This window comes from Rissa tridactyla, chromosome 3, assembly GCF_028500815.1.
Source record: "Rissa tridactyla isolate bRisTri1 chromosome 3, bRisTri1.patW.cur.20221130, whole genome shotgun sequence".
NCBI lineage: Eukaryota > Metazoa > Chordata > Aves > Charadriiformes > Laridae > Rissa > Rissa tridactyla.
The window spans coordinates 120,200,842-120,344,450 of record NC_071468.1 but is presented as its reverse complement, the minus strand read 5'-3'; the positions used below and the strand labels follow the sequence as shown (position 1 = coordinate 120,344,450).

The 143,609-nt window shown below is 42.1% G+C and overlaps 2 protein-coding genes and 1 long non-coding RNA gene across 7 annotated transcripts; all 3 read left to right on the top strand.

The window, feature by feature from the left end:
• The first annotated feature begins 26,587 nt into the window (after positions 1 to 26,587).
• On the top strand, positions 26,588 to 33,134 carry LOC128907868 (uncharacterized). Its single transcript, XR_008465771.1, has 4 exons — positions 26,588 to 26,808; positions 30,115 to 30,307; positions 30,451 to 30,603; positions 31,203 to 33,134. It is a non-coding gene; the product is annotated as an uncharacterized LOC128907868 (long non-coding RNA).
• A 10,273-nt stretch (positions 33,135 to 43,407) lies between these two features.
• Positions 43,408 to 130,263, top strand: CD2AP (CD2 associated protein). Of its 5 annotated transcripts, none has more exons than XM_054195863.1 (18): positions 43,408 to 43,618; positions 66,863 to 67,023; positions 85,461 to 85,614; positions 89,998 to 90,098; positions 94,560 to 94,680; positions 97,620 to 97,804; positions 102,008 to 102,116; positions 106,113 to 106,204; positions 107,703 to 107,807; positions 110,292 to 110,328; positions 110,740 to 110,802; positions 114,210 to 114,366; positions 118,122 to 118,264; positions 123,763 to 123,878; positions 124,715 to 124,801; positions 125,464 to 125,648; positions 126,772 to 126,835; positions 127,955 to 130,263. In XM_054195863.1, the coding sequence occupies exons 1-18, from the start codon at positions 43,615 to 43,617 to the stop codon at positions 127,994 to 127,996; spliced, it is 1,926 nt and encodes a 641-aa protein (XP_054051838.1). In that variant the 5' UTR covers positions 43,408 to 43,614; the 3' UTR covers positions 127,997 to 130,263. The 5 variants fall into 5 exon arrangements, 4 of the variants coding, with proteins under 4 accessions (XP_054051838.1, XP_054051837.1, XP_054051840.1 ...); XM_054195862.1 differs by having other exon boundaries at positions 110,292 to 110,349; XR_008465536.1 differs by lacking the exon at positions 127,955 to 130,263 and having other exon boundaries at positions 110,292 to 110,349; positions 124,715 to 124,800; positions 125,462 to 125,648.
• Positions 130,264 to 136,948: 6,685 nt separating this feature from the next.
• On the top strand, positions 136,949 to 142,244 carry LOC128907316 (adhesion G-protein coupled receptor F2-like). The gene is made up of 5 exons (XM_054196024.1): positions 136,949 to 137,026; positions 137,974 to 138,010; positions 138,151 to 138,311; positions 139,618 to 139,908; positions 140,690 to 142,244. Exons 1-5 carry the CDS (start codon positions 136,949 to 136,951, stop codon positions 142,163 to 142,165), a joined length of 2,043 nt encoding a protein of 680 aa, XP_054051999.1. The 3' UTR covers positions 142,166 to 142,244.
• The last annotated feature ends 1,365 nt before the right edge of the window (positions 142,245 to 143,609 follow it).

Below are 143,609 nucleotides of genomic sequence, written 5' to 3'. Positions count from 1 at the left end.
ATAGCGAGCAATGCTACAAAGTCCTTTCTTTATTCATTTCTCTCCCTAGCACTTCACAGCATGCAATAACTTGGGTTTATAAATTAAACATGCTCCTTGTTTTAATATATCATCTACTTCTTATTCCATGATCCTATAATAGGATTTTTAATTGCCTGTCATAGAATCGTGCATCCTCCTCGCAGTCTGGGAGTGCGAGCGTAAGCATGAGTTCATGGGCCCATGTCAGTATTAAATGGTGCATTTAAATCTTCCTATTAACAAAAGCGAGGAACACGAGCGGGAACGTGGAACACATCATTAAGGAGAATTGTTTTCTGTGGCAAAAAAATAAGGAAAAACAGGCCAAAAATACAAACAGATTTTCTTTCTTTCTTTGTCTTTCTTTCTTTCTTTTCTCTCTCTTTCTTTCTTTCTTTCTTCCTCTTTCTTTCTTTCTTTCTTTCTTTCTTTCTTTCTTTCTTTCTTTCTTTCTTTCTTTCTTTCTTTCTCTCTTTCTCTCTTTCTCTCTTTCTCTCTTTCTCTCTTTCTTTCTCTCTTTCTTTCTTTCTCTCTTTCTTTCTTTCTTTCTCTCTTTCTTTCTTTCTTTCTCTCTTTCTCTCTTTCTTTCTTTCTTTCTTTCTTTCTTTCTTTCTTTTCTTTGTCTTTCTTTCTTTCTTTCTTTCTTTCTTTCTTTCTTTCTTTCTTTCTTTCTTTCTTTCTTTCTTTCTTTCTTCCTTTCTTCCTTTCTTCCTTTCTTTTCCTTCCTTCCTTCCTTCCTTCCTTCCTTCCTTCCTTCCTTCCTTCCTTCCTTCCTTCCTTCCTCTCTCTCTTTCTCTCCCTTCCTTCCTTTCTTCCTTTCTTCCTTTTCCCCCTCCCAAAGGGTGTTTTAATTATTGCATAGTGTTTTAATTATTACTGGGTTTATTTTCAACTGAGGCATATCCAGCAGCTCAAACCCAGATTAGAGTCCAAAGGGCTGAGGCAGGGGACTAGAAGACCCACTCCAAGGGTGGCCACACAGCCATGACCTCTGGTGCTTAGATTGGACCATCCAGCTCCAGCCCCCTCTCCTGCTTCATTTTCTCCTGCTTCATTTCCCTGCTTCTGTGCTCAGCGATGCTAAAGTTGCTAAAATCTGCTGCTGATTGAGTCAGTCCAGCTGAGATGTCCCTGCCGGAGCCTGGGAAGCCCAGGCAGGAGAGGGCACCGAGGAGGGAGATGGAGAATGGGGTTGTGGGTACCGTTCTGCTGCTGTGTTCAGTCTTGGAGCACCCACACGGCGAGCACTGTGCTGCTCCGGTCTCTGCACCCCAAAGAGGGGAGGGCTGGGGGGAAAAGGGACAGAAGAAGGCAGTTAGGTGGTTAACGGGGATAGCTGCTGCAATTTAATGTGATTTCCTCTTACAACACTGAATATCTCCTCTTTGTAACTGTTGGCCGTATCCTAGAGTTTTTATCACAGCTTCTCCTTCCTGGCAAAACAAAGTTAAATCCTTCGACCTTTCTACTTTTTCATATCTTAATCTTTTTTTAATTAATTAACATCTTTTTCAAAGTGTACCCTAAATAGGAGACTCAGTCCAACAGAGACCTTATCAGCACGGAGGAAAGTTGAATAATTACCTCCTCTGGCTTACAGACAACAGTCGTCTTATTGCATCCTGGAAAGAGACCTGCTTCTTCTGCTGGCGTTTTCCCGGCGGCAGATTTCTCATCCCCATCCTCTGTGACATGCTGTACCTCCTCCGTTTCTGCCATACTGTCACCCAGTAAGAGCTCCCTGGTGGGTACCGTCCATTTGACACGGCTCCTCTAAGGGATGCTGTTTGTGCTGTTATTTATTGGATTTCTTCTCATTCAATTCAGACTTTTTCTCCATTTTTTCAAGGTTATTTTGAATTCTCATCTGGTTCTCCCGGGTGCTTGTGGTCCAGCATGAGTCACCTTTATGCCCAATCCAGGAAGACACCGCTGAAAATCTCCTCTTTGTCTGGCTGAAAACCATCAGCAGCGACTCCAAGTGTCTTTTATTCAATTGTTCCTAAATTCACTTTCCCATATTTCCTTAATTTAAGAGCATTTGTGAAATGTCAGGTGGGACTATTTAAAAAGCTTTACCTCAATCGTGGCACGTTTCAGCTGCCCAAGAGGGAACCTGAGCTGAACATTACTCTGGTTTGGGCAATTTATTTCTGACAAATTCACCTTCTCTTCTTATGCCCATACTCTCCTCTGGCTTCGCATCAACTGTTTGTTTAATAATTTGTTCTGGAAGTTTTCCAAGGCTCAAAGTTATGCTCCTGGTGTATAATTCCCACTTTTTAAAGAGGGATATTGTGCCTGCCAGTTTCTGCCCCATGGGACCTTTCCTAGCCCGGGGTGGCTGGGAAGAGCATCCCAATTGCTTCCTCTGCACACCTCCCACAGGACTGTCCTCCGCCTGTGCTGACACCGTCTCCTCCGTCCCACCTCAACCGTCTCCAGCCGGTTTCTTTCTGCTCCACTCCTTGGTTTGATTAACATGTAATTAAAGTGAATCAGATGGTAAAAAAAAAAAGGAGGAACCCTTTTTGTGAACACAGCACTGGCCTTTTCTGAGTCATCCCTTGGTTACCCTCTTTCCTCTTTCTTTTCTTTCTGAAGTATTTATAGATACTCCTGTTGCCTTCCCACCCTTGTTAGCTGAAACTCATTCATGCCTTCCCATACGGTTTCGCAATAGGGTGGTTTTGGCTGCAAACGGGTAACGATTCCCACGGTTCCCACCCCCCTCCGCCCCGTGTTGCTGCCCCTGGGTTTGCAGCAGCACCGCTGGGGTCAGTGGTTGTGTTTTGTGCCTTCCTGCAGGCAGGATGAACAACCCGGTGCCTTTGGGGCTTGCCACGGCTTCCCTGCGTCTGTCGAAATCAGCCGGTTTGCATCCAGCATCCCTCTGCCCTTGCTCTTGCGTCTCCCTGTTTGTGAGAAAACATAAATTTTGCCACTTTGTGATCGCTCTCCCCAAAATCACTCTCTCCTCCGGTTCCTGGTGGTGACAGTCTGACCTTGGTAACTGTTTGTCCGTCTGCGCTGAAACATTATCCGAGGGACCTGGTGGGCTGTGTCCCTGCCTGTTATTTCCAGTTGTGTGTAATTAAAAGACCATCCTCTGCTGTGACTGTTCTTGATAATTGGAAGAACCTCTTCTACCTCCTCCTCACGTCTCCTGCCATGGGCACGTCCCAGGCAGAGCCGTGTGTGCCCTCCCAGCACTGCCTTCCTTTCCTCTGCTCCTCCCAGGTTACCTCCGTAGGGACAGAAGTAGGTTTCTGTGCTGTGAGATGGCTGTGTATAATGTCACCATTGTGGCTGTGTCTTAAGAACTCGCGTCGCACTTATTTATTTCCTAGATTCTTGGGGGAGGTTGTATAGACAGAGTAGATAATTGCTGCGTTGCCCTTTTCCCTTCGTTGGGTCTCCCTTAAACCAGGACTGGAATTTCTCCAAGAAAACTGGATCCTCCCCTGTCTCCCGTATCTATGTGCCCCTGCCCAGGGTGGGGGGCGGTTCTTAGATGTGAAAATTCCGCCACCAAAATCTTCGTCCCCAGCCAGAGCTGGCTGACGTGTCTCGCACCGCTCATCCCAATGACCACGCAGGCTGAAGGCTGAGTTTTCCTTGGGGTGAGGACCACACACCTCCCAGCTTTGATGCCCCGCTGGCATCCAAGCCTAAGCACTGAGCCCTCTTCATTTCCATGGCCACCCGGGGAGCCCCGAGCCCCCCCTGAACCCCACTGGCACCAGGGGCTGGGGCTCACAAATTTCACCTGCCACCCAAACCAGCAGGTTAAGCCAACCTCCATCACAAACAACAGAGCCAGGATGCAGGAGAGGGGTATTTAAAATGGAAATGGGGTTCTGAGATTGGTCCCAAACAGCTCAGGAAAATGTTATAGTTAACGGTGAGATGCCGCTGCAAATATTGCTGGCTGGAGCAAGAGATTCGAGCACCCTTTCTCTGGTCGTATTCTTCAATCCAAGAGTTTATTTACTGTACATTGCAAAATAGAGCCCTTCCTCCCTCCCCATTTTGTGTTGAACAAACAATGCTATGTCTCTCCTGCCACTGCAGTACTAGGAAAAACTGGGTCATGCATATAATTCTGCAGAGGGAAACAAAAGGCCATTCTGCCCCTGTTGGATCTCATATTTATGGATGCTGTGGCACATTATGGTAATTCTCGCTTGAATCCAGCATATAATTAATAGCTAATAATTTGGCGGTGGCATTTTTACATGCAGGTTTGGGGAGAGATTCATGTCGCAGTGGACAAGACAATAAAATATGACTGACACATAAAACTGCTTGCAGACTTTCCAAGGCACCAGATTCCCATCTCCGCTTTGCCTTCTGGCTTTTCTTGCACCCTCCCATTTTGGAGGGTGGTGTTGATAACTAATTCTTTCCTCTGTTTGTCTTCTGCCCCATTTTTTAAAAAATTACGAGCACGTCTGCATGCAAAACTGGACGGTCGGTGAATTTATTAGAAGTATAATGTCGACATCTGTTCTGCGCTCACAGAGGGGCAATTTCAGGAAGGCGGTAAATGGTGGAGACAGGGGAATATGCTCGCACATACTTGCGTGTAGGTTGTACATGCTGATTTTATAGATGCTCGTGTACAAAGTGAATAAACTCAACTTTGGCTTTAGTGAACAGGCTGAAATCAACAGGAGTGAAAAATGGTGTAAAACTATTGATTTCTGCACCTTTGTGCTCCTCCGTGCATTTAGCCAAGTATTATCTCTTATATATGCACTGAGTGACTCCTTGCAGTAAAATCAAGCTCCGGCCAAAGAGATGAAAATGAAATAAAAAAAAAACCTGGAAAAATGTTTCCATGGCTGTGACGGAGAGCAGAAGTGTTCCTGCTTTGCCGAGGTCGGGATGGGACACAGCCACTCCCCGCCAAGCAAGGCTGAAGCAAAGAAGGTGATAAAGCAAAAATCACTGCCACTATCACCCCGGGATTATCGGGCATAATCCTGCGGGGTGAGACGAGGTCTCAGGACATAAATGTTGTCTTCTAAGCCTGTCCATTCTTGCATGCTGCTGTGTTTCTCTGGCAAATCTGGGGTAACATATGGTCTAGGAAAGCAATGCTACAGACCCCCCTCTAACCTTCCCCAGGTGCACGCACAACTCCACATCGTTACACATCACATAAACCCTAAATATCTGCTGCACTTTTTCATTTCTGCATTTGTTTTTTTCAAATAACAGTCAGCTAAGGCTGTGGGTCTGCACCACCCCTCTATCGCATCTCCTGGTACTCCCTATATACAGATATTCTTTAATCCCCAAACAGCCTTATCAAAGAAGGCCCTATGTGTATTCTTTCTTCTCATTGATGCTCCAAATAAATTGTGTGAATCAACACACTGGCAGGACTTGGGAGTAAGTAAGAGCACTGGCATCAGAGCTGATATTGCCCTACAGCATCCCATTCGGCAGGTTTTTAAGCAGCCCTGGCTCACATCCCCTGTGGCCTCAGGTGCAGGGCAGGTTTGCTCCTCCTGACCTGGCAAGCGAAACAGCGGGATGGCACTGGGAGCGATGGCTACAGCCTCCCTGCTCCTGGAGGACACGGAAAATACATGCAGCATCCCTGCCACCCGTTCATTAGACATGTGGGACGGGGCGATGTGGCATCACTGGGGAGAGCAGGAGGTGCATGGGGCTGCGGGAATGGCCAGACCCTGCACACCCTGCCCTGGAGGGGAGAGGGCAGTTTGGGCCTGCTGATGAAGATTAAAATTACCTTATAACGGGGTCATGCTGGCACTGAAATAAGCATTTTGCCACTCTGACTCAGGGGTTTTTTGGGCTTAGGCAACTAACTTGACATGCCCTTTTCCCAGCCCTCTCTCTGCCCCATTCCTTCCTTGCTGGTTTTGCTCCTACTGTAGCTGTTCTGCTTCAGCTGCAAAGAAAGAAAAATGCGAGTAGGAAAGAGGGAGGGTGAGGCACACACACATTTCATTTTTATAGGTCTTTCACTGTATTTCATCTGTCTGTCATTTAACGCACCAGTGACATTTGCATATTCCCCGAAATGCCACCTAGGAAAGAAAACACATTAAGAAATAGCTTGACATAAAGAGTGAGGCGTCCTTCAACGGGGCTGACTGCGGACGTGCAAGGCAGCCTGCGGGCACAGGCATCCCTCCGTGCCCAGCCGGCCCCAGGAACCTCTGGGCTGCGGTGGCGAGATGCACCGGCTCCGCACTGCGGATCACGGAGGCTCCTGCTCTTTGGTTTTGTCTTACGTGATCCGGCTGCCACCGGTGAGCAAAGCTGATGTCTGGAAAGTAGGAAATATTTTTGCGTGGAGGTGATCCCCTGCTCCTTCCCGCCCTGCTTGTGCTGTGTGATGTTCCTCCAACGCTTTAATGACTTGCCATTTCTAGGAAAATGCAGGCAGACATAGAGAAGACCATAATGATGATGATGATGACAATGATGATAATAATAATAATAAAAATAATAACGATGATGCTGAAGGCAGTTAGTGCTGGGATGCAGATAGCTCTTGGTTTTGGGAAGCTCCCTGGTCCAGGCACACCAAGACAACAGGGACCCAGACAGGCTGGTGAATGAATTTACCCTTCGGGCACAGGGGCTTAGGGGCTAATATCACACATCCTTCAGCAAAGAACTGCCATTTATAGCCTTAAACTGGGTGATCGGTGGCTTCTGCTAGGAACAAAACATCTCTGCAATTGTAGCCGGCAAGTTTGGTACAGCCAGACAGGACAACCCTTCTTCTCCCTTCTTATCCCCTATATTGTATGTGGCTTTAGAGCTGCTCTGCAGTTTGGGTGTGAAGCTCAGCCTGTGGAGGCAGTCAGCTCCAAAGCGTAGGTGGCACTTTGTGCCCCAAGCCTGGCTGGAGGCCCTACCCACCACTTGTGTGTTCCCTTCCCAGGGAAAAGGGGGTGGGATGCTCCAGAAGCACACGTTTGGCCCGAGCACAGCCCTGCGGCTCTCTGGCTCCGGGCTCAAGTCCAGTGCTGGAGCTGACCTGTTTCATGCTCTTGGGCAAATCCCTGCCACGGGGATAATCACGCCCGATGCCAGTCTCCGAGGGGAGCGCGGAGGCTTCATTAGCTGATGTTTAGGAAAGGCTTTGAGCAGGAAAAGTGTATTCAGCGTTAAAAATGAATGAGCATCAGCAATGCCAAAAATGCGTGTGATGAAGGGGAGAAGAAAGACAACATTGGAGGACAAAATGCTCAGGGAGCAAAGGGCTGGCCCAGACAGAGCAACAGCTTTGCTAGCGTCCAGGCGGAGGGCAGAGCTGCAGTGCTGGCCCTGGCACAGTGTCTGTCGGGAAACAGTAGCCCAACTGGCTTGTCCCACCTTGCCCTGGCACACAGAGCAGTGGAAATCTCTCAGCATCCTCCTGGGGACCAGCAAGCGGGAGATGCGTCAGCACCACTGTCCTTCCACCATCCCCTCATCCCAGTCCTGGGACCCGCTGGGCTGAAGACACATCACTTCCCTTGAGAAATGGGTGATCCATCAAAAACCTCAACCTTCTTCCCCACCACTGCCCAGCCTTATACCTCCAGGCTTTCCCTGCCTGCAGGGCCCCTGTCCTGAGGCTGAGCCTCTGCCATGCACAGGAGGACGCTGTCGGACAAGAGCGATGCGCCAGGTTCACAACAGGGAAATGGAGATGGTAGAGGAGAAGGCCGGGTGACCTTTGTGTCACCACTGTCATAGATCTGAGCTCGGCCTTGGGTCTATGACTGGCCCAAGGGATTGAGCAAGTGTGTGAAGGAGGCCTTTGTCAGGTTATCTGGGCCATCAGTCCTTCATCTGGTCCTGGAGGACCCACCCACATCCCGCAGCACTGGATTTCCCTCAGGAAGAGATAACCAGCACCTTGTCAACCATTTTATGGTGACTGTGTCCTTGTGTCCAGAAACATTTGATGGGAACTAGCAGAGCATACGATATGCCTCATCACCTCTGGCTGCTCCCCACCCACAGTCCCTCAAATGCTGCCCATCAGTAGCTTCTCCTGACATTTGATTCTGTTCCACACTAACAAGCTTTACAGTCTCTCCTGCAGTGTCTCCCCTTCTCACTCTCCTGTCCTCCAAGCCATCCCATGGCAGCTTCTCTGACCACATCCCCCGTCTTGCTGGTTTGCCACTTTGATCAGTTGCTACTCATCATTTGCCGTTGCTGAGATTTTCTCTATTTCTTTAGGGTCTGACTGGTTTTCACCCACAGCCAACCTGAGTTGGTGTTGTGGGAGCTTAGTTTCAGCTGAATCCATAAATTGTTCTCTCTACATTGTCTTCAGAAGGGAAAGATCCCAAAGATTCCCGAGTTGGTGGATGGTCACAGCAGATTCTACCTGGGCATGGAGAGCATGGGAGCATGTATGTCCTTCTGTCCACACCGTTGCTTTTACAGACAAGCTCTGCTTTGTGTTCCTCTCTGGCCAAAATCAGTGTCATCGCTATACCTGATGTTTCCTCATCATTTCTCTTAAAAAACCCACCACTCTGAAGTGGGTGCATGCAGCCTGAGGGACACCTGTACTGCCTAGATGTAGGGGAGCTTCAAACCACGCTAAGCCTCCACTTATTTTTAGTTCTCCATTCCAGTACTCCATGACTTGAGCCACTCAAGTCAGCATGCTTGGGCTGGAGCAGCTCTTTAAGTGCAGAGGAGACCCCAGCTCACTGATGGGACAGGCTGTACAGCTGCCTGATGGCCACATGCAGGCACAAGCAAGAGGATGGGTATGAAGCCGGTGCGAAGGGGGAATGGGACATGCCTGCCCCTCTCAGTGTCAGCCCACTGAAGGCATACGCCAGCTGTGCAACTGTGTCCACAATCCAGTTCATCAAAATGACGTTAGTCAGTGAACCCTATGGAAATCAGCAGGCGTTGGGCATCTGAATGTCTGGGGAAATCACTATGGCCACACGGGGTGTCTTGGCAAAGTAGGATCTTCCCAGGTGGGGGTTAATAATGAAACAGCTAGTCTGTCCTTCCAGTCTGGGAGCGAAGATGGGGATGGCTGAGGCCACACTGAGGAATGACAGTCATACAACAACACTGGCTACCTTGAAATGAGAATACAAGCTGCTACCTATCAGCTGCATCAAGCAGATCTGCTTTTACAGGGTCTGTAACAAAATTACCGAGCCTTCAGCAACGAACAGCCCCGTGAAGCCTGCCTCATTCCTCCTCCCACTTCTAAGACCAAATGTCATCCTTGGTCCAAAGCAAGAGGATGCACCTTCCTTGACTACCAGAGCAGGTCAGCATGGAGATCTCACCCCAGGGAGCCACAGGTCTCTGGACTTTCACTGCATCTGTGGTGATGTTAGCTCTGGCTTTGCCATGAAAAGCTGGGTGTGAAAAGACAGGGAAAGGAGATTGTTTCCTATAGCTAAGAGCCTGAACGCAGCCATGACTGAGGAGGCAAACCTGCTGACTCACATGGTGTCCCTGCTGCTCTTCAGGCTCATCCCACACCACAGGGAACCTGCTAGCAACCCTCTCCAGAGCACTCCTCCGTGGATTTCCTCCTGTCCCTCCCAGGCAGCTCAGCTCTCGGCCAGCGAGGACACAGAGACTCTCTCTGCAACTCCAGCAGATGTCCCAAAGGCTCAGATGGGAAAGGACTTTATAACCCTTCTCTTCCCAGCCCTCTAGACAAACCATCTTTGATGTCTCGTGTGTTACCGCTGTATCTCCCTTGCGACGTGCTTCTGTGAGAGGGAAGGAAATGTCCTTCGGTCCCAGTACCCAGGTGAAGGTACGGCTCTCATGCACACATGCTAAAAGTACACTGTGCCTCGTGCTCCCAGGGAAATGAGGACACTTCCTACTCTCTCCCTGAGGAGCACAGCTGAACCGCTTGCAGTGAAAGTACTGCCAAGCTTCCCAGATGAACCGCATGTCACTTCCCACGTCTCTGGAGTAGCAGCTCTGACATCAAGTTAACAAGCGCTGCCAGCACGCCGGGAACATTCACCCTTTTGGGTGTTTTTCCAAACCGAACCCAAGCTCTGAGCCCCTTTGAACTGGTGACCCACCATTACCGTAGAGCAGTGAGGCGAAGGAAACTATATGAGACCCAGGACAATTATAGTAGGGACCAGGAGAAACTTTGGAGCCGGTCCTTGGACCCATGTTTCACATAGCAGTGGGTGCCCGCAGCAGTGGGGTCTGCAGAAGATGGCTACGACAGGATCCAGGTAGGATCAAGCACAAGGTGCAGCAGGACAACAAGGTTGTCTTGTAATCAGAATTTCTGCTCAAAAGCAGCTTTCCCACTAACAGCACTGGGTGCAGCCTTACACAATCACAGCTTTCCCAGCCAGCCCACTCCTGATCAAGGGGAAGGGGAAGGAAGGGAAAAGGAATGAAAACTGTTTGATATTTCTCATATAAGGGAGAGAGATTCAGAGGATGGACTTCGGCCACGGGGCTTCAAAGACATGTCTTCAAGTTTCTTCGTTATGATAAACATCATGCGTGACCCTTGGCAAATCAGAAACTTACATTCTGTTGGAACATCTAGTTTGATTTCTTGTTTGACATTGAATTATAACATGTCACCAGCTCCTCCTGTTGAGTTTAACAGCTTGTGTTTGACTAAAGCACACATTTCCCATCTGTTCTTCAGCCTCAGTCCTTTTTGCTGCAACATCGCACTGTGAGCTGGTACAGATGATCCCCCTAAATCCCTCAAATCCTTTTCTGGATACATTAAGTCCCCATCCTATAGGCACTGCCTGTGTTTCTCGTTCCCCAGTATATCCCACTGCATGGAGTGATATTCATCCGATGCCGTTGGAAGAGGTACAGGACACAGTACGACCGCTCTGTCACTGCAGTTACTGATTATCCCACCAATCTTTCTTCAATCCCCAGCTTTTACCAGCAATGATATTTATTTTGCCCTCAAACTAGTGGGAGAGTTGAACAGTACTGGAATTAGCAGCTCTTCCTCCAGTTTCCAGTTAAGGAAACCTAATATTGTATGTTGCCTGGAGCCATCTATCTGCACCGTTTCAGGCTAACCAGGTGTTGCACAGGTCATTCCTTTCAGCAGGCCTGGACTATCCTACACCCCATGAGGTTCTGACACATGGGCTACTGCCCTAGAGCAGCCCCTCCATGGGAGGACCTCAAGAAGAGCCCGTCTTTTCTTTAACAGAAGAAGGGAAGGAAGTTGCTGGGAGCAACGCAATAGAAGGATATGGAAAGTCTTGGACTTCGGCTTAGTGTAAGACCTTGTTGTCCTCTCCTACAAACTTGCTTCTTGGTCTTCTGGAAAATGGGCACATTTTTCCCTAAATGGGCACATTGTTCCCTAAAAACAGCACTGTGGTCCCTCCATGTCTCAGCAACCAGAGACAGAGCACAGGGGAGGTAAGAGGGCTGACAATGCCAGAGCAAATTGGGAAGCCTGATTTCCTTGATATTCCACTGTGATTTGCAGTTATTTTCACGCGGAATTGGAAGGAAACCTCAAACAACATTAATGGAACCAAAATCCTGCACAGTCTTGTTTTGGAAACACTGAAATTTCTGAAGGCAAATCTGGCTTCCAAGATACCTGTCAGCATTTGGATAAAAGTAACCGTACTCCTAGTGATTTCAGGGCTGCTCAGGGGAGCTGCCAGAACAAACCATGGCAGATGCCTCCGTTCAATACAACAGGTACGTGGAGAATTGTTACTGATTGATGGGTTTTGTTATTTTTTTATACAGACCCTCTGAATTTGACGTCAGATTTTGAAGGTCAATGATAGAGGTCATCGAGAGGGGCAGGAGGGCTAGTAGGAAAGGGAATAACCAATTTCGTACCCTTCAGGGGGACTTATCATGAGGCTGGCAGAGCACATAGGTGCAGACAAGGCTGGGAATGAGACTGCCGAACGGAAGAACATTTCTTTCCAATGGCTTTTCCCTTTCATTCCTGCTCTCAGGGGCAGCCAGCCCACACTACCACACAGCCAGAAATCCCCCACCCACATCGCTCCCCTCATTGCTGAGGGTCCCTCAAAGACGTGTCTTGTTCCAACCATCCAAAACATGTGCAGGAGTGAGCACAGACCCGAAATCCAGCCCCACACTGCACATCGCCACCCCTGCCTCCGATCCTCTGCCCACAGGCCCTTGTTGTGCTCAAGGTCAGGGTGTCCAGATGCTAACTTGAGGCTGGGGGCTACCGCCAGCAATAAATCCCACTGGCTAAATAGGGACAGGAGCTTTACTGCTGAAAGAAGCAGCTCCACAAGCCTTTTGCTTCAGCCTATCAGAACTTAAAATCGCAGCCATGCATAGCTGTGCTGGTACTGCTCGGTGATGAAGGAGCTGCTGTATTTCCCGCTGCCGGGTACCAGCAGGCTGATGTGAAGATGATGCTCAGGGAGGGAGATGTTTTAAGGAAAGTGGAGCTCAGCTGCGCTGTTGATTACAGATTTCAGCCCTTGAGTGATAACACAGTCAGGGTCCTGAGACAAATCGCCACATCCAGGTTTTTAGATACAGGCTGTGATCCTTTAGGGCTGTTTGAAACACCTCTTGGGGGCTAATAAAGACCATAATTCTAAAATGGTGGGAACCCCTTTCACAGCAAGGTAAAGCAGGCGTTAATACGTTAAAGCCTAGTCATCAAATACACCTTTCATTCCAAAATGCCTGAGAAGCTTCGCCATTTACAAGTCAGCCCAGCCTAGGATATTTTTGGTATGCCTTTGTATGCCACCCCAGGCCCCAATACTGAGACAAAGACTCGTTCTTGTTGCCAAGAGTCATGAAGGCATCCTTAGGCAATAGATCCTCCAAAGACTTTAGTCTTCCCTCCCCCAGGCTGGCCCTTTACATGGCATCAAGTATCTTCCTTGTGCAACCTTCACCCTGTCCCGTCCTGCCCAAGCTGGATGAGTAATGATAAAACCCAGCAAGGAGGCCAGTCCCTGTTTGCTTTTATTTTCAATTAGCAAGACTGAGCCGGGAGAGGGGGCCCAGTCCAGGTTTTGGCCATGGTATCTGCAAAGGCAAAGGCAGACCAGTGGTTTGCAGCTCAGCTCAGTGGGAAGGAGACAGGGACCAGAAAAAGAGGAACGGAGTGACTGGAGGACACGTGGAGCGACAGCTGAGGAGACGGACGGGGAGGGAGGAATTGCTTTCCTAAGGCTACTATCCACTACCGCACTGCCCCGGCACTATGCAGTGCTGTCCTGGTTTGAGTTACAGGGCTGCTGAGTCATAGAGTCTTGGAATCATAGAATGGTTTGGGTCCATTGAGACTTTAAAGATCATTCAGTTCCACCCCTCCTGCCATGGGCAGGGACATCTCCCACTAGACCAGGCTGCTCAAATCCTCATCCAGCCTGGTCCTGAACACTTCCAGGGATGGAGCATCCACAATAAGTCCTGCCTTATTCCTCCTGATCAAATGGTGCAAGGATGTCTCCTTCCCTGTGCTAAGGGATGAAGAAGTGAGGCATGGAAAGGTCGAGGGCTGCAGGGTGCCGACAGCCCTGGGGAGCTCCTGCAGCAGCAGGTTGCACATGGCTTGGGCAGCCCTTTCAGATCTATGGGGCTCCTCCAGAGGAGGTGTCAGGGGCTTTTGCAAATTCCTTGGTAAATGGAGAAATCTGAGCAGCCATTGAAGTCCCCTGGTGATTGCTGACATAGGTGACTTACCCAAATGATGACTGCAGTGAGTGGTCAGACATGCTGGGACGTATCCTGCAACCTGGGCTCTTGCGACACACAGGCTCTGCCCAGTCCACTGCTCTTGTGCCACCCCGCTGTGACCATGCCTTCTACAAAAGCAGAGCAGGTGGGCCAGAAGGGAAGGCAGCTGGTGCTTTTCTTGCTCTAGTTCACCGTTTCACATTTCCACCAAACTAATCCATGAAAGTGGGTTTGCACTAAGATGCCCGTACTGTAGTTCAGCCCAACCAAGGTATGGATACAGGTTCTGCCCTGTCAGATCCATTTGGGGAGCTGTAGTTCCAGTGAGGATGTGGTTCTGAGTAGAAAAGCAGGGCAAGGACTCTCTAGATGTATGCAGCTGTATTTTCAATGCGTGTGAGCTGGAGCTCTTGATATTTCTCTTCCAAATCGTGCTACACTGCCTGTGAGACATCCCCCGGAGAAGCATTCAGCCCTGCTGAAAGCTGAGCTACATTGGGCAGGTGGGAATGGGCAAAGTGTGGTTTGTTCTCTGCGATGGGTAGGCTGTGCCAGCTTCCCTGAAGGAATGGCTTTCAGCCGGGAAAGCACTGTCTGTCCAAATGAGCACGCTCTCGCCTTGATTCACTTGGAATTTGTTAAGGGAGGCAAAGCTCAGCATTGCTGTGAGAGAACATTTTGATTTCCATTCTGAAACATTATCACTTTCAGCTTTTTTCTTGTAAAACTCTTCTTTGCCTTTTCTCTGACCTTGAGGATGCCTGGTATGACAAGGCTGCATCCCTCTCTATTACACTTTTACCCTTGAAAGAGGTGGGTGCATCCAGTTTGCTGCTGGGGATAGTCCCTGTGTTTGGTTAAGTCCTGAATCCACCTCGGGAATTGCTTGAGCAGAGACGGGGACAAATTTTTGCCCAGGACTACCCCACCATGATGAGCGTGCAGACAGCTGAGCACCAGTGCCTGGCCATTGCGCTCATACAGATGTGGCCTTTGTGTCCCTCTTTGGTACCAGGCCCACTGCACCAAACAAGTATCTTCTCCGGCAGCTCAGGGGCAAGGATTTTCCTTCATGGAAATTCAACTAGGAAAGCTTCTTGCTTCACTTCTCCATAGCTTTTATCTTCATGAATGCAAGCGCTCAGACACAGGGAAAATAAATATAAAAGTGGGAATAGTGGGAGGAAAGGCAAGAATTTTGTTTTTTAAATTAGCAAAATATTGATGACAATCTTGTGGTATCAGTTTAAGGTGAGGTCCCAGCTGTGGAAATGCTCTACACAGGCAGAACAACATGTGCCACCTGGGGAGAGAAGGGCTCTGAAGGGGCTCGATGTGGTGGTCTTTTCAGCCCAGATCCGATGACATGACCATGGTCCCCATTCAGAGGCAGCCTCCTTCAACTCAGTTCTACATGTTTCAGCCCCCTAAGAACAAAATTACTGTGCCTCTTCAGTATGTGACAGTGTAGAAATGGTGCCATCCATTACCCCAGCAACTTCAGAGACCTTTTTTAATCATACCCTGTGTGGTAAGGAAGAGGACACAAAACACTCTTACAGGTGTAATACCAGAATTTAAGAGAACAAGCCCATCTTTTCAGGTATCAAGTAAAGCTGCAACCCCTTACGCCCAGCCTGGATGTTACTGTGTATGTAATGATCTGTTTGCCTGATTTAAACTCTCCAGGCTCCCCAGGCTTGCCACCCATGACAAATCTTCCTGATATCTCCATAGCAATCTGCTGCAATGGGCTCTAACTGGAAAGGATGCACCTTTTCCCTGGCTGTACCAAGCCTGTGCTGTTCAGATTTCCATAAGAATGCTTTTTAAAACGGCTTGCATCCCCAGCCTAAATGTATTATCTATAAAATGCAATTTTTGACCATGCACGGTCACAAGAGAGAAACGCCAGTAAAAGCGCATTGCCAGATAGGAAAAAAAGTCAAGCAGATTGGACCTCTAGAGGCTTCCAGCATCAGGCGTGGAAAAGAGATGATAAAACACTCTGTTCTGAGCTGTATTTTCTGCAGTACATTAGATGGCAGCTGCTGACTTAACCTATTCAGTGCCTGACGGTACACCCCAGCTAACAGCTGTATCTCTACTGCAGGCAGTGAGATGTGATGCGGTGTGTGCCAATGTCCGTGAGGTGGCTCGGGTGCTGCAGGCAGGAGTGCAGCGCTGCCTGCTCAGGTCCGCTGGGGCGGCAGGAGCTGTTGTACAGATGTACTCACCCAGCCAATGTCATCGGCATTCGGCTAAAGACATTGCAGCGCAGCTGGGACTGGGTACGGTTGAAGGACCGTGTGCTCATCATGAGCTGGACCTCCAGAGCAGAAAGGATGGGATGGATGTCTGTCAGAAAAGAACAAGGTCGGGGGCAGGGGGGAAAGATGGCAGAAAGAACAAGGGTTAGGGTTGTTTGCAGTTTTGGGGCACCTCAGATTTCCCCAGGCAGAAAGCAAGAACCGCACAAGGGCGCACAGCCAGGCTCCCACCCATCTTGAGCCTCAGCTGTCTTCACGATGCAATGGTTAACCTGGCAACGCGATGGCTTGCAGAGCCATCTACTGACAGAGAGGTGCAGGACAAGGTATTTTTTTTTCCCCCTAATGTGTAGGGTTTTTCCAACTTTGTCCATGCAATTGAGAGGTTTCTTGAAGGATACCCCGTGGCAAGTATAGTCTGGCTCCTGCACACAACTCAATAGAGGAATGGTTTTACTCCACCAGTCTGATTTGTGCTCTTCTCAGTAAGAAATGTTCAAATATTGACCCATCTTTAGAAGTGGATCTGTGGTGCAAGACAAAGAAGCGAGAAATGAAAGTTGTTGTGAAGCATCCTTGGAAATTAGGAGACAGACCTTTCCCCTCTGCAAACAGGAGCTCTGCTTGAAAATCATGATACTTTAAAATTATACGTTTTGTGGGCACAGACCTAAAAGTTGGTCAAGGACACAGCGGTGTCAGGAGCAAGAGGGACGAGCTGAACAGAGGTTCGCCGAGGGTGCAGGGCTGCAGATGCTGAGTTATCGCGAAGGCAGGGGTATGTCCACTCTTAACCAAGTTTCCTTCCATGCAGATGCTGCTCTGCCACATCAAGACCTTCCACTGGGCAGGTTTTTATCTGCTGTAAATGCATACAAACCCCAGCACTTTTGCTTTACATCGGAGGATAGAGGGCTGGACCTCTGCTGCTCCACCTTCTCTCCAATAGCTGTAGAAACAAACCTTTTCTGCCTGACCTGGGTCTGCAAAACAGACTGTGTGCTTATTCCGCAACAATACTGAATTCTTTTATTTGTGTGCAAAAAGCAGACGGTACAATTCCCATTTTCAAAGTGCTCCATGCCTTTGGGGCAGAAATGTACCATTTCTTTAAAACTATAAACAGATGTGGCAATTCTTAGGTTTGCAGAGTTGAGGTTTCATGGAAAGCAGAGCTTACAGTGATCTAGAAATTAATTCCTACCACACTAAAATGCATCACGGCATTTTTAGTAGGGCAAACTATTTTTTCAAAAGCACTTTGTTTGGTTTTCTATTTTAAAATAAGGCAAAATCGGAATGAACTGCATGGCTTGATACTACGTGAAAGCACTGACATTTTCTCCCCGCACGAATACTGGAGATCTTGAATAAAGTCAAGCTTCAAGATGCAATGCCATCACAAAATGGAGTTTCTGACCGCAGGTCAGTTTTGTCATTAGCTCTCTCGGTAAAGAGCTGCTTTTGTGGCAAAGTGTGGATGCCTTCAGCATCACATCACCAGGATGGAGTTTGAGAGGATCACAGAATCATAGAAAGGTTTGGGTTGGAAGGGAACTTTAAAGATCACCTGGTCCAATCCCTCCTGTGCCATGGGCAGGGACTCTTCAACTAGATCAGTTAGCTCAAAGTCCTATCCAATCTGACCTTGAACCTTAGGGTGACTGTCACTCTCATGACTGCTGTAGGTGGCACTCATCATGTCCCAGATGATTGTCTACAGATTGGCCTGGTTTTCAAAGTGTTTTTTGAAAGAATGGTGCACCATCTTGGACAATGACCAGACTGGGCTTTGTGGACAAGCCCTCCTGCTGTCTCTGATGGATGTGCAAGAATGGCTAAGTGTCTTCTTAAAAGGGGTTGTGATCACATGGAAAGAAACTTTGGCATAAGGGATAACTCAGCGCACCCAGTTTTGCTTGGAGATTTTTCCCAATATTTACACATAGGAAAGGATGCAAAAAGAGAAAGACGTCTCTCTAGAGAGAGAGCCACGCTGGAAGGCAAATTATTCATGCATTTCCTTAGTACAGGATTTTTCATATATTAGAGTAACTTTAATATTCCAGCTAGAAATTTCCCATTGAAAACATCAGTTTCTGTAAAAACCTTGTGGTTAATTAAGGGTTGTGCATGTCAGCATTAATTATACTTTGGTAGATGATAGTTAAAAAGGTTTCATTTTACAAGTGATCTTCTTTGTGCAATTTAATAAAAAGGTTTCATTTTACAAGTGATCTTCTTCGTGCAATTTAATCTTTGGTATGAGTTTATTAGATCATACTGAATAGGAAAGTATTTTGATCATTAAAAAAAAATAAAATTAATGGTTTTCATACTCCTTGGAGATTTTACTTCCAATTTTACTTGACTGAATTATACAAGAACATACATATTAGAAAGAAGATTCCAAAATGACATGAACTTGTAAAACTGAATTTCTAGAAGTGCATTGGTACATGCAAGCATTTACACTAAAAACATGTACGATGCAAACTTTACCATCAGCTGTCAGCACAGCCCAAATCCTTCTGGACCACTGGCATACGTAAAGGGTACGACTGATGGCTGCTTATTTTTTGTATCACCTAATCCCTAAACCAAGGATTTTACTAGTGTGTTATCCCTTACGACGGGAATATCAAATATATGGCTGGAGAACAATCAATCCAGACTTTTTACAAAATATGACATGGGCATTTGATTAAAAATTTCATATGAAGAATGTGTCTTGTGAAATTTCACTTTGGTGTTTGGTGAGGAAAAGCAAAGGCAAGATTTGATACAACGTATTTTTTGGAAATTATTTTCACCCCTTCTGCAATTACGCAACAAACTCCTGATTACAACCATGCTGCTGAAATGAATCACCATACACACCTGCCGACATCTCCTGCTGAAACACAGGGGGCTGAACTGAGCATAGTCCAAAACTGGTTTAATCTGAACACTGACTAGTGCTTTTTTCCCTATGGACACACAGAGTCAATTCATCCTTTATTAGTTCTGCCCTCTTCAGCGCATCATTCATTAGCTGTATGATTCCCCATGAACTTTTCTCCAGTACAGAGAGTGGCTTTCCAGGAACGTAAGCTCTAGCATGGCTCTTCATGCCTCCGAACTTTACCTTTCTATATCTGCCTAAATTAGATCCGCTTTATTCTTCCCCTCTAGCAACCTTTCCATACAGGCTGCTTCTTTTGTTTGCTGACAATTACGTTTCTCTGAAAGAAACATGTTCATTCATGGACTTTCCCTGAAGTAATGAGGAATGTGTAAGAACACTGATGTAATTATTTCAGAGTAAGCGTGTATGAAGACAAACCCCGAGATTTGCTGAAAAGGCTGTGGCCTGTGGTTCATGAACTCAGTAAATTTGCAGATGACACCAAGTTAGGCAGGAGTGTTGATCTGCTTGAGGGTAGGACAGCTTTGCAGAGGGATCTGGACAGGCTGGATCGATGGGCTGAGGCCAGCAGTATGAGTGCCGGGTCCTGCACTTGGGTCACAACAACCCCATGCAGCGTTACAGGATGGAGAGCTGTCTGGTGGAAAAGGACCTGGGGGTGTTGGTCAACAGCTGGCTGAACATGAGCCAGCAGTGTGCCCAGGTGGTCAAGAAGGCCAACAGCATCCTGGCCTGTATCAGGAACAGTGTGGCCAGCAGGACGAGGGCAGTGATCGTCCCCCTGTGCTTGGCACAGGTGAGGCCCCACCTTGAGGGCTGTGTCCAGTTTTGGGCCCCTCACCACAAGAAAGACATTGAGGTGCTGGAGCGTGTCCAGAGAAGGGCAACGGAGCTGGTGAGGGGTCTGGAGCACAAGTCTTGTGAGGAGCGGCTGAGGGAGCTGGGGGTGTTCAGCCTGGAGAAGAGGAGGCTGAGGGGAGACCTTCTCACTCTCTACAACTGCCTGAAAGGAGGGGGTAGAGAGGTGGAGATCGGTCTCTTCTCCCATAGGAGAGGGCGATAGGATGAGAGGAAACGGCCTCAAGTTGTGCCAGGGGAGGTTGATTGGATATTAGGAAAAACTTCTTCATTGAAAGGGTTGTCAAGAATTGGATCAGGCTGCCCAGAAATGGTTTCAACCCTGGAGGTATTTAAGAGACGGGTAGATGTGGTGCTGAGGGACATGGTTTAGTAGTGGAATTGGCAGTGCTAGGACAGTGCGTGGACTCAATGATCTTAAAGGTTTTTTTCCAATCTAAACGATTCTGTGATTCTATGAACATATTATACAGACATGGGGCATGTAGAAAAAGAGAACATGCCTACCTTGTATAATTTGGAGAATATATACTTTACAGAAATGGTGATTAAATAGTTAAGAATTGAAAGACTAGTCAGATGAGACCTGTTGCCAAGGGACTCGGCATTAGTCAGCTGAAGCTCAACAATCCTGTGAACTCCAACTGTTGCACATCCAGTATGAGCATCATGCAGGGATATGGCTTCTACCAGAAAGGAGGAACAGTTCCACACAACACCTGTAGTGTGTGTGTGTGCGCGCGCGCACTTAAGTACCTGTACATGTAAGACCATGTGCTAGCATGACTGAATAATCCTTTTCCCCCAGAAATACTACTGCTAATGCCATCAGCGAGCAACGATACAGAAAAATAGCCACATCACTGAGCATCCCACTCCCCTACTCTGAGACTGGACTGCATCTGGCTGGAGACATTGGTTTTGTGATCCTCACCCACACTGGGTAGCCATAGCTAGAAAATAAAGCTCGGCTACTCTCATGAGCTGCCCCAGAGCATGGGCGAAGAAGGAGCTAGCGAATGGAGTAGGGACATGGGGAACCCAAGATTTTCCTGCTCCTTCTGCATTGTTTCTCTGCCTCAGGAGGTTCTCAGTATCAGCCAAGGTGTCTTTGTCAGGATAAGGAAATAGCCACTCTTCTCTGTGGTGAATTCGAGGGTGGTGAAGGCAATGGATGGGGACTCTTGAGGTAAGCTTTGTCTGTGATTAATAGCACTCAAGGCTTGGAAAGTGCTGAAATTTGAATGTTCTGGGTCATGTTTTGATTCCAAAAAGCACAAGGATTTTATTTCCATCAAATGATGGAAATCTGGCACTTAAAGAGTTAACATGGACACCTCTAAGGTGTTTCATGCCAGAGCTGCCAAGCAGGTGAGAAATGATTGCTGGCTAGCAGTGAATCCTGCGACCAGAGAGGAGGAATCCCTTTTCTGGGCTCAGCCCACGCGGAGGTGCTACAGACTCAGGAACAGACCAGCTCACCCAGAGCAGAGACAGACCATACACAGACATCCAGCACCACAAGTTCTTACTAGTTATTTTTTAACAGAATTTTTTTTTTGGTGAAGCATTAGAACACTTACACTTTATCTTTTCCCATATTTATTTTGTAATGATGCATCCAGAAAGAAAAGGAAGTATCAGCTGGTGTTCTTTAGCTCAAACAATATACTTCTTGTAAAACTTCACAAGCAATTCATATCTGATTGAAGTTGGGCAAAACATCTTTTTCCCTAACTTCAGACCTGCCTTTTTATTATGCTTCTCATAAAGGAAAATGTTTGTTGTGAACAATAAAAGGAAAGTCCCACTTTCCTGCAAATAGCTGTAACATCAAACCTCAGCCTTTAATATAATGGGTTCCTATTCTCTCCCTGGACTAAAGGGCAGCCTAAGTGAAACATTCCCAAGAAGACATTGGGAAAAAAGTCCCCTAGAAACAATTAAAAAAATTTCCCAAACAACCAAACACTCAGCCTCTGTCTTGTGCCAAAGCTCTCTGCTTTGCTTTCTACCTGACTGCCTGCCAAGAAATGAAGAGATTATCCAAAAGCAAGACACAGGATCTTTTCCCCTGGGCCAGAGCTTTCACAGGGAAAGAAGAGACCACGCAGATGGAAAAAAACCCCAGAATTTCTTGTGTAAAAAGCAAGGGGAGAAAGATGTGTAATACAGATGAGAAAATGTGAAGGAGAGATGAAGCACTGAGTGAAAGGGAAGAGGGAGCCATTTTTACCATCGTGTACAGATTAATTAAATCATGTTCTGAACGTGGGCACTGACGGCGACTCCCTCTGTGTCTCTTCAACTCACTGTATCGCTTTGTCTCGGTTTATAGCCTGCAAGACAGGAAGAAAGAAATCTACCTGCTGTGTTGAACTGGGAGAAATCAGTTAATGATTGAAGAGGATTTTAAAGATGGGAAGCGTGCAGCATTAAAATTGGTTGTGGGTAAATACCAAGTGGCTCAAACTTTGCCCTCGGCTCACATAGGCAGCCAAGCATCTGGGCTTTTCACATTTTTACTCACTAGTAAAAATATTTTAGAACAGGCCCACTTTGTTTTGAAGCATGCTTAGAGAACTGTTACAAAAAATGCTGTCGAAACTCTCAATCTATTTAAACAAAAGCATTTTAAACAGCTGAAATGAAAAATAACAGAGAAAAACAGGAAACACTTCAGAACTGTCAAAATACCGTTTCCTGGTTAGTGTGTGAAACAGGCAAACATTCAGAAAATACTTGGGTTTGGGTATATCCAACCTTAACCAGAGCAGCTGTTTAATCATACTGTTAGGTTTCAGGCATTCAAATAGACTAAAAATATGCTTTAAATGGTCAAAGTGTTCCTCTTTCACATGCTTATTAACAATCCTGGAGAAAAGTACTACTTTCACCATTGGCAATTAACCTTGAGTCTTATATTTTCTTTCAACAACTAAGTTGCCATTGCAACACATCAGAGGCAATACTCCTCCTCTTTTTACTGCACTTACCTGGCATCTCCCTGCTGACTTTGCACACATTGAAAATAGTGATTTTACTGTGTGAGAGAGAAACGCTCACGTCTTATTTTACTGGGGCTCAGGATAACACCTTCACCTCTCTGGATGTAAGGAGTTTCATCAGGAGCTCAAGCGGAACAGATCTAGTTGTCCCCTAGAACAAGAATATAGAAGTGATATAATTGTGCAAAGTCTGTGGTATTTTGCTTAAATGGTATTTGCTTATTATTATCCAACAGACAAAAGCTAAGCTACTGCACTATGCAACAGGAGTCCTGCATCAAAAGGATTTTGGCACGATGTAGACACTGATTGAATTCCTGTGACTAATACAATCCTAGGGACAAAAATGAATAAGATACAACAAGGATACGGAATGAAGAATAACATGAGGATATTCTCCAAAGACATGAAATACAAAAGGGTTAGTCCAACATGTGATAGGAAGAGAGGAATAGTGGGTGATAAGTTTAATGCCTTTTCCCTTCAGTGGTCACTTAAGAAAAAGGAAGTTTATTTAAAATGCTTAAGTAGCTGGTGTGAGCAGGATGAGATGTTAATGATCATCCTTGAGAAGGTGGCGAGGACAGATGAGGTTCCAGGGAACTGGAGAAGCGCAAGCACGGTAAATGTTTTCAAAAAAGAAGGAAGGGAGGTACGTAGGAATTGTCACTAATCAGTCTGACTGCATTTTCTGAAAAAAATACCAAAACAGTGTTTGTAAAACGCAGAAAACATCTAATTAATAACAGCCAAGGCAGATTCATAAAGAATCAATTTGTTCAGCCACATAAGCTGTTGGAATAACATTTCCAGTCTAGGTAGCACTGCTAAGGCTGCAGGTGGAATAAGTGTGCTTGGTTTGGGAAAAACACTTCAGAAAAGATGTAGACAATTCATCCATTTCTAGAAAATTCTAGACAATTCTAGAAAAGAGAACAGATGGGGAAGATGATAACAACCTCTAGATACACAAAAAGACTTCTGAAAAAAGGAAAAGAACTGTTCCTCCTGTATACTCCAAAGGAACATAAAATAATCAGCTTAAATTGCAGAAATTACACTTGCACTAGCGTTTTGAAGTCCCAAGTGACTGAACCGTTCCAGCTTGCATTCAGTGTAATAAACTCTGCCCTGCAAACTAGTCAAAGACCTGCTCTACAATAACTGATTTGTTTACACTAAATGCTCTCTTTTGTTGGAAGTTGATCTGGCAAAAATCATTATGTTATACCTCAAACAGTGAGTCACTGAGCTTCCTCTTTAGGAGGACAAATGAGACCAGGGCCACAACAAACTACAAGTAATCCCCATGGATCATGAGTTCTGATTGTTGGAATTCCTCGCAGACAATCATTTTAAAACTTCCTTCCTCTGTACAGAGGCTCCTTCTGAATAACAAATAGTGGTAGAGAACCAGGGTAACCATACTGTATTGCTCCTGGTAGAAGAATATCTTCCTGCAAGCACACCACCATCTGTGCAATAGCTCCTTTATTTGAAACTGCACACAAGAGGGTAGAAGGGCAGGTATAGGGGTAAGGTAGTAGTTTAGGAATCTAAAGATCTTGGTTTGCTTTCCACAGCATGTTCCTAGCCAGATCTGCAAAGAGTGGTGGCAGCAGCTGAGCTTCAGGAGCAGAATTCACAGTGGCCAAACTCTCCGTGTGCTAAATGGGGAAGTTTCTGGACCGATGCTGGGAGGGTAACCACCAGCAGGATGCTAATGACGAGGGTAAGAGCTGCCCGAAGGTCTCTCTTTGCTCTTTACCAAATGGTGGCTTTATAGGTTCACGTAAAAAGCCAGCAGACTGTTCCCTAGGGCTCCCCAGTCCCAAATAAAGACCCCCCCAGTCAGAAAAAAGTGTTTCAGTTGCATGCAGTGTATGTTTATGGGCTCATAAGGGCCTTACCTTAACAGAGGTGGAGGAGGAGTCTCTACGAGACGATCTAGTTACTAAGAGTATGGTAAGGTGGGAATTCAAAGCATTTAATGAAAAAGCTGAACCTGGAATATGAAGTCTCCCTCCCGAGCAAAAGATCTGGGCAGTGGTGTTCTTACAAAAGGCAGGCATTGCCTTTGGCTTTGTACGGAGGAACACAACATTGTAGTGTATGTTACACAGCCGGAGAGAATCAGCCCTGCCAAGGGTTGCCTCATTTCTAAATTCTAAGTAACCCTTGGCCAAAAATTAGGTCCAGAGAGGTTTAATCCAGACAAGTGTTTACTGTAAAACATGTGCGTAATCCTGGGATTCACATGTACCAGGTTCCCACTGAAAACGCTAAAAGCTCAGAAGCAGGCCGTGTACTTCAGATGTCCTCCTCAGTGCTACTGAGTCTCTTCATTTTTTAAACATCATGATTTTAACTGAGCTTGCTCTGGCATGGAGCTCCTGGTAGTTAATTTTAGATTGTGCCACTGTGAACAGAAATGTGCTGTTCAGATGCGGCATGTGTGCAGTGTAGATATGGGGCAATTTACTGCTGTGGCCTATTGCCATATCACAATATTATTATCCTTTGGGACGGAAACAATGTAGATTTATGACTTTGCTTGAGTTCTTTGTTTTGGTTATTTTTTCCTGTCAGGTTATTTTTAGTGCAAAATTGTTCCAAATTATGTCAAGAACAGGAGACGCTGAACTAAAACCATGATCAGAAACACTGCTGCGCATGAGGGATGTTTCTGTAGACAACAAGAGTCAGTGGTATGTTGTATTGCATAGCCCTAGAGAAATCTCTAGAAAGCAATGTGTTGCCTTGATTATCTTCAGACAGTCCCCAGTCCAACCCGCCCTGCCGTGAAGAAGCAGCTCCTCTGGCTGTCAGTTTTAGCAGCCACAGGATCAGATGCTTTGAAGTGAAACAACCACTTACAAGAAAAAACACGTCTCTGTAAGGACATGAGTGAGCTGACACAGTCCCTCCCCTTCCACTGCTTTTGAAGAATACACAACATTTAAACCCTCAAATCACTTGCAGGCTTGTGTTTTCTCTTCAAGACATTTTACATCTCCCCGGGCTATTTGCTTTCAGAGACAGAACCCTGGTGTTTCTCAGAAATTAATTAACAAATTCACAACCTCTTTTGGGTGGCTTGGGAAACAGCAGCATGGATGAATGCTCCGCTGATATGGTTTTAATGTTGAGCTGTCAGAGGTACAGGTACCTGACAGTTCTTCAAGCCTAATTATGGAGCACAACTTTCTCTGTTGCCATCTGCCTGCTCCAAAGAGACAGCTGTGTTTCGTTCCCTTTAACGAAAGAGTGCTGTAATAATAGCTTGCAAATATTTTATCTCTGGAAGCAATTATTAGTTTGTTTTAAAAGCTGAGCTAACACTGGAGACATGTTTATTCTCCAAGTAGACACCCTGTATTTGAACTATCACATTTCTTGTTACTATTTTTAAACCAGTGGTTGTGCAGTTGTGAATGTGAGTTGCTTCCTCTGCTACAGAAAACACCCTAATTTGTTAACGAATTAACAAAAGAGGAGTTAAGGGAGAGGTTTCAAGAGCAAAAAAATGTGTTGGGAAATCACCTCGATTCCAAATTAAATTAGAAGTGTGTGATGTTGCCAGAAAGCCCTGAAGCCCTAATGAGCCAAGTAATGCTCACAGCCCCTCTGCTCCCTTCCCGCTGAGTGCCCTCCGCTGTCGGTCTCCATCCCTCTCTGCTCCTGCTCACTCCACAGCCAGGAGCTTTCTGTCTCCTATGGGACAATGATGGCAGCAGCCACAGCCGGAGCTGGGACATGCTGGCCTCCAGTGGCACTTTCTATTCCTTGCTATAGCACTGTAAATCTTAATCGGAAACGAGCTGGACAGACTAGGGCCAATCTCACTCAGTCTGATTTTGTGAGTGGCCTCAGCAGGATTTTGTCCTCGGTTAATCGTTGCCCCAAGGTCTTGTGACAGTAATAGCTCATTCTGTGGAGGCCACCATTGCAAGTGGCTGCTGGCAGGAGTCTGTCACAGGCAGATTCAGACTCAAGGGAAGTTCATCTTTTCTGAATATGAGAGCGCTGAGGAACACGCAAGCTCGACAAGGTAAGTTATTTGCATTTTTTTCCAGGCTGCAGTTATTTTTTCTTCCTTTCCTGAAGGCAACACGGTGTCAAATTCCTCCTCCAGCAATTATGAAATGTAGGTAGTGTGTCACACATCTTGTGTTCATGGCTATCTGCACAGAAGTAATACAAAACTTTTGAGAGCAGCCCTGAGGAGAAGGACTTGGGGGTGTTGGTTGATGAGAAACTCAGCGTGAGCTGTCAATGTGTGCTCACAGCCCAGAAAGCCAACCACATCCTGGGCTGCATCAAAAGCAGCGTGGCCAGCAGGGTGAGGGAGGGGATTCTGCCCCTCTGCTCTGCTCTGGTGAGACCCCACCTGGAGTCCTGTGTCCAGCTCTGGAGCCCTCAGCACAAGAAGGACATGGACCTGTTGGAGCAGGTCCAGTGGAGGGCCACGAAGATGATCAGAGGGCTGGAGCACCTCTGCTATGAAGATGGGCTGAGAGAGTTGGAGAAGAGAAGGCTCTGGGGAGACTTTATAGTGGCCTTCCAGTATCTGAAGGTGGCCTACAATAAAGCTGGAGAGGGACTTTTTACAAGGGCATGTAGTGATAGGATGAGCGGTAATGGCTTCAAACTGGAAAAGGCTGGATTTTGATTACATATTGGGAAGAGATTTTTCATTCTGAGGGTGGTGAGACACTGGAACAGGTTGTCTAGAGAAGCTGTGGATGCTTCATCCCTGGAGGTGTCCATGGCCAGGCTGGATGGGGCTTTGAGCAGCCTGGTCTCGTGGGAGGTGTCCCTGCCCATGGCAGGGGGGTTGGAACTGGATGATCTTTAAGGTCCCTTCCAACCCAAACTATTCTGTGATTCTGTATCAACCCAGCACAGCCCTCTCCCTCCATCCTTCCTTTGCTTCTTCCCCTGCTTGGATCCCAACTGATCCCTTTTTGCACCATTGCTCTTGTTTGCTTTGGCATTTTGGTGAGGAGAGGAAAAAGGACAGCCGATGGAAAATGGGGGTGAAGCTCCCCTCCTGCCCCTGGGCCTGCCTGGAGCAGAAAGCCAGTCGAGTAATACAGCCCTGGTTCTGTTTTCTTCCTCTGCTCTTGGGATCTTAGCACACAACAGAAGTACAAAACTGCTTCGCTGCTCCAAAAAGCCATGTAAGAATATAAAGCCAGTTCTTGCACAAAGTCTTCCCGCTAAACTCAAAGGCAGCAGGGTCAAGCCTGTACGAATAAAATGGGAGCTCCAACATCAAAGGCAGGCGAAGAAAGGGCACAGCATGAGCTCATGGGATTGTTTACTATGTAATGTGCTCTCCACATTTTTTATACCTTTTGCTTGGATCCCGTTTTCCTTTGAACTCCAGACAACGTGCACGTTTAGGCCCAAACTCATTCCCACTAAAATAAGTGGATGTTTTCTTACTAACTACAATGCAGATTACATCAATTCTTTAATCTCATGCTTTCCTCTTGAACACTATAATCAACCATTTTATGCTCGGTTGGATATAAAATGAACCCAGGCAAATTAGCTTTATTTCAGAATGTTGTGTGTTCTAAGCTATCTAATTTGGATGGGAATACACCAGGGCCTTCTTATCCATGAAGGTGAACGTAGCCCAGATCTAAAAAGGGAACCTGCACAGCTACTTCACCGTGAAAATGCTGGGTGAGGTGGGAGCATAGACCATTTTGATGGACACTAAGGGGAAGCTACAGTCACAGGCACTTCTGCCCTGGGACAAATCAACAGCACAACACAGGGTACGCTGGTGAATCTGATTAAGCACCTTCAGAAGAAAAATCTGCTCAAGAAAACATTTTAAAGACCTGAAAATAACCCACCACCAACAAAAACACCCTCGACAACACGAACCACTCAGTCACTATTCCAGTTACTCTCTGCCTCAGTCCTCTTCTGCCGGCAGTGTTTTCTTTGGGCACATGTAGAGCGTATGGTAACAGTCAGAGCTCTTCTATCTTGTAAAATAAAGGTCTCAAAAGTAATGGGAAGCTTGTGAATAGGTCCTCGTGACACTGGAAGGGAGACAGACGCATTATGTAATTTACAGGAAGTGCTTTTGGCAGCTTTGCAACTCCAATTTCTATAAATACCTGTTGCAGAAAAAACCACAGGGACACAAAAGAAGCTTTGTCAGAAAAAAACAACAATACACTGTCACAGGGAAATAACGTTACTAGACTTTGCAAGTACTACACTGGGAGGCTGTTGGTTTATATTTTGAAGAAGGAACCTACAGCCTCCAGATCCTACTGGGCTGAACTCTGCTTCTCTAAAATCTGCCTGTGGCTGGATCCCTCTTGTTTCATGAAGTCCTTTCGGTTCTCTACCTGGGCTGAAATGGCACTGTTTGCTTGTACTTCTTGAAATAAAGTTTGGTCCTCAGCAGAACTGCGGCCCCATGTCATTTCCCACGATTTGCACTCAAAGTTTTTTAGGGACAGGTGTTGCTTTCACAGCGCTTAGCACAGCTGCAGCCTTTTGCCAAGAGCCAAGTAAATCACAAAAGTACTGTCAGCTTTTCTGAAGTAATTCTGGAAAGCCCTGGTTGGCAGCCATAAGGGCTGGCTTTCACTATCTCCGAAGGTCTGTTGTGAAGATTGGTTTGAACCCCAGCCCAGACACCTGCGAAAATTTACTTTCCCATCACAATAATGAATTCTAGTGTTTAAAATGATAGTAGCTTATTAAAGGTGGAGAAGAAAAGATAAACAGAATAACATATAATGACCGGGTGTGCTTTTCCCAAAGTTAAACAATAAACAGAGTATATTAATTTGAAGTCTTCCTCTATAGTTTCATGGCAAGCAAACTGCAGGCTGGTTTGTGTCTCTAGTACTAACACTCCACTGGCAGCCTGTGAGCCCCGAGTCTCCTCCCAGGATAAAAAAGCTGATGCCTCAAGTCCGAACCGCCCTTCAGCCAACCCAAGCTCCTCCTCTCTTCTGGGTCCTCTAGCAAGCTGTTCCTTTTTGACCATTATTCCTCTTCTTCAGTGATTTCTACCCCAAGACCGATTTTCCCCAAAGGATCCTCTGAACTGTTGTTCCTTCTCTCTCTTTTTTTTAATTAGGTACTTTCATGGCCTAAAGCTACGAGCTACGTGAGAGATCAGACAGACCAGTCACTCTAGGCCTGTTTTGGCTTGACTGATTGGCTCAGGTTTTACTTGTGTTATAGTAACTGTGTAATTTCTGCTGCTTTTTCATTATTTTAACAGAAATGTTCCAAATGTTAAAAATATAAACGAACGTCAAACATCTTTCAGATGCCTGCCTCAAACATGCCCATTAATCCATTTCCCTAGGTCCCGTCCCTGCTACCAGACTCCTGCTGGAGATTCCTGCTACCAGACTCCAGCTCCAGGGCTCCCTCCTTCCAGGCTGCCATCCTTTTAGAGCTTTCTGGATGGGGTTCCCCTTCTCCTTTAGATCTCAACCGTCAGGCTTATGGCTCGGAGGCTTAGGTCAGATCCAGCTGATACGAAGACTATGTATGAGGTAAGTTTCCTCTTGAACGCTTGTGCTCATCTCCTGGAAAAGGCATTTGTTTGCCTGGCCTGTGTTTGCTCTATCGGCTACGACTCCTTATCAGCCTTCTCCTCCCTCTGATCTCAGGCTCCTGTCTTTTTGTCTTCCCTCAGGTTTACCTCCGTGCCTGGAGCTCCTTTGCCTTCCGAAGCCATGGACTTTATATTCTTCTGCTCTGGTATTGCCCCTCTGCTGCTTTGATCAGACTGGGATCTGATGTCCAGACTATCCGAACTCAGCTATGGAAGTTACTATATGAAAACCAGGTGATTTATAAAATAACCAGTTAGGCAGTCAAACATAGATGTCTCATGGTTTGGGCTGGACTGGCCACTGAGAATGACTAAAATATATTTGTGACTGTTATAACCTCTTTGGGGAAATGACTTGAGAGGGTTTTTAAGGCAACAGGTGTATAGCAGCTTCTCCAAAAACAAGTACCATCTTCAAGACTATTACAAAAAAAGATTATCAGCATCCCCTACAAATAGGTACAATACACATAACAAACCTGTGGATTAAACACCATCTCTTTTGCAAATGTAGTTTTACAGAATGAAATAAAATGGATACACAATTTAAACAAAAATAAATAGTGTGTGTAGAGGAGAGGAGGAGGAGAAAGAGTGGTACAGGCCAAGGCAGAATAAGATCTGTTTAAAAAAACCCAACCAACAAAATACACATGAAAGGAGAAAAAGTAGAGGAACAGGAGATGGAGGACTGCATAGGGCAGTGCTGTTGTACTTAGAAAAATCAGTAAATGGAAGGAATATGAATCTTCTCCTGTTCTAAGACAAGAAGTTACCATTTAAAAATGACATCATGTCTCTTTTTTTTTCTGTCTCCCTCCCTGCAAAGACAGCCTGGGAGCACAGAAGAATGAGATGACCACATCGCAGGCATCATCACTTCGAATGGAAGCTACAATGCTGTTATCGCATACAGCCATGACACTTATCCTACTACAGTTTTCTTCAAGGATCTTGTAGAGCAAAACTCCAGAGCTTCCTTCAATTAGACACCTTTAGTGTCTGCTGTCTTTGGTAGAGGTAAAATTCAGCCCTGTGCATATTTTATGTGCCTTGTAATAATACCCACTCTTTCATTGCGGAAGAGGCATTCTGTTGCCCTCCTTTGACACTTCTTCAGGATTGCAGCTGGAAGATGTGTCACTGGGACTTCCCTTTGTTTCCTCACTATGAACTAGACGCTTGTGACAGATGCTGGATTGGCAGCCCCACAGAAACAGATACGCCAGGCCACCAGCTTGCACAAATGGTGATAGTTCAAGTGTCTGGCTTCTGTATGGCACCTATCACTTTGCTGCTAGACCACACAAGTTAATCAGCAGCTGTCACATAGCACTGTTCAAGCCTTTCTTCTGGGCTGGGGTGGTAACTCACCTGGTTAATGTCAGGGGAGCACAGCCAAAGCTGATACAAAGTTTCGGTTCTTTATTTCAGTCTTTTTTTTCTTTCTTTCTTTCCTTTTGGGGAAGGAGAGAGAGCTGCACTCCTTCTTGCAGATCTGCACTTCTACCTGCCTCTTTAGGGATGCCCTTTTGACAGTCTGAAGACCGTTCTTGAAAAGGAGAATAGGGTGAAAGTGGGACCATGATAACCCGCTGGAGACTGCAAAGTTCCCTACCTTATTCTGATCTTTACACTGCCACCACCAGCGCTCGGATTTGGTAATGCTAAGCTTGCTCTGGCATCTGTGTGCTATATTGCAGTCACTCGTAAATATTTGGATTCATTTGTCAAAGGCAAAATGGTAATAGTGAAGTCCATGCTGTAGAAAGCATTCTGTCAGCCTATAAATATGCATAGGTGCCCGTGACCTCTGTTTCTCATGGAATGATAAAAACTTGACCCTTCTGTATAGAACTCTTAAAAAATAAACATGTATATATATACATACAGCACATGTATGCATACATGCAAACATGCATTATATATATGTGTGTGTACATACATGAACTTAGGAAATAAGGTAATCAAGTCCTTTTCCTCCTAGTAAAGCAAATCACATAGTAATAATAATCTGTTACACAAAATGAGCAGGCTTCATTCTGAGAAGCGTTAATACCACTTCTCTCCAAACTCCTGTGTGAATGTTGTTCCTGAATATCATGGCTGAGCTCTGCAGTAATATTTCCTTTCTAATTTCCACTCTGAGGACATCCACCGCCATGTCGTGCCCACTGATCCTGAGCAGCGCTGCTGTGAGCTTTAGTCACTTCCTCTCCCTCGGATCTGCCTGCAGATGTATTTACAGAGAGCAAATCCCTCCCTTCTCAGTCTTTGTTTTGTGAGACTAAGCAACCTCTTTTAGAATTCTCACACTCCAATATGGTTCAAATGGCCCTTTTCTGTACCTATTCCAAGCTGAATTTACTCTTCTTGAATGTGGTCTTTGCATTCATTTTTCAAGAATAGGTCTTACTAGTTAAATGATGGCATCAACATTTCCCTGTTATAATGGAAACGCTTCCCCGATAACCTGAGGAACACGTGTCATTTTTGTGGCTGCATCATGTTAGTGGGTACAGCCAGTTACTACTCTGATTTTTCTTCTCAAAATCTATCCTTTCAAACAAGTAACTTCTCACCATTAGCTAAAATGTAGGACCAGTGGCAGGACCTTGCCCTTTGAACTCCTGTCTTTCTCACCAAGAGGCTTAAAAATGGAAGGAGCATAGTTGGATCAGGCCAGCATTTTATCACTTTCTTTCCATTTCAAGACTTCCTCTTTAAGCAGCTGTGTCTAGGTCTTGTCTCACTTTTGGGTATATGAAGCAATCTCCAGAAACAAGAACTAAATCTAACTCTAGATTGTCCAAAATACACTGTTGATTTTGTTTGCAATGAAAATTTTTTAATAGCAAACATAAAGGCAAAAATAATAGAGAGATGCTGCAAGAGAAATATGTAGCCATCTACTCTAATGATGGCATTTGCTTTATCAAACTTTAGAAATCAAAGTCTAAGCTAGTTGTGTGGTTTCCCTCTACAGCCACCAGAGAGATGCTGGCACCTCTCCAGGGTTTTTATCACTCATATTTTAGGCACTTATTTTAGGATCTGATGAACTGTTTCCCATCAGTGCCTGCTTCTTCCTTTCCACGGGCTGTCAAATGAATCTGCACCAGCAGAGTAGCTGAAGCCTGCAGCTAAGATCAGGTGAAATGAGCTTCTCTTCGCTGTTTATGTTAAAATTCAAAAGAATATTCCAGTCAGTGACCGAAATGGCTGGGTACGTGAAGTACCTGCACTTTTCTAAAAATTGCATATGGACGTTAGCACTTTTCTGAACATTATTACAAGAGTGGATTTCATGTGTGGGTGTTGCCATGTCCCTTTTGAGCACTAGCTGTAGAATAACGAAACGTTCCAGTATAACACTGGGGTACAGCTAGTCAGCAAGAATGAAAAACACTGGGGTTTTGGCACTTGGATTTTTCACGCACTGAGAAGAAAACAGATCACAGAGCAATCACCTGGGATGTCAGGGAACTGTATAAAAGAACTGCACTCCCGAAGTCCAGTCGTTACTGCCGTGCCATGAGACATAAACGGTGAAAGAAAATTGTAGGAAGTTTGAAACATATCTTTTTTTTCAGAAACAAGTGTTTTCGGGAATGTTTATTGCAAGAATTGCTGTAATTTGAAATTGGAATAAGTTTTGGAATTCTGATTTCCCACAAGAGAGTTCTGATTAATTGGTGTAGAAAATGGCAGAGCCAGGAAATTGCCTCTGACCAATCCTATGTTACCATCTGTCCTTATATCGGACCGACTCTGTTTTCCAAGAGCTCACTCTGAAAAAAAAAGTACAGTCTTTTAGCAGACCGGTGTATCTAAACAAAACTATTGTTTTTGCTCTTGTTTGTGACAAAAGGTCATGAAGAGACATTGGGAGTTCCCGAGTACAGCAGGAGCTCTGGAACAACTATAAACTGTAATTTCTAAAAAGGAAGGAATTTGATGTGAAGGGCCAAGTCATAAAGATTAATTAGATTCAAGAAGGGATGCTGACTTTCAAGTAGTCTGGGCTGGAAATAACACAGATGGAGAAGTGAGAAAGAATAGAAAACATCGTGTCTGCAAACTGTTCTGGGTGGTTTTGTGAGGCTGCCAGCTAAAGGATTCAGCTTTTAGTAGGAAAGGTATGAATAATCCATGCCTATGTCTATGGGTAATCAACTCGCAAATTGGCTGATTAGTTAATGTTGCTTCCTTAGAAAAAAACACTCAGGTTTGTGACAAATATAGGTGACACACTTTTGGCAACTCAGACACTATGGCTGGAGCACATTCCCCCTTTCTGTCACACATCCCCCTCTGCGCCTTCTGGTGGGGAAATGCGAGTCCAAACAATGCTAAAAAATACTCCGTACAACTAATTTCTTCATGGTGTTTTTCTCTGACTGCACACGAAAAGCCTACAACTCTTTGCACCTTAATCAGGAAAAGCAGAAGTAATCTCAGTTCACTGTCCCACCTAAAATGGGAACTGGAAAATATTTTACTTGTCAAGACATAAATCCAACCTTCTGTCCGCCTCTAACTTCATTGTCTCTGAAAGCAGAATAGGAGCCTCTTTTCCTTCTTCAGGTTGAGATGTTGATAACTGTTAAAGTGGAAACACAGAGTAAAAATTTCCACTTGTAGCCAGTGAGTGAGACAGCAACTCATCTTCTGCTGTTTTCCTGGGAATATGCTCTGGTAAAATGAATAATCCGCAATACTTTAACTACTTAGGAGGGAAAATACAAAGCAATCAGGTGCTTCTGAAGTGCTCAGTCTGTTGTTAGGCTAAGCTTGCCTCTCTCCAGAAAACCTGATGTGCATTGTTGGCAGCAGGTATCAATCCCCCAAGGGAGAGGATATACAAGCCTGCAGGAATGTAGATAAATATCTAAGCTCTTACTCTACATGACAACAACAGAAAAATAATCAGTGAAAGCCTCCAAAGCTCTGCCAAGGGGCCCTTCTTCACAGTTACAAGTTCCTTACTAAGACAGGAGCTAACCTTTCTAATTGAAAATATTTCATATTTATTAGATTGAATCACAATTCTGACTTTTTTAACTAACAAAATTGATAGGGTTTGGTTTGTCTGGGGACGGGGAGGGAGAAATGTGTGGCCTTTGCTCTGGGCGTTGTTTTCTCTGCACTAATGCCTAATGGTTTTGTCAGCTGTAATTTACTTGATAACTTTCAGAACCGAAAATGCAGGTAATCAACCTTTTTGTAAAATTTAGTAGCTTGCTGGACATAGTTATACACTTTACAAGCACCTACTGATTATAGTAACACATCCTAGAGTTCAGGTAGTATAACTGAACGAGAGGGTGTGTAATTGTCAGGGAAAGTAGTATTTTATTACAGAATTTTCTGAACAGTGGGTATCTGGTCAACTCTGGCGATTCCACAGATGTACAGACTGCCCCTAGGGAATGCTATTTCTAAACTCAAAAGCAGCTGGAGAGCACTCACAAAAAGGCTGCCACTTTCAAGAAAATTAATGACAATCTTACATTGTTTGAGAACGAAGAAAGAAGAGGCATTGTGTTAAGCTTAAAGCATGAAGCGATAGACAAGTATGTTTTGTTTCTTTTGTCTTGACCTCTGTATCAAAGACTGTGATATTGATGAAAATGCACTGCTCATTGTATTGTCAGCTTAGAAAAATCAATACGAGAACATGTAAACATAGAGGTAACTCCACATCCCTTTCTCCAAAAGGCTCCCAGGAGTCCCCTATAGCAGATCACTCTAGAGAATATTGTGTTTTCACGGCCTGGAGCTTGCAGGGTATGGCTTTGCTGTACTTCCATTAAAAAAAAACAAACCCACACTAAAGCCACACAAAAACCCCAGGACAATCACAGGCAAAATAGTTACCTGAGTGCAAGTAACATGTCTAGTTTCTGCACCTGATCAGTCTTTTTGGTGATAGACTGGTTTGATTCAGAATTTTAAAAATTACAATTGAATATAGTTCAATTGCAAGCCCAAACTGCTCTGAAGACTTAAAAGTTCCCTGCTTTAAAAGCTTCCTGCTGGGTTTGGAAGCTGAACTGACTGAGTACAACCATCAGGTGAGCAGCAGAAGAAGAGCAAGAGCGCCAGAAACAGAAGTTCAGTGTCAGAGTGACACTTTCCAATTGCGGTGGCTGTGACTCAGCTGCTTTTGGCACCACACTTAGAGCACTAAGGGGCCGTAGAAGTATCAGTCACCATCATTTGAACATAAGAGCACTTTCAGTTGACACCATCGTCTTACCTGTGGCACACAGATGCACCCTAATATATAATGTGCAGGCATTACAGTGATGCAAGTATTAATTATGACGTATCATAATCATTAATTATGAAGTATCAAATGCTTTAGTAAAACTTACTATGTTTTGAGCAAACTTTAGATCATTGCAATTAGGGCTACATTGCTGTTACTGATGGAGCAAGGGAAAAATTACATTGCTAATACTGTACGTTTTGAGTGAAGTTGTCTCTGCAGAGAAAAGGCTTCTTATCCCCCTCTCAGAGCACAAGTGAGAACTGTTACAACAAGCAGTTTTTCAGTTACTTTTATTTTGGTAAGACAAAATGGCTGAAGGCCACAGCTGTTGATTTATTCAGATGCCGAAGGAAACCATTAGCCCACTAGACCCTGAAGATGAGATTTCTTTGTGCTAGATGTTAATATAAGGAAATCCCAAACAGTGGCTGCCAAAGGGACTTAATACAAATGCAAAATGCCAAAAGTAGCTAAAAGGGAAAGAGGAAGGCGGTTGCTTATTAGAGAAAAAAAATAAATATGCCAGTAAAAACAACAGTTTGCGCTTTTTTCTGCTGCTTCTTAAATACAGTGTGATGTATGACAACCAAACTGTGGAGATGAAAGCTCTCCTGTATTTAAATCAAATACGGTATCTTTGAACATACACGTCTGGTGACACAGATGGTTATACCGTTAATGACTACGTGTCCACATGAAAGGGTTTTTATCAGCGTGACATGGACTGAGCTTCTCCACAAAGTCCCTGCTGTTTGCAGCTTTGTATTAATCAGTTTTAATAGTCCAGTATAAGCGAATTGAATCCTCAGAAGAGATGTCAAAGAAAAAACGTAATAGCTGCCATCAGGGTAACTACTCTTTCAGATTACTATTATAATGGCCTTATGGCAGAAACATGATTAATTGTTGCTTGTACTTACTTAGCCTGAATTTCAGACACGCCCCCCACTCCCCCAATTCTTTTCTTTCAAGATTCAACAGTTACAAGTCCTTTATTTCATACCTGTGCAACAGAAGCGACATTTTGAATACTTCATTCAGGATTTTAAAAGTACTTCATACTGGACAAACTGTTATCTACAAGAATTAATCAACATCGGATCCTGTTTGAAGGAAGAATTTTTATACAACAAAATGAGGCCACAGAACTGAAACTTATCCTGGCTCCCTGTCTTGTGCTCAGCCCAGCAAAACGGAGTAGGGCATAGGAGTCTTTGCCATGAAGCAAAGGAATGAGAGGAAAAATCAGGCTAGAACTGATTATGGAGAAGAGAATGGGATTGACTGAAGAAGTTGGTAATAATGGAGGAAATAGGTCGAGTGGTTGAATTTGAAACAAAAGACAGAGGAATTTGTTTCCACTGGCTGATGTTCCTCCACCTTTTCAACCAAGAACTTAACTAATAAACAACAAACCATTTTTGTGGTGTTGCTACAACAATTTCCTGCCAAAGACAATTAAAATTAACATAAACTTCCAGTGTCCATAGTATTTCCCTCATTTTGGTGGCTTGCTCGTTCCATGTGTGAGAATGCAAGTGTAGTTAGTTTACAAAGCCATTTTCAATTATATTGCAGAGCAGCTCCTGAATTCTCATGGATCATCACTGACCCACAGTCCACAGTTTGAAAAATACGTCACTAGTGCATGATTCTTTCAATAGCCTGAAAACTAGCACCCCAAACTCCTTAATATCACCAGTATTCCACCCTCTTTTTGCAATAATCGTCAAGAAAGACAACGAGTATTTGCTCTTTACCTGGATGGAGGGAGCTGTGCTGTTGTTGCAAAGGGTCCAGCCTTTCTAAGAGCCCTGCATAGCTGTTAAGATGTCGCGTACTGGAGTGTCTGTAGAGGGGTAGGAAGAAAAGAAAGACAAAGTTGGTTTTGCTTCCTAAAATAATGCAAACTTCCCCCAACAGTTATAAGAAAGAGTAGGATTAAATGTTAGTGGGCAAGTTTATTTTGCCCCCTCCTTGAAAATCGACATTTTTATACAGTTTTTGTTTACAAAACAACTGCTCTGTGTTTTTATATTTTCTCACTTTTTTTTTTTTTAAAAGTTCTGCCTCATTCTGTGGAGTAAGCAGATTTACTCTCCACTGAGTATACAGTGAAGGGAAAAATACCGTGTGTGCCGAATGAATATTTTCCCACAGTTTGTCTTTTTTTTTTTAATGAAATATATCTGCTGCTTCTTCAAACCAGCAGAGGGAGTTTTCTCATCTAAATAATTTTTTAACTTCTGAACTACAAACCTGTCTTTTTTCAGTAATGCTGGGTTACCTAGTAGGAACTGCTACTGAAAACAAAAGGTGAAATTTTATAGTCAAGACTGTTTAACTCCTTAGTTCTAGAGGCTGTATGCTTCTAGTCAATTTTTATGGGTATTATTGGGCAAGAAGTTGCTGTCATGAAAACTACGATAGAGTATTAAAAGCATGAAAAATTGACTCGGCTGGAACGTTTGGGAGCAAACCATTTGGTTAAAGGGGAATGTACAATTATTGCAGTACATGTACTACTCAAATGTACTGTAACTTAGTAACAGCTGAGACACCATTTTTGTTTGAAAAAAAAAAAGGCAGTTCCTTTATTTTTTGGCACTCTAGGGAGAAGTTTTGAAAGTTCCGGGTTTAGGTTTCTTTATTTGGAAGTAATGGAGTAATTTTAAGATTGCCACAGTGGCAAAAAAGTTCAAGTGAAATGTTCACTGTAGCACTACTAGGAAAAGTCTATCATTATTCCTAGTTTTCTCGTAAGAGGAAAAAAAAAAAAGCATCTCTGGTGGTGACAAATTGTATCATCCCTATTTTATGTTATAAACCTACATACCAGGCTCTATACAATGATTTCTCTTGCAAAATAAAATTACAGCAGTTACTGATGTTAGGAGTGAATATTTTCTTGACCTGTGAACATGTCACAACTCTTCCTCTCTCAAAAGCAAGCAATAAATTCAGATATTCCATTAAGCTCAATCATAAAGCATTTAAAATGCTAATCTTTCACTTTTAAAAGTTTTATGGAACAAATTCCACCTCGGCAGAAAATAATCACAGTTATTTTGGTGAACTTAATTGGATTTGAAAATACTCGGAAACAAATATGCACTTTTATAATCCCATACTGGTGCTCTACATTCTGCTTGAACGGAAAGAAATGATTGAATAAAAAGCAAGATCCAGTGTTCCCTGTATGTCTATCAATACAACAGCAAGACTGTATTTTCAAAGGCCTGCATAAATACCAATCACAGCATAATATCCAAGTGAAAATGGCTAATTAAACGTTTTCAGCTTTCATCAAAGTGGAAAGTGAGGAAGGAACTCAATATAGGTGATTTAGAGGGTAATTATTGGTAAAAAAGCATTCAGAATGACATCAGACATAGAGCATACAGAAAAGAAACGAAGCAGTCACATGGCTTAACACTTGAGCCGTAATAGTTAATAGCCAAGCACAGATGTATTTTCCTTATATGTATTATGATTGCCAACTCATATAAGAATGCTAAATATGGGTCCCTATGCTGCTTTCAGTTACACATGAGTGGACTCCTGCATTTTTGCAAAACTCACTGCAGAAAAGTCTTGTCAAACTCGACGAAGCGTGAGGCAGACACAACTGTTCAGCACCACATAACTCACAGGCCAAAGCCCCAAAGAAGGACCAGCTTTAGACATGGGCAAACCAGAAAATTGTCCAGGGCTGCAGAAGATGGATTCAGCAGCATCACAGCCAGTCGTCCAGACAGAAAAAGGCTTTTGGGCTCAGCAGCCACGGGGGCTCCCTCAGAAACCATCCCATTTCTGCCTCACTGGTACTGAAGAGATGGAGAATAAAGCACAGGACTGGCTGGATGATGGTGCGCTATCACCAGAGCAGATGGGCTCTGAACAAAATTCAGCTTTTGTACTCAGACTGCTAAGAAGTTTTGAGCCAGCCCTGGCTGTCTTTTACATCAAGATATATAAAAATAAAATAAAATTTCCGAAAGCCAGTATCTTGCTAGTGCATAGTGTAAGATCTGAGAACTGGTATTTTGCTCTCCAGCATGTTCTAGACTGAAGAGGAGGCCAAAGGTGGCTTTATGTCACTGTGAGTATTCACCCAGGGCTGATCCAAAGGTAGTAACGATACCTAAATAAACTGGAATGAGCTTTTGCCCTAGTTCAGACCAGCTTCCTGAAAGAAGGCTACATGGAGCTCCTTCGACTCTCTGTAAAGGCGTACATTATGAATATTTTATTTCTCACCTTTTTTTCTTGCATACTTAGCCTTGTGGCAGGGCTTAAAAAGGTAAAAATTGCTGTGTAGGATCAAAATTATAATTCCTCTCATCCTTCATCCTTTTTGTAGCATGTAGCTCCTCACAGGAAGTGGAAAAAAAATACAGAGAAGACAGATGAGGATAATCCATCCTCATGGAAGTTATTTTCTGAATTTTTGTTGGGAGTGACTTCAAACTCTAAGGATGATTTTTCCTTTCTGTCCCAAATCTCCTCTTCCTATTAACTATTGTAAATCTGGGGCAGGAAGAGGTTGTATTTTTATAAAAAAACAGATTCTCCTCTTAAGGGGAGTATCGTGGGACCATTTATCAGAGTTAAACACTATACCTGCTTCAAAGAAATTCTTACTATATCTTTTATGTTTCCAGTTCTGCTGTTGGAAGAAATGGAAGCAGTCTGCCTCAAAGTACAGTGAAGGACATAAAATACCATACTACAATATGGCATATGCTTGTTTACAGCCTCAGACTTAACATTTTGCCTTCAGTATGCATTATCTGACTCATTTTCTGTTTATATTCCATGAGAAAGATGCTAAGCAAAAGCTGACTCCTGGAAATACTTGACATTCTTTTTAGGCTAATTTTGTCCTGAGCTTGGCTGAAATGGCTCATTTTGAACCACTCATGAAAGGATGTCTGCAGCAAGGAAGACAGAATATTTTCATTTCAGAGAACCCTGCTGTGTTATATTCGCCGATTTTCATCAAAAACAGATCATGTTTACTTGCCCTTTTGGCCTCAGGGTCACTGTTTTTTCTTTAAATCAGTTTAGTTCTAAGTAGTCGTTTTCCCTCATTCCTGAGTTTCCCACAAAAACTTAAACAGCGGCAGCCTGATTTAGCTTCGAACACTTCCCTCCTTCTTTAGTACATCTTAAAAAAGAAAGCACCCTGTAAACTCTCCAAAAGCAATGTGCAAAGCCCACAAACACGCACACAAGGTTCGCAGCCTCGAAGGCCGTGGGGACGTCCCTGCTTTCCTTCCCAGGCACTCCTTGAGCCAGGAGGAAAGGCCTGGCCCCTGCAGCCATAAAACCCCAAATCTCACGACTTCTCTGCCCAAAAAGGGCTTTCTGAAACTACCACAGGGTGTGTGTTTTTGGGGTAAGGGGTAGAGCCCACAAGCTGCTGGGGTAGGAGGTGGGGAAGGCCCCGGCCATATGTGGCAGCCCAAGGGGCTGAGAGGGCTGAGGTTTCGCTAAGGAGCGTGAGCAGGTCCCCCACCCCGTGAGGGAAGGGGAAGGGGACATCGTCCCTCTGAAGCATCTCTGGGGGTGTTGGTCGACAGCTGGCTGAACATGAGCCAGCAGTGTGCCCAGGTGGCCAAGAAGGCCAACAGCATCCTGCCCTGTATCAGGAACAGTGTGGCCAGCAGGACGAAGGCAGTGATCGGTCCCCTGTACTGGGTACTGGTGAGGGCCCATGTCAAGTGCTGCATCCAGTTTTGGGCCCCTCACTACAAGAAAGACATTGAGATGCTGGAGCGTGTCCAGAGAAGGGCAACGGAGCTGGTGAGGGGTCTGGAGCACAAGTCTTGTGAGGAGCGGCTGCGGGAGCTGGGGGTGTTCAGCCTGGAGAGAAGGAGGCTGAGGGGAGACCTTCTCGCTCTCTACAACTGCCTGAAAGGAGGGGGTAGAGAGGTGGGGGTCGGTCGCTTCTCCCACGGAACAGGGGATAGGACAAGAGGAAACGGCCTCAAGTTGTGCCAGGGGAGGTTTAGATTGGATATTAGGAAAAACTTCTTCATCGAAAGGGTTGTCAAGCATTGGAACAGGCTTCCCAGGGAAGTGGTCCCATACCTGGAGGTGTTTAAAAGACAGGTAGAGATCTCGTGCTTAGAGATACGGTTTAGTGATGGTTTCTGTCAGAGTTAGGTTGATGGTTGGACTAGATGATCTGAAAGGTCCCGGCCAACCTAGGCAATTCTATGATTCTATGACATTAGGAAAAATTTTTTCACTGAAAGGGTTACCAGCATTGAAAGAGGCTGCCCAGGGAAGTGGTGAAGTCCCCATCCGTGGAGGTATTTAAAAGACGGGTATATGTGGCGCTGAGGGTTATGGTTTAGTGATGGACTTGGCAGTGCTGTGTTGATGGTTGGACTCAATGATCCTAAAGGTCCCGGCCAACCTAAACGATTCTACGATTCCTCAGGAGGGCCTGAGGGTAAACGGCTGCGGGGCGGGCGGGAGACACGGCGCAACACCGGCCTCGGGCAGGGGGAAGCGGGGCGGCAGCGTGGCACCTCCCTCCTCCCGCCGGCGGAGGCGGAGGAGAAGAAGAAGGAGAAGGAGGAGGAGGAGGAGGAAAAGCAGAGGGAAGGCGGCGGCGGGCGCTGAGGGCGGTGGGCGGTGACGTCACCGCGCCTGGCAACGGCGTCGCGGCGTGGGGGCGATGGCTCTCGGCTCTCGCGGGATTTGGCGGCGCGGCGCGGGGCGGGGCGGGGCGGGGGCGGGGCCGCCGGTGCTCGAGCTCGCCTGAGGCGCGGCGGCGGTGGCGGGTGGGTGACGGGACGGGTCTGCGGTCGCCTCTGTTCCGGGCTGCCGGCGGCTCGGAGTAGCCCCCTCCTTCTTTCATGCCCGTAGCGGCACGGATGGAGCCGCAGTGCCCGATTTGAGCGCGTCGGCGGGACCCGGAGCCGCACCGTCGAGCCCGGGCGGGCGGGCGCAGCATGGGTGAGCGCGGCGGGGAAGGGCTGCCGCTGCGGGGGGCGGGGGGAGACCGGCTCCCGTCTTCCCGCTCCCCCCGGGGCCGCCTCCGCCGGCCTTTGTCTGAGGGGGAGGGCGCGGAGCTGGGGTGCCCGGTAAGCGCCGCTGCTTCGGGGCAGTCCCCGGGGAAAGAGCGTTGCTGATACCCGGTGGCTTCGCAGGAGGGGCCGGAGGAGCCGCTGCGGTGGCAGGTGCCCGCAGGTGCTGCCTCCTCGGCGGGACGAGGAGCGGCGGCGGGGCCGGGAGAGGCCGGGGCCGGTCTTGCCCGCCCGCCCGGCCGGGGCCGGGGGGCGGCAGCGGGGGCCCGGGGCGGGAGAAGGCGGGGGGCAGCGCCGGGGGTTCCGTGATGCTCGGTGGGGAGAAGCGAGGATTAACAGCCGTACAGCGGACACTGATCCAGAGTTGGCTGGAGGGAGCTTGGCTGGAGCGGCTTGGTGAAGAGTAAAAATCCTGATTGAATCCAGCACTTTCGGCTTTTTTTTTTTTTTCTTTTTTCCTGTGCTTCAGTTTGAGCTGTGCCTTCACCCATTTCTCCACCAAGGTGTTGGCTTAAATAAAACAAGTGTACAGCGACTTAAAGTATTGCTATTTTCATAATGTGCCAGTTCAGGTTTACACTTGAAACAATCAGTTGCAGTGGGTCTGATTTTTAATGTAATAGCGATTGCATAGGGAAGTATGAAAGTGTGCCTGAAGCCCCGCTCTTCAGAGCCCTCTCCGTATTCAGAGTTCCCCCATTGGGGTCCAGAATGGTCCATTAACTATTTTGTCTGTCTCGGTTATCTCCACTGGTGTTGTATCCCTTGCTTCACTGTCCTGTATAACATCAGGTGCTTGATGTACTTCTGGAGGGGTGTGAGAAGAGCCGTGTGTGTGCTTACACTGCAGTTCTCTTGACTTGTCTTCTTCCTGAATAGAAAGATGTGTTTTCATCTCAGTGAAAGTTGTCTTACGTGGTCAAAGCACACTTAACATGATGTCTGAAAATATAAAGTGAAGATGTCTGAAAATATAAAGTGAAGTGAAATATAAAGAATTTTAGATTCTGATACAAACCAAACTCTAAAGAACTCAGTTTTGATGCTGCTTGTAATTATTCCGAATAGATAAGAATTACTGTTCTTTACTATTTGGGCTGTGTTGTATTACTTGGAAGCAACAGGTGTCTACCCAGGTCACTGCAGTGGCCTGTGATGGTAGTTCCTAAAGCATAAACATTTAGTGTGCTAATTAAGCATTTTGGACTCGGGCTGTGTAATGCTGAAATGTGAAATACCTGAGGATTTACATATGTTAGGTCTGGGTACTATTAGTATGTAGTTAGGAATACTGTATAAGACTGTTATTAAAGGACTGAGACCAGTTTATGACTAATAATTATTATATTACATTGGTTTATGTATATTTTTTTTCTTACCTTTCCTTTTCTTAAGTGTGGCTTCTTTCTCTGCCTCTTCCGATTACAGTAGTTAGCATGTTATTACTGCTCCAGAGGCGACTGAATTGAGTGGGTGCATACACTCTGTGTCAAGTATTGTTATTGCATGGGTTGTTATAACCATAACAATTTGTGTGCACGGGCAATTATAGAACTCCTTCTGCCAGAACGCTGGCAAACCTCTATAAGTGATTGCAGAATGATCCCAGAGCCTTTTAAATAGGTTTTCTATGAAGGTGTCATCCTTTATTCAGGTTTTCAAGCATTGCGGTCTAGTGACTGAAAGAGGGGAGGAGTGTACAGTAAAACATGTCTAAAAATGAATGGAAAAAGAACTAACTGTAGTTGCACTCACTATATTTAGTGATGGCCTCGTGTTTACCTTGAGAAGTCATTATTTGGTTATGTTGTTACTGATGTCATGGTAGAGCTGGCTCTTGATAAGAGATTGTTTGTATTTTATGTCATCTTATGGAAGACATTTTACATGTAAGGGGTGGCTTAGAGGGCACTGCTGAGGTATCTGTTTGAGAAACTCGAGGGTTTCTGAGACTTATGGAGAAGTAAGAACGGGACAGTATGACTCTGGAGGAAGCAAAAGGAGAAGGGCAGAAATACAAAATGCCTTGGAACAGGTTCTTACATTCTTGTAGTAGCTGGAAATTAATGTTGCAAGAGCATGTGTCATTTGGGTACTTGAAAGATGCGGAGGAGGATGTTATCAGAGGTGACAAACACTAGACCATATAAAGTTACTAGGAGTGCCCAGTTACACACTGAAGTTTTGTCGTTATAATTCTTTGCCTTCTGTACTACATTAATCATGTGGATTTAATATATGGCTCTGCAAATAGATAGAGAAATAGATTAATTAAAGGAAAAATGTATTTAGATGTTCTGTGGAAAAAACTTTATTTGATTAAATTATCTTTTTGCTGTTTTGGGTTGATAACCACTTAAAGGGAGGTACACGTCCATGTATTGGTGCATTGTAACATCTGTGTGATTTACTTCTATTGCTCAATAACAGATAATTTTCCTAATTGTAGTTGAGAAATGGTTTGATTATACAACTTGCACGTTAACAGGAAGGTTGAGCTAAATTTGCAGTGTCCAACAAATTTTTGTATGGATTTCGGCAACAGTTGCTAAATTTCCACAGAGGTACACTGAAATCTACTAAATTTCTGTCAGTATCTTCTTAGCTATATGCATTTCCCCCTCCCTTTTTTTTTTTTTCCTTTCCCCTTTTATTTCCAAACATTTGTGTAAGCTTTGGTCTGTGGTTCCCACGAGTTAGTACTTTTGAATTTGCTGCACTTCATCTTTTGAAAATTTTGCACCTTTGAAATACTTCAAGAAGCCAGAAATACTTCATCATTGCTAACAGAATGAGTACAAATATATGTAAATATATTTGGTCTACAGAAACTATTTAGCCAGTTCATTGAACATTAAACTTGTATGAAGCCTTTTGCTTTCTTCACCTTCATGTTGGCAACAGAAAAAAAATCTGCAAGGCTTTTGTAAACAGACTGAATACTTTTAAAATAGTGTCACAGGGATAGTGATAAATTGTTTCAGTATTCACTAGTAGTATTACAAGAATGAATTAAAACATTACTTCAAGGTTTGTTCTCTATTTTTAAACAAACCCAAGCAACCCAACAAACCACCCTGCCCAAAAAATCCACTCCAGAACCCCCGAAACAAATGAGTAGGGCAGATGAAGAGTCCTTCTGCTAGTATTTTTACCAACAAATAGGTAAGATGCAATGTACAGTTTGAACTTTATTCACAGTAAATTACTGAAGAATAAAATGACTTAGTTAAAAGTACAAGCTATTACAGGCCTTCTGTACCAGGATACTTGACAAGCCTAATGTTGACAGACCAACTGTACTTTTGTAGGCAATTTTGAGCAAAGTGCTTTCTTATTATCACTTTCGTTATTCTAGACAAAACTTTAAGGGAAGATGATGGAAAGCTGACCTCTGGAAGAGAGGTGCCTAAGCTACTGGGAAACTACATTACAGTAACTGGGAAGAGTTGATGGATACTGCATTTGGGTCAAGGCAGAGGAGCAGTCCCATCAAAAGGTGCTAGAGTTTCTGTCAGCTCAGCTCTTGCCCTTTTGTTTTTCCAAGAACGTACGAGCTGCTGTGCTGAGAGTCCTGTCTGCGAGGCAGGTAGGGAGGAAAAGGATGTGGAAAGCTGGTCCGTCATGGGAGGTGCTTTATTTTTTATAAAAACCCATGGGCTGGTAATAGTAATTTATGGACTTGCTCGAAGGTGTCTGCAGTTTCGCTGGGCCTTTTTGATAGATAGTGATGGATCATCAGGGACTTGTACAAAGGGGGTCAAAGAGGGATGTGGTTCTTGCCCTCCACAACTGCCGGTGGCAATGACAGTTCCAGTTTAACATGAATGGGGGTCTGAGGGGGAAATATGTCCTTTCAGTGTGAGGTTTTTTCCTCTAAAGCTGATGCTTGCTCTGCCTGACTCCTTTGTATTTTTAAGAAAAGGTGAATGACAACCTGGACGCTTAAAATGTGTCTCTGGCACTCTACAGGGGCTTAGCCCTTTTCTTCTGTTACTTTTAAAGTTTTGTTGTTATTGTTGTGGTGTTTTTTTGTTTAACCGGCTTCCTATATCTTGTAATGTAGTTAAATTATGTTTAACTCTTTCTTCCCTGACACTCTTCCTTTACATGAATGCCACTTTTCTCTTCTGCTCTGAACTGTGAATGTGCTAACGATCTCAAACATGCCCCGCTCCCTGTGAAGGTGACAGCTGTGCCTCCGCTGTCCCTTATCTTCTTGTTGTGCAGCGACGAGAAATTGTTTTACATAACTTTGTCACTGTGATGTGTGAGTGTAATCCTGTTTGTGTATCGCCCTCAGCTGCCCTGTCACACTGGTTGTTCTCAGGGCTGAAGTACTAAACGTGCCTATTCAGACGCCTCTTTTTCTAGAGTGACCCCTTGCTATGTTAAATAAAAGCATGTCAAAGATTTAATTTTGACGCTAGCCTTGCTTTGAGCTGGATGTTCACCTGAATGGTCTCTGTAGGTTCCTCTCACCCTAAATTGTTTGGTGTTTGCTAGCGTAAACTTAATTAATTTGAAGAATGTGATGCCAGCTCAGGTATTTCCTTGCTCTGACTAATGCCAACAAGTATTTTTGGGTGGGCTTATGTTTTATTGCTCTAGCCAAATGGAAAATTGACTTTCTTTATACAAAATCAATATGAAATGTTGCTTTTTCAGAAATCTTGAATGAAGAAAATGAAGCATTGTAGGTATTTTTGAACAGTAGATCTTCATTTCCTGAAAGATTTAAGACCTGCCACTGCTAGAGTCCTAAATCAGACTGAAGTCACAGTATGTGTCTGTCTGCCAAATGAGTTAAATCTTTCCACTTTTGGGGTGATGTACACTGGAGGGAATATAATATGAGCTAATTTAAAATATTAAGTTAACTTTTCTTAAAGGAATATATATTGCCTATAAAATGCTCAAGGTATTAGGCAAGATTGCCTTCCATGGAATAAATTAGAATCTAATTTTTTGAATTTTTTTTTTTTTAAAAAGAACCATTTTCCTTTAATTTCAGCAATTTGGAGAGTGCTGACTTCTGATGTTACAGGAGAGGGTTGCAGTAAGAGCTCTCTGTGGAACTCTGGAGAAGGAAGCGGGGAGCTGTCTGCTTGTGTCTCTCAGTGCTGAAGAGCTCTGTGATTGTAAACTTTGAGTTTAAATTTGACATTTTTGTTTAAGAAACTCAAAATGAATTTTATCACCTTTATTGCTTCAATTAGATAAAGTATTTTTTTAAACTATTTAAATAGCTTAAGCTCATGCTGTTTTCTTAACAGTACCTAGATCACCACGAATGTGATACACTTTGACAGGTAGAGGAAAACGTAAATGGTTTTGGAATTAAGCAGTACTAGTTTGTGGTTGTTTTTTTTTTTTTTTTTTTGCTTCCACAGCAGCTGAGTCTCAGCTGCTGTGAATAGATTTTTGTGGATTGGAATTATTAATGATTTTTATTTTAGTTTTAAATTAGGAAGGCAGTTTTGCCCGAGTTCCTGGAAACTCGTGTGACTTACCATTTAAAGAAGGCTCTTAAGTCATCAGTTTCTACCTCTTGGATAAAATTACTAAGTGGTCAGTCTTAGTCAAATGTTTTTGACTGTATATGTAGATTGATCTTTTTATTTTAAGATGGTGCTGAAATAAAGTCTCCCCCTTCTCTTATCTCTGGCTAGCAAGGATTGTCCTCTTCCTTTGCTTGTAGAAGCTGAATCTTCCACAATTTCCCTGTCTTCTTGGATTAGCTTTCAGACAGGCTGGGTCTGCAGAAGCTGAGACTAAGATCGTGGTTGTAATAGAGTGGATGGAAGCAGGAGGAGGGTGAGGATGCTGCTTACACTGGTGTCAGCTGCAGCACTTTTACGGCAGTCGTCAAAATCGTGCCTGATAGAAATTGTCTTCCCGTTTTAGCTCTTTAGTTCAATTGTGGATTTATTGGAAACATACCAGTTTACCTTAATTCCATGTAGTTTTTTTTTTTTTTTTTTTCCAAGCTGCATTGTTTCTAAATTTTTCAGGAAAAATACAAAAGCAGAACAACAAGCAAACTTCTCAGAATGGTTCAAGTCACTTCCACTCAATGCGTCTTTGGGACTGGGCAGAGAAAAGTCTTCATCCTTGCTGCTTGAAGAAATGAAACCACTAGGTTCATGAAGTTTACACTCTCTAGTAAAGGAGAATCATATCACTTAACTAAAGACACAAGTTCAGAGTTATGAAAAGATTTTGTTTTAAGGCTGCTTTGCATGTAATCTCTCTTGTCCTGAAGACATCCTGTGGGTGCAGCTTCCCGCTGTGCTTCAGCAGAGATAACTTTAGGCTGCTGCTGAAAAGGGCCAGAGCTTTGCGATGCCTCTTCCTGGCTGGCTGTCGCTCCGGTGGTTGTGAGTCCATGGCGTGAGCTGATAAACTGGCTCATGTGGAAGAAACTCTTGTGCCAGGTTTGTCATCATGTTAGCAAGCTGGGGAGTGGATGGGACTGTATTTCAGGAGCTGGGGAGGGGAGAGTGTTTCCCCTTTTCCATTTTAGCCTACAATTACTTTGCACTAAATCCAAGCTGAAATTTCCTAACTTTCTTCAGAAGTGTCTGTATTAATTGCTCTCCCTAAGTGTTCATGATTCAGCAAACTGATTATTTCACAGATTTCTGTGAAATACGCTTTTTTTGAACTTGTCATCTTCCCCTATCCATTTTAAAACTGTGCCTCTAACTTGCATTCTTTTTCTTTTTTATTGGCTTTGTAATACCTTTAAAGAGAAAATTGTTCCTGAACAGCTAGAACTTGTTATTGAGGTGCTTCTTGTATTTCTGTGGATTTTGGTTTTTGTTGTCCTCAATAATGTGTATGTTTTGAGAAGCAACCCAAGCACAGTAAAAACAGGTCTCCGTCCTTCTATATTCTGATTTTCTGCAGTTGGACTGGACTTTACTGTTCTCATCACTTAAATGCTTTTATGGAGCTTGGCTTATTTACTACTGTTGTAAAGCAATAAATGCAAGATTAACTAGAATAAGCCTGCCTAAAACTTAAGGTAAATTATATTGCTGTTTGCACTTATTTTAACATCTGAATGTTTCTATCAGGGAAGTTACTAACTACTACAACAAATTGCCAAGGGAAGTGCTAGATCCATCACTTCTTGATATGGTCAGTCCCCTGGATGATGCCCATAGTAGTGCATTCTTTAATCTTTCCTTTTGGCAGATTTAGTGCTCATGTGTCCATGGGATGATCTAGTTCAAGACACTGGCCGGAGTTGAATCCAACTGGAAGGGAACCAGCTGTCTGATTTGGCAGCAAACTAAACCGGCACACCCTGGAGCAGCACAACTGCGAGACCAGCGCAAGGGAAGAGGCAGCAGTATGGGAATGAGTAGGGAGAGAGCATGCAGGGTCACTCCTTTTCCCTCAGATTGTTGTATTAGGTGTACGAAACTGTATTCTCTGTAAATGACTAAAGCAACTGTTCCTGAAAAGCAGAGCCCATCTGTTTGGTTTCCTAAGTGGTTAAGTGAAGAATATTCTTTTGTTCAGAGTTTTTAGTACAAGACTTTACAAATTTAGCTAGATTTGCAAGCCGCCTGGGACCGTCGGCAGTTTCAGATGACTATCTGAAGAGCTGGCCATGGGCTGTTTGTTTTAAACCTCACTGTCACAGACAACACGTCTTTTTCTGTTCATCTGAGTGAGTGCTGTTCTGAAGCCAGGTAAAATGAGATGCTGTTCTGAAATTGGGGCAGTGGAAGTGCTGAGGGCAGTAAGTCTTTTGTAGACATGAGGACAAAAGCGAATATATTAATCTCATACTGTCATGGGTATGGTAGATAAGGAGACAGCAGATCTTTCAGAACACTGCAAACAGTGGAATATAGTCCTTTTATTAAGCATAAACCATTATAAACTGTGTTGCTTTGCTCTTGAAAATCAAATACAGTGCCTTGTTTGCCTGACTCAAACTATGTGTGGTACTGAAAATATACCTCGTCCTTCAGCACAGGGAAGGAGAGTTTGTCTGCAAAGTGGAAAACCATTGTTAAAAACATTATGTTAAAGTTTTCACATTATGGGAAGCCTAAGTATAACAGGATCTGCTTTTACTGCATACCAGTACCTGTGTAAGGATGTGGTGAAGGGAAATCGGAAGCTCTGTTGGATGAAACCCTTTGCAGCTTGAGGAAAGCTTGAAGGCATTTCTTGTAGCTGTCTGTGTTATAAGGCTGCATGTGAATTAGCAGTATGGTTGTTCTCAAGTAAAAGCACAATTCAGAGTGCATAAAATTGTTTCCTCTGATTTTCATGTGATTATCATTTTATTAAATGCGTATTTTGTGGGAAGAGGGTTTGCTCTTTCAATCTTAATGCTGCATCCTTCCTTACTGAGAGAGAATCTTTTTTTATATATATATATATATATATGGATTGCAATGTAAATGACTTCTAATGTGTAGGTAGTACAAGAAAAAAGAAAACCTGCCTAGAATAAGACACAGCCTGCCATCTCCACGCAGCAAGACAACTATGCTGATTTCCTATTAAGACAGTTGCTGTATCTTCTTGTACGCTGCTGTATGTGCTTTTGCAGTTCAGCGACTGAAGTGGTAAATCCTGACCTGTTGATCTGTGTTTTTTAGAAAGCTGTGGTTATATTGCTGATTTTTCCCTCCTCTTGATTTTTCTTTTTTTTTTTTTGTGTGCGTAGTTGGTCACCAGGGTTGTGCCTGGTAGTTGTGAAATAGGTGGGAACAGTCAAAAGGATTTCCTTTATGTTTCTGAAATCCAAACTACTGTTTAAGTGAACATGTTGAGAACAGTAGAGGTGAGCTTTCTATGAACTTGCATTCAGGTGCGCTACCTCTTGACCACAGCTACTGGTATCCCTTGCCCCAGACAGCTTTTCATAACCTCCTGTAATGCCTCTGCTCCCTCCCCAGATTCTTCAAATACCGATCGTTCTGCGTTACTATCAATTAGCTGAGCAAGACACAGCACATGCTGTAGCTCCTTCCAAGCTGCATATTTGGTGATTAGCCAACCATCAGGTTAAAAGAGGAGTGTTGGGGCAGTCCTGAAGGCTTTTTGTCAGGGAGGACTGTGATTTGGTGCTCTGGTGCTGACTCTGCAAAAAACAAAAAATACAGCTCTTATTTTGAGAGCTGTTCTTCTGGCATGTTTCAACCAAATGGGTGTACAGGGGAAGAATTATTGGGATTGAAGCAGGAGGAGAAGACTGCTGGGGATGCTTATGCAAGCCTGGTTTCTTCAAGTGCTCAAGACTATGTTCAGGTACCTAAAAAAAAAAAAAAAAAAAAAAAAAGGAAAATAATAATAAAAAAATAAATCATAGACTCACAGGATGGTTAGAGTTGGAAGGGACCTTAAAGATCCTCTAGTTCCAACACCCCTGCCATGGGGGGCAGCGAATGAGGGGGCAATGGTTGATGTGTTGCAGTACTGGGGGAATGGGCCAGCAGGAACCTCCTGCAGTTGCAAAAAGACAAATGTATAATCCAGTATCTAGGAGGGAACAACCTCGATGTCTACTGGGATAATAGCTAGTAGGTCACGGGGAGTGGTTGCTCTCCACTACCTGGCACTCACGAGTCTGTCTCTAAAGTACCATGTCTGGTTTTGCTTCTCTTTCCCCTCAAATGCAAGGGGGATGCCAAGAAACCATAGATTCGAGTGTGGGTAGGAGATTAGTGCATATAAAGGGCAAGAAGTTGGTCTAGCCTGGAGAAGAGAAAGTGATACTCTTTTTGGAGGCACAGTGAAAAACCAAAAATCAATGGCTGCAAGTTAGGACAATGATAATTCTTATGGAATATAATGGGGGGAAATTACTATGAGACTTGAGCACCGGAAAAGGTGCCCAGGGTGGCTGTTTTTTTCTCTATCCTTTAAAGACTTTCAAAATTGAGCTGGATGTTGCCTTGAGTGACCTGATTTGACTTTGAGGTTAGCCCTTGCTTTGACCGGTTTGGAGTAAGCCACCTCCAGAGGTCCTTTCAAACCTTGTTTTTCTGTAATTGGAAGTACTGCAAGCCATGCAGGTTTAAATCATGTTCTTAATAAGATATGCTTAAATCCGTCTAAATTCAAGTTAAAAATGGATGTTTAAAGGACGCGATCTCCTAACTTTTAGAACATAATTGAGCTAACTTTTGAGCAATTTTATCTCCTTTAAAACTATTGGAGACTGTAGGGTGTCCTTGAGCATTTGCGGTTTTGACTGGCTTTTGTAAAAATCCATTGCATAAGGATTTCTCTCTGTGCCTTTCAATCAACAGTTCAGTTTTTGTATTGACTAAAATGTCCACACTAAAAAGTAAATTAACTTTATTAATGCCATAATTAGTATGGACTGTCCTGACAGCATGAAGTCAGATAGGAACACTTGTCCCTGTTTTAGTGCTAAGCATATTTTGTGGTTTTTGCAAGATCCCCATCTGGGACCATTCAGACTATTGCATCATGCCTGTTTTTAAAGATGAAGGGAACACTTTGTGCATGCTCTGAACGATGCTTTTAAGTTTCCATAAATTTATTTCAAAGCCAGATTCTTGCCATGTTTGCAGAAATACTAATTGTCATTCAGAATTAGATATGTGCCAAATTGTAGGCCATCTCTCAAAGCATTTTTGCATTATTTATTTTTTAGAGCGTGAAAGGAGTTTTCTTTTGATTTAAACCCAAAAGGCTTTCAGAGACTTTCTTGTTTTTATAACTCATGAATTTGTAACCTGGAGTTATGATCATGCTGTCTGTTTTGGCTAGAAGAGTCCTGAAAAAAAATCTGCAGGAGGAGCTGAAGCTTTTGTAGTAGCATGGGGTCCTGATATTGAAGGAAGGAAACTTTTATAGAATTCAAATACAGATTTTTATTTTTTTTTTGAGGGGGGGATGACTTTATAAAAAGAATTTGAACTAAGATAAGCAACAGAATCTTCAGCTTCAAATGTATTTTTGTGAGCTAAATATGTAGTGGAAGTTTTAGGGGAAAAACCTATAAATATGGTGTTGACCCTGTGGTACTTCTACCGTTTATTTGGTGCTTTGGGTTTGAACTAAATCTAAATGAGGTATGATCCTTTTGTTCTTCAGGGCTTTTTGGTATGGCTTTGTTATAGTAGCTTTTGTAATTTAGTGTTTTGCAACTCACCTTGAATGTTTTGCCAAATAGATGTTGTAAAATTAATTTAAGGGAAGGAACAGAGGAAGAAGCGTAAATCTATGTATGGAACAGCGTCTGAGTCATGACTTAAGAAAATGTGTTGTGCTTTTTTTTTTTTTTAAAAAAAAAAAAGTACATTTCCCTGTGTCCTCTAAGATCTCTGGTTTTCTCTGCATATTAAATTAATAGCAGTTTTTCACCTTCGCTCGTGAAGACATTTGGTACCTTTCCTGCAGGTGTCACCTCTCATTTCCAGGCTGGTTTCTTGCAGTGAGCTCTACTCAGGGTGAAGGAAATAGCAAGTAGCACAAAACATCACTTTTTGCTTAACGTAAATTCCCAGGTAAAACATTTTGACCTCTCCTGCCCTTACAAGGGGGTATCAAATACCTGTAGGTGGTAGAGATTTTACCCTAATACTTCCTTTTTCGTGTTTTCCCTTGCTATAAAGGGAGGAGTCTGGCAATTCCTGCTCATAGAAGTGAGGGTATAAAAGCAAATCCATGATTTTAGCACTTATTAAGTTTGTGACCAAGCTTAAGGCAAGTATTTCTGATAATATTGGAGAAGACCTGATTGGATGCTTCTTCTAGACTCAGTTTAACGTACCTGCAGTGAGGAATGTATCACTAAAGTGCTTTTTTCGCAGCTGGCTGGTAACGATGACTTAACTCTGCAGCTGTATCCTGTAGATGATGAGGGTATGTTGGAATGGGTCCAGCGGAGGGCCACGAAGATGATCAGAGGGCTGGAGCACCTCTGCTCTGAGGACAGGCTGAGAGAGTTGGCATTGTTTATCCTGGAGAAGAGAAGGCTCTGGGAAGACCTTATAGCAGCCTTCCAGTACCTAAACGGGCCTACAGGAAAGATGGGGAGGGGCTCTTTATCAGGCAGTGTAGTCATAGGACGAGGGATAACAGTTTTAAACTGAAAAAGGGGAGATTTAGATCAGATATTAGGAAGAAATTTTTACTGTGAAGGTGGTGAGACACTGGAACAGGTTGCCTGGGGAAGTTGTGGATGCCCCATTCCTGGAGGTGTTCAAGGCCAGGCTGGATGGGGCTTGGAGCAGCCTGGTCTGGTGGGAGGTGTCCCTGCCCAGGGCAGGGGGGTGGGACTGGATCTTTAAGGTCCCTTCTAACCCGAACCATTCTACGATTCTATGCGTGGGAATGATTTGCTTTAGGGAAGTGAAAATTCACAAACATAATTTAAGCGTGTTCGGTCATACATGGTGGTAAGTACTGGAATGCACTCTAGAAAATTATGGGAGCCTGGAGTAGGAAAATGAGGCATGCGTGGTTTGCATCTTTTATGCTGCTGGGCACGATTTCTGCTATACTGTTTAATTTCCTTCACAAAGTATCTTGCTAATTGTACAGGAGTCAGCTTGAGAAGCTGGTGTTTAAGATGGTTACTGTTAGAATACAATGAGTTTCTCATTACTTGAAATAGTTTGCGAGGAAAAGTGTACATTTTTTACAGTTTTCAGTTGTTCATTTTTGTAATTATTTCAGCCATTCTTACTGGGCTGTAAAATTAGACATAATCTTTTATTAAAAATGTGTGGTGAGTCATTTCTTGGAGAATGGACCATTGACTTACCCAATCTAAAAATGCCAGGTGGATCCAGATTGGCTTCCAGATGGACCAGTTCTGTGCTGACAGAACCAAGGCTCCTGTCTTTCAACTGTCTCATGGGTAGACTGCTATTTTTGTTATTATTTTCCTTTCTTTTAGGCATGCTATTGATGTAGAGGGATTGTTGCTCTAAGCGGAAAATGTTTGTGCTGGAACAGGGTGATGCAGCATAGGGCAAGTTACGAAAGGAGTAAGGAAAAATGAGAGAGACTGCAGGATGGGAAGGAGAAAAAAAAAAAAAGAAAAAAGCAAAATAGTACTCAAATTGCCTTATCACTGACTTTAACAGCGACTGGAGCTGGCTGGGGATCGTACTGTCTGAGAGCTCCTCATTGGGATGTTGGTGGCATAGCAGCCAGAAGGTATTTTGGGGAGAAGTGTTCACTGACTGAAATTAATTTCAGTTTGGCCAGCTTCGGCAGAGTTGCCTGTCAGCTGTAGATGTAAAATTGAAAACGTGTGAAACTTTAATGAGGGATCTGACAGATCTGGTGTATCACAAGAGTCTGTGAAAGTCACAGGATGTCTCTGGAAGAGAACATCCTAAAGGCAGTTCCTGATACATTCTTTTATTTGTATAGTATAGCTAACACCTAGGGTAAAAATCTCATGAAAAGATTTTTGTGTCTGAATCACAGAATGGTTTGGGTTGGAAGGGACCTTAAAGATCATCCATTCTGACCCCCCTGCCATGGGCAGGGACACCTTCCACTAGACCAGGCTACTCAAAGCCCCGTCCAACCTGGTCTTGAACACTTCCAGGGATGGGGCATCCACAGCTTCTCTGGGCAACCTGTTCCAGTGTCTCATCGCTCTCAGTGAAAAATTTCTTTCTCATGTCTGCTCTTAGTCTGTCCTCTTTAAGTTCAAAATAATTTCGACTTGTCCTGTCACTACAGACCTTGGTAAAAAGTCTCTCTGCATCTCTCTTATAACACCCCTTTATATACTGGAAGTACGCAATAAGGTCTCCATTATCATTATAAAGTATAAATGTGGTGGGACCTTATACTTTAGGAAAATAGCAGAACTACCTTTTATTCCAGCTTGTTCCTTCCCCTCCTCCAATGGTAATTTTTTTCCCCTTGAACCTCATGGTATTTAACCAAAACAGGAAGCTGACAGTAGCTGGGCTGCTGATTCTGAAGTTTGGGCAAGCAAAGGCCCAAATGAGATATTAAATATTGTGAGACTTAAGCAATATGTTTGAAAGTTGTTTTGTTGCTGTTTTTTGGGTTATGTGTTTCTTTCTCATTTCCCTGGTGTCTGTTTGTTCTGACTTCTTTTTTTTTTTTTTTTTTTGTTCTTAAAGTTATCTTTATAGCAGTTTAAAATACCCTTAGCGTAGGCACTGGAGAGTACTCAGTAAGTTTCTAATTTATCTTGTGAACCATGACATATATCCAGCACCTTTTTGGTGGTGGCTTGTGATAGAAAAGATACGCTATATTCCAGAAGAATGATATATTTTCTTGATAACCAGGTCTTTGATTGGGAAGATTCCCTTCTAAAAAGAGATTTATTTTTTTTAATCTGATAGAGGAAAGGGGTCTGGGGCTGGAAGACTGAGCTGCCCTGGCACAGCGCTGCAGGAACACGAGCTCCGGCGGGGATCGTGCTCTGTCTGATCAGCTCTTATGCCGGCGAAGTGGAAAGAGGACTTGTTGGGGAATTCAGCCTGACTCTGCAGCTTGGCTGCTTGCCATGGCTCGTCTAATGCTGCACCAAACCTAATGAGCCTTCTGAGATGTGGGCTGTGCTGGAGCGAGTGAAGGCTGTTGCTTCAAATGGAGCAAATACTGTTGGGTTCCAAACTGCGTCCCTGCTGGGTGGCAGCAGCGTGTTCATGGTGCTCCCAGGGTTTGGGTGGACACAGCTGAGCTGGAGTTACGTAGAATAAGCTTGGTTCTAACAGTGTGTATTTGTTTATATTGAAGGTGTCTTTAGTGCTTGAAAGCAATGTTTGCCAAGCTAATAAATTCTGTGGATTTAGGTTCTTTGTCTTTGAAACACGCCATTACTGGAATAATCAGCTTACAGCAAATTGGGAGTTAATTGTTTATGCTTAGAAGAAAATGTACATAGAATGACATGGAAATTTTTCAATTCCATTGGCATTATGTTGTTTTATTATAAGCTACTGGAAGAATCTTGGTGGCTCAGGGCACTTTGCTTAAAACAAGACCGTAAGTTCATACGTGAGTATATGAGGTCGACACTACCTTAAACTGCAGAGTACCTCCTGCCCCATACCTTCCTTGTGGCAGTAGAAGTTTGCTTGGCTGGCAGATAGGGAGGGGGTCAAATCTTCATGAGCAGGGAGCAGTGTGAGTGCTTTGGTACAGAGCTGTTTATCAGGACTGGAGCTGGCACAACTGGTGTGGCTCACGTGGGAGTAGGCACAGGTAGAAATGGCTCTGCTATGTGTCACTGCTATTCCTGAGGCCATACAGGAGGTGCCTGACCTTCTTTTGAGCTACTGTGAAGACAGAAGGTCTTACTTGTGACACTTAACACTTTTTCAGTAGTCCTCATGATGCAACTGTTTTGCAAGTCCTCCATGTGGAGTGGGAACGTGGTGGCTCTGCATGGCACAGCTCGGTTAAGTGTCTGCTGTTCTTTATAGTGTGACTTAAAACTATTGACTTATTGAAGGCTGTAGTGAATTGTACTGTAAAATGCGTGTAGACTGTGTGGTCTTTTAGTTAAATATGCTCTTCCTTGTTCAGTGTCTTAATAGCTTGGAACTGCATCCCTGCCATCAGAGTTGACAGGAATCCAGTGGCCTTGCATCATTAATGCGTTATGTTAGGATGTGGTTTCATGGCAGATTTCGGCTATGCACAAAGCAGCACCTGGTGAGGGGCAAGACGAGTGGATCTGTAGAGAGAAACTACTGGTGTTTGGGACCTGACATTCATATTGAATGCTTGGGACACTTTTACATCATCATAGTTCTAGTCTCATCCCATGGACTTAATGCCTATTAAAGATTAGCATGCATTAAAAGTGCTCCTAAGCTGCATATCTTTGGTTTAGTTTCAGTGAAGAGAAATCCAGGTGACTTGCTGTGAGACTGCTCCACACTGTGAACTGAGGCACAATAAATGAGGATGGTTTGCAGCTCCAGGTCTGGACTGTAACAATAATGTAGATGTTGATCAAAGTTGGGTTTGGTGCAGTCCTGCGTCGCAGACCCTACGGTGAGCCACCTTAGAGAGATAAACTTGCAGAAAGTTGGCACTAAATAGTTTTCTCTGGGGCTGTTTTCTTTATGTGATTCATCAGTAGTATAAATAAATACTAATTTAAGTGCAGAGTAGAGGGAGGGGAGCATGCGAATGCACACAGAAGAGAGGATGGGATCACAGCATCCTTGGGTTAAGATGCCGTGTAAGTACAACTTCCCAGTTTGCATTGGTGATGTCACTGTCTTGGGCACTATGAGAAGGAAAGAAGGAAATACTGTATGTTTCCATCTGTTCAAGGTTCAGTCCCTGGGCTGCTTCTCATCCTGATGGCTATTGAGGCCTGAGAGGAAGGGAAGTACCTTTTTGCACCAGACCAGTAGTCAGAGTGGTTTACCCAATAGTGGGAAATGCAAGGCACTTCCCTGCTCGGTATGAGGAAGACCAAACCCACATCTGTACCCCAAAAGAATACTTTGATCTTTGGGGAACTGGTTATTATGGCCATTGTGGGACATTGTGTAAACAGGAGAGTGAATCACGGGAGCAGATGCAGAGTGCAGAAGAAGGAGCCTGTCTGCAGGGCAGCGCAGACTCTTGGCCAGGAGGGATTTGTCTTTGGTTGCCAAACCCTGGTGCTCACCTTATGCATGTATTTTACCAGCAGAGCTTTGTAGGACAAAATTCATGCAATTTTGGAAGCAGGGACTGGAATTTTAAGGGCAGTGGGGAGTCTACCAAGTCTCTTTATTTGAGCATTTGCATTGTCATCAGTGACTCAGGTCAGGGTAACAGGGAATTACGTGATGTTGAAGTGGGAAGAAACCAATCTGTTAACCACTACTTATGTTTAACACTCAGTATTTAAACACCTGAACTACTCTTTCAGTGTTAAGATCTGTCTTCAGTGGCCAAGCGTATACTATATGGTATTACTATTAAGACAGCTGGAACTCTTACATCTCACAAATTGTAGGAATGTTTCTGGGGGAGAGCAATTGGAAGGAGTTTTCTCCTTCAGTCTAATACCTGATTTTGAGGTAGTTGTGAAGTATGATAGTTAAAAGGATAAGATTGTGTCTTCTGTTGTCTTTTATCTCCAGTGTAAGCTTGCTGTCTGCTATGAAACTAAATATCTTTGTAACTATGTATATGTACATAATGACAGAAATGTTAGCTTGGTTTTCTAGGAGACTAAACTTTGTTGTTTTTGCGATAGGTGGACAGGTGGAAATACCAGTACTAATACGGTTTGTTTCAGGCATCTAGCAACTGTCTGTTATGATAAATTGGAAAAGCAAAATCTCAGTTTCTAGCGTAACTGCAGTTCTGCTGGCAAGATGTTTTTGGAGGCCACACAACTTTCCAGGGTTCATGTTCCAATAAATTAATCTGAACTGACCTAAAACCTGCCTGAAGAGACCTTTATGGAGCACGGCACGCAACTCGAGCTCCTCTTGCTGCTTGATGTTGGACTCTCTCCCTCCATGTCTTCTGCAAATTTCAGCAAGGCTTCCTGAATAGCTTGAGTCAATTCAAGGATTTCAGTTATCCCATGAATGATTTTTTTTTTTCATTTTACAAGCTATTAAATTTGTTTTTCATGGAATTTATTTTATATTTGGTTTGTCTCTTTTTCTGGCTACTACAGAAAGGTCACTGGATTCTGACAGTATTGTAATATCCTAAACAAAGTTTCAAGAATGTGAAATTGTGCTCTTTGCTGAATGAATGTCTGATACTTGGTTATTTCTATTGAAGACACAGGCATGCTAGAATTTCAGTATATTTTTCCATTCTCTTCCTCGATTTATTTATGGGGGTGTGTGTTTTGGTTTTTTTGGGGTTTTTTTATAGGGTGCCCAGAGGGCCTTAGTTACCTATAATAGCCAACTGCAGGAAGAGTCTGAGTAGCCGAAGACTTCCTTTGTTTAAAATCAGTGACGATGGGTGTTATGCAGCCATGCCTATTGGGAGGCTTGCCTTCTGCTCTGGCACTGGGATGTGGTTGGCAGAAGAGCCGGTTGTGTAAGTTCTGGAGGAGAGTCCACCTGTGCCAGCAGTGACTGAATGCCTTGTGCAGGCAGTGTTGCTACGCTGGCTAAGGCGTCAGCTATTTTGTCAAAGAGGCAGTGTTGTTAGATAGGACACTTTTTCCTCTTTGCCACGGGGAACAACGTAGTCTGTAGTGGTTGAGGGGGCTGACTGGCTTTGACATGTTTGGCCTGTTTTATTGTTTCATTAGTCAAGTTGTCATCTTACTCGAAACGGAGGGCTGAACAGACCACTCCCATAAAGTCTGCTATAACCACCTTTCCCCCAAAGATGTCCAGAATATGTGTTTTTACTTAGCACTATTGATTTAATCAATTCCCCACTTCTGAAAAGGGGTCAAAACCTTCAAAAAGCACCATCTGGGAAATTCTCTAATTACGTTGGGAAGCTGTCATGGCTGGATGATAGAAAGCTGCCGCTGATGGTGTATCTTTGGCTTGAATCAGTCACAGAATTGTTGAGGCTGGAAGGCACCTTTGGAGATCATTTAGTCCAACTGTCCTGCACAGTCAGATACAGCAGGTTGCTCAGGACTGTGTCCAGTTGGGTTTTGAACATTTCTAAGGAGACTACAGAGCCCCCCAGGACAAACAGTTACAGTGTTTGATCACTCTTGCAGTGTGTGTGTGTATATGTGTATATATATGTGTGTGTGTGTTTAAGTGGATTTTTTTTCCATTTCAGTTTGTGCCATCTTCTTGTTTTACTGGGCACCACTCAGTCTTCTCCATACCCTTGTCAATAAGATCTTCCTGAGCCTTCTCCCAGCCTTTTCTTGTATGAAGATACTCTGGTCCCTTAATCATCTTTGTGGCCCTTTGTTGGGCTCACTCTAATACATTCATGTCTGTCTTGTACTGGGGAGCCCAGAACAGGTATGTCTCCAGATGGTCTTGCTAGTGCTGAGCAGAGGGGGAGGATCACTTCCCTTGAGCTGCTAGCAATACTTCTCCTAATGCAGCCCAAAATGCTGCTGCCTGCCTTTTGCTGCAAGGGTGCATTGCTGGCTCACGTCAACCTGGTGTCCACCAGGTCCTCCTCTGACAAGCTGCTTTCCAGCCAAGCAGTCCACAGCCTGTACTGGTGCATGGGGTTGTTCCTCCCCAGGGGCAGGAGCTGGCATTTCCCTTTGAACTTCATGAGGTTCCTGCTGGCTCATTTCCTCATCCGGTTGAGGTCCCTCTGAATAGCAGCGCACCCATCTGGTCTGTCAGCTACTCCTGATGGTTTTGTATCATCTGCAGACTTGCTGAGGGTGCATTCAGTCCCATCATCCCAATCATTAATGAAGATGTTGAACAACTCAGCACAGACTTCTGGAGCATACCACTGGTGACTCTCCTCCAGCTGGACTTTTTTTTCATTACAACCCTTTAAGACTGGCATTTTGCACAGTTATCAGTCCATTTCACTGTATACTCATCTGGCCTCTACTCAACCAGTTTGTGTATGAGGATGTTACGGGAGGCAATGTCCAAAGCCTTGATGAAGTTGAGATAAACAATGTCCACTGCCTTCCCATTGTTTACTGAAATAGTCATTTCATTGTGGAAGGCTGTCAGGTTAGTCACGCATTATTTTGTCTTCATACATCTGCTAATTCCCATTGTGACCACTGTGGTGCTCTTGAGTGACACAAGCTTAGCTGTGTCTGATGCTTCATTGAACAGAGCTTCCAGCTCCTTGACTGCTACCAGGGCACTGAACTGACTCCTGTGTTTCTAAATTTGTTCTGTCAGTACTTACAATCTGCAATAACTGACTTTCTGTAATACCTTAATCAACCTGACTCTGATTTGGTTTGTCATTTTTTGTTTCCTTCCCTCTTTCTTTGGTTGGAAGGATGTGCAGGTGATGTCTTGTGTTTATCTTTGGAATTCTTGCCAGAACAAGGTTGCCACTTATTTGTTAGAGATTTAGGATAAAGAAATCTTCTTTGCACACTTGTATAGGAGGTGGTTTGTGAAGGCCTCTGTTGCCTCTGAAAACTAGGAGGATGTTGACTTCCTCTCAGGTGAGCTTTGGTCCTGCTGGATGTGGAAGAAAAGTATGGTTAACCTCACAATGTTCATGCTCAAGCTTGAGAAGACTATTTTTCATCCAAGACTTGGTCATTATGGACTTTTAAGCTACAGATAATTGATCAGAGTTGGGTTTGAAATTCAGAAAGCTGTGTAAAAAGCAGAGGGGAGTTAAGATAGGTAATTTTTGTAATTCGTGTTGCTGAGGGCTTCATCTCCACCTTTTATCAGTTGAGGCTTTCTGGTTTGTGAGAGTTTTGACCAGTTTATATTACTGCAGTCCAATTTATTGCCAACCGATTTTAGTATCGCATCTGTTCTTGAGTAAAGCTTTTAAGTGAGAACTTGAAGCATTCAGAACTACTTCAAGCATTCAGAAGTATAATCCATGGACTGACGTGACTCCTAATTATTGTTATCATAAGGAGTTGTGATTCCTTAAAAACATTTTCTGTCATCGCAGAACACTGTTTTTGCTTGGATAAATATTGTACTTTAAGACCTTTCAGAGGCTTATTTAATCTGGACTGTTCTGGCAGTAGGATGGCTTCTTGCCTGTCACACTGCAGTCCAAATTACCTGGATGGTTCATTAGCTAATTGCTAATGTTGAAAAGCAAAACCGTTAAATGTTCCTCTTAAGGACCAAGTAGTAGACAGATGTGTAGCTGCTTCATATTTACGTGTCATCATATGAAAAAAAGGTATGGGATGAAACTATCTTGATATTCCCAATGACCTCTCTCACTTTTTAGGTGAGAGAACAGAGTTTAGATCTGTTTTGTATACGTATCCATGAGAATGAGGGTGATACTGAGTATCACTGACAAATACAAGACGATATTCAGCACCTAGATCTCAAAAACAAAAAGCTGATATTAATTTGTTGCTATTTATCTCTGGAGCACAGACTCATGAATGATGACTGAGAAGTTCTGGAGATCCTCCTTCACTTGTTGGCATGACTGAGTCCATGCTTTACAGTCTGGAAAGGTGACCAAAATGAATGTGTTGTGCATTTCAAGAACAAATATAGAAATGTTCCCCCAAGGAAATAAAGAAGCTTTCAAAATAATTAGTTCATGTTGGCGTAGTGTGGCTGTGATTACCTACTACTCCTGTGGAAAAAGGACCAGGTGTTTTGGCAGTTAGAGTTGTAGCCTGCAATGCTGTAAGCATTTACCGTGACTGACACTGTGTTCTGATCCATTTTCCATGTCTAACTTTGTAAAAATGTCCTATAGTGTGTATATTGAAATATAATACCTGCTAATGTGCTTAAAAACAGAGTTTATCATGAGAGAAATATGTAACATGGCTATTTCCTAATTTTTTTTATGCATTTGTAGGTTTCCAAAATTGTTGGGTTGAGTTGGTTGGGAGATGACACTTTTATTTCCAGACTGTAGGTGATGAACGGCACTTGTCTTTATGATCTGTGGCTGCCAGAATTTCCTATCTGTTGGGCAATATTTCATGTCAGCCACTCAAAAAACAATTCAGTGCAGAAGCAAGACAAAACTACTATGCTTGCTGCAGGCGGTAATGGGGAAACATGATGCTTTGAAGCAAGCTTAGAGAAAATGTTTGGCAAAAATAAACGTATACAGTACAAAAAGTGTATGTTGTAAGTTCCAGAGTATGTGTGATGAGCAGGTAACTCTGGTGATGACTTCTGTTCATAATGAAGAAACCAAATTTTGTTTCCTAAAGGAAAAAAAGCAAAACTTAAGCCTTCGTGTTTATATTTGACTGGCTCCTTTGTTAATGGCTGTATTCAGACGATCGTTTGCCGGACAGCAGACCATTCTAGCTTCTCTTGTGTTCATGGCACTATCATGTAGTCTTGGTTTTTGCCAGGGGTTTTCTGGTCTCTTCTATAAGCAGCAGAGTGATAAAAGCTACATTCCAACATGTGTGCAGCAGCGCTTTTAATCACAACTGTCCACAGACCAGAATTACACATTGATTTAATGGAGCTGTAAGTTCAATACCAGGAAAAAATACTTTCCTCTGTTTCATTCCTTAATTTGTGAATTAATTGTTGGCTATTATCGTGCACTGATAGAATTAGTAGTAACCTGGCAAAAAACGTCTACAGCCGTTCAGGATTTCCGTCTTTTAACCCTGTTGTGCTCTTGTCTTTGTGCGTGTTTGTTGTGATCTGCAGAGGAGAGGGAGGTTTCGGTGAGAACAGTGTTATATTTGGTAGTGCCTGGGTTTCCTGACTGGGTTTGAGTGAGAGGGAAGATTATTTGATTGCTGCAGGCTTGTGGAAATTTCTGTCACAAACAGAAATTCTTGATGAACAAATAAGTTTTTATTGCCAAACAAGCCTTAAGCTGTCAGTAAGCAGCTCTCATGGCTCTTGTGCAACATACGGACAAGTATGTAAATACATTGCTATGCTCCTCTGAGTAAACTTAACTATATCAAAATTAATGCTCACTTGCTTATTCTTCATACAAAGCCAGATGAATCTGAAGGAGGGTGCCTTTTACACACCTGTGCAAATTAAGTTGTATGAAATTGTCAGTTGTACACCTTCTGGCTGTATTACACTTTTTAGATGAAACCTGCAAAAATATTGTGTGTGCAGCAATCAGTTTTTTGCAGATATGATAGCAGATGCAAGTTTGAGAATTAACAAAGCATTGCATGTATGTACCGTACACGCACAATTTGAACCTTTCTCCCTCCTTGGCCCCAAATATGCATTGAGTAACAAATTCTTGCCCTGTGGGCAGTGGCTCATAATGGGTAAATCTTGGGCTGGGACTTGGCAAGGCAGGGGGAAAAGGGATCACTGCTAGTAATCCCTCCCACCACACATGCACAAAACCCACCCACCACTGAAATACGACCTGGTGTCATATTCCTAAATTCACTTTATTCTAATAGGTGACTGTCCATTCCCCCCCTCCCCGCCCTTAAAATGGTTGGGAACGCTGCAATTAATAAATGAGTGTTGCTGTAAGGGAAATGCTCGTTCTTAGCATTTGTCATTATGTCTGCCTTTTTGTACATGCATGGCTTTCAAGTTGCATTGCCGTGCCTAAGTTGCACTCACTGTGGTATTTAATTTATTTTTTTTTTTAGTGGACTATATCGTGGAATATGACTATGATGCAGTGCATGATGATGAGTTAACGATCAGAGTTGGGGAAATCATCAGGAATGTGAAAAAACTGGAAGAAGAAGGATGGTTAGAAGGGGAGCTAAATGGCAAAAGGGGCATGTTCCCTGACAATTTTGTGAAGGTGAGTTTTCTGCATTGACTTGGTTTTACTGTGACCATACAGCAGGCTAGTTATTATTGAAATGGTTAGAATTACACATCAGTTGTATTTGTAACAAGATGATTTTTTTAACTGGAAGGCCTTTTAGCTGATTAATTTCTTTTTTTAGTATGCTTTTGAAGACCTTTTTGTTTAAGTTCTGCTGTCTGTTCTTATTCACTTCAGCATTTCTCTTGGTCTGTACCCTTGCACTGTACATTCTGTTTCCTTCTTCCTGCGGCAGTGCACTAACAGTTGTCTGCACCCACGGTGACCTGCTTTAGTGAGATGAACTGATCAAAAAACTAAAAACACACAAAAAAAACCCCAAATCTACCCCTACAGAAGACATCAAGCCATGAGAGAGTTGGGAAAGTGGGGTCATGGCTCAGTCAGCTCAGCTATAATGAAAAACTACATCCTCAGGCTGTGGTTGTGTGGGTGCTTCAGCCTGGGTTGGGTTAAGCTGCTTTGTTTGAAGGAGCAATTCTGCCCTACCCTGGACTCCCCGCTGCCGGCACCGCCTCTCTCGTGACTGTGCAAAGGGACAGGGAAAGGAATGTGTCCGGCTAAAAGGTAACTATGACATCAGGTTGGCTTTCAGCTTGTTTGGTTTCCTGACCGGGTTCCCTATTTTTCAGCAGCAAATATCTGAAACGGGAAGGGTGTGAGGTAAGTGCTCCACTGGGCTGAAGCACTCTGTTTTTGGATTAGTCATCATCTCTCTAAACAGGATCCTCGACTCTGGGATCTCTGTCTCCCTCAGTGCTGTGCAACTGACTTGCAGTAGCTGTCTTCTACTGTGAGATACTGCTTCTCAAACCTTTTATTTAACCCTTTATATTTATTCTGTGTTTGTGTCCTAATTTTAATTGAAGTTCTTGTTTGCACCTTCCATATCTTTCCTGTTTTCTCTGCAAAGTTTCTAAATGTAATATTGAGTATGCACCTATTTATGAGTTGGTTACAATGAAGGAGACTGCAAAGCAGCTAGGTGTGCTATTCCACATGTAACTCCTGAAATTCAGAGTCTGTTGAGCTGCAGATATTTTCTCATCTAAACTACGCAAGTGTTACAGAGATTGTTGCTTCTTTATGCTATCTAACCTTGTTGTTAACTTCCAAGGATTCCTTAGTGTAACTACCGTAAAGTATAATCAAAGAGAATTTAGATATTCCTGTCTTTTGAGGTGAAATTAATTCTTTGTAAAACAGAACTACCTAATTAAAGAGAGCATCTGTCGTTCATTTAGTGGCCAGCCCAGCCCAAACTATGACAGTATTTTACTGTGCTATTTTCATATTGTTACACCTAGGGAGAAATTAGTCCAGTGCTATAAACATTTTACACTTGCTTACATAAAACTTGTCAATTTTTCTGTTCAACTTAACTGTGAAAAAGTAAAATTACTCATTTTTGATTTATTGTGGAGGGATTTAAGTATCCACTCTTTAAAACTGGTGGGAATAATCCAGTTATTCTCAGAGATGGTCTTTTACCAGGGAAAAGTTTGAAGGAATGCCTTTCGCTTGTCTAATGTTTTTAAGTTGTTTGTAGTTTTGGTCTAAGTCCATTCTGAGTCCTGTGGAGATCATAACTTGATTTTACCTTAAGTGGTGTTTTGACGATTAACTGTGTTGATGATGTACTTTAATTAGCACTCAAGTGCCATATAGGAAGAAAGCATAGATATGGCTCTTCTCTGGTTTTTGTGTCATCAAGAGCATCTTTCTAGAAAAAGCAAAGAGGGGTTGGATGTGGCTTGTTTCCGCGTTAAAAAGTAAACTTCTTGGGTGTTTTCTGCGCTTCTGCCCCTGTGGCTTTTATAAACTTCACTTATAATTATTTCCATCCTGAAAACTTCTTATGCATTTCAGCTCCAGGTATTTTTAACTATACGGCTGTTCAGTATGGGCATGGCATGGTCGGATATCCTGAGTTATAGGGGACAATCAGTTTCCTAAAAGGCATAGGGATTTGGAGAAGTGGAAAAGAAGTTGTGCAGAAGAAGATTATCTCTGGTTTCATGACAACAGGGGATAACTCAACTTCAACACCAAAAAGGCAAGTTATGAGGCTGATCTTGGGAACTTTTAAGACGGTATGCATAGGCTGGAAGACTGATACGCAGTGATGAGATGATGGGAAAGCATTAATTGTTAGGGAAGTGAAAGTCATGGTTTTCTTCATCGCCAACTTGATTATAGTTCCTTCTTAGAAATTAATTTGCAGGTAGTGATAGTTCGAGAGACTGTTTCTGGGAAAGCTGTTGTAGAAAAGTGGGGGTTTTTTCCCTCCCCCCTACCACCCCTTCTCATTTGCTGCTGCAGTAGATTGTTGTGAAACGCTACTATGACTGCAGCGCTGCAAATACCGAGCCTCAGCAGCTAAACTCAAATGCTCCAGCATGCGGGTGTTAACATTGCACCAGGACAAGGTGTGGGTGAGCTGCAGGAGGGAGGTGGAAACAAGCAGGGCTGTACTTTGGCCTTGTGAACAAGGAAGGTCCCTTGAGAAATGGATTTACTTATTTGCTGCCTCGCCCAGTAGCTCACCACCACCAGGTGGTGGTGGCCTCTGTGTCCTCTGAGTTTTCGATGGGATGGGGTGTCTTACTGCTCTAAGCAGGAACCTCCCTACAGCTCCTGCAAAGGGGATGTAGGGTTGAGAGTAGAGAAGTGTAGCAAGTTAATTGGGAGGATTAATAACAAGAAGGATGCTGAAAAGGGGCAAATAATGCCAAGTTCTCATGACCCACGCCAAAGGGAAAGGAGGCTGACGGTCTGAATGATGCAGTGAGGACAAAACAGCTGGAAGGACACCAGACTGGGAGGGCTGGGGGGACCTCAGGTGCATGGGGTGGATCTCACAGGTCAGGTTAGTATAAGTGTGACCAAATGGGTCAACAAATCTGAGAACAAATCGGTGTGGACAGGACCAAGGGTTGCACCAAGTTTTACACGTTTGGATGCAAAATTCAGGGACTGTGCTTGAATACTTTTTTCCTTCCTGAAAGGATCTTATTCTCCTTTTATGAGTATAATTTCATGCATTAGATGGGGATCTGGCCTGAACTCACTACATGGATAAATCTGGCTTTTTTTGGTGGTATATATGCTGGTTTGTAAGAATTGAACTGAGGCCAGGGTATAACCTTTCCATGCAGAATTTGGATGGTAAATTATCATCTGTGCTGACCTGAACAAAACTAGCATTTGAAACTGAAAGTGCATGTGTCATCCACTAGATTTGCCTAGCCTCTTCATGTACATATATAAAATATTTAAAAACATAATGTGTTTAGATGTGGTGTTAGGGGATATGGTGTAAGGGAGAACTTTGTAGAGTGGAGTTGATGGTTGGACTTGATGATCCCAAGGGTCTTTTCCAACCTAAATGATTCTATGATAATAAATATATGATAGATTAAACTAGGTGAAGATGGACATGTTTTCTTTCAAATGTTAGATATCTTTAGAGAAGATGAATTCTTCAAAAGAAGCCTTTGATTTTCATCAGACAACTGCAGGAGAATTGGCAGGGATGCGCTAAGTCAAGCCTAGTTTGGTTTTTTGCTCATTTTGTTTGTTTGTCTGTTCTTCATCTTGTCTGAGGGCAGGAAAAGAGCTTGTTGCGTTGGTGGTGGCTGTAAACTGTCCTTGGCTGCCAGGCAGCGTGCGGTTGCTTCTTGCCTGTTTGAAGGACAACCAAAAGTTGACAGGACGATTACGGCTGCATGCCACCTGGATGTATTGGATGCCCCAGATTCGGACTGTGTCATCACTGCCAAAGCAGATCAGTCCCCTTCTGTTCCCTCCTTCTGGGCTCTGCTAATACTGATGTTTTACACAAGTCCTTATGTTTTGACCAAGTGCCGTCAACTTCATTTTGAGTTGTTAAAGTCGTGCAGGAAATAGCTTTTTTTATTAGGTCTTTTTTTTTTTCTCGTATCTTCTAAGTACTGCAGAATAGTTTTAGGCAGCGGTACTGGGTTTATGTTTCACGTAGTAGTAGCGATTGGGTCTTGCTGTCAGAGGTGCAGCAAAGGAAGCTGTCACTGTGTTTCCAAATGGGTTAATTTGTTGTGCAGACAAGTAGGTGAGCTAAGCACTATATGACTTTGGAATGTTTGTATGCAGAAAGGAACGTATGGAAGCTTCCTGTGGACACTGATGTGATGCTGATGCTTGGTACCATAGAACGTCTGCTGGTAACTTTTTGGTTGGGTTTTTTGGCTTCTACCCAAACTTTTTGCCCATTGATGGTGAGATCCTGAAAGAAGGATCGGAGCTTGGTAGTGCCTGGTTCCGAGTGCCAGCTGAGACCTGGGTATTTTCTGCAAGCTCATCACTTGATGGGTCAACCAGCAGTCTGAGATGGTCTCCCAAAGGCGCAGTTCTTGGCGCTGGTTTCCACCTATGTTGTTTTGCATTAAAAGCAAGGTAGATTCACTTAAAGGGAACCCATAAAGCCTCCAGAACATCCTCGGATACTAGTGTGACAGTGTCACTGTGTTGGACGGAGAGTGGAAGGTACTGGAAAGGTTGGGAGAGAAGTCAAGGGGTGGGATGTCCAAAGCAGTCCTGAAAGCAGCGCTCTGAAACCAGGGGTGGTGGAGAAGCTTCCAGTGACTTTATAGTTGAAAACAAGTAGCTAAAAAAACTACAAGCAATTACACTGCCCACTTGTGAAGCTAATTTCCTTGAATTCACTTTTCAGTAATAAGCCTTTTTAAAAGGTTTTCTGCTTGTGTTGCAGTGTTGGATTTTGGAGTTCATAGAGTTCCAATTTTATTAACAAAACCCAATTTGAAATTCCTGTTTGAACTGTGTGTTGAAATATTTGAATTAGAGTTCTTGTTCCTGACATTGTTATTGCCATTTTTCTTCTTCTTCCTGTATGGGCAATTTAAAATAAACAACTTCATAAATTCCTGAAAGGAATTAGCAGTGGAAACCTAGCAGACTTTTATTGTTTTCTTTGAGAGGGTCCTTTCCTTTCTAAAACTCATCAGAGTGTGAAATGTGCAGACAGAAATTCATCTCCAGCATGGGTCAGAGCAGTGCAGCAACGCTGTTAAGACTGAATGTGTGAGGCTTTTGGAGCTGTTAAGGTGTGTGGGGGATGTGGAAGGCTTTTTGGTTTGGTTTTGGGTTGGTTTTTTTTGGTATTTTGTTGTTTGTTTGTTTATTTAGAGTAGCTCTATTCACTCTCCAGCCAACTATTGTGTTCATAAGCGGGAAATGATGATTTGGTGGTCATCCTTCTACTTGTTTTTGTTCGTACATAGCTGAGAAGGTTTTTAAGAACTCAGGTTCCTTGTTTGATTTCATTTATTGCTCTCTTAGTTTTGTAACTAGCTGTATTGTGACTAAGATGCCTTTTTCACAGTAGTAAAACCAGTTCGATCATAAGCTCAAGGCAGTAACCCGAATGAGGGAGGAGCAGCGGCTAGATTAATTAGTAGCTTTCATCAGTTAAGGTAGAAAAGTTTGCCGGTAGGCTTCAGAGGCGCTCTGGTGAGCAAGCCGGACACTTCTCCAAGCGTGTTTGGGATATGCTCCGCTTCAGCCGCCCGCTCAGCGGAGGACGCGTCTGCCATCGGCCTGGTTCACAGAAGACTTTTTGCCGGCACAGGTGTGTGCAGCTGCTCCCACTGAGCTCAGTGCCAAGCTTGGATCCTTTTCAGGTTAACACGTGAACTTTGCTCGCTGTGACTTTTTTTTTTTCTTCCTCCCCCTAAATAAAAAAAACCAAAACCTGCAACGCTGGGTGTGTTTGAGCAAATATGTCCTTGGAAGAGGTAAGCTTGCTTTATTTTCTGCGTGTTCTTAACATCAAATACTGCAAACAGACGTTGTGTTTCGCGGTAATGAGCGTGAATGGCAGCACAAATTTAGAAGTTCTGATTGCAATATAACTTTTATATTTTAATTAATATATATCATGAATTCGTGGCCTTAGGGTTGTTTGTGCAACAAAAGTACTTGGGTTTGGTTTAACTTATCTACCCTCCTGTGGTGCGTAGAGATACTTAGGAGTTGCGGACTACTGTGGTGCTTGCATGAAGAATTTCTTTTAAAAAGGGTGATTTGTTTTTAGAGGTTACTTTCTTCTTCAACTTCCTGGTCTATGTGTTTGTCCATGTAAAAAACAAAAAAACCAAGGCCCTTTCCTTCCCTTAAAAGCTCCCCTAGACCAAAACTGTAGAGTATTAGCAGAGCTGACCTTCTTAAGGCTGAGTCTTTGCCGCCTCCTTCCCATGTCCTCGCTGCTGGGATGCTGTTAAGCACTGAGCGTGCTGTGAACCGGTGAGAGAAGTTTTGTCTGAAATCTCCTTCAAGCATAGCGTCTTCCGTAATTTCTCTTCAAAAATAGAAAATAGGCCTCTCCCAGAACTTTAGACAGGAATCATGGAGTCAGGAGGGATCGAGGACGAGACAGTGTCACTCTCTTCTAGGTCGTTCTTAGTTCTAACCTAGGCACAATTAAATAATGTAATAACATTAATTAAAAAACCCCCAACAGATTAATAACTGCAAGCTTTTAAATAATGTATATAGAATAAGCAGGTGCATCTAGTTTGAAGTAATTAGGATGTCTTTATAGAATGGAATAACACACATCTATTTCCAGAATTTTGGGGTTTGCTCTTCTGTGTGTTCTCTCTGAATTCTTTGCGTCCAAGTAAAGCTTGGAGATAATTATATATGCAGTAATTTATCAATCCTGTTGGTCAAATGATATTTCAGTTTATACAGCCTTTTTCCTTTGCTTTACTGTTGTTTTGAGGAAACTGTCATGGCAGTGGGTAGTGTAGGGAGGTGACACCGAGTCGCTCGGAGGTGTCGTTAGTGTCCCCAGGGAGAGGTAGGCAGCCCTGCCGGTAAGGAGGCGATGCTTGCTTTGAAGCTGGCAGTTCTTGTTTTTCAGAAACAAAGATAACATGCAAGATTGAAAGCCATATTAAGTAATTTTGGTTTCGGTGCTGAGTATGTGAGAGAAATGATGTGTGCAAGTTGGCTCTTTGTCTCCTGACAAGGAAGGAAGTTGAGAGTTCAGGCTGGTGCTTTAAGACCTCTTGCTGGTGTGATGGTGCATCTATTATTCCTGCTGACTTTTTTCTCCTGTTTTTTGGAGAAAATAGTGCCGCGGGAGAGTGTGTTATCAGGGAGTGCTATGTGGCCTTTCCTGAGCAGCTTCTGCTTATCCTGTCCATCGGCATGTGTCTGGGATCTGCAAGAATGGTCATAATGATTCCTGTGCTGGCGGGGTGAGAGACGGGTCTCTATTAGCCGGCTATTTTGGCCTGAATAAACAAGGAAACAGGTTTCTTCCAACCGGAACATAAATGGCTTGGGTGAGCCTTGCTTATGATGGGGGAACCATTGTTTCTAAAGATAAGATTTAAAAAACAAACAAACAAACAAAACCACAAAAAAACCAAACCAAAACAAAACCAAAACCCCACACAAAAACCCCAACAAAAACACAACAAAACAACAACCAAAAAAAAAAAAAACCAACAAAAAACAACAGCTGAAAACATTGGCAGTTATGGCCAACTGCACTGATACATATAGGCGTATAGTCATACATAAGAGTTTTTGCTGGGATTCAGAGCTCATCATGGATTATTCTTATTCCTGTGACTCTTGCAGTTGAATCCCTGGATTGACTGCTTTGGTTTATACCAGCCGGGCCCTGACCCCGTGAGTTCCCTCCGTAAAGCTGACTGAGTCTGGCGTGAAGAGGGGGGAAAAGCAAAGCTTTGAGGTTGGTTTGAGTTTGCAGATGGTCTGAGACTTTGCACCCTAGAGCTGCCGTTGCTGACACAGCAATGCCACCACAGCCTCTCCTGGGCACCTGCCTGCCGGGTTGTCTTCTCATATCGTCACTGTGTCTACACTGGGATTTTATTGCCCTATCGGTGTTAGATGGGGATGTGTGAATTATTTCATATTCCAAGGCGGTACAGGTATGTTGATTGTAAAGACACGGCATGAGAAAGTTATGTGGCTATACGAATTACTTATCTTGATGGACTATTAGATCTGAAATGTCACAGATGCTTTGCTCAAGAGTTAACTATTTAAGAGCAGAAAATCTGGTGAAATTATGTGGCCCTTTCCCTGTTCTAGATGGGCATCCATGCTTTAAAAGGCTTAAAAAAACACCTGTCAAGAAGTTTTCACTTTGCATTTGAAAATTGTTCTAAGAGTAAAAATCTGTAGCATCATGAAGTCTTTTCGTGGCTGAATGTGAACAGAGAAGGAAGAAAACACCAGTGCCTCTTTTAATATTTAGAATTTTAAAATATATTTATATATGTATTTATATAAATGGAAGGAGCTCCTAAATTTTGCCTCAGTGGCAGTACAGGTATGGAAGGGAACTTGAGTTACTGTTCCGAAGGGACAGCAGGATAAAAGGTGATTAACGGCTTGTGTGAGTACTGCTAAAAATGCTAATTACTCTCTCTGATTTGACTTATTCAAGTTTCTTGATTGTGCGTATGCCTCTTGCTTTCCTAAATGGCGTATCGGCTTGTGGTGTTACCTCTGCTGTAACTGCGCGCTCCTGGATATTTGTGGTGCTGCTCAGTTTGGGTGTGATGGTTTGTTGCACAAACTAGTCTGGAAGGGCCAACAGGTATATACAAGTAGTTACTCCTTTAACCACATGAAACACTCTGCTCTTTTGCCCTTCCGTATTTACTTTGTACACTTGATTTGCACGTAATTTTATAACTTCCTCTCCGAGCAAGGGAGAAAGGTAATCGTTCTCTGGCTGGAGCCTTGCACAGGCTGTGTTGCATCAGATGGTGCTGGCAACCCTTATTGAGTCGACTCCACACAGCATCGCCAGCGCCTTGGTCAGCAATAATTGACTGGACGTGTCCAGAAAACTTGCTTTTACGTTTAGACCTTTACTGTATACAGAAGTCTAAAATACAGCCATAAATATGTACTCTGGAATTCGCATATGTAATAGTACCAAAAAGGTCAGTTGTCCAAGTAATGTAATAAGTAATGTTTGTTACAACCTGGGAGGCTCTGGGCGTGCATTCCAGCGCTGTATTTTTAGTACTTTGCCATATGTATAATAAATCAACATGTGTGTACACCCAAACGCTAAATACTATATCTGTTATTTTGCTTTTTTAAATGATGTTGAATGAAGTAATCTACTTGAGAACTTGAAACTTAGACCTGCGTGAGGCTAACTCACTGGCCTGTCTTCTCATAATACTTGCACTATTTGTGAATTTTTTTTTTTTTTTTTTGATGTGTCATCCTTTTGAAGGGGGGAAGTTAGCTCTCCTCTACTGTGGTATTTTCAGTATTAAATTTATTTTTCAATATATGTTTTTCTTTCCTTGAACACTGAGTTCTATCTATTACAATGAACTGATCTCAAAGTTAGATGTGGTAAATGTATGCTAGGCTTAGCTTTTTCTGTACTCTTCACTTCCTAAAAACATTATTTCAGTGTATGTAATGTGAGTTCATTAGATTTGGACTTGATGTAATAAGCTTTCAAACTGTTAGAAACTGATGATGATAATGGGCAGCTGCCCAGTCTCCTCTCTATGCTTAAAAAAAACCAGCAGAAAGCAAGGTGTGTTTTTAGTTGAAGTTGTGTTTTTAGTTAAAAATGTTAGTCAATACGTGAATCTTTAAAACAGGTTTGAAGATTACATTTTATCAATCATCAGTGAGATTTTGCGGTTTATATTTTTAGCCCTGATTCAGCAAATCTCACGAGCATTTAATGTTGTGTCTTAAGCAAGAGTTGTGATGGAACATGGATGTGGCAATGTTTTTAATTTGCTTTAACCTTTGTGCAGGGGTGGCCACGAGTGAAGTGCTGGAGGTTTTACAGGGAATGGAAAGAGATGGGTGCTCTGGGAGAGGGATGCAGGGAAGAAGAAAGCTGAGCACAGCAGATGCAGGAGGATGACAAGAAAGAACAAGGGATGTTCCAAGTTAAACACCAAAGTGAACCTGTAGTGTTTCATGGATCACACATTTCTGCGGACCAGCAATAGAGGCAGTTAATTGGGAGAAGGGAAAGAAATGTGTCTTCCTGCCTTCCCTTGTGTAGGAGGCTTGATAAAACATCACGTGCTGTGGGAGCTGGATCTAGGTCTTGCCCTCTGCCACATGTGATAACGTGGTTTCATTCATCTAAAGCACTGTTTTGTGGCTGGTGGTTGACAGGACATTAACTGTTAGTCTATAAAACAATTGCAAGAAATATAATTAAATTTTCGTATGTATAAGCAAGTAGAATAAAAAAGAAAAGCAATTAACATTTTAAGATGTTTTTATCTGGCTGTGAATGTGGCAGCACCATAAAATACTCTTCAGGTGTTATTTTTAGAAGTATTTTAAGGCTAACTTTATTTTTAAAATAAGTTATTGGGAAACATTGATGTAAACATCTGTGCTTCCTTTAGTTACTCCTGTTAATTTAAGATTCTGTGCCCCACTGTTGGTAGGTCTGGTGATCTGACTGCTGTGCCTTTCTGCATCTGGGCTTTGGTCCATGTTGAAAACAGATGGAAAGAGCCTTTTTTAACATTGCGAAAGCTTCTTAGATATTACATATTTTTAGCTCTTGTGTATTTTGCAAATATTAACAAGACCTCAAATCAGAATATGTTTTGACACTTGTTTGGAACAAGTCTTATAGGTATCCAGTTGTCCATAATATATATATGTATAAAAATATGCATGTATAATAACTCGTTTTATATATATAATCTGTGTCAAGATCTGAAATTCCAAGCCTGTTCCTACATTCCCTCTGTAGAGATGAGTTTTCCTTATTTAGGAAAGTCCAGTTGTCTGCCTGTTCTTCACCTTCAAATATTGCATTTATTCAACGGCTCAAGTTTTAGTCTGTAAGTCTGAAGTGACTCAGTAATATTTTTTTTTATGCTTCCCAGAGATCCTGCTTATGTATTGTGAGAAAGAAGTGATACCTTGCCTGACTGATGATGCCTTTCTTCCTAACAGGGAAGCAGTATGATTATATGATCTGTATTTAGCATAACAGATGTAAAAAAATATTGGTAACTTGTTAAACTTTATGCTGAGTGATCTGATGGGGGCGTGATTTAATAGAAGGAAATGTTGGGGTTCTGTCTGCAAACTGGAGAAGTGTTAAGCCTGGTTTGAGTCAGTTCTGTAGCTAATTATATTTTATTCTTGGGGGGAAGTTAGAACTTGTGATTTCAATCTGCAGCAGGCACAAGTACTAATAATTCAACTTTCTGAAAATATTTCTCCAACCATTTATGAAACTGCTATACTCAGAGTCCAGAGATGTCTTCTGGAATTCCTTGACGGTGGATAAGTTTATCTACCAGGACTTTGCATCCTTGCTTTCTGTACTCTCACGTTTAAAGCATGTGAAAGCTTTAGATATAAATGTGTAAAACTCCTATAATATAGAGGGGAATTTCCAAAGCCCTGCTCAGCCCATAATGGCCTTTGAGCGAGGGGTGCGCTGTGTTGAGGAGCGACAGGACCAGTTGCTTCCATAGCAGTCTGTGTCTGTAGCTCCCATGGAAACTGCTGGGGGTTCATGTCAGCTGGAAATTTTTTTTCCAACCTTAGTCTTGAACAGAAATGCCTTTGTCTGGGGTGTACAGAAGTCGGAATATGAAGCAATTTCAGTTTTGGAAGAGGCAATGACGAGTGATGCTGCCTTACTGTTGGTTCAGCCTGATCCTGGGTCAGCACTTAAAAATAATCCCAGTGGTTTACTGTTACAGTCCCTACTGTCTCCAGGGAGAGAGCTCAGGATCTTCTCAGCTATTTTGGTTCATCAGTTGTCTTGCCCTTTAGTTCATGGCAAGTATGGCAAAGGAATGGGGTGAGTAGGAATAGCTGCAAATTATTCATCTATATTTCTTTGCCTTTATTAAATATTTGACCTCTGTAGGCGCCTGCATTGAGGATGAGAAAACGTGTTTTTTCTATTCAAGGAGGAGACACTGGCAAAATGGAAGGACGTGGGATCTTTTAGATTTAAGAGACTGGAGATGTGAAAGCCGCCTTGTGCCTGCCTGTCTGCTGCTGTAACTCAGCCTGTTGTTAGCCTGTCTGCTGCTTGTAACTCACAAGAGGGAATGGGTGCTTAAATAACTGGCTATGTGAAGATTTTTGCGGTCCAAGAACCATGGTGTTTCACTGCGCTTGAACAGATTATGGCTGACTATCTCCTCTGTATGCAGCTATACAGATTTTTACATGTATTTATATGCAGTCACATACATACATATGTGTTATTTTTCAGTGATGGGGTTTTGCAGGCTGTGACGGGAAGAGATAAACTTGTATAAACAAAACTATTGCCTGTAGATTTATCACAAGCTTCCAATTCCTCCCTCTCCCCTAAAATAAGTGACAGGTTCAATTCTGACTTCTTTATGTTCTGCCCAAGTAAGATATGAATCATAAACTTAATTTGCCAGTCCATAGGTTGTTACTGCTGTTCTGATGAGGAGGAAGAGAGATGAGAAAAGGGGAAGGAAAGAGATGAGAAAATGGTATGTGGAGGCTCAGACACTTATATTTGTGTATTTGTCATCTCAGCATCTTTAGAGATTGAGACTGTTTTCTGCTGTTTGAGATCTTGCTTTAAAATGTACTTGGCCGTTAACAGAAATGCACATTGCTTTTGTAGAAGCTCATGTTTTGTAGTTTATAGTGAAAATAATGTAAAAAGTCTAAAGAGGACTGTTCTTGGTATAATGACATATGTAGAGGGAGGTGGGCAGCGACAATCTTAATATTTATGCTTGGAGAATCTAGCTAAAAGGACTGAGGTTTGCTGGGTAATGAACTTCTCTGTGCCCTGTAATTCAGGAACAGACTTCATATTTATAACCGTCCATTCCTCGTGTCCTTTCAGAGGATCTGACCTGCTTTCTCTGTCTCCGGTGCCCTGCTGAGCGTAGTGCTCTTTTGCTTCTGGCGAGGGATGTGGGGAGGATCCTGCTGTCCCCGCTGGAGTGATGCAGGGGCGGGCGGCTGATGGTGGGAAGGCTGTCTGCTCCCTCCCTTAAAAAGTAGGTCAGGACCGCCTGCTTATTTGTTTAGTTTAATGGCCATCATGAGGCTATAGGAGAATTTAGATGTGTTAGATTTTTGTCTGTGTATAAAGAAGAATAATTCTTGTTTCACATGTTGCTGTATCTAAATGACTTTGAGATTTTTATATATAAATATATACATTTCCCTGAGGAATTGTTAAACTGTGACAGGTGCAATTAAAACAAAAGCCCCTTATCTCCCCAATCTTTTTTTGCTATTGAGTTAGATTTATATGCATTTTGGCATATCAGCCTGTAGTGATTTTGGCAAATTTTGTAGTTGTTGTGAAATACGTGTTTAGTGGATATTATGAAAACTTCAAACCTTTCTGACTAGTGCTGTAGTCTGCAAAAGAACGAGTGGGTGGTTACTTCTCAGTTGAGTGTGTTCCATGCCAAAAGACAGTCTGTATTGACCTTCTCCTGCCAAGTCATAAATGCATAAAATCTGTGTTGCTAATGGAAACACTGACAAGCCTTGAGCAGCAGCGGGCTGGCATAATGAAAATATTAAAATTTCCAGCTGCAGTTAATGTCAGACTTTCATTTGTTTTTTGCTGGCTGGCAGCTGGTGGTGGCCTCATCTCAAAACAAGCTGAAGTGTCGCGGAGGTTTTTTGTTGTTATTGTCACAGAACAGACTCTCTTAGTTTGGCTGTACAAGGCTGACTTAAAAAAAAGCAAAAACAAAGAAAGAAAAATGCCTTACTTGTTGTGAAGCCAGTGAACTGGAGTCTTGGCAAGTTCAGGTTGGATATCATGGTACCTGGGTCACTTGATCTTTGATTTGGACACAGACGTGAGACCTGTGGGCACCGCTGTTTTCCAACCACTGAAAGTCAGGCTAGCTGTTTAGGCGGAGATGTAAAAATTGCAGGCTCTTATTAACAGGACACTTATTAGCGCTTGAATTGGTTAGTGTCAGTTCTCAGAAATTTAAACGGATACATACCTTGTTTAGAAGTGACTGCTTTTGTAAACCTTAGTATGTCCAAAAGGTTAGAGAGTCACAGCGATGATGCCCAGGATGAAACTGCTGATGGTGGTGATGGGTACGTATGTCAGAGCATCCTGATGTGTGCTTTTGAACTAGGAATCTTAGAGCAGTTTCCTACTGTTAGGATTGATGTAAAATACATATTTGTGGTGCAGTGGACCGCATGCAGGTTTGGAGACCAGGATTTCCTGAATTAGCTTTACCTTGATTTGGCTTTATTGTGGGTTTTAATGCCCTGAGGAAGGATAATTAATGCTGCAGTTCTTTAGCAAGAAGTGAAAAAAAAAAAATAGTGCTTGCTTTATGAGGATGTTCTAAAGGGTAGTAGGTTGAATACGGGGAAAAAGCAGTTTTTGGCTTACTAACCCTTCTTCTGTAGCTTTGTCAAAACTACATTTATCACTAGCTGCTACAGCAGTAGACTCTTGTGGGGTTATTTTTCCTCTCCTTTTTGCAGAGCACCTTTATGGGATGCTATGGTCCTAGCGTGCTTCCTGATACGTGAAGTAAAATGTCACTGTTGAGACCCTGATTCAGGCGTGGCCGGTATCAGTCCTTACCCGTGTCTGTCTGCTGCAAATCTTTTCTGATTATTTGCAGCACTCCTCTCCTGTTTATCTCAGTCATCTTGATCTTCTCATAGTCATTTTGATCTTTTCCTTGCATCCTCTTTCCTTTTATATGTCTTAGATTAGCAAGTTTTCTTTTACCTGTGTATTGAAGTATTCAACTTCCATACGTTAGCTGTATTGGGAAGGTCTGGTGGTACCAGTCTCTCCCGGTGTCCAATTGTTCTTTCTGGCTTCTGTTGATGAAATTCCTCATTAATAAATCTTGAGCCTTTGAATCTATCTACAAGATTTTCTTCACGTAACTGATGGTCACAGAATTATTTTAGATCTCTTATCTTTTAATCTAATTCCACTATATTTTCTGTTATATTTGCCATTGCTAGTCTTATGTCAGACTTTGAGTATTTCCTACCTGTCACCACTTCAATTACTGACTCAAGCCAGGCACGAAAGTTGCTCAAGCATTCCTCCTTTCGTTTTGGGGTCTGTGATCTTTCATTGTGGTGGCTGCTTTTGTCTCAAATCCTGTCCTGTTGTTTGTAAACTATCAGTTACTTTGCTGCCTTTGATACTACTGCTGGACTTCAAAATATATTGTCTTTTTACTACAGATTATTGATAAGGTGGTGCTTACCTTACAGCCTGTTCTAGCATTTGGAAGTGGTTTGTGGGGTTTTCTTGTTCTTTTTTTTTCCTTTTTAAAAATTTATTAGAAGTAGGTCATGTTTTTGACCAGGCCACCTGTGTGTGTCTTCCTGATTCCTCTTTTGACTCTCTGCTTTTCACAAAATTATTGCAGCAGCCACTTCTGAAGTCTTGTGCGAGGTGCAAACCTGGGAAAGGAGCCTGGAGCCGACTCCTCACTGGAAAGTGTTACGATTGGGAAAGCGGTTAACCGGGGAGGCTTTAGTTCCTGGAGCAACTGGCAGCTTTTGGAGGCTGTAGAAATTGCATAGCAAAAGATTATAATTTTAAAAACCCAGGGACAGATCCACTCTAGGCAAGTTTTCATGTGCCAGTATGGTTTTTCAGTTGAGCAGAATGGCCTTCTCATTGAGGCAGATAGGGAAGGTGTTTTGCACGTGGCAAACTTTTCAGCTGTAGCTAACTCAGTTCCTTATGGTTTATCAGACTTGCAAGTAACTGGGCAAAAAACAACTATAAGGCTGAGAATGACAAAGTCTTTGAAATGCGAAATTTCTCCTCAAATGGGAGGTGACACGATGCTGTGCTATTCTGGATTTTTTTTTTGTTGTGTGTGTTTTTTGGGTTTTTTTTGGTTGTTTTTTTTTTTTTTTTTTTTACTTGGAAGATGGGATCTCAGCAGAGCTACAATCTCCAGGGCAGAAGTCTCTGCAGATGAAGGAGAGTAACAGCAGGAACTACTCGCCTGTTTTCTGAAAAAGCTCTTTATGTAATGTAGATGAGCGGGAGGAAAAATTGTGCTGCCTGCAGTCTTGCTCATTTGACTTGCCCTGTTCTTTTGGGAAATCGGAAGGTGCTTTGGACTGTTTGGCTTGAGGTTTGTAGTTTGTTTGGAAGCATCAGCAGCTTTCCGGACCTGCTGAGCTTTCCAGCTGGGCAGCTGCAGTAAGTAGCCTGGAGTCTAAAGTTCCAGAAAGCACCAGAGAGGTCCCGTTGAATAAGCTTCTCTATTTTTGGCATTTCATCAATGCATGGGTTTTGTTGTCTTAAAGCTCGTGTTTAGAAGTTCACATGACATCAGTAAGAGCATGTGTGTATATATATTCCCAATATTGTTTTCAAATATTATTAAAGATTTCATTGCAGCTGTAGCTGAAATAACTAGTGCAGTTGTTAACCAGTGGTTACTGGTGATGGATGCAAGAATTGTTCTGAAGTGGATCACAAAAAGCTGCAAAGTACTTATGAGTGTTTGCTTTCCCCAAGACATTGTAATGCTGCAGTGGTGGGAAAGCTGATGGCCTTTGAGGGTCTTGCTAAACACACAGGTGTATGAGACTCTGTGTGTGAAACACACTTGGGTTTTCAGAAAAACTTTGAGAGAGTTTTCCATCAAGTTATCGAAGGAATGAAGTTGCTCTGAGACTGAAGGAAAAAATCTTTTATGGATTGGAAGTTGCTTAAAGGATAAGAAGTGAAGGAGTTATCAGTGACTTGTCAGGATAGAGGAGAGTTGCTGATGGGATCCCCCAGGAGCTGGTTGTGGTAACAGCTTTGCGCAGCATCTGTGGTCATCTGGAGAGGGGATTTTAGTGCGTACACTTCCATTTTGTGAGTGCTATTAAACTCTTCTGCAGTACAATGCCATGCTGTTGGCAAGAAGCTGGGTAGGCAAAAAGGGTGGCAGTAAATGCCAAATAATCTGTATAAGAATCCATACCATGACTACATGGAACTTGCAGTTGAGAGTTGAGCATCAGCTCATGAATATCTGGCAGTGCTGCTTTCAGCTCTCGGAAATCCTCAGCTCCTGGTGCAGTGACAGCCCAAAACACCAGCAGGATGACAAGATCTATTGCGACCAGGATGGGGACAGTCAGCTAGATGGTTAAGGGGATGGAGCAGCTTGAGATGGGGGCTGTCAAGGCTGGGACTCTTCAGTTGAGAGGATAAAGCCAAGGGGGATATGATCGGAGTTTACACAGCCGTGGAGGTAGTGATGAACTAAATGCAGTGGTGGGGAGCATGCACTGGGACTAGTAAAGTGTCAGTTTAAAGCAGATGAGAGAGAGGAGCTGCTTTATGTAGCAGAGAGCGAATATGTGTTGTCTAACCCCAAGAGAGCTGTGGAGGCAGGCAGGACCATGGGTTTAGAAAGGGATTAGACAGCTTCATCTGCAGACATGAGAGGGAAGGGGATGTATCTCCCTAATGAAACCCTTATGGGTGCTCTGGGAATGGGGGAGGTTCTGGGTTGCTGGCTAGCTCTTTAAAGAGCGTATGATTGCTACTGCTGGGAGCTGTGTTCTGCATTAGAAGGGCCTTGTGCAAAGTGATGATTTCCTTCTTTCAGAGTATCTGCTCTCCAGGGAGGCTCATTTGATGAGCTGATTTTCTGTGAAGAACTGATGCTTTCTTGTTTATAGGCTTCTTAGTCTTGATTGGCATGTTGAATTCCAATGCTAACACCTTAATTTAGAAAGAGGAAGGTGGGAGATGATTATCAGAAAAATGATGCCTCTGTTACTTCCCTCCTACACCTTTCCCCTTGCTTCCTCCCACTTTATTTCTCGTGTCTCACTTTATTTTCCGCTCATGTCTTTCAGCAGTGAAATTGCTTCTCATCTGTAAACAACCTTTGAGCTTTCTGAGGCAGAGATGATGACCTAATACGGTTTTATATATCAAAATATTTTATTTAGTGCCCTACCCTTTGGGTCTGTCATTAAAGTAATCTTTATATTTTTAAAAGTGTTTTTAAATATGAGCTGTGACTTAAAAGTTGTAACATGGGACTTCTGGGCTCAAAGCTGCTTTTCTTAGGGTTGGAGTAGATGGCTAAAATGCTACCTCTGTCTCAGAATTTTCTCAGCACATCAGCGTACCTATTTACTAACATGATTGTATGGAAGGGTCAAGTTTATTAAGGCCTTTAGTATGTTTAGATGCAGAATTCCTTGAGTTTTGAGTATAATACAGCATTACACACCAAACGGTGAGTACCTGAAATCTGTTAGTCTATGAAATGCCTGTCTAAAAACAATGACCTCTTGGGTAATTTGAATGGCCTCTCAGTCTTTTAAATCTCTTGTTCCAGGAAGTTAAGAAGGATGTAGAGCCCAAGGATGATGCCGTACCACTCAGGAGGGAGAAATCTGGTAACGTAGCCAGTCTTGTGCAGCGTATGAGCAGCTATGGGCTTCCAGCGGGAGGATTTCAGCCTCATCCCCCGTCCAAAACCTTCAAGAAGAGTACGTAGTCTTTCAATTTCATTCAATTGCGTAAGCTGCTGATGTGCATTTTTTTAAAATGAATATGAATTATTTAATGGCTGACTTAGTTTTAAGGCTGTATAGAAAACTAGAGACATCGGAGGAAAAAACTTTGATTCTAAGCCAAATTCTGCTCCTGGATGCATGGGCAGAAAGCTTAGATGTAACTTGTAACATCAAGAATAGGGATGAATTTTCCTGGGAACAGGATTTAGACCCCTTCCAGATTCCAGACAGTTGCCATGTAACTTCGTGTGAGCTCTGCTTGTATAGTCAGATACCTGAATGAGAACTGCAGGCCTGTTCATAATAATAAAAAATCATCTTCCTGTGATCGTTTTTTCTAAACATAAAAGTTTGGCTACAAATTCAGGGCTTTGTGACAAGGAAAGGCTCCCTAGAATCATAAATCATTTAGGTTGGAAAAGACCCTTGGGATCATCGAGCCCAACCATCAACCCCACTCTACAAAGTTCTCCCTTACACCATATCCCCTAACACCACAGCTAAACAACTCTTAAACACATCCAGGGATGGTGACTCCACCACCTCCCTGGGCAGCCTATTCCAGTGTCTCACCACTCTTTCTGGGAAGAATTTTTTCCTAATGTCCAGCCTAAACCTACCCTGCTGCAGCTTGAACCCATTCCCTCTTGTTCTATTGCTAATTACCTGTGAGAAGAGACCAGCACCAACCTCTCTACAATGGCCTTTCAAGTAGTTGTAGAGAGTGATGAGGTCTCCCCTCAGCCTCCTCTTCCTCCAACTAAAGAGTCCCAGCTCCTTCAATCGCTCCTCATCAGATTTATTCTCCAGGCCCTTCACCAGCTTCGTTGCCCTCCTCTGCACTCGCTCCAGCACCTCGATATCCCTCTCGTATTGAGGTACCCAAAACTGGACACAATGCTGAAGGTGTGGCCTCACCAGTGCTGAGTACAGGGGGACAATCACCTCCCTCCTTCTGCTGATGACACTATTTCTAATACAAGCCAGGATGCCATTGGCCTTCTTGGCCACCTGGGCACACTGCTGGCTCATATTCAGCTGCTTGATTCACCTGAACCTCTAGTTCAGGTTCCTCTTGCTTGGTAGGCTTGCTTCTAGTGTGAAATAAGGTGGAGTTGGTGGCATCTAAGAAAAGGCAGTGGTCTTCCTTTGGTTGTAACTGTAGCCCCCTGGATGGTCAGGAGTGTAGACTTGGTGCCTCCCTACCTCTGGTTTCTGTGTTTTAATGCCAATATTGAAGTCAAGGTAACTGAAACCTAGAGCAGAAAAGTTAACATTCCCTGCATCCAGAAAATTGACTTGTGCTTTTTATTTGGACACCTCAGTCTTATAAGAGGCATTGCTCTAAATTACTCTGGCTCCCTCTCTTATAAGGGACTGCAGCCATTTATGATTTAATCTTGCTTTTTTTTTTAAAAAGGAAGAATTCAGAACTTACTGTTTCTGCTGTGTTTATGCTTAGAGTTTTTGCCCATAAAAGGAGAAGTGCCACTGGTCGTCTTTTAAAGCCCTGAAATGGGACCACCAGGCATACAAATTTGATGAAACCTTCTAGGCAACTAAGGATGTTAACTTCAAAATTACTTTTTAGTGCATCTGAGCTGTATATGCGTACTGGCAACAGCACATATGTGCATGTTAGATGTTTGCATCAGCAGGCTTTTGAAAATCAGCCTGAAAATTAACGCTGTTTCTAGATTAATGCAACTAGGCTCTGAAAGGGAATCAACATCGTCCTTATGGGTCCTTCCAACTTAAGATATTATATGATTCTGTGATTCTGTGAACATGATCTGATGCCATTTCAGGTGTTGGCTACTCATTCTGCTCTCCCTAACCCTGGAATGATCCCATATTCAGCATGTCTCTTCCTCACGCTGGTGGCTGTGGCCAGGTAGTGGGTACAACTTGGTCTCAAACTGTGCAGTGCTGTGGCTAGTCTCATTCTCCTAGAGGAAAGTGATGTTAAAGCACCTTCCTTTCAGCACACAACTCTTTGTTTGGCACAATGACAATCTCTGCGTTTCCATTTTACTTTCTGTTCCCTCTTTCCTGGAAGACTGTTTAAACAGCTCCTGCAGATCCTGTTTGCTATGTGCCTGAGCAATCGCTCGCTCCCTTCAAAAGGTTTCCAGTGCTCAGTCGTCTTTCCGTTTCTGGTTCCCAACCTGGTAAAATGAGGTTTACAACGTTAAAAACAAAGTTAAGCTTCTTTATTAGCATGTTTCCAACGTGCGATGAGGTAGGTTGTCTCTGCCTTGTGTGGTTCTCCTGTGCAGCTCTCGCTGAATGCAGTATTTTATATCAGGTGGGTAGTAAGCTGCAGGCAGTATTCCTGTAGATAGATGGCTGCGTTTATTCAGGGAAAGGAAAATACAGGAGGTGTGCTAAATTATGGCAACAAAAGGCTAAATTTGGTTTACGCTGTACAAAACAAATAAAACCTGAAGCCAGACAAGTTGTTTTGGAAACGGGTGGAATTGCCTGGGGGCTGCCAGCCCAGCAGCAGGGCTGTTGCACCAGGTGAAGCTGGAGTGTTGTTTGAGCCTTCTAGGTTAATCTAGGGACTTTCAAAACTGGAAGGCAGCACTTCCTAAACTGTGTATCGCTGAAAACAGACTGCAGGTGAGAGAGAGCTCTGGATGTGAAATGCATCTGTGGGTTTGTTTCCCCTCCTTCCATTTAGAGTTACAATAAGAAAAGGAATGCTGAAATCAGTTTTATATTAAATGGCTGTGACTTTTTAATTTGCCTTTTTTTGGTATCAGTTAATCTCATACAAAGGAGGAGCCCTGAAAGCGCTGTAGGGGGTAGTAAAGGCCAGTGAACCGTTTCTTGCAATTACTGTTAACCTAACAATCTCTCTTGGCTGATGTATGAGTTTCAGTGGAGTTGAAAGAAGGGTGCATTATGTGGGCAATTACATGTTATTAGGAATAACCCATAGAGCTTCATACTTCTGGATTGTTTGTTTCCTGCCCCTTTGAAGCTCTTTAGAGCACTGACCATATACCAGCATGTAGAAAATGCTTGATTTGGTGAGCCCTCCCTCAGAAATTTTAGATGCTGAATATTCCTCAGCTGCCTGGCGTGTTTTGTACTGGGGACGCTGGGTGTGGCGATCTTCTAAATGTCTGACTTTGGACTTTAAACGCTGCTATAATAAGACAAGGATCAATCTTGGAGGCAGTATCTGTATTTTGAAATGTTTTTACCCAGCTAATCTTAATTGCTGAAGCTTGAGAGTGGGAGGAGTGCAAAGTGTGAGAGAGCATGGAAATCATACAGCTCCTACAAGTTTAAGCTTTACTACTTCAGGCTTTTGATTCATATTTTTCACTTAAGCTGTGGCAGATAGTTTTTGAGGAGGATAGGGAGTGGGCCATACCGCAGGCTGACAGTTGCCTTCAAAAGCGTGCTGGCTTCTGTGTTGTGGAAAAGGTCTGAAGCCACGGGCTCCTGTTTGAAGGAGAAATACCTCAACCCTCGGGGTGCAGCAGTAGCGTCGCTCCAGGGTATGTGCAGAGCAATTGGGCAACTGCAGGTTCACACCTCTGGGGTTGGAGGGGTTGTTGGAAGCCACTGCAATGCTTTCCCCTCTTGCCATGTCGTTTGGCCTTTTAATACCTGCAAAGCTTTAACGATACGTGGCAAACATCTAAAGGCAGCACTTCATTTTAATTTTGTCTTTGGCAAACGCTGCTAATTAAAGCTTAGGTTGAATTTATTGACTCCACACCAGCACTGAGAAAAGGGAGATTTTTTTTGCATTCACAGATAAAAATGAGTTTGGATTTTGAAATATGAGCCGAGCAAATGTTAGCATTACCTCAGACCTGTAGTTAGCAAGGTCTTTGTTAGAGGGCAGAAAGGCTATTTGCACTTCAGTGTTGTGCAGGACAAAACACGTGTTACTTCTTTCAGGATTGCTTAAAGACTGGAGACTCAAACTTGCACGTTTTCTCCCAAGCAAGTGCTAACACCGCCACTGGCAGCGGTTGCCATTCTTGCAGATTTTGCTCAGGAAATAGCTTGAAAAATCATTTTAGTGGGGATTTAACTGACTTGCTTGTGTCAACATGTTTTTTTATAGCATGTTGGTAATTGGCAGTGTAGTGTTTATTTGTTTGTAATTGGCAGTCTGTGAAGCTCGATGGTTTTCGAGCTCTGCCTGAGGTACAGGTTGCCAGCCTGAAGTGACACAAGGAAACTGGAAAACCAGCAGCAAAAGCTATATAGCTTCTTTGGGGTTGGTTCATGGTTGTTCTGGTCAGATTTGATCCTCAGGAGCCGGGTGTAGGAAAAATCAGTTTTCTTTTGCAAGCGTTCTTACTTTCACCACTTCCCTTGAATCAGGGTCCAAGAAGCGGCAGTGCAAAGTGCTCTACGAATACATCCCGCAGAACGAGGATGAGCTGGAACTCAAGCTGGGGGATGTGATCGACATCAACGAAGAGGTAAGCTGTTTTACAAAGCTGATTGTCTTTTTATGTGGCGAGAAGTCAAATTGTTTTTTTGGCTGATTACCTGAATTACAAGGATGTTGGAAAAATAGCGTGGGAAGCAGTGTTTTTGAAACTAAAGCTAATAGTTTAGGAGTTCCTTCTCTCAGGATCTAATCCTAAATCAATGAGTACAAGATCTTTAAGGGACGTATTTGATCATTGCAGCAATAAATTGCGATCTGTTACACAGATTTCCTTTTCAAAAGACTTTTACAGTTCTTTGGCTCTGTCTGTGATCCTCGTTTTTAGGATGCTTATGCTAAAACTGTATGACCAGTTGCCTTTAAGTTGACATACTCTATCTCGGTTTAGGTGAAAAATGTTATTTGACCTGGTTTTCCAGTTTCATGCTTTCTTGCAAACTCATCGAAGCTTTGAGCTAATAGTAACAGTATTAGGCACAGAAACCTGCACCTGTAGTACAGTATGCTTCGAGCCACTTGCACAAAAATATGGTGCATAGAAATGCACTCAACTACATGTTGTTATTTCTATTGCCTTCCTTTTCCACTGGGTAAGCAATACGGTTAAAGATGTGTCTTGATGTTCAGACTGTGATGGCAATGGCCCTGTGTATTTGAGTGGGGGTTTCTTATCTTTTCCTACCAATGTGCTTCCTTGGTGTCTGTTCTGTTCAACAGCAACTTGTGTTGTTGGAGGCTTGAATATATGGGAATCTGTCAGGGAATCTGCAGAAAAGACCAGAGTGATGGTGGAAGGAACCTTTTCAGAACTAGGTGGAAAACTTCTGCACGGCATGCTCTGACCTTCACTGGTGCCATCTCTTATTACCTCCCTGAGGGCCTGAGAAAGGAGAAGACCAAACTTTTTTTCCTAGCTGTGTGTCTAGTGGTGCCTTCTAGTAGCTTTGTGAGATTGTTTTTTCACATGCATGTCCTCTTTTGAAGAGAGTGCTAACTTTCTGGGATCCCAACAGTTGCCAGGAAGGACATTTCCATTCTCCTAGGGAGGAAAAAATTATGCTTTAGATGCATTGGCACTAATGACTTCTAGAATTTGTTCTCTTTGAATAAACAGAGCAATTGACTTGTAAAACCTGCTCACTAAAATCCCAGTTTCATAAATACCATTGTGTGCGGGTGTTTCATAAAGGAGTGCTCCTGGATAATCTCACTAGTTTAATCTGTGGATGGTGCCTGGACACGGCAGTCATGACTTTGAATCGTCCAGCATAAGCATTTACAAGAGACAGCATGTGCAGTAAACTGTTGTGGAAGCTGCCGTTTTGGGTCACACATGTTAACATCTGGAATTATTTTGGGAGGGGTTTTCAGTGTGATGTCTCGGAGATGACCAAGTAGCCAAACAGAATAAAAAGATCAGAGAGTTTCCTCATCTGGTTTCTTAAGGAAGCATGATTTTATTTTAGTCTTTTAGTTTTTTCTGGTCAGTCCCCATGCTTCTTCCTTTCCTAATGATTTGAAAATACATATTTGTAGTACCCAGCCTTTGCGACTTCTGAGAAACACTTGTAATCAAATTTTTAGGCAAATGCTACCAGGTAGAGAAACATCACAGCTGACTCCTAGCACAGAGCTCTTTGCAGACTGGTTTTATGATGGTCTAGAATAGACCTGACAGGTGTGGGCTAGGTCTGCTTCACCAAACTCTACTGATGGACCAGAAACATGAAGAATGGTACAAAATACCATCCACTGGTGGTGCAATATGCTGGGATAACATCTGTTGGGTAACTTGTCTACACTGCTGTGAGACGATCTTTGCTTCCATTTATCTATAAAAGGTGCTATTTATATATATGCAGATAACTCATAACTGTTACTTCAGTGGAAGACCATTTGGTCCCTTTTTTATAGGGAAAATAAGGTAAAATCAGCTCCACAAGAGGATCGGTTCTACCAGTTACTTGAGAATAATCCAGTATTTATCCCTTGCAATTGTTTTCATAAATAGAGTAGTTACAACTGACACTACTGATGGTGAAATCAAAAGTGGAGGCAGATGGGTTCAGAACTTAAATGGCTGATATTGAGAGAGCCAGCTACAAGGATCAGAAGTACCTTTTAGGGAGGAAGGCCCTTGTGCTGTGTGCTGGCTGGATGGGTTTTTTGTTTACAGAATATGTGGGTTTTGCATGCAAAATAAATGCACAAAGTGCCTGTTATAACTCTATTATTGCTGTAAAACTTTTATTTCTTCTTCGTATCTTCCCCCCGCTTCTGTCAGATGCAGAATAGTAGGTTTATTTTTGTAGCTTTGTGATATTTGCATGCTGTGTTACCAAGCATAATTGAAATTCATGACTTCGTTAGTGGAATTTTTATTAAAAAAAAAAACCAACAAACAAACGTGATGGGCAAAACTGCTTGTTTCAGCCTCCTTCCCTTTGTTTAAGAGAGTCTGAGGTTTTTATCATCTTATAGAAATAAGTTGATGGAATTCACACTCAAAAAAAAGTACTGATGTGTGTACCAGAGCTGTAACTCCCTCTTGTGGAAACTTGTATCAAGTGGTAAGAGTTTTGAAATCGAAGGTAAAAGTTGTGAAATTGTCGTCTGTGTTGCACCAGGGATGCACAGATACTCTCCACCAAGGCATGTAGAACTTCAGTTGACATTAAACAGGTAAAAGATACCTTTTCTGGTAACACAGTTTGTATGTAATCAGTCTTTTTTAAAGATACTGTGGTGAGGAAGCTGAAGCAAGTATGCTTAAGAAACTTTTATTTTATTCCCAACTGTCTCTGAACTGGCATAGCTTTGCCTTCCAAGTCTGTTAAGTGCTTTGCTGGCCTTATTTCTTGGGAGAAAAACAAATGGATGCTCGAGTTGCTTTCTGTATCGTAAGCATTAAAAGTCCATTTCTCATGGCTCTTGGGTGCACTATGGGTTAGTCAAGACATTTGAATTCCAGTTGTCTGTAGTGTATTATATAAAGCATGAGGCGCCGGAGCCTGGTCAGTGCTTGTCAGTAATCTACACTTAAAATTTGTTTCAGAGTAGAAATTTGAACCATCCACAGCAAACCTCTATTTGAGCGCCAGGATGCCTTTAAAAATAACAAAGCTCTTTTCATTGCCTGCCTGTCTCCGTAGCCACCAGGTTTTGCGCCCATTCTGCTTGCCGGGAGGTAGGCTAGTGCTTAGAAACTGTGCCTCTGTGTCAGGCGTAGTGACCTACAAAACAAGGCTAAAAAAAGATAATGTAAACAGCTGCCGGGTTTCTCCTCCCACCCCCGTTGTTTTTTTTTCCTTATCTAAAAACAGCTTTCCAGTCCCAAAACACAGCAATTGAAATAAAATATTTTTAAAACTTATCTTAATTATAATTTTAAACAGTGCTCATTAGGGAGATGCATTCAATTTATTTAAGGTATTTTGAAAACTGTTCATAAGTGTGAGGAGCGCAGTTCTTAGTCTTCTGGCGTTGTTTTACGCTGTCACCTATGCACACCCAGCTCTTGTTTGTTCCGATTCAGATCATGGGATATTCTTGATAAAGCATTCAATTAAATTTTGGAGTATTGCAGGGCAAATGGCACACCAGGAATCCAAACACATAACTGAGCATTTAGGAGTCATTATGTTTCCTAATTCCTCAACAGGTTTATTTCCAGAGAAAAAATGAATTATTTTATGAATAGCAAAGGCAACTAAATTTGGCATCCGACAGACTTCTACCTTTAGGACTGCTGTGCCACGACAAAATCCTTGTCGTGTGTCTCAGCTACCTTTGTCCACTGGCCAACTCAGATGGGAAAGTGTCTGTGCCTTCTGGCACATCCAGAGTTAGACATATGCTGTTCAGCCAGTCGCCTCCTGCTAGAAGGAATGTATAACTTAGTTTTCCATTACGCTGGGATGTCCTTAAGGACTCTTCTCTGTTCTACCCAACATCATCTGTAGAAATTCTATCTTTGGAACTTGTGTCTTTCGACCAAAATTGGTTGAAGCTGCTGAATGAATACAAGGCTCGTGGGAATAGGACTGGGGGGAACTGGACAAGACAAAGAAAAAGGCAGATGGACAGCGAGAATACATAAAAGTTTCCTTAGAAAGCCAGGCTAAAAGTTTCACCTTTATTTCATAAACAGTTTTAATATTTTCTTCTTCTGTTAGATGTGTAATGCCTCTTGCACTGCCTTACTGTGAGAAAGTTGATGAACATTTTGTTGCTCTTCCGGATTAATGGGTATAGGGCTAGTTTTGTGTTTCAGGATCATTGCCGTAGTGATAGAAGTGACAGTAAGTTACTTTCTTGCTCTTCTCTTTTGTCTGCTGTTTCTACATCTTTAGTGGGTTTCTTTAAAGAGAAATCATGGTCATTTGAACTTTCCCAAAGTTGTTTGTAGAGTTTTATAAGTGAAATATGGATGGAATTGATAAGAATTTCTTTTTGATTTATTAGTAATGTGCAAAATATTTCTATACAGGTAGAGGAAGGCTGGTGGAGTGGAACACTAAATGGCAAGGCAGGGTTGTTTCCTTCAAACTTTGTGAAAGAATTGGAATTGACGGATGATGGAGAAACACAGGACACTCTGGATGACACAGGTGGTATTCTGTTTGTTGTAAAACCTTAGCAAAGTCATTTTAGATCTCGGGTAGAATTGGAAGTATTATGGTTGTATTACAGTTTATTTACAAAAATAAAGGATTCAAGCTTCCTAAGAACGATAAGTATTTAATTTCATTCTAGCAAATATTGATGCTGAGTATCAAGATACCCGTCTTGCTCCCAGTACACTTCTAATAAAATTGCAGTCAAGGTCTTGATCTTGCAAATGTACGTTCTGCATTTTATCACTAGAAATGTTAACATATTCAGAGTTGAGCTTTTTTTAGTATTGGATATAAAATTGTTCTTCAGTTTAATAGCTTTTATTCAGTCTTATTCTCACAGACGTGAGTTCTCTAACACAAAACTTAAGCGTTTGACCATGTCAGTTGAGAATTAAAACTTGAATTGAATAAAAAACAGTACAGAGAGCTTCCACTTAAAATGAATCCTGGGAAGGGGGCCCTGGTTCTTTATTATGTTTTAATCTAACAATGGAATGTTTTTAAGGCAGTATCTATATTTAGCCGTTCCTTTGTGGCTAAATCAAGTTAGGCGGGAGTGCTTGAGGGTAGGACGGCTTTGCAGAGGGATCTGGACAGGCTGGATTGATGGGCCGAGGCCAGTAGTATGAGGTTCAACAAGGCCAAGTGCCGGGTCCTGCACTTGGGTCACAACAACCCCATGCAGCGTTACAGGCTTGGGGCAGAGTGGCTGGAAAGCTGCCCAGCAGAAAAGGACCTGGGGGTGTTGGTCAACAGCTGGCGGAACGTGAGCCAGCAGTGTGCCCAGGTGGCCAAGAAGGCCAACAACATTCTGGCTTGTATCAGGAACAGTGTGGCCAGCGATCGTCCCCCTGTACTGGGCACTGGTGAGGCCCCACCTCGAGTACTGTGTCCAGTTTTGGGCCCCTCACCACAAGAGAGACATTGAGGTGCTGGAGCGTGTCCAGAGAAGGGCAACGGAGCTGGTGAGGGGTCTGAAGCACAAGTCTTGTGAGGAGCGGCTGAGGGAGCTGGGGGTGTTCAGCCTGGAGAAGAGGGGGCTGAGGGGAGACCTCATTGCCCTCTACAACTGCCTGAAAGGAGGGGGTAGAGAGGTGGGGGTTGGTCTCTTCTCCCAAGGAACAGGCGATAGGATGAGAGGAAACGGCCTCAAGTTGTGCCAGGGGAGGTTTAGAGGAAAAATTTCTACACCAAAAGGCTGGGTGACTTTGATGGGATACTGCTGGACTGGGAGTGTTCTTTGAGAACAACATCTTAATGCGCGTTAATTGATGCTTAAAGACAGCCATATAATGTTCAAGGGAAAAAATAATATTTTTTTTTTTTGCCTTGTAGTAATGTGCACCTCATTTACAAGATGTTTAGTATTGATTGTTTCTAACAAGGGTTTGCTCAGAGATAGGAAAGAAAAGTCTGGCTTGGATTTTTGTGGTAAATTGTGGAAATAATTGCAGTAGCGTAAAGCAAGAGTTGTTTGAGTCGAGCAGTCCCAAATAGCTCAGTGGCTGTCTCCTTGGAGGTCAAGTTCCCTGAGTTCAGTGGGGTTTGGTGAGCTGAATTTATAAATGGGTGCGTGTTGGTCTGAATTCCTGAATACTGAGATTAGTGGGACTGAACAGTAATTTGAAGTAATTGTATTTTCTGACAGAAACTAACAAGTTAGGGTTTTCAACCCCTCGCACCCTCGGGGGTTGTATTCAATGCTCGGTACTTTCATAGTCAGGATCTCAAGTATCTGCTAGTACTTTCCTCACTCCTGAGAAACAGTCAATGCCTCACTTGCTGAGTTAGTCTTTCAAACATGCAACCTGGACTTTTCTCATGAATGAGATTTCTAGCTGTCCTTTTAGATATCTAAGAGGGATATAACTAAGTGGAGAGTAACTCAGTTGAGGAAAAGTGAGAAACTGAAGTCAAAGGGCTATGTAAGTTCATGGGGGCTATCAAAACCCCTAAGTTTATGGTTGAGGGCAGAAGCTTTAATCTTTATTGCAATTCCCAGTCGTGCATGTGCTGGGAAGAACTTAACTGAAAGGCTAAAAGATGTAGAGGCTGCTTTGAATTCAGTTTATAAAAGCTGTCTCTTTTCACATGACTATCTCTTGGAATTCTGCACATGGGAATAGTTTGCCCATGAATGCTAGTTTGTAGGTTTTAAAAGATTTGCCTATAGCTTAAAAAAAAAAGTCTTAAAAGCTCCTAACACCTAAATTAAGTTCTTCTCTGAACTACATTTTTTTTGGGGTGGATAAATGTTGTGCCTTAAAACTTAACAAAATATTTACGATCCTTTTAATCTTCATGTACCAGTTATTAATCTCAAATGACTACATATGATTTGTATGTTTAACTCTTAAAATAGGTTTTAAGTGTTATCAGGTTAAAAAGCTATTTAAATAAATTTGCAAAACACTCTCTTCGGGTATTTTTGATAGTGCATTTTGAGCCTTAGGAAAATTTCGCTTTGTCTTGAGAGGCATCACTCTGCTACTGAAACACACTGTGTTTTTCCTGTGGTAATGGTAGGACTCATTATGGACCTTTATTGATTATCGCTTTCAGCAGCTTTTAAATGTTGGACTAAAAACACATCTGCAGAGGATGCGTAAGCAATGTTTCATAAAACTAATGGAAAACATAACATTGACATTAACAGACTGCAGAGCCTGAGCGAGAACTGAAATAGCAAGAAATACTAGTGATCTAACGACTTAGTTGCCAGTGTATTCAGTGCAATACTGGTGTCATTTCAAATGGTCTTATTTTAAATATACAGATAGAACAAATGTGAGGTATTACAGCTATAATAATGTTCCTAGAAAAACTGTTTAGCAAGAGCAGGGCACACAGCTGTGTTCAACTTTTTTTTCCCCAGATTATATTAAATAATATATTAAATATATATTAAAACTTTTTTTTTTTACTTTCAGAATCTGTTTTCAGTGGTCCTACCTCACCTGTGGTCTCTCCAGGAAATGGGAGTGAACCTGGATCTGGACCAGCACAGCCAAAGAAAATCCGAGGCATTGGGTTCGGAGATATCTTTAAAGAAGGCTCAGTGAAACTTAAGACAAGATTATCCAGTAATGAATCAGAAGATAAAAAGCAAGATAAGGTTTGTAGCAGTTCATATTGTTATTTTTGGGTTTCCTGTAAAAACAATTTACAAGACATGGGATCTAAAGACATAATATCTTACACATGCTGAATACACTGGCCACTTTAAAATTTGTCAATATTGTTCCATATTCAGACCATAATCATCTCATAGGGCTCTTCCCTGTAAAACAAAACACCCCCCCCCAAACTTCTTTCATAGTAAGTTATATCCAAAAGGGCTCTTCAAATGTCTTGGTATTTAAATATTAGAGAGGGAGAACCAAGCTGATGTAAACATGGTCGTTTCAAAGCCGTGCGGTGTAAGACATGAGAACTTTTCAAACGCATCTACAGTACAAGGTCTCTCATAGTTCTCTTTCTAACAGACTTTGTATACAGTGTGGGACAAGACCCTTAAATCTTCCTTTACAAGCTAAACTTGGCCTTTAAAGCAAGAAATATTTTGGGGGTTTCTTTAGTTTTTCGTTTGGGGTTTGTTTTGGCTTGGTTTTGGGTTTTTTCAAATTTTGGTGGACGTTGAGATTGCTGTTCTAGGTGTCAGCTGTCATTACCAACATAAATGTCCTTCAATGAATGCTCCCGAGCTTTTGGCTTTGGTCATGTCTTAGGTTAACGAGCTACATAAACTGTTGATTGTGCAAGCCTGAAAAATACTGTTTTGCAACTTTGCATCCTCTTTCATTTTCTTTTCCCCCTTTTTTTATGAGTAAATGGGAAAAGGAGCATTTTCATTCTCTCTATCAAACTTAAAGCTTAGGAGAGAGCCGATAATGTGATGATAGTGAAATTGCTTTAGTTTGAGTTCTAGTTTGGTCTGAACCTGAGAGCCCTCTTATCCCTTGGAGCACAACAGCTGTGATCAGTCCTTTATCTTGAACTTTCACATCATTTATACCAAGAGCTTATGTATGGGTTTTTTCAGCTTTCAATAAATTAAAGGCAGCTGAGATAATCCAGTGTTTCAGTTTTTACTCAGGTGATCAATTCAAGAAAGCTTTACAAGTGTTGTCCAATTTCAGTTTTTTGTCTGTGGGTTATGGTCATTAATGCTGTTTTGCTGACTGATTTGCTTTCCTCTGCTGCCACAGCAATAATTGTAATGGTGTAGGGCAAAAGGTAGGGACAGACTTCCTTGAATGTGTTTTCCATCTGTAGCAGTGCTAAGAACAGCGCTCATCCACCTGTAGGCATGGTGTTTGTCCTCTTTGTGTCTGGTCCTGTCAAAACATGAGATGATTCAGAAAATGGAAGTTACAAAAGTGTCACCTTCTGTTTGAAGCTCGGGGAATGTTCTCTCCTAACATTGTTCAGCTTGGATAAGAGGTGGCTCCGGGGAGACCTTGCTGTGCCCTTTCAGTGTATATAAAGGGGACTTTCTTACAAAGATGGAGAGACACTTTTTTCATAGAATCATACAATTGTTAGGGTTGGAAGGGACCTTAAAGATCATCTAGTTCCAACCCTCCTGCCATGGGCAGGGACACCTCCCACTAGATGAGGTTGCTCAGAGCCCCATCCAGCTTGGCCTTGAATGTCTCCAGTGATGGAGCTTCCAACACCTCTCTGGGCAACTTGTTCCAGTGTCTCACCACCCTCATGGTGAAGAACTTCTTCCTAACGTCCAGTCTGAATTGTCCCATCTCTAGTTTTAATCCATTCCCTCTAGTCCTACCATTACCTGACATCCTAAAAAGTCCCTCATCAGCTTTCTTGTAGGCCCCCTTAAGATACCGTTAGGCCGCTAAGAAGGCCTCCTCGGAGCCTCCTTTTGTCCAGACTGAACAACCCCAACTCTCTCAGTCTGTCCTCATAGGAGAGGTGCTCCAGCCCTCCGATCATCCTTGTGGCCCTTCTGGACGCCTTCCAGCATGTCCATATCTTTCTTGTAGTAGGGGCTCCAAATCCAAAAACTTCCCTCTACTCCACTCTCATGAGACCCCACCTGGAGTACTGCATCCAATTCTGGAGCCCCTACTACAAAGTCTGTAGTGACGGGACAAGTGACAGTGGTTTCAAACTGAAAGAAGATAAATTTAGGTTGGACGTAAGGATGAAATTCTTTATTATGAGGGTGAGGACACACTGGAACAAGTTGCCCAGAGAAGTTGTGGATGTCCATTGTTAGAAGTGTTCAAGGCCAGACTGGATGGGGCTTTGAGCAACCTGGTCTAGTGGGAGGTGTCCCTGCCCAGGGCAGGTGGTTTGGAACTAGATGATGTTTACGGTCCCTTAACAAGGACGCAAACCATTCTATGATTCTATGAAGGCATACTGATTTTTCCTTGTTCTCTCCAGACTTTGTCCCTTCAGAAGTCTGTGGGATCACTGCATCTTCATGTGAATGCTGATAGACTGGGGTTTTGGCACCTAGCTTTCAATTTGCTTTCTTGCCATGAGATTGATCATTGAAAAATGTGTTTCCCTACTTTCTACCTTGTAACTTGGGAGTATGAAGAGCCGATTCAAAGTATATTCAATTGATGTGAAGTCTGCTCAGACATTTTGAATTGTGTTATTTGACTGTGTCTAAATACTAAAATATGTTGGCGCTCTGTTGTGTTAGTTGGCTTGTCTGGAAAGGTGTCGTAGGCTGTTTCTCAGCAAGAGGGGAAATGATGTGAGAAAACCATTTTGCACAGTTTAAAGACAATGAAATAAACAGTTGAGCTTAGCGCTTAATATGCTTGTCGATGAACTCATCCCAGTGGCGGATTGACTTACAGAACAACCTGGAGAGGCCTGGGGAGATAATTCTCATGAAAGTCTTGCAAAAATGAATGGCTTCTGTGGATTTGTGCTCAACCTGCTTTGGAGTTAGATGGAGGGATGCTGGAAGGACGTTATTGGTCTTTCAGCTGGTAAAGAAAAAAGCTGTGATCAGGAAACTCTAGAGAGGGCTTTTTTTTCCTTGGGGAACTTGGAGACTGTTTGGCACAGGAAGGCTGAGCGCTGATGTACCCAAAGTGCTGAAGAGTATATATGCTCCAGCAAGAGAGAGTGAGATGGGTTTCAGCTGGTCCCAGCATCCTTCCTGAGCTCAGGCTATTTATACCCCGCCTGCCTAAACTTCCTCTCGTATTTCTAATTGCATCTCCTTTTGGAAGGGGGAAATGTAGAGAGCTATTTCCATGTTGGAATTGTTTAATGTAATAGGTGGGTTATTTTAGTGCTTCCTTCATATAGCATTCTGGAGCAAGTTAAATTGCATATGTACTCTGAGAATGTCCCGAATGACCGTGGCTTCCTCTATGGTATGTCAGAGGTACCACACACCAGCCCACAGGCATCGTCTGGTTTTAAGGAGGGTAAATCCAGTTTTTTTTGACAGTAGGAAGTCTGTGAAGTTTTAACTGTAAATGAAAATGAACAGAGTAACTAAAGGCAATGGGATTTTTAACATGAGTAACACTATTAGGGCTGCTCAGGTAAGCGCTGACGGTAAGATCGTATTCCGTGTTTGTAGCTCATAGAGCTGTGAAACAGCGGATGCAACTGCAGCTGTCTGAATCTTTCTGGCAAATCAATAAGTCTCCTGGGGAAAAAACCCCTAAATATTGGAACAATTATTTTGTTTAGATGTTAACTCTGAAACTTGTTACCGGTTGCAACGCCGCTGTCGTTCGGGAGAAATCTCTAGTGACATTTATGTGTTCTGGTTCTGTTCCGTATGAATGATTTGAATGAAGGGAAGCTGGAATGGGCTTTCATGTGCTCTTATGTTTGTTTGAGTAGTTAAAAAAAATTGTTTCTTCAGCTGAGGTGGTGTATGGCTACTGAATATTCCCGCTTTATTCCAGTGCAAAGTAAATGTGGTCAGTGACTGACTTTCAGCAGAGCTGTTAAACAACCGCTTCTGTTCTGCGCTGGAGGAGGCAATTTTCAGGGCAATGGGACAGTAACGCTTGGGACTGCTGAAATACGATTGCAAAAGTATGTCTGCCAATGTCCTGAGATTCTCTTCCAGTTTGAAAGCTGTGCTGTGTCATTAATCGGTAGACAAAATTCTTATTGCAGCGGCTGTAATGAAGTAACTACAGTAAGTTAAGTACTTAATGGGAAAGTTCATTGAATCTCTTGGAGATGATCATTCACGTCATTTCAACTACTGAAAAACTGAGGATGTTCTGTAGCCTAATAAAAAATAAAACTTGTAACAAATTTTTGTTAACAAAGATTTTTTTTTTTTTTTTTTGTATAGCCATCACCTAATCATCCCCCTGGAACGAAGCTAATTCATTTTCCCAGTACAACAAAACCTGAAAACTCGTCAGAAGTAGTAAAATCAGAAGCTGAAAGTAAACCAAAAGGTAAGGTTGATGAACATTTACATCTATTACTTGGTACATCTGTTATTCCTCTCTGGAGAAGTATTTGGTTGTCAATTTTTTTTGTGTTAAAATCTTAAACTTTTGTGTATACTGGGTTTTTGGGTAATGTTCTGTACCTTTGAGGAGTTACACAAATGCAAAAGAGTCTGAAAGAGTTTTTGCTTCCATTTCTGTAGAAGACGAATCAAAACCATTTGTAGGGTTGTCTCCTAGAACAGCATAAGGCTAGGTTTCGAAGTTTTATTGCAGCAGCCCCTTTGTGTTAATTTGCTACATTTTCGTGCTCAAACAGACTGACTTTCTGCTTAGTTTCTAGTGTTCAGCTGGGATGCTGTGGAACAGTCCCCTAACTCCGTTTCTGTCCCTAGATTATAGAAGTTACTTTCGAAGCTCAGGATTTACTGTGGAGTTGCTCATGTGCTGTCATAACTGTATGTTAAGTTTCTTACATCAGAAAATTGGTGCTTAAGTTTTGTTAAAGTCTGTTCCCTAGATAATCCAGTTCCATTGTGGTTCTGTTTATAATAACTTCTTATTTTATTTTTCTTTTTTATTATCTCTAAGAAATTATGACTTCATTTAACTACCAAATTGCTTAGTTTTATCTAGAGAGATATATTTAAGCCAACCCAAAACATCTTGTGGGAGTGCCAATCTCATATAAAGAATTAACTTAATTATGTGATGTGTAGACAGCTCGTTTCGCCTGGTTCCAGAGCAGACATTTTTTCGACTTCTGTATTGTAATTTCAAGTATATTTTTGTTTCGTGCGGAAATACCTTATTTCGGTGCAAGTGGGTTGTTTTACATGGAACACATAATTTGCAGAAATAAGAAAACTGCAACAAACAATTGACTTTTTGCCTGTATTCAGGAGTCTGGCACAACAGGGCACCTGGAATGGCAGGTTTGTTAGTCAGAGCCCCAGTTTATTTGTACCTATAGGAGGATATAGGGCCATTTTAGGCCATTCATGCCATTTTAGCCATATTTTAGCTTTATTGAATTGGATAGCTATAAATAGCATCACCATGTTTGCAAACAGCTGATACTGTCAAGGAGTGTTTGGTGCAATGGCTTGAGAGTAGTTAATACTTAAGTTTTGCCATTGCAAAGCATACAGCAAAAATTTGTGTACAGTGCATTTGATGGAAGCTGATCTTACTTGCAACTTGGAAATCTTTACTAAACTTCACAATCGGGATAATCTTGGGATTGTGCTTTTAAACCATTCCGTGTCTATTGCTGTAAGAGCCAGCAACAGTGCACAGCCCTGAGCATTGTGAAATTTGACTTGTCTAAAACATTGCACAAAAATTAACCCAAGTCTGCCTTAAAAAATCTGAATGTTCAGTCCTGAGCACTCAGAACATTCAGTATTTAGCTCTTTTCATAATTTCAGGTGCACCTCATGCTAAAAGCATAGAAATTGGACTCATCCCGTAGCCATGCTGAGTCTCTTCTCCCCAGGGAAATGAATACATCAGAGAGGAACTTAAGTATAGTGGTAATAGATGCTGTAGAACATCAGTAGGTAATATGTATGGACACCACTTAAGAACTTACAACCTTTAGAAGAAAGCTTGGTTTTCTTTTTTGGAGTTTTTTATTTTAATATAGACCATATTATAGTTTATGTATATCATCCTCAGTTTTGAGAGAGCAAGTTTAAAATAAAATGTGTTCAGTACGTTAGCAAATAAACAGAGATCTCTAAAATGTTTAGACTAGCGTGGCTTATTTTGGTGTGGCTCTGCTATTTCTGGGAAGCTTGTTTTGGCCTCTGGTGCAAGTATGTAAAAAAATTTTGTTTAAAAAATAAAATAATCACAATTTGATCCCTCTTTCCCCCCATTATGTTAGAATACAATATCTGTAATTCCTGCTACTGTGTTGTGAGTCCCAAGTCTTTGGGAAAGACTCAATTTTAAACTACCTTTTGTTAAAAATATTTAGTGAAGTTTAGATTTACTGCTTTGTAAATACCATCTTAGATTTAAATGCTGGAAAGTTAAACTGGACTCTTTCTTCATCTTAACTGCTGGCAGAATATCAGGCTTGCAAAAGGAGGTGCTGAAGTGGTGAATTGTTCATACTTGTAAAGTACCAGGCTGGCTTTTTCGGGTGGTGCTGGCTGCTGAGGTTTGCAGCCTGGCACCTATGGGGACAGTGGCAGCCTGCAGGGTGCAGCGCTCCCTGTCTCCAGCCCTCCTGGCAGCTGGAGCAGAGCGAAACCTTCCCTTTCTGGTACCATTTTCTGTCTGTTGCGGGGCTTGGTGTATGCGAGGAGGGGAGAAGTGCTTGTAGAAGGAGGAGAGGAAAGGAGGGTTGAGTAGTTCAGCTGTACTGGCCAAATCCCCAGGCAGTGAGGAAATGCGTGTATTTTTACAGAATTAGGACGTACAGAAATGTATTACACCTGTGTTACATTTACTCATTACTAATGAATAAAATCCCCAAATTTGATAGATATTTGTAGTATACCTGTTGAATTTTTTTTTGCAGTCAATGTGTTGGGTTTTTTTTTGACCTCAGTTTGAACATTTATCTTTGACGTGGTTGTGCGTATGTTTCTGTAATTCTTCACAAACCACAATATCGTCGATCTATAGTTGAGCATTTTTGATCACTAGATAAGGCAGTAAAATAACGCAAGTTCTTGTACCTACAATTACTCGTGTAGTTACATACCTGCGGATATCTATATAGATATCTATATAGATCTGTCTCTTAAGCTTGGCATACTTTTGCATTTAATGTAGTGGACTGACCAAGGTAGACTTTTATTTAAGAATACAATTTGTGCATTTTCTAACTGAAGATTTGTACGTGGATTAAACAAGATCCAACAACAACAAAAAGATTCAGCTGCAACTCACTCATTTGTTTTCTTACCATCCAGCCAAAGGCAGTCATTAAGACTTGCAGATGAGCCTACTGATGATGTTGTGCTGCTCTCTGTCTGGGGGTTGATGCAGCTGCTCACCTGTGTGTGTTGTCAGTGCCAAATACCTGATAGGTCATGGCAGCACATTAGAGGTTTTTTTTGTTTGCTTCCTCTTCCTTAATCTGTCAGGTACAGAAATCTAGCCTTTTTATCAGCTCAGTTACTTTAAATGTGCTGGGCTTAAAAAAGGTACCAAAAATTCTTTGCAGTCGGGACTTCTGCATTAATGTATTTTGGCCTTTCTCACGTTGTTTTTGTTCTAGCATGGGAAAGGAAAACAAATCCTCCTGCTTTTTTACCTGCAATCGTTGGCACAATTTTAGATGGATTAGTTATTGACCTGTACCAAATGGAAAGAAAGGAATTATTCTTCCTACTTTTGCAGAAGAGGCTGTGACTGTCTGCGTTGATCACTCAGACGGGCTCTGGTTTCAGGTGCTCAGCCAAGGAATTCCTTTGCTTCGGTTACTTGGTTTCACTGCAGAGTTTCAGCAAATGTGCTGCCTGGGCTCTTGAAGTTTCTCTAACTGCACGTGTTAATAAAGGATGTCCCATTGAAACAATTGCATGTATTGAATTAGGATTGCAAACTTGAAATTTAGGTAAATTTTGAGAAAAGATCATATAAATTCAATAAAAAGCTTGAAACCGTTTTTGTCTAAGGTAGCTGAAAATGTAATATGTAACGCTATGGGGAGGGTTAGATAGGCGGTTACAAATCTAAGTGAGTAGGCTCCTCTCTTCTCTGTCGGAAGTCAGAGTACTTGAATTAAGTTGCTGTTGTAGAAAAAATGTTTCAGAGCTTAAACTACTGGCTTCACAAAGATTTATCTCCATTGCTCTGTGCATGTATAATCTTACTTTTCTTGTGATACGAATGACATAGTGAACATTTGTAATACAGTCTTAGATGGCTGGTCTAGTGTTAATTTCTGAGCTCTCCTTTCAGACAGCGTAAGTGAGCTGATGTTATGTATGTTCCTACCCATGGTATGCAAATGGAGTTAATTGCACTGCTTTGTTTCAGCCAAGGAATATTGCAGGACGATATCTTCCTATGAAGGCTCAAATGATGAACTCAGCTTTAAAGAAGGCGAGATCATTCAGATAATCAGTAAGGTAAGATGTTTGTTCTGCTTTAACCAATTATGTAGCTTTTGTGGATTTTTGTACAGGTAGGTAACGTGTAAAATGTGAGAGCGGGGGGGGTCTGTTGGATTAGATACTTCTGTGGATGGATTTGTCTCGTGTGAGAGTCAACCCTTTGCTTCTCAACTTGGAGACACTTAAAGAGCGTTGCAGAGTGGGAAATGATCTTACATTCCGGGCGGATCAGTATCGCCCAGTACCAAATGCCTTTTCAGTGAGGAAATTGGAAAAGCTTTGCAAATAGCCTTTTTACCTTCAGAACTTAAACTTTTCCTGTGGTGTTATATCAGGCTAACCTAGACGTGGTGGTTGGAAAGTATTATGGTGTCAAAAGGAGAGAAATGAAGATCTGTGCTTACTGATTTTGATTTAGGTATTATTAAGAAAACTGACCACATGTTTTAAGCAGGGGAATGAAGTCCAGGTGTTAGACATCCTTGCTGTCTCAGAATAACCATACTAATGAAATTGGACTCTGTTGTACTTAATTGAAAGGGTGACGGAGGGAGAAATGAAAGAAAACTTCAGCAAACTTTTACTTCCAGCACTAATCACCTCTTCGGGTCTTTTTCCTGCTGCTTCCTCCTTTAGGTTTCTGTGGAGTGGGATTTTTTTTTTTGATAATTTTATTTTACATTTTATTTTTTCCCCCTCTCCTTTCCTGTTCCGTATCTCAGCTGAACTGAGTGCTGAGTTGTCCTTGTTGTGTACTGAACTTTGGGATGAACTACTTGGTGCTGGTGACAGTGGCACATGTCAGCAGTAATCCACTTGGACTTGTACGCAGGAGTGACATCTGCAGTGTTTTGGATCTGAGGCACAGGGGAAAGCTGTTGTTTATGCTGCTACAATATTCAAATAATGTCATACTTTCTGTTACGGACAAACTAAGGCCTCAATCCAGTAAGATCGTGTAATGGATTTCTGTGCCACTGAATTAATTCTCCATTATTTCTTTTTTTGCTTACGTCTACATGTGGCTATTTTTCCCCTCAGTAAGGTATCTTTCTTGCTTCTTCACCCTTTTCAGAACAGTGGACTTGATCAATCATGTCAGAATCCCTTTTATTTAGTAAAATTATGTGTCACTCCAGTTACACTTCAGGTATTCACTGAATAAGCTGCTGGTCAAGGAAGTTGAGAATATGGAATGTTATGCATTGAGTCATAACTGGGTTTATGTACGTTCCTTCCCTTTGCAGATCTTATCCTTCTACCCTTATCTTATATATGATGTAATATAATTTCATCCTGCTTTTCAGAAAACAAACAAAAAGCGACCAAACCTGATCTGATCTGCAGCTGTTTCCCCTTGCTAAGGTGGCCAAAGTATTCCTCTTAGAAATGTGGTATTTCAGACAAACAATTATTTTATATTGTGGGTAAATGCAAAAACAGTGTTCTTGTAACTGTATCTGTTCTGGGGAAGAAGTAAATATTGATTGAAATGTCCTGTTGTTTATTTTAGGACACTGGAGAGCCAGGCTGGTGGAAAGGAGAACTCAATGGTAAAGAAGGAGTCTTCCCAGATAATTTTGCTGTTCAAATACCAGAGTCTGATAAAGACTTCCCTGTAAGTTCTTACGTGTATTTTTTAGTATCACAAAAAAGTATTGGTGGAAATACAAGGAATAAAAGACTTCACAGCACATTATGCTTAAAATATTATTACAATTGTGGCAGTTTTTAACTTTATCTTGAATTAGCTATATCAAAGAAGCAAGATTTAAAGGTTGATGTTTAAAATTCTCCTTAAATATTAAACTGAGGCATGCGTTTTAAGATAAACTGTAATTAATGAGGATGACTAGGTCATATAGAAAAGAATACAGTTCTGATAACGTGGTGCTATGTGTGATTACTGAATTAAACCCGTACCGTTTTGAAAGGAGATAAGCAGTCGGTCTCTTCCACCTGTAGTCCTGTAAGTAACTATAACTGTGAAATGCTGAATGACCCCTGTGGGACCGACTGGGATTTTTCCATGTTAAGATCTGCCAGTAGGTTGCAGTGCATGAAGGATAACCTTTGGGTGGGATCTAGAAATATTATTTTTTTTTTTTTCACCATCTCATGTGCTAACTTGCAGAAATTCATGTTTCCATGTGGTACTCCTTCCTCTTGTAATTTTGGTTCTTAGTTTATAATTATTTTTTTGTTGTTGTTGAGATTAGTGTGGTGTTTTGGTTCTGGACAAGTTTGTGTAGCAAAGAGGGTTGTGTTAATTCAGAAATGTACGTCATCCCTCGATGGGACAGATTCAGCTCCAGATGAGGACATCTAAATGTTGAAGCCTCTATGTCAGCAGAGCAGAGTCTCGTAGTAATTTAGTGACGTTTGGGCTGGAACTGGAGACATTCAGAGGATTACTAGATATAACCTGACAGATAGTTACTAACTTAGCATTTAACCTCAGTTACCTATCATACACAGAAAGTCTAGTTACTCCAAGTCAGCGTTTTCTTTTCACGTTTATTCTCAGCTTTGCAAGGATGGCGTAAATGCGGTAACATACAGCTGACTTGATTCGAGGGGTGGGTGGTATCGCTGTTTCGCAATACAGAATTGCTCTCTTGAAAGGGGAAAAACATGATTCTTTTACCAGAAACGATGTTTCCTGTAGACAGACCTTGCTTTGATCCTTTATTCTGCCTTGTGTGGTGTGTCTCAGTCCAGGGATTCACCTGGCACTGAACAGCTTTGAAGTTCAAGGCATTGGATGGCTGATTATTGTAATCAGCTATTTGATATCACCTTAATAAAAACACAGATCAGAATCACAGAATGGCAAGCGGATGCTGAACTCTCAGTGTAATTGCTTTTGATACAGGCAGCAGTGCTGCACGGCTGGATAATGTATTTGCTTTTTGGGGAAAGAAAGAAAATACGGTCTCGTTACTTAAGTTCACCAGCTTTTGTCTTCTCTGAAACTAGAGAAAGAAATTTAATACGGGGTTTCATGCTGGTTAATTACATTTCAGAATAAAATCTTTCTGCATTAAGAAGAGCTCGTTCAATAGCAGTAGGGGAACAGAACTGAAATCCATCCGTAGCAACTGTTTCAAAAATACCCACTGCAAGGTATTTTTGGAAGGGCTCTATTAGACCAAGCTCATATGGTTTCAGCAGTGCTTGGATAAAGAACAAGTGCTTTTTGTAGGGTTTTGTGATTGTTTTATCAGTGAGTCTTGTCCTTAGTACGATCACAAAGACGCCTCTTCTAGAGCATTTTCATGAATTGGGTTCTGAGGGTGAGGTAGCTCGAGACGTCCCTCCTGAGAGGTGCCGGTACTCCTGCAACGGGCGAGAGATTCAAATGCGATTTTACCAGTTTAAGGAGAGTGATGAGTGACTGCATTTTAAAATAGTTATTTTCAATGTACAAACTGTGGCATCGTAAATTTTTAATGGCTCGAATAGTTTATGCACCATTCCCCACTTCAAATATACAGCGATAAGGAAGCTCAAAACAATGTTTTTCATGTAACTGCAGTGTTCGTGTTGTAAACATTGCTAACTGTTTTTTGTCTTAGACTATTGTAATTTGGAAGTCAATTTGAAGTAGTTCTTACATTTAGTTTAGAACTTTTTTTTTTTCAGTGAAAGTGTCCATTTTTGGCTCAAAAATTGACACCTTTAAACTTGCGTTGTACTAACCCAAATCAAGGTTTACATATTGAAACTGAAACTAAAATGGGTGCGAGCAAAATGGGTGCGAGAAATTCTTTGGACTAGAAAAGCTGTGATTCTTAATGTTTAGTTCTCATACCTTTGTGGCTTATCCATGTTGCTGAAGCAGCAGTCTGAGATTTTGAAGAATCCTGCATTTTGTTTCTGTTTTTGCAACTGGTTGTCTGGGAGATATTAGAGGAACTACTCCAGTTCTCTCTGTGTTTTCTGTCTGTGAATTGTTTGCCTCCTTTGTGAAATACTTTGAAATCAGTTAGTAAACAAGCTAGACGTTCCAGCTTGCAAAACACAAATAAGTCTGTCTTTGATAGGAAATATCTGTTTGTTTTGACTGTTGTGTTGTTTTTTTTTTAATTGCATTTTGCAGAAGCCAAAGAAACCTCCACCTCCAGTTAAAACTCCAGGTATGCGGTATATGTATGATGGTACGTGTCTGAGGAAATATTAAATTTCAGAAGTAGTGCATGACTTCAAAGAAAATCCAGAAGTAGCTTTGTATTTCCTAGTAACGCAGCCACCTGTAGTCACAGTTTGAGGTTACTTTTTATGCTTTATTATGCTGCTGCTGTATATTTTTCACAATTATGATGGAGCCTACTTTGGAAACATTCTAACGCAGGCCTACGGTTTGCTAGACTCAAATGAGTGTTTATAAATGGTGTTACACTCCTTGCAAAGGAGAAAATATAAACACAAATTGGTGTGTGTCGTATTTTTAGTTATAAACTCAAATCGGTGTGTGTCGTATTTTTAGTTAGTGACTAAGATAATTAAAGCTTTTTGAGAAATGTCTATGGTTTATTTTTTGCATTCAGCTCCCAAGCCTGAATTGCCAGCTGGAGAGAAGAAATTCACTTCTTTGAGGCCTGAAGAAAAAGGTGAGACGGGTTTTCTTCGTAGTGAATTTCAGACTATGCTCTTGTAAACGAGGTGTAGCTTTTAGCTTGGCTGCTCTGTGCAGTAGGTTCCTGTTCAGAAGACACCATACAGATTCTCTTCATACCATCTATGAAGTTCTCGTGTCTGTGATGTTGTGGAAATTTGTTTAGAGTGATTAGAAGAGCTACTACATATGTATGAAATGTGTATTTCTTGTTATTGCATTACATTTTGGAAAATATGTATTGCACTGCATAATAATGTAGCTGCTATTTAATTTGTTTAAGTATAGTTCTGTGATAGGAGATCAAATTTTGAATAGTAAGTTATTGGAAATAAAAAAAAAAACCAAACCCCAAACCAAACCATCTGATGCTGCTTCTGAATGTTTTAGCCAAAATCAGTCTCTGATGGAAAAAGAAAAGAAATAACACAGAATGATTACAACACTCCTTAGATGTTACAGTCACAATACTCAGAAACTGAGATTTCTTGTCCTGTTAATTCTTGCTAGGTTCCATGTTTTCCAGTTGCACAGAATTTGGAGATGTTTACCGCTTTATTCTTAAAATTTAAAGGACACCTTTTTCAGAAGAAAAGCTACTATTATTATAGACTAGTATTTCATGTTTGAAAAACTTGCCAAGTCAAACTGTTTTGATTATGTTAGAAGTCACAGTTAGAAGCTTAAACAAGCGTGCTGGTTGGCCCTTAAAGGAAAAATTCTGATGTTTTTGCAGCTTACCCATATTACAAAAACATACCCTGCTCTGTGAACAGTGACCTGTGGCTGACCATGGCTGAGCAGAATTTCGGCAAGTAAACCTGCTCAATGGGTTTCTTGGCTTCCTTGGGCAGTTTTTATAACCCACATTTTAAACAAAGCGTGTTCTCAGGTGTTTCATATGCAGAATACTTGTTAAAACCAGCTATGTTTCCTCTGCATGTGAGCAAACAAATTATTTTTATCTGTTGGAACAGTATCTTCAGGTGTGAATTGAGATCAACTGTATGACTCCGGAAATTTTGATCACTTGGCTCTTCATAAGTTTAGGTTTATTTAAACCGAAGTAAGTTTAATTTTAGACTGGTTCTGTTTGTTCTGTGGTGCTAATCTTTGCACGGTTGACTTCAGCTGTCTGTGGCGGAATATAGGAAGTGACACCATCCAAAATGCTTAGCAACATGCAAGCTCCTGGAAAAAATAAAGTAAGGTAGAGAACTGTCGTTTACTGTGGTATAGGAAGTAATGGAGGAGAAGTCTGTCTTGTTTTCAGCTGAAGGTCAGGCCTTAAGAGATACTTATTTAGATATCAGTAGGGTTTTATTAGAAGAAATACCCTTTTATCAGTGCGATTTTACTTGTGGAAGAATAACCATGTTGATACTAGTGATTAAATTAATTAAGTATGAAATTGTACAGTAATTAGTTTTCAAAAAGAATATTAATTGAGCAGCTCTAATCACAAGCTATCAAACCATGTAATTTTTTAAATGCCTATTGGGAGACTAATAAAGCTGCCTTTACTTGCGGTGGGAACTTGATCAAAAACGAGAAGCAATACTCTGTAAGTATTTCTGTATTTATAGTGAAGGACACTCAGTGGTGTCACATAGAAATTTTTGTCCGGTATAAACATCTTCAGATTAGTATTTTTAATTCCGTTACTAAACTGCTCATTTTTAGCCAACCCTTCTTTTTTTTTCATTGTGGAGCAAAAGCCAACTAAGAGGCATGCATTTTGTCCAGCAGAATGGTGCGATTTCTGTGCTCATGGTGAATCCTGACCTTTGGTATTAACCTTCTCCCCTTAGCTGTGGATTTTGAGTGGGAGTAACCGAAGGGAAGACTGACAGTTGGTAATTCAGGGATACGGTTTGATGCCAGCATTTTTTCTGCCCTGTTGATGAAATCATTCTTAAAAACAAAAGGTGTAATTCTCAACTTGTGTTCAGCATAGCTAAAATAAAGGCAGTTGATCTTCAGTACTACTAACTGCTATTGGGCATTTGAAATTTAAATCTTGCGTATAGGATCAGCAGGCAGAAGTGGCTACCACCGTAACAGGCTGTTTTACACTGGACACTCAGCACCACCGTGTGGCAGAAGCCTTCCACTACTTCAGTAGCTTATTTTTTTAACTCGATACTAGGAGAGACTGGGAGGCGATACCAACTGGTTTAGGGGTTTTGTTCTGTCTTCTCCTAATGGTCAAATGTCCCAAAGCAGGAAGGCAGTTCTGCCCTGCATGATGCTTTCTTGCAGAAGTATCTCTAGGATCTGTTTACTTCCAAGTATTCCTGTGAAAGAAAATCAGTGTTTTCTCATGTTACAGCTGGAAGGCTGGCACCCCACGGCTGCAGGACTTGTCCAAAGGAAGTCAGTTGTAGACCTGGCAGTTCGGGCGCTTAACTGGGATGGAGCAGCAGTAAATTTCCAACCCTACCCCCAAATCCATAGTGTATGTAGACATTAGACCAATACTTCATTAGAAGCAAAGTCATAGGAGGGGAGGATGGGGAGGATCAAAGCTGAAGGTCAGTCTCTCCATCCCAGTTTACTCATTTACAGCACTGTAAGGGCAGTAACTGTAAAGGACTGTAACTCCTTGCTGTAACCGAACAATAGTCTTTTAAATCCTCAGTACTTCATGCATGCCTGACTGAGCTGTGGCATAGTTTTACAAGGAAAAATAGAAGGTGTGCTCGGGGTATCGCACAGGGTGTGGTTAGGGAATGTGGGTTGACGTCTATTCAGCTGACACTTGTGAAGCAGCTTGAATTTTTCAGTGTCCCATAAGTTGTACGTCAGCTCCTCTGGACAGTATTCAGTTAGGTCATACAGTCATTGAACAATACTTTTAACTTTTTTGTTTGATTATTCATACTTAATCTGTATCTTGAATTTATAGGAAGATAGACTTTATCTAAAATAAATTCAGTTATTCAGATAAATATTCTTTTTTTTCCCCTTTTTCCCCCCATAGATAAACTATGCTGTTTGTATGTATGGAAGAAGTCTAGTTACAACAAAATAAAAACAAACCCTACCTTTTTAAGAGGAGATAAGGTAAATTCATAGAAAAGGGAAAGCAGTAGCAGTACACAGAGATTCTTGCTTCTTAGCTGTCATTTGCAGTGCAGTAATGTGAATCCATAATTTCTTACTATTGTTTCATGTCAGTAGAAGGACTTTTTGTTTACTTTAACATAATGTTTTTTAAGTTCAGGTAAGTAGTTTGTGTGTGTTGACAAGGTATCATTTAAGACACTTGCATATCTTTTTCACTTTTATCTGATCTTCAAAGAAAGTATTTCTGACAGCAGTTGCTTTCTAATTGATTAGCAGTGTAAAAATTCTAGATAACATGGGCTTTCAAAATGTTACGGTGACTTATTTTGTTAGATGAAAAAGCTTTGGATCAGAAGCCTTTGAAGCCACAAGCTCCTCAAGTACCACCCAAGAAACCTATTCCTCCAAGCAAGACTAACAGCTTACTGAAAGCAGGGCTCCTGCACCCAAAACGTCCAGATAAGCCTGTTTTGCCGTCATCTGTATCCAAGTTAGTATAACTTAAATCGCATACACTAAGTGTATTTTATTGGATTTGTTGTTCTGTGTTCCTTCATGGATGAGGTGGGAAGAAACTTGTGTTTAAAGGGTGAAAAGGATGCAAGGATAAGTTTTGCCCTATACCTACCAAGTTTTTATCAATGCGAACTTATAACTTTCTAATTCTTTAAGAGATTGACTCCATCTCAAAGTAAATATTACAGCATAACTAACCATGGGGCGGATGAAGTTACAAATCTGCGGGCTGCTTTGCTTTAACCCATAATGAAGAAGTTGTAGCTATGGTAGCAATATGGTGTAAAAGAATCTGTGGACGTGGCACTTGAGAAGTATTATTGTGTTGGAAAAAAACTGAAGACTTGAGCTGCATCAATGTTCAATGTTTCAGCATTTTATATAGAGTAAGATAGGCAGAAAGGAAGAGCTGAGCACGGTTAGTACCTGTGCTAAAGGTACTCAGCGTAGCTCATGTATTCTTCTGGGGAAGAAAGCACTTATTACAGAACCACATCCAGTCCCTATGCTCTGTCTTGAGTATTCTCAGTTGAATTACTGGAAAAATAGGGAGGGTAATAGCAAGTAATTGCTCATTTTTTCTTTTAGTTCCAGTTTTAATTTTATTTTTTTCTCATGAGTTTGAGACAATTGTATATGTTTTGCTGAGGCTAATTTTGCATTAATACAATCCCACACGCAGTTTCCCTTTCTGCCTCCATGAAAGTACTTGCTAGATCCTTACCCAAAACTGTAAATAAACTGCTGATGTGTAACTGTCCCTTTTGGGGTGTTTAGTTGACTGGAAAGAACCATAAGAAAGTAAGGTCGTGATGAACTTTACCTTGCACAAATAAAAGAGCAGACGGCTGCTACATAAAAGAGCTTACACCTTAAATACCTGCAAAGATACAGGGTGGCTGCAAGCATTTGTTCGGGTTTAACTTTCTTTACAGCAGGTCACAGAATGGTAGGGTAGGAAGGGACCTCTGGAGAGCATCTAGTCCAACCCCCTGCCAGAGCAGGGTCACCCAGAGCAGGTTGCACAGGAACATGTCCAGGTGGGTTTGGAATGTCTCCAGAATTTCACAGAATCATTTAGGTTGGAAAAGACCCTTGGGATCATCGAGCCCAACCATCAACTCCACTCTACAAAGTTCTCCCTTACACCATATCCCCTAACACCACAGCTAAACAACTCTTAAACACATTCAGGGATGGTGACTCCACCACCTCCCTGGGCAGCCTATTCCAGTGTCTGACTACTCTTTCTGGGAAGATTTTTTTCCTAATGTCCAGCCTAAACCTACCCTGTTGCAACTTGAACCCATTCCCTCTTGTTCTATCGCTAATTACCTGTGAGAGAGACCAGCACCAACCTCTCTGCCATGTCCTTTCAAGTAGTTGTAGAGAGTGATGAGGTCTCCCCTCAGCCTCCTCTTCCTCCAACTAAAGAGTCCCAGCTCCTTCAATCGCTCCTCATCAGATTTATTCTCCAGGCCCTTCACCAGCTTCGTTGCCCTCCTCTGCACTCGCTCCAGCACCTCGATATCTCTCTCGTATTGAGGTGCCCAGAACTGGACACAATACTGAAGGTGTGGCCTCACCAGTGCTGAGTACAGGGGGACAATCACCTCCCTCCTTCTGCTGGTGACACTATTTCTAATACAAGCCAGGATGCCATTGGCCCTCTTGGCCACCTGGGCACACTGCTGGCTCATGTTCAGCCGCTTGTCAATTAGAACCCCCAGGTCCTTTTCTGCCAGGCAGCTCTCCAGCCACACTTCCCCAAGCCTGTAGTGATGCATGGGGTTGTTGTGGCCCAAGTGCAGGACCCGGCACTTGGCCTTGTTGAAGCTCATACCGTTAGCATTGGCCCATCGGTCCAATCTATCCAAGTCTCTCTGTAGAGCCTCCCTATCCTCATGCAGATCGACACTCCCGCTGAGCTTCGTGTCATCTGGAAACTTGCTGATGATACACTCTGTCCTTATCAAGGTCATCAATAAAGATGTTAAACAGAAATGGTCCCAATACTGAGCCCTGAGGGACACCATTTGTGACCGGCCGCCAGCTGGATTTAACTCCATTGACCACCACGCTTTGGGACCGCCCATCCAGCCAGTGCTTGATCCAGCAGATCGTATGCTCATCCAGGCCATGAACAGCCAGTTTTCCCATGAGAATTCTGTAGGGAACAGTGTCAAATGCTTTTTGAAAGTCTAGGTAGACAATGTCCACAGCCTTTCCCTCATCCAATAATCGGGTCACCTTGTCATGGAAGGAGATCAGGTTCATCAGGCAGGACCTGCCTTTCCTAAACCCATGCTGACTAGGCCTGATCCCCCGCTTGTCCATTATATGACTTGTAATGGCACTCAAGATGATCTGCTCCATGACCTTCCCTGCTACCGAGGTCAGACTGACAGGCCTATAGTTTCCTGGATAAGAGGAGACGGAGACTCCACCCCCTCTCTGGGCAGCCTGTTCCAGTGCTCTGCCACCCTCAAAGGAAAGAAGTTCCTCCTCATGTTTAGGTGGAACTTCCTATGCTCAAGTTTGTGCCCATTACCTCTTGTCCTGTTGCTGGGCACCACTGAAAAGAGCCTGGCCCCATCCTCCTGACACCCACCCTTTAAGTGTTGATAAGATCCCCCCCCCCAGTCATCTTTTTTCCAGACTGAAGAGACCCAAATCCCTCATCCTTCCTTCATAAGAGAGGTGTTCCAGTCCCCTAATCATCTTCGTAGCCCTAAGGTCCTCTATAGCTGAACCAAAAGGACAAACGCCTAAAAGGAGAAAACAGTGAGGAGGAGGGCAGTGGGGAAAGGGAGTGTGGGTAAGGCACACACTCTGGAGGGTTGACTCCAACAGAGGACAATCTGGGCAAAGATGCCTCTGATCCTGCTCAGCACAGCCCTGGGAACATCGGATGCCTGACTGAAGAGTTGGGCCATTGCCGTGCTACTTCTGTTTAGGTTTTCAGTATGTAATTGAGTTGTATCGTGGGGTATTTCAGAGAGCTTCCCAAGTAAAGATTATTTTTTTTTTTTAAACTACAAGTCATGTTCTCCTCCCCTATTTTAGGAAATAAGTATGAATGTAAAGGGATACACGTGTACAGTTAAATAGAGGTCTATAGTAAGCTGTGGCCCTTTAATAATTGAAAGCTTTAAATCTTAGGAGTCTTTAAATGTGTTTAGATGTCTGAAAGTTTAACATTGCTCTAGGAAGACAGGGCTGCTATCTCTTTTTCTACTGCAATAAAACTTCCAAATAAAGGATTTGGGAGATCAGTTAATGTCAGGGAGACATTGAATCTGACAGAAATAACTTGTTCTTGGCAACTCTTTTCTTTACAGGAAAACTTTGATGTCAAGGAATCTGAGTATGTTTCTGAATATTTCAAGAGATATTACTGAAGGTGCTATTCAGCTCTCTTGTCTTCTCTTGCACTGGAGTGTAATAGTTTAGATTTAAGTGCCAAAATGTAGTCTGTAGTGCATAAGTTTTGGATTATTTTTACAAGGGGATTGTACCTGTTTGACAACTCTGAAAGAGCTGGAACAAAACAATTGGCTTTTATAGGACAAGAATTGCTCTCTGAAAGACTTGATTTTTAGCAAGACTTTAGAAAATTATAAAGTCTACTGAAACTTTTCCATTTACTTCTAATTCTTGTTATGTTTCAGTGGTGAACTACTTAATCTCTTAACTAGGTATGCCTTGTCTTATTTTTTCTTACTACAGGCCTAATGGAGAAGTTGTTTCTCTTCGACCGAAATCTGAAGTTGAGCCAGTAGCAAAACCAAAGTTAGACTCTGAACCGTTACCACTTAGACCAAAATCAGTAGAGGTAGATTCACTTGTGGTAAAGAGCTCTAAAGAATCAGGTAAGAAAAGAAAAAAACATTCTTTTGGGTCTTCCTGTTTGGATTGCAGTATTTTACAAGGTTAGAATAAGGTTTTTAAGGAATTTATTCCACAAAGTGTATTTATGCCTGTTCAATAGAAAGTCTAATTTTTAGAACTGCTGTAGGTAGCTGAAGGTAAGAGCGAGCAAGTGATGAACAGATGTCATTAGGCTCCAAGTACCAAACGAGGTACTCGGTGAGCTTTATGTTGTAAAAGATGACAGGAAGAGAAAAACATAGGTAATGGTTTGTTCTATTGATTTGAAAGCATGTTTTTTTGCTGCCACTTTTATCTTGCGTTTTTATGAAATTGTTTTCCTTACTGACTGGTTCTGTTTGTTCTGCTCTTGCATTTCAGATAACTTTTGCTTTTCTAGCTAACTTGCGTATTTTTAGTAATGCCATTGCCTTCAGCGTTCTGTGATTTAAGTTCGTAGCTATCCTAGATTATTGACTTTATCAGACCTTAAATTTTGGCCAACATGGAGCATTGTGCATTTCAATTTCATGCTTCTGGCTTTGCTTAATACACCTTGAGTCAAACCTGGCAGCTCTTTAAATGTAAATTTGTCCAGTAAACCCCTTGATACTGGTTAAAGCACCCACATTGATGATCAGGCTCTCTGAGCTATTGTACAGTGAAATTTTGTCCTTTAGTTGACAGAGCAACTGCTTTCAGTCCTCTGTTTGTCTCTTAGGCAGACATCATTTGTTGTGAGCTTTTTTTTTTAAACTCTAAATTGTTTTTATTGTATGACTAAGCACTGCAGAAAAAGCTTTAGTGAATTGTACTTGCAGTGTTTGGCTTGCATATCTCAAATGCAACCCTTCATCTCAGAAGAAGTTTTAGTAATAACACATTCTTAAATTGTAGTATAACTTAATTTTTTTTAAGGCAAATAATGATATTCAGGTTGTAGGATAGTTGGTCCTAAAATGTAATAAATTCATCTGCAAGATAAAAAATAACACATTAAAAAACTGAAGCAGGTTATGAATAGAAAGGAGGAGTCCTGATTTTTGTTTTCCAGTAAGCATTTTAAAATGTGCTTCTAAGCTGAAATGCTTTGTAGGAGGAAAGGTTAGTTCATGTATGTTTGTAAGACAGAAGTCATGTTTTTTCTGAACCACAAAAAATTGTACTTCACTAGGTTTAAAATATCCTGGAAATATTACAAATACTATCTATGTTACTTATAAATACTTCAGGGTATTTATAAGTTCTTTTTTTATTCCCCAGTAAAATTGATGCATATGTTGTGATATGTTTTGTTTTAAAGACTTTGAATTGGCAGTTTAATTATTGCCTCTATTTAAAAATGTATTTTGACTGAGGGTACAGAAGAAACACTTTCAGGTCAAAGTAAGCTGAAAGACAAAAATATAAGCCTTGTCCTACTACTCAGATGTTTATCCCTAAGACTGTGCTAGATGTGTTACTGTATCATTTTTCCCCAGGAAAAAACTCCCATCGAAAACAGATGGAACTTTTTCTTTAATAAGAGCTCCCCCCCCCCCCCAAAAAAAAAATTAGGCCCCCAACCATTAGATAAGGAAAAGCTTTAAATACTCTTTCAGATAAGGACAAATACTCAAAAACACTCAGAAATATTAATCATGTTGAAATACCTCCTCTTAAAAGCTGTATTCGAAAAATTGCATAAATGTTTCTCTGTTCGGTTAGAATTAAGTACTGTAAAAGACTAAAGCTGTAATAATAGCATGCTGAACATGTAAAGCGATTCTGTTTCTTCTACAAATGTTTCTTTTTCCTGCTTTGTAAAGTAAATTTTTGGTTCAGAATCTTTTTCTAGACATTCCTCTCCTTGACTTTTCTTTCCAGATTTTGTTTCCTATCCTGTTTGCCATGTTTCCCTTCTTACGTGTCAGGAAATTACCCTACCCTTCTCCATTTTGGTAAGATAACAATCTATAAGGAAATCCAAATGCTTTCTGCCATACGCATAGCCTCTTCTTAACGTCATAAGCATAATTTTCAGTTGCAGTTATTGATACTAAAATTTTTGGGTTTCAATTTAAAATGCTTTTTTGTTTCTTTGAATGCCTGTTTTCCTTAGCTGTTAAACATGGAGTTACTTTATACTTTTCAATTAGGAAACTTGTAGAGGTTAAAAAGAAAAAACAAACAAACCAACCAAAGAAGAAAAACTACAGTCCAGCTATTGATAAGCCAAACATAGCGTTTCTAGTGAAATGTGTTCAATATCTACAGGACTAGATGTATTTAGGTGTACTTCGGTTGAATGTCTTGTCTTTCTATAGCACAGATTAGCCAAAGACTTCATAGTTGCGTATTTAGTATTATGAGTGTTGTAAAACAGCATTTGTGAAAGTCACACATTAGGCACGTGCTTAATGGCTGCAAATACCTACTATTGCTCAACTGCGAATTTAAATATTCTAGAGCTTATATATGTCCCCAGAATTTTGGGGGGCAATCTCAGCAAAAAGAGTAATAGGAAAAAGGGCTGCCTGCCGTCTTCTCTTACTCTGCAGATTAATGAGAGGTCTTGCCTTCTGAAATATTGCATATGTTTCACTTCTGTCATGGGTTTTTAACCCCAGCCACGTGAGATGTTGGAACCATAATTTCTTTAGGCATCCCTTCAGCTTTGCTTCTTTTTGTGAAGGCTTTTTAAGACAAACTGCTATGAGTACACTCGAAGCATTCACGAACCTTAACAAAACCTTCCACCTAATTGTGTCTGTTAAAGCTCCTAACAGCTCTGTTATGGATCCATGTTAAGCTTGAAGAAGAGACGTTTCTAATAGTCTGTCCTAGGTAACTGTTTAAGCTTAGCTCATCTTTCTAGAAAGAAAGGTGTTCTCGCTCAGCCTTAAAATAATTTTTTTGACTCGTATTATCCCTAGATGTACGGTATTGCCCTTTTGGCACTTTGGTGGGATTTCCTTTTGCAATTACTCACAGGCTGTTGTAAGAAAGTTAATTGATAAATCACTTTATTGATTGAAATGGGTGTAAATTGTGAATTTTCAGTGGGTTTCATCAGTATCTTTATTGGTTTCGGTGGGGCCAAGCTTTCTCCTACAATAACTAAGAATGCTGTTGAAAAAGAAAAACAAACAAGCAAATCCCCAAAGCCCACAATAAAACAAACAAACAAAACCACCACAACCATAAACCCTAATCCCCACCAGCCTGTGTCTTAATTTCTTCCCTATACCAAAGCAGCAAAATGGAAAGGTGAGAAGGAAGATTCGAGTACAGTCAGAATTCCCTCTGACTGTAACGTGCTGGTAATGTTCTAATGCTGAGCAATTGTCTCAAGTGTAGCAATTTCCTTTAGAAGATCTTCCAAATAAGAAAAAAACCCCTTGGCTTTAGCGTCATCCCACCATCTATATTTAAATCATGTACAGTTCAAGACTGTTTCAGTCTTCATCTTCAAGCCTTGTCAAATACTGCGTATTTTTTTCAGAAGTACACAGTATTTATTCTTAATATGTTCTTAATACACTTAATATGCCTGATTTGTACTTTGTTCATGGAGACAGGGCTGGCATTACAATCATAGTAGCAACTCAATTTACAATTCTTATTTAAATTTACTGCCAAATGATTTCTCATTGCTGCTGAATGACAAAAGGAGGATTGTTTAAAGGCAGAAATTACTGAGATGGGGGAAGAGGCATATTTATTTTTTTCCTGCATTATTGTTACCTTTTTAATAATACCCAACTAACATAAATCCTGATTTTTACATTTTGTCACGGGTTAGTGCTCTGGGGTTACTGTCGATTGAGTAAAGAACATGAAGATATACCCCTTGATCACTGTTGCTTGACTTCTAATAAGTTAAATATTTTATTGGCACAAACTACAGCAAAAATACCTTTGTAGTTATTTATTTCTCCCTCATCCTCTTTTCCGTCAGCCGCTTGCCATTCATCACTCTTCTGTTTCTTCCTTCTTTGTTTTTCTTCCCCGCTTTTTTTAATTGCAAATATGATTACATGTTTACAAAAGACTGTCGTTACGTTTTCTTTAATAAAAATTAAAAAGCAGCAAAACTGATTGGTAACAGATTGGTAGTAGATAGCTTGTGTTTCAACAAGGCAGCAGATGATGAAGTAAATATGTTTGGGTGTCCAAAAGATGTGAATATTTTAAGGACTTCAAGGATAGCAACGCAGACTAGAAGACATTAAAATCAGTTAAAGCATTCAGTGGAAAACTTAGTACCTACAGGTATAAATTAGCTTTGACAACGTGTGAGTAAAACTTGGATTAATCAGATGATTTTAAACCCTCCAAACACTGAAGTGGTATGAATGGTCCGGCTCAGTGTTCTTAGGGCTTTTTTTTTCTTATCTGACCTCTTGCTGTAGCTTCAAAATGAATGAGAAAATAGGGAAAGAAGTATCATAACTTCTGTTTGATTAATCATAATGTCATGTAAAAATCAGAGGCCACAAAAAACCCAACCCAAAAACAAAACCCCAAACCTTCTGGTGCCTGTAGTAAATGCTGTGTGGCATTTTAGCTAAACATTTAGAGTCTCTAGAACAAGTCTAATGAATTAGTGTTGTAAAATTATATATAACATCAATAATCTTATGTTGATGCTTACATAAAAATCCTGTCTCGTTACACGTTCGTCGACAGGTAAGTATTATTATTTTTGCGGAGAAATGGTTAAGAAGTCCAGTTGTTAACTAGGTGGAAGTACTTATGTTATTAGGTCAGATATATTCTATTCCTCCCATTAATAGGTTTTTTCCTAAGGTTGCCTCTTCCCATAGGACGTAAAGAATTTCTACTGATCTCAGACAGAGTTTACCTAGAGCTATGAGCATAAAGAGACTAAGGAGCAAAGAGCTCTCTGTGATTTAATAAAGTATGAGAATGGAGTTCTGAAATGTTTTATTACAGACTTTATGAAGTGTGTTTTATTTAGACGAAGTACTGCATATGAAAAAACTACCCTGAACAGAAATACTTGCAGTTAATGTCTTGTTAACTTACTTTCACCAAGTTTGGACATGTACTTTACCACGTTGCTTTTATTTTTGTCTTAGTCACTAAACTTGTATCTTCATGCTTTTCATGCAAGTTTAGCAACAAGAAAATATCCTCTTACATAGTTGAATATGGCACCTCTCAAAAAACCCAGTCATAAATAGATTTTTCTGCAGATACTTGTTAGGTCTGTTTTATCCTGCCATGTTACTACAGCACTTCTTCTGTTGAGAACTCAAACTTAAATGCTAGTTGAGTTAACACCTAATTTTTTTCAAGGGGGAAAATGTGGTTTCCCAGGTAGATCAGAGTCATGTAGTTGTTTCATATGGCTCATGTGTTCTATGTGCCGAAAGTCCTTGAAACAATAAGAACTCTGATATTTTTTTTTTTTTGTCTTAATGAAAAAAGTGATAAAAAAGAACACAGCAAAACCTTCTGGTCTTGATGGTGGTCTGTTTTCATCTTTTTCTAGATCTGTTAAGCTTTGATGATGTAATAGCTACCTCAGATAATCTATCCCACCCTACTGCAAACCGACCCAAGATGCCTGGTAGGAGGCCGCCTTCGCGTTTCAGTAGCGGTAATCCTGTGAGTATATGGGCTTTGTTTTCCCAGTAGTGAACTAAGAATTAGCTTCCCAGGAAACAGGATTGCACTTAAAAATGGTCTTATGGACCGTCTACCTGAGAGTGAAATGCAAAATGCCGCAGAGGCTCAGTTCCTATAGACTTCGTCTACAGGAATATCCGTTCCCAGGAGGGAAGTGTATGTCAGAGCAGCTGCATCGTTTAAGGAGTGTTTGTTCTGAGGGGTATTACTGCAGTAAATACTCAGCTCTCCTAGCATCACTCATGATGAAATAAGCATTGTGCCTACACACAACTCTGAAAGTGTCTTTAGTGCCTTACAAACCTAACGATATATAGTCTTTGGCCACAACAAATTTGTAATTTAATGTTGCTGTAATGCGGGACTTGTGATCTCATGTGCTAAGATGTGAGATTGTCAGACCATGAGAACCAGGTGGTGCAGAGCCATCGAAATCAATTTATATCATGGGATGTTGTATAGTTCAGTCGTGCCAGTTGCCATCTACAGTTACTGCCTCTTGATGTTTGTGTTTTACGGAGCCTGTACATGCTCCCGAAAGCATCAAGGACTTGTTAAGTGCTGCAGAGGTGCTTGAAAATCCTGCGCAAGATTCCTATATTTGATTTCAATTCAGCTGAATGAGTGTTGCTGGGAAGGAAAGTTCTGACTGGCAGGGAGAGAGAACTATGGTAGTCTAGCAATCTAAGTTTGGTTTATTTTTGTTCTTTTTACTATTGCATCTTTAGGAAATGTAACAGTTCTTTTTTTAATTTACTACTTTATTTTTATTTAATTCTGAAAGCCTTCTCATTTTTTTATGAATGGTTTACCAGGCAAGTCAAAATCTGAGTCCAGAAAAAAATTTGAAGGTGCAGAAAGAAGAAGAAAGTGCCAAACCAAAGCCAGTGGAAACAAAAAAGGTATGATACCAAGGCGCTAGAGAGAAGTACCAGGCAGCTAGGTACTCTGTTCATCTTGCTCGTATTCCCGATTGAGATTGATGCAACCATCTAAATGCTAATAATTGTATTTAAATGCACATGAGCCATGTCACTTAGTATAATGTTCATAGTAGAAATTTTAGTGTAAAGTTTATTCATACTTTATCAAGTCCATCAGTTCTGATGAGAACTACTGTATCAAGTATCATGAAACTATGGTGCTATTTCCCAAATGAGCTTTGTATCTGCTCGGCCATTAGTCTCCCAACAGACAGAACAACTGAGCAAATTAGAAAGGTGCACAAAAGATGGTTTATAATGAACCAATGGGCTCCAGTAAATCACAGGGTTGTTTTGTTTTGTTTTTTGGGTTTTTTTAAAGTGTAGAGACCTGCAGTGTGAGCACTTCTTTTAGTGACTACAGGAACCTCAGGGAAGTGCTTAATGAAGAGCTCTATAAAAGAACTCTCTCTTATACTACAGTAGTTCGTTTGGACTGGACATTGTTTTTTACCTTTTGGGTAGAAAATTAAGGAAGCTTGTGCACATGTGGCTCCCATACCAGTACAATCTGTATGCTGTAAGTGGCCGGTTCATAAAGATTTCATTTCTTAGCTTTCTACTGATTGTATTTTTTTCAGCCATCTGCACTCAGTCCACCAGTTCCATCTTCGTCTCAGAGACCAAGCTCTGTTCTACTAAACTTTTTCCCTGGAGACATCCAACTTAAAGGAGAGACGGATGATGAAAAAATTTCTATGGAAGAGCTCAGGACTCAGATTAATGATTTGATGGGTTTAGTAGATGCACTGAAGAAAGAACATGGGTAAATATTTTCCTTCTTAGTCTGCAAAGAGATACATAGATATCTTCCAAATGTCTTTAGTATTAAACTTCTTAAAAATAAAAAGCTATCCTATATTTATATATTAATTCAGAACTTTGTTCTTTAGAATTTGATCCAACTCGACGTCCTAAAAATGTACAAATACGATGTCAGAGTAGTTTTTTGAATTCATACACATTTTTTCCTTCCTCCTTTGCACTCCTGCTTTCATTGTAGCTCTTTGAAAACATTTGTTAAACAGTTAGTGTTTTCACTGTAAGGAAAAGGAGATAATTTTTGTGGTATTTACCGTAAGTACAGGTGCTGGCCTTGTGTAACACTGCACAGAAGTAGCTGCAGTATTGCCATGGCTGGCAGTAGGGAAAGATACTACTGAGCTTTTCAGATTGGTGATCGTGGTGGGCCTGTCGTCTGTGTGCATGTGGGTAGGGTTGTGTTCGGAGAATGATGTCGAAGAAAGATGTAACTGGTGTTTAAGTAAACGTAGTAAAGACCAATCTGTAGGAAATTTACCTTATTTCTGTTTACATTCTTACAGATAACTAAACTGGCTTTTAGAGTGACCTTTTGAGAGGTTATAAAACATCAGGATCAGTTGCTCTCCAAAGCAAACTAGTAAATTATGAGTTCTGGTGATTAATGAACTAGTTCTTTAGCGACTTCGTGATAATTCTTAGCACTTTCTTGCCTGAACATAGCCATGAAATAAAGCATGTTTTAGAAACATTCTAAAGAATTCCTATTCTGTATGTAGAAATTACCTGGTTATTGTAGCTTAAATTCTGCTCTCCAAGTAAAATAACAATACAAATTTTTAAGTAGCCTACTTAAAATTGTGATTATAAGTTAGGGATAGGGGCATAGTGATAGGTAGGAAGTCTTGAGAGTTGGTGGAAGCTTGTTGTCCAACAGATTTGACTACCAGTTCACTAGTGGGCATGTACTTATATGTACGTTTTATTTGTAAGATGTAGCATTAAACAGTTGTGTGAATTCCTCTCATAAAATTTAAACAAGGCCTGTGCTTCCTCTTCTTAGTAATGTAGATTTTTTTTTTCTCCCCTGTTCTGACTTGTATTTCTGATATCTTAACTATTGTTAGGAGAGAACTGGAAAAACTAAAGAAGGATTTGGAAGAAGAGAAGCTGTTGCGAAGTAATCTGGAGGTAACGTTAGCAATCGGAGGTGGGGGAAGGTTAGAAGTACCTAGGCAGTGTTCTGGAATTTGATGCCACAGGAAAGTCTTAACGAACCTGCTCAAGCTTTTTGTATTGCTGTGTTACTGTGTGGTTGAATGAGGGCCTCACGAGGCGGTTGGATGTATATAAAAGACTCACAGTTCCTCTTCGTTCAGCTTGCTTTATCTGGAAAATTATTTTTAACAATATGTATGAGCGTTGGCATGTGAGTTCAGTTCAACGTTGCTAGGTTCTGCTCTTTGCTGAAATAGGTCCAACTGGGCATGTTCCAGGAGAAAATATTAATACTTTGCTTTTGTAAGATTGAAGGACAAGTTTACTTTATGTAATCAAAAGAAAAAGAGGGCAGAAGTAAACTTTCTTAGATTTTTCGTGAACTGCTTAAATATTAAGTGGATAATTTGCCAAAAGAACAGAATGCATCTGACGAATTTCCTTATGAATGAACGCCACACCTCTCTATGATGAAGAGGGCTACCTGCGTTACAGTGTGATGCTGTTAAGTAGTTAATAGGATGAGCTTATTACAGAAAATTACTTCAGTCTGGTACAAAAGGGCATTTTATTCGTGAAATAATACTTCTTATTGACACAACAAAGCTACTTTCGAAACTTGAGAAGACCTTCTGGTGAGTCTTTCTTTAATACATCTCTAAAGCAATCAATGAAGCTGCCTTAAATATGCCCTGGGAACGCAGAGGAGGTAACTTCCATGTATCCTCTAAATCCATTTGAAGAAATACAAATCAATTGTGGCGTGATATTTTGCATGAAGGCTGCTTTAGGAAGTGGAGAAATGTCAAATGATTCCATAACCCAGCTTTGACTGCTTTATTCAGAGTGAGTTTATCCAATAAGATGTACCAGAACTGTAGGCAAATTTTTAATGATTTTAAATTCTCATTTGTTTAGCAATATATTAGTATAAAATCAGCTGTAAGTATTGAGCTGGCAGATGCTTCCGTGTTACAATTTTATTTACGTGTCTTTGAAATGCAAAGGTTAGAATTTTGGTGAAAGCTCTGAAGGCTTTAGATTATTGGTACTTTAATACTGACTCTTCTTTTCAAAATGTCCTTTTTCCAGCTTGAAATAGAAAAATTGAAGAAAGCAGTGATGTCTACATGAGACAGCTATGGACTCAATGTTTTTAACTCATCAGGAATTCAAAGCTGAACACAAGGAGAACGGACTGTTATTTCGTAATAATGGATGCTGGTGTTCTACAGTCTTAAAGAAAAAATGTAGTAAAAAAAGGAATATAGTCTTTTATTCAGAGAGATAAGAAAACAGAAAAGAATAACGGTGTAATTTTTTTGCCAATATAAAAGAGGCCTTATTTCTTACTGTGCTGGAATTGCAGACCTTATTTTTTGGTTTGCTTGAAAATACTACTGAATCTGTATAGAAAGGAGAGGGAATTCTTAATAGATTTTTATTGAATACCTGTAGCTTAATTTTTAAAGAGATCTATACTATAAAAGGGTGATCTATCTTTACAACTAATCTGTAAAATAGTCTGTTGGGAGGGGTGGAATAACTGTATCGTAATTGTAGTCACTACTTTTCCCCTACGTGCAAAAGGGAATATATGATATTTGTATCATTTGGGCGGTTCTGCTGTTGCGCCTGTCTGCAGTGAGAATATTAATAATATTCTGTTTGTAAGTTATGTCATGAGATAGGAATTTGTTAATGCGATGAAGCAGGTGAAACTCCTATGCATTGTAATAAGAACGAATGATCTAATCTGGGTAACTGAGCAGAACACTTTGTCACTTGCACTATTGGATTAAAAAGGGATTTAGGACTGAATCATAACGTTATGACAAAATTAACTTTTAAAACCACAAAATGCAAGAAATACGGGAACGAGACCAGAATCCAGTCTTAACTCAACCTGTTGTGCCTGAAATACTACAGCATGAAAAAGTAAACCTTAAGTCACAACGCCTGTGCTTCTGTGTATCTAAACTGAAGTCATCGGTCTTTCTAGTGCTTAAATATGCGTCTTGGTCTGTTTTTACAATAGTCAGGTTTTGTTTATAATATGTCTCCAACCAAATCCCTTTGGAACTTTGATACTCTCAAAAGGTCTCAATATTTATATATTTATGCCATAAACTTTATCAGTATATTGTGTACCTCTAAATTTAATAACATCTTTGTATTTTAATGAGTGATTGGAACAGTTGCTTTGACAGCATTGTGCTGGTTTCCAAGAGGGTGTCTTTCACGTTTTATGGAAAACAGTTGAGATCTTGTGGATTGCCATTATCTTGAACCCCTGAGCTCAACACAGTGCACCAGAATAATATGCAAAGTGATGGAAGACAATGATATGTATTGCTGTGTTCATTTGATTAAAAAATTAAAAAACACACGGCTTTAGAAAGCCAGTCAAACGAATTACTTCTGTGAGTAAATCACCTTATCTCCTTTTGGTCTGCTAGAATTTACATTACAAAAACATGCCACTTAGTTTGGCAACTTCACCAATCAGAGAACTAATTAAGTTTCTATTCATGGAAGTAGTCGTAAATATAGTAATTATGTAGTACATCACTTGCTCAAGTGACATGGAAGTGTTACTTCTTGGGAGTATTTTTTTTTTCCACAGTTGATGCATCATAAAATACATCAAAAAAGTCAATTGGAGGATGTTTGTCAGTTGCTGATTTAAATTGTTCGTAAAATTTGATTAATCTGCTGTGCAAGTATTGGGTAATATTTGCTAGTCACGTTGCTAATAAGCTGATTCAATATTAACGCTTTGAACTTTTAATTGTCTAGATGCATCACAAATGAAGACTTGAGCCAGATCTTTGGTATTGAGGAGTAATGTGCAGCGGTAACACTTCTCGTCAGACACTAAACTCGCACTTAGAATTCATAACCTCTAAGTCAGGTGATGGAAAGCAAGAATTGAGCCGAATGGAACAGCCAATTTTGTTACACAAGCTCTTCACTGTGATCAGAGCATGAAACAAATCTTGGAACGGATTGCTCTACAGAAATTGTGTCTGCACGTAAGCTTGGAGCAGACGAACAGAACGAGACAATCAGCTAAAACCACAAATGAGAGGTGTTCATTATTTAATGGCCTTTGTTCGCTATAGCAATAAATGACCCAAGTGCAATGACTTGATTTAATAAATCCCTCCTTTAAAAATCGCTGCTATGAGTATTTTTAGCCATAAGGCAGTTGCCCTGATCTATGTCTGTCTTGTCTTCAGCTAGTGTTATGTACCAGAGCGGAGGGGGAGAGGGTAATGGTTTTTTGAAGACATTCCACAGTACAAGTTCCTAAAAGCAGTATGCTTCACTGACTTGTTTACCGGTGCTGTAAAATGATGCATGCTATCCAAACGCAGCAAATAAAATAAGTTTAAAAACCTGTTGAAATGTCCGGTCCGTTCTGTTCGGGAACGTTTTGTATGCCATCAGATTGTTTGGAGGAGTAGTTTGAGGGGGGGTGTGTGTGCAAAATGTGTTATTATTTATATAGTCCCCTTTAAGGCTTTCAGATTTTAATTTATTCACTGGGATGCTGTGGTTCCTGAATGTCAGGATGGCTTAGGATCCAAACAGCTAGAAAGCTTACTGGTTTTCTTTGCAAGTGTAACTGGGAATATTAACTTCTCAGTATGTCTTTATACCTTTCCCTCCCCCCCGCCGTTGGTCCATATTGAACTGACCTTACTGTGCATCTTCAGGGCCTTTTTTTTAAGGTCGCTGTTGCCACACAGTAACATGGATAAATTCATGTTTGAGTCACTTCTTAAATCTGTAGTGAAGAACTGAAGACTGAGAGTATGGCATGTTTAAAAGGGATGTGGATGAGCAAAAAAAGGCAAATTAAGAACACAACAACAGAAGGGCATTTTTAAACTGCAAGGCTTTTATTAAATCTTCATAACATTCTCTAAAAAGCTTTTGCTTGCATACAAGGTACCGTTTTCAAAATAAAAATAGGTATCTACTTTTTTTCTTTTTAATTTATTTAAACGATCACTGTGAAGATAATCTTTTTCATTAATATTGCTTCTAGGAGAATGAAGTTTCTGATGAAAACCTGTAATGTGTTGCAAGATTTGACTTTGAGTTGTGTAGCAAAGTATCTGTTGCACTTTAACGAATACAAGGTATTTATTTAAAAGTTGTAAATTAGCAGAAGTCTCTTAACTCTTCCCAAAGGAAATGGGGGAAAAACAGGTTTTCACAGCTGCCTTACTTTTTCGCTGCTGTTTCTCAGAGATGTTCTTGATTGCTGGCTGTTTGCTTTCTTAGAGCAGCGTCAAAGCAGCTGCTTGTGTATCTTGGGTAATTGGATTTTGCAAGAGCTGAAAAGACAAACCACTCCCTTCTGGGGGCCCAGGCACGTACCTCCCAGCTCGAAGAATGCAAACGGCCTCGACCAGCCTGTAAAGCGTGAGACTGCTGCTGGCTTCAGGGCTTGGAGCACCTTCCTTGAATTCATGGTTCATGAATTCATGGAAACCATGTTCATGGTTTGAGTATCTTTCGAAGCCCCTGGGGAGCAGAGATTGACACCTCTTCCCTCTGGGAGGTGGATGTGTGTGTGTGTGTGTCCGAGTGTTGAAGCACGCCAGCCTTTGTGTCCTTCAGAGGGTTGTTGCTCAGGTTGAGGAGGTGTTGGAGAATCAAGGGGTGTTCAGTCTTGCCATTGTAGCACGGGTTCAGGGAGTGTGTAGAAACGCAACTCCAGGTGACTGGGGGAAGAAGCCTTTTAAAACGGGTGTCCATACCTTGACGCGATCTGGTCTTTGGCCCTTCTGATTTAAAAGGTTGCTGAGGTGCCACCTTTTAATTCACCTCTACCTGGTACTGTATCAAGAGCAAGTCCTTTAACCTTCCCAGGTAGGTTGTGTTGGCTGTGTCTAATTGTGCTTGGCTTAATTCCTCCTTGATACAAATGTGAGATGCAAGGCTGGCTCTATCACAACAGAACAGTAAATAACACCTACCTTTAGGCTAAAACTGGAGACCTGCCTTGTGGCTGAGGACTGAATGAAATTGGGGTAGCAGACAAAAATTAGTACTTCAGGAAACTCTCTAAGCTCCTGACAAACACATTGCAGGACTGTAGAAAAAAAATTAGTGACCGAAGCTCTTCCCAAGCAGCCCTGTGAATAGAAAGTGTTGGGAATTGCTCTTCTGTTATGATAAACTACTTGCAGTAAATTACTGGCTATTGGAGGTGAGCCAGTATTAAGAGCCAAGAGCGAACATGGCACAAGGTTTGGCAGACAACTGTCACCCTTTACGATGGGTGCAGCCCATAAAGGAAAGATTATTACTTCCTCATTGAGCTTTTTAGCAATGTCAGTAGTGTCAGCTTTGATTTACAAAGGGTGATGCGTTCACTTGACCAGGTTTTGATCATGAATTTTTCTTTTTTGGTTTCTAAAGTCTAGATCTGTGAAGTGCAGAAGAGCAGAAGGTGCCTCCTCCACCAGGAGGGAAGGGTACAAACCAGGCAGGGGTGATTCATCTGCGTGGATTCCTGGCAAAGGTGGCGATCTGGCAGTTTTGTGGGCGTGTTTGTAGCTTGTTGTGTTGTTTTGCAGTGCAATACCTTTATTGTCATCTGCAGATTCGTCAGCGTTAATCCAGTCGGACAAGAAAAGAAAACAGGCTGATGCCAAAGTTATTTCTTCATGGGAAAGCTCTAAATGAGTCCGAGCACCCGAGCGGCGCTGGGTGAGACTGTACGAGTGAGGCTGGGGCACGATGGCAGCGGATGAATGGTTGGATGCTCGTCTGTGATATCTTCAGGATCTCTGCCTGTCTCATTTTGCTGTAATTTTGCCTGTAATTTCGCTGACAGTGGAACCCAGACTTCTGCAAACAGTAAGTACTAGCACAAAACAACACTGAGCTGCTTGAAAATTATTAGTGCTCTGTGAAATTTGGTTCATTTGCAATCTAAAGTGCACCCAACTGCTTAGGCTGTATTTACTTTGCACATACTTCCTTGGTTTTATATTGCCCTTACATCCGTGGAAATAATTAGATTTCTTAATTATCCTCTGATCTTTTTGCTCATAGTTTTGTAATTGGTCTCTAATCACAGTGTTGCCACTTTTAAGAAAATCTGATGTTTTCTTAACAGATAAAGTTGCTGTAAAGATCACTCTCTGCGCAGAAGTTGCTTTGCTTAAATTGCGTATTTTCCAAGTGTGATCCCTTTTAAAAATACAACTAATACAATTCTGTATAGTTAAGAGCTTTACTTTTTATTCTTGGATGGCTGTGTCGAAGACTCTAAAGTCTCCTGCTGCAGTCTTTTTCGTGTGCTAGGTGGTAGCAATGGCGAGTGACCACGTTATGGTGGTTTATTGGGTTTTAAGCTAGCCACGTAGCCATTCAAGCCCTAAAAATAATAGATCAGGTTCTGTAACAGCGGATTTAATATATATATATATTTTTTTTTTAAATGTTAAATACATAAAAATGTTAAATACACAAGATTGCAGCGTTTGGGAAAGTATATTTGTCTAGCTAATTATGGCAAGCCCAGTGTAAACTTTTATTTTGTATAATATGTATATAATATATATACACATATATGTATTATATATATGTGTGTGTGTGTGTGTATGTATGTGTGATATATATATATATATATATATATATATATATATATATATATATATATATATATATAAAAAAAACCCTGTCATTTCTGCGCAGGATACCTTTCCCCATAGAATTCGCTATAGTTCATCGTCTGGGGTAGTGGAGCGGGGGGGAAGGCTGTGACCCCAGGTGGTGGAGAACCCTTTGGGCAGAGACCTTTGGTCCACCGGCCTGGGGCGGGGTGTGTAGTTCCCACAGCGGTCGCTGCTTGGGCTGAGCCCTCCGGCAGCTGTGACCGCGCGGGGCCAGGCTGCCTCATGTGCCGGTAATTAAGAGTATCCTGCCGGAAATTAAAAGCAAGAAAGTGCTTGAGGTAGGGGGAGGGAGTAGTTTTGTAGGGTTTTACAAAATATTTTGATTTTAAACCAACAGAAGTTGTCGAGTAAGGCCTTTGAAATTAATGCTATGATACATTAACCAAGATATGGATTACTTTTTAAATACGTGATGGCTTTACCTTTTTTTTTTTTTTTTTACTGTTTTAAGAGGCTCTTTCCCCTCTTATAACCACTGTTTGGCCACTCACTCATAGATTCATGGAATGGTTTGGGTTGGAAGGGACCTTAAAGATCATCCAGTTCCAACCCCCCTGCCATGGGCAGGGACACCTCCCACTAGACCAGGCTGCTCAAAGCCCCATCCAACCTGGCCTTGAAGTGAGTCTTCACTCTTTCCCTGCTGTTGAGGGCTTTGTTTCCCCTGGGATGCTGTGACCAAATGACAAGAGCTGAAGAAGGAGGATCAGCAGCTGGTGACAGTCTTCTGAGTTGGGTGGGGGATACCTGAGGGTATGGAAGTGTCCTCCTACTAGAAAGTCCCTTCCACATTGAGATGGTTTTGACAACTCAGAAGCTCACGTGCCTGTGCCCTGATGGAGCAGAAACCTCTGGAAGAGAGGAGGAATGTGTTTACAGCTTCTTAAAAAGGGAAGCAAAGTTAATATCCTAGTGCTCCTGCCATTGCCCTTGAAAAGTGAATGAATCCCAGGAAGGGTGGGTGCATGGAGAGGCAACTTGTTCTTCATCCAGGGGACCGTTTTCAAAAAGTGTCAAGTTTCTAGTTGTGGTGTCTTGGATTAACAGCTCTGTTTTTATGGACCTTTCCTTTTTTTATGGACCTTTATGAACCTCAGTTCTTTACGGACCTTTCTCCAAAAAAAAAAACCCAGAAGTGCATTCTCAGAGTTTGGACCAGGAAATCACTGTCTGAAACCCTGCCTTCACACTGCGTGTTCCTCTTCATGTCAGCAGGTAGTTTATTATTAGATATCATGAAATCATAGAATGTGTTGGGTTAGAAGGGACCTCTAAAGGTCATCTAGTCCAACCCCCCTGCAGTCAGCAGGGACATCTTCAACTAGATCAGGTTGCTCAGAGCCTCATCAAGCCTGGCCTTGAATGTCTCCAGGGATGGGGCCTCCACCACCTCTCTGGGAAACCTATTCCAGTGTCTCACCACCCTCATTGTAAAGAACTTCTTCCTAATGTCTAATCTAAACCCACCCTGCTCTAGTTTAAAACCATTGCCCCTCGTCCTATCGCTACATGCCCTTGCAAACAGCCCCTCCCCAGCTTTCCTGTAGGCCCCCTTCAGGGACTGGAAGGATATATAGATCATCCTCTATCAAAAGTACCATAACTGGATGTTTTTTGGGGAGAGGAATAGTTGTATATGCTTTCACGTGGGCTTATGGTAGTATATCCATGGGTTTTTTTCCCCAAAGCGACAGTGACTTGCTGCTCCATTGCTTGTTTTGCTGTAAGTTTCTGTTGCTGCTTTGTGGTTACCTTGGCGCATTCTTGCAGTGGTGAGACCGGGTGTTTTCCATGATGAGTCAGCCAATGGAACTGAAGGAGATCAGCCTGGTAACGTGGGCCGGGATCTCGGTGAGCTTTAGATACCTGGAACTGTCCCAGATTTCTGCCTCACGTAAAGGTAACAGCCCTGGGTAGAGCTACATCACTGATTAAATACAAACTGAAAATGAATTTGTACATGATGAGTTCAAGGATTTCCAGCTGTGAAATAGAGTTAGGGCTATAGGCATACAATAAACATTTAGTAACTGCAGAAATCAGAAAATTTGAATGCAATCCTTTGCCTCAAACCCGTAGGTCTTTCCCAGCCACCTCCCGTTCGTCAGCAATATTGAACCAAGTCTTTTGGTTTGTTCTCCTTATCCATTCTGTTCCTTAGAAAAGCTAATGGTTTTGAGCTTTAAACCCAGAAAAAGCTTTTACTAATGCCAGTCAAGTCCAAGAGGCTGGCACAGGGTTCTCCTTTAGAGCTAACTTAGAAATTCAGTGTATAAATCTCGCTCTTCCTTTTATGATCTCTTCATAATTAAGTAGATCTAAAAATACGGTTAGGTGAGCAAATGTCACAGATGAGAGGGGCAGCCAGCTGTGTGCCTGGCCCTGTGATACCAGCAGATGATGAGAACTTAAAGTTTCTTGGATAGAAAAAGACACCTGTGCTCCGTCAGTGCAGGACCTCTTCTGTTTCAGCATCCTCTGTCCCGGTCAGTCTCTATGGGGGGAAATTTGAGCATCTTCTGTCAAAGTGTGGTGATTTGGCAATCCTTCTCATGTGTGTATCTTCTGAAATCCAACCATCATCCTGCTTTGTCACTGTGCATTTTTTTTTTCTTCTTTAGTGTTTTAGCTCACTGATTTTTATACATTTTATTGGGGTTTTTTTTAGTACATATCTCGATTCTCTTGAATCCACAGCAGCTGTTGCTTTTGCCTCCGATATGTATGTCATTTAATAATCCAATTTGATGTAACACAATATTTTTCCTTCATTCCCTGTACTGGATTATTTTCCTCCAGCAAATATGCCTGTAGCAAGTTGCATCCCAGGATATTAAGCTTTTACCAAGGATTACAGGAAGCTTCATGGAGGGGTGGAGGCCTGAATCCCATCTGCAAAGCAAATAACACTTCACTTCAGTCTGGTCCCTGTTTCTCCGATTTGTATATCAGAGCCCCAGGGGCTCAAGTTTCCGACCTCCCGTGGCAGGTCTCATCAGGAGCTGCTCAAGGAGAGAACAGCAGCATTGAAGCCGGCCAAGTGTCTCAAAGCACTTCAAAAGGGAACTACAGGCTGAAATGCTTTAATAAGCTCTCCAGCTTACAGTTTGCAAGTAAATTATTAATGCAGTAACTTCCAGTGTTGAACAGATTTATTTGTTTTTATTTTCTCAGAAAAGTTTCAAGAATCATTCTCAGTGAAAAAAGTTAATAAAAGGTAAATGTCTGAAAATTACCCTGCAAGCCTGGGAAGGACAGTCTTTGGGGATGGGTTTAGCTGCTGTCTTACTAGCAACTGGACTGTGCTCAGGAGCGAAAACAGAGATGTCCAAACTTCTTAAACATCTCTTTCTCCCAGGAGGAAAGCAGTAAATGAGGGGCGATGGATGTGAGGGTAGTTCACTGCCTGCTCCTTTGGGCTCTGCACGTCTTCCCAGCCGCGCCACGCTCCGCGCTCAGGGTAAGTTTCACCAGACCAGGCTGCTCAAAGCCCCATCCCGCCTGGCCTTGAACACCTCCAGAAATGGGGCAGCCACAGCTTCTCTGGGCAACCTGGGCCAGCGTCTCACCACCCTCATCGTAAAACATTTCTTTATGTTCAATCTAAACCTACCCTATTTCAGCTTAAAACCATTGCCCCTCGTGCTGTCACTGCAGGAGAAAATACTTTGAAGTATTCAATATATTTGATATGCCAGGCGACCTCCAGCACAACTCTTGGAGTGTTAGAAAGCTGCTGTTCAGGCTGCTCTACCCAGCAATAACTGCACTGTTTCCAAGGCATCGCGTAATCAAACTTTGCTTCCAGACTGACAGGGTTTGGCTGGTTGTAGATGATAGACTGTTTGACCAGGCAGCGATGGAAGCTGATCTGGGTGGCGCCTGGCTGTACGACACGCAGTCCCAGCAAGTGGTCTCGTCTCGAGGAGCCCACTATGCCTGCCTCGGGGTCGCTTCCCCGTCAGGAAAGAATCAAAGCGACTACTGGTATTTGTACAACTATAGCTCTGTCTTATGGCAAAAGTCGTTTAGATTGCCTGTTCTCATGTACAAGTCAAATATTCTCATCGACATGAAAATGCTGGAAAGCTTAAGTCTGATACAGGCTTTTTGACTAAGTAATAACCGCTGGAGTCATGTGGTGCTCTCCACTAGCTCAGTGTGTCACCAGTAGAAAGGTGCAACCGAAGGCTCGATATGTCAAGACAAACTGCGAGTAGAGAGTTCTCATTTGGTCTGTACGAGCAAGGGGCCATGAGCTCTCCATTCTGGACCTTGAAAAGACTTCTGGACCTCAAAAGGACTATTTTTGCCCTTGAAATCACCTCTCCAGTTTGTGATGAGGAGTCATCTTTTACTTACTCGTTTTAACGTTCAATGTACATTCCACTTTTCCTTATTTTTCAGGTTCTCAGTAAGGAATCAAAGACTGGCAATCAGCAAGGTACAGTGAATAGCTATATGTCGTTTTAATTCTTTGTAAGAATTTATCAGTTATCAATACTTTATCCCTGATACTCACCTTATGGACCAGGGCATGCTGTCTTACACCTTTTAACAATATCTGCTTGACTTATTTTCCAGATGGGTGTGTAAATCTCGTTCCGTGCAAAGATAACGGGGCTATTTGTATTCAGCCTTGTTCTCCCTCCTTCCACGGGGAGACGCGCTTTGTCTGCAACGAGAGAAAGTGGCAAATGTTCGCAGATGCCTGTGCAAGCCTGGACATTCAGTCCCTTTTTCAGGTGAGGGAACTGTTATGCATCTGCTTTGGCAAAGGCTCATCATTTCTTGCGATGACGCCCCCTTCCTCCATACCTTTTAAATCTTGAGCAAAGGGAAGAGAATGGGATCCTAGAGAGCAAATTGCTTTGGTAAGAGGCTTTGACTTCATCTCAAATCAAGGTTTGGGGAAATTAATTTGGGATATTCCTGTGTGGAAGCATCATTCAGAAATGAAGTTGCCTATATTCTTCATGTGGATCTAAACCAAGACAATGAACCTGAGAAAAGGGCAACACAATAATCTGTAATAAACCAGATAATTCATCATAAATCAGTCCTCATTATCAATACAGGCTGGGGGATGACATGATAGAGAGCAGCCCTGCGGAAAAGGACTGGGGGGTACTCGTGGATGAAAAGCTGAACACGAGCCAACAATGTGCACTTGCAGCCCAGAAGGCCAATCGCATCCTGGGCTGCATCAAAAGCAGCGTGGCCAGCAGATCCAGAGAGGTGATTCTGCCCCTCTGCTCTGCTCTGGTGAGACCCCACCTGGAGTACTGTGTCCAGCTCTGGAGCCCTCAACACAAGAAAGACGTGGACCTGTTGGAACGGGTCCAGAGGAGGGCCACGAAGATGATCCGAGGGCTGGAGCAGCTCTGCTATGAGGACAGGCTGAGAGAGTTGGGATTCTTCAGCCTGGAGAAGAGAAGGCTCTGGGGAGACCTTATAGTGGCCTTCCAGACCTGAAGGGGGCCTACAGGAAAGCTGGGTAGGGGCTGTTTGCAAGGGCATGTAGCGATAGGACGAGGGGCAATGGTTTTAAACTAGAGCAGGGTGGGTTTAGATTAGACATTAGGAAGAAGTTCTTTACACTGAGGGTGGTGAGACGCTGGCCCAGGTTGCCCAGAGAGGTGGTGGAGGCCCCATCCCTGGAGACATTCAAGGTCAGGCTTGGTGAGGCTCTGAGCAACCTGATCTAGTTGAAGATGTCCCTGCTGACTGCAGGGGGGTTGCACTAGATGACCTTTAAAGGTCCCTTCCAACCCAACACATTCTATGATTCTCTGAAATCCTCCCCAACTACAAAATAAAGAACTTTTTTCAAGCCACTGCAATAGTAAGGCACTGTGTTTAGTTCTTCCCCCTCCCTTCATGTGTGTTACACAAGCAAGACTTTCTTCTCAGGTGGTCTTTGGTCCCTGGTTTCAGGCTATCTGGCACTTTCATTGCACACCCCACGGAGCACTCTACCTCCTGGTTATAGTTGTAGCTTCATTTTAATTCTGTTCATTAATTTTCTCAAATCTATTTTCCTCCCTTCAGAGGATTTCTGAGCGTGATCTCCTTTCAAGCTCTGGCAGAGATGTTAGCGTTGCTGGAGGACACCTTCCTTTTATTGGGGAAGGAAAGCCAGTGCATGGGAAGCCTGGACATGGAGCAAAATATTTTGGTGCCGACGACCATGGGAATAGTAACTGCCAAGCTGATTTTTCATGCATTATCCCAGAAATCCTGTCTTCACCAGCCATTCCAGGAAACATTGCTGATATAGTGGAATTACTAAAGAAGATTTCCCTGCTGCTATCCGAGGATGTCAATAGAGGAAAAATGCAGGTATTTACTTTTATGGGCTTCAAGAGATGTTTCTGAGCTTGCCAGAGCATGCGTACAGTGTTTTGTCCTTGTGGCCATTATCCAATGAAGTGATGGCTGCAAACCACATGGAGATCACCTGGAAAAGTTTTCCAGGCAGGGCCATGTTTTGTTGTCAGAGAAACAGTTTGACCTATTAATGTATGGTGGAAATACTCTGTGGAGTACAACAAACAAAAAGTTTAAATAAAAAATAAGAATAATAAATAAAATAATAAAAGCAAAAGTTTTCAGAAACTGCTGTTACAGACATGGGAGAGCAGTACAAGGAACAATTAATTTTTAAAGTATGATGCTGTAGGGAAGGCAGCCTTGAGATGCTGACCCGCAGCTCTTGCCGTGTGTTGCATAATGGAAACTTAAATCTTTCCTTGATGAACTCAGAAATCAGAGAGGTGGGGAAAGAAATGTAGGGAGGGTGATGTAAGCAGACCTGCATTTGTGGGTCGGTGTCAGGAGTAGAAGTTGGGTGTACTGATTTTTTGCTTCGCACTTACTTCTCCAAGCACCTTTTGTGTTATGATTATGGAGAGGATAGGACAATTCTGGTAGTGACCATGCCAGTGAGATGTTTGGGTTTGACTGGGATGGATCATGGGAACCCCCTGTTCATTGTCAAAGAAGAATATTGCCTTTATAGAAATCACTCTTGAATTCAATGAGCCTTTCTGGAGGCTTTGACAATGGAATAATTGTTACTTTCTCTTAACATAAAAAATAACTTTTTTTTTTCTTGTTTCAGAGTTACATCAGGATAGCAAACCATATTCTGAACAGCTCCGTCATTTCCAACTGGGCTTTTGTAAGGGACAGGAATGCCGGTTCAATATTACTGGACTCAGTGAATTTATTTGCTGGGAAACTTCTTCTAAGGAATGGCTCGGAAAGTATACAGGAACCCTTCATCTCTACAAAAGGCTACAGCATACATAAAAATACTTCAGGGAAGAGATTTGATTTTTCTATGGAGTTCAATAACACAGGCAATATCACCGGGCATGTGGTCATTCCAGAAGAAGAGCTTTTGAAGTTACCAAAGACTTCCAAAGCCGTCAGCATTGCATTTCCAACACTTGGAGCCATTATAGAAACCAGCCGGTTGGACCCCGGTTTTGTGAATGGAATGGTGTTATCGGTGTCCCTGCCAGAAGAGCTCCGGCATATTTTGCTCACCTTCGAAAAGGTGAATAAACTGGAGAACGTCAAGGCTCAGTGCGTTGGGTGGCACTCTACGGAAAGGAGGTGGGATACCAGGGCGTGCGCCATGAAGTCGGACAACATCAGCAGCGTTGTTTGCAACTGCAAGCATCACCACCGGACGTTCAAATCCTTCTCCATTTTGATGTCCCCCACCATGTTGCGAAATGCAGCGCTGGATTACATTACACGTGTAGGGTTAGGCCTTTCCATTTTCAGCTTGGTTCTCTGCCTTATCATTGAGGCTGTCGTCTGGCACCACGTTACAAAAACTGAAATAACCTACATGCGCCATTTTTGTTTGGTCAACATCGCTATGTCGCTTCTCATTGCTGATGTTCTGTTTATCTTAGCGGCTATTGTGCACCATACAGCCCTAAACTACCAGTTGTGTGTAGCAGCCACTTTTTTCCTTCACTTTTTCTATCTTGCCTTGTTTTTTTGGATGTTTACCCTGGGCCTCTTGATTCTCTATGGGTTGTTATTTGTTTTTTTTAAGATAACGAGATCTGTATTCATAGCTACAGCATTCTCAATTGGATATGGATGTCCCTTGGTCATATCTATCCTCACTGTTGCTATTACTGAACCAAAAAATGGCTATTTAAGGAGTGGAGCCTGCTGGCTTAATTGGTATGAGACGAAAGCCCTTTTGGCCTTTGTTGTACCTGCTCTGAGCATCATTGTTGTGAATGTGGTGGTGGTAGTGGTGGTTGTGGTGAAGACTGGGAGATCCGCTGTTGGAGAAGGCTGCAAGTCACAAGATTTGAGGAACATGATGCGAATTAGCAAAAACGTGGCACTTCTGACACCTCTTCTGGGTCTCACCTGGGGGTTTGGATTAGCAACGATTGTCGAGAGTCGCTCCCTGGCATTCCACATTACGTTTGCGCTACTGAACGCCTTCCAGGTAAACTCTGTGAGACTGGGCATAGCGCGCGCTCAGACTTTGAGCCGGGGGAAAGGTAGCAGGTCAAAGAGGGGCTGGCAGCGTGCCTTGTGCATGAAAAACTGGATGTAAGCGTTCCTTTCGGCTCAACTGTTTTACGTGGTACCTGCACTAAGAATCCTGCGTTGACATAGTAAATGCAGAGGGATGATGAAACGAGCCAGTTGGTGTAAAGTGTGATGAAGAATTTAGATGATGAATTTATGTTAAATTCATCTTTATGTTGCCACATCTGGAGTGCTGTGTCCAGTTCTGGGCTCCCTGGTTCAAGAGGGACAGGGAACTGCTGGAGAGGGTGCAGCAAAGGGCTACCAAGATGATGACGGGACTGGAACATCTCTCTTATGAAGGAAGGATGAGGGACTTGAGTCCCTTCAGTCTGGAAAAAAGACGTCTGAGGGGGCATCTTATAAATGCTTATAAATACTTAAAAGGTGACTGTCAGGAGGATGGGGCCAGGCTCTTCTCAGTGGTGCCCAGGGACAGGACAAGAGGTAACGGGCACAAACTTGAACATAGGGAGTTCCACCTAAACATGAGGAGGAACTTCTTTCCTTTGAGGGTGGCAGAGCCCTGGCACAGGCTGCCCATAGAGGTGGTGGAGTCTCTGTCTCTGGAGACATTCCAAACCCGCCTGGACGCGTTCCTGTGCCACCTGCTCTGGGTGACCCTGCTGTGGCAGGGGGTTGGACTAGATGATCTCCAGAGGTCCCTTCCAACCCCTACCATTCTGTCATTCTGTAAATGTAAAATACACTGGTTCATGTCCAGTAACTGCAAAGACGTCTCATCCTTATCATTTAACGAATACCCAGAAAATTCTCACTTCCCATTGAAGATGGTTTTGTTTAACTCATCAGTATAAACATCCCGTGTTACCTGCCATACCGTTGTATCCCCAGTCTGCCTTGGCTCTTCTTGGCTAATACTGCTTCTGAGTGGGTTGAGAAAAGTTCTGGTATGTAACCCATCAGTCCAGTTCGTTATGAGAATTAGCATGGATTATATATCCATTCTTGACATTCCCGGGGAGCCCATGTGACCTGGGCAGATAAACTCGTTTGGCGCATTGCTGTTGGCCGAGTCATGGGTGATGAGATCTATCCTTAAGGAAATGTCATCTAGAAGCATTTAAGAAACGTCATGTGGTTAATGCTGGTTTTGTTAACTGGTTTTTCAATTTTTTAGGGATTCTTCATCCTGTTGTTTGGGACACTTCTGGACAGAAAGGTACTTGGGTCACTTCAGCACTTATTCTGGATTATATTATCATTTTCTACACTCTGTGAAACTGTTTCCTTTAATATTACTGTTTTTAAATCTACAGACAAGAGAAGCCTTAAGGATGAACTGCCTTTCATCGAAGCGGAAGTGTAGTCTAGCAAAGGTAAATATTTTTTTTTTTTCCCTTAATAGCTTAATTTACCAACTCTCACACCTTATTTGTACATGGAAAGAATGGAACCATCCACTAAATCTTACCTAGTTTAACATTTTTCTAAGGCAAGTGCTTTCT

Coding starts and splice junctions, on each gene's coding strand:
- CD2AP (XM_054195862.1), top strand. Junction 118,265..123,762: donor AAAGAGCTCTAAAGAATCAG/GTAAGAAAAGAA, acceptor ATCTTTTTCTAG/ATCTGTTAAGCTTTGATGAT. Junction 124,802..125,463: donor AGCCAGTGGAAACAAAAAAG/GTATGATACCAA, acceptor TATTTTTTTCAG/CCATCTGCACTCAGTCCACC.
- LOC128907316 (XM_054196024.1), top strand. CDS start 136,949: ATGGATGTGAGGGTAGTTCACTGCCTGCTCCTTTGGGCTCTGCACGTC. Junction 138,011..138,150: donor AAAGACTGGCAATCAGCAAG/GTACAGTGAATA, acceptor CTTATTTTCCAG/ATGGGTGTGTAAATCTCGTT. Junction 138,312..139,617: donor ACATTCAGTCCCTTTTTCAG/GTGAGGGAACTG, acceptor TCCTCCCTTCAG/AGGATTTCTGAGCGTGATCT.